Source organism: Mercenaria mercenaria, chromosome 5 (assembly GCF_021730395.1).
Source record: "Mercenaria mercenaria strain notata chromosome 5, MADL_Memer_1, whole genome shotgun sequence".
NCBI classification, from domain to species: Eukaryota; Metazoa; Mollusca; class Bivalvia; order Venerida; family Veneridae; genus Mercenaria; species Mercenaria mercenaria.
The window spans coordinates 86,046,565-86,190,743 of record NC_069365.1 but is presented as its reverse complement, the minus strand read 5'-3'; the positions used below and the strand labels follow the sequence as shown (position 1 = coordinate 86,190,743).

General features: G+C 36.4%; 2 protein-coding genes across 4 annotated transcripts; both read left to right on the top strand.

Moving 5' to 3' along the window:
* Nucleotides 1-33,609: 33,609 nt before the first annotated feature.
* Nucleotides 33,610-36,906, top strand: LOC128557399 (uncharacterized). The gene is made up of 2 exons (XM_053544745.1): nt 33,610-34,242; nt 36,331-36,906. Exons 1-2 carry the CDS (start codon nt 33,610-33,612, stop codon nt 36,904-36,906), a joined length of 1,209 nt encoding a protein of 402 aa, XP_053400720.1.
* Nucleotides 36,907-50,064: 13,158 nt separating this feature from the next.
* Nucleotides 50,065-133,261, top strand: LOC123557833 (hypoxia-inducible factor 1-alpha-like). 3 transcript variants are annotated; one of them, XM_053544187.1, is made up of 14 exons: nt 50,065-50,129; nt 84,045-84,136; nt 88,090-88,247; nt 95,162-95,232; nt 98,202-98,291; nt 101,534-101,684; nt 102,237-102,389; nt 105,418-105,565; nt 115,582-115,688; nt 117,206-117,353; nt 120,549-121,270; nt 126,963-127,021; nt 128,916-129,113; nt 130,592-133,261. In XM_053544187.1, exons 2-14 carry the CDS (start codon nt 84,084-84,086, stop codon nt 130,679-130,681), a joined length of 2,148 nt encoding a protein of 715 aa, XP_053400162.1. In that variant the 5' UTR covers nt 50,065-50,129; nt 84,045-84,083; the 3' UTR covers nt 130,682-133,261. The 3 variants fall into 3 exon arrangements, with proteins under 3 accessions (XP_053400162.1, XP_053400164.1, XP_053400163.1); XM_053544189.1 differs by lacking the exon at nt 50,065-50,129 and adding an exon at nt 51,443-51,766; XM_053544188.1 differs by lacking the exon at nt 50,065-50,129 and adding an exon at nt 73,564-73,729.
* The last annotated feature ends 10,918 nt before the right edge of the window (nt 133,262-144,179 follow it).

Sequence of the window (144,179 nt, the reverse complement as noted above, 5' to 3'; positions counted from 1 at the left end):
CGTGAGCATTGGGCTGAAACTTCACATATATGTTTGCGATCGAAAAGCATTTTTACACATCTAGTTCTACCTTTACTTGACAAAATAAGATGTGTCACACTTCATTTCCGGAGACCTAGAACCTTCAACCTTCAAACTTCATAGGGTGATGGGACCTACCGAATTGTTTTGGGGGTCTCTCGATCAAAGGTCACAGGGGCCTGAACAGTTTCCGATCAATACCTTGAGCACCACTTGACCCAGAATGTTGAAATTTCAGAGGATGATTGGACATGCAAAGTAGATGACCCGAATTGATTTTGGGATCACTTGATCCAAGGTCAATGTCACAGGGGCCAGTTTGGGATCACTTGATCCAAGGTCAATGTCACGGGGGCCAGAACATGGAAAACCGTTTCCGATCAATAACTTGAGAACAATTGACCCAGAATGTTGAAACTTCAGGGGATGATTGGACATGCAAAGCAAATGACCCCTTATGATTTTGGGGTTACTTGAACAAAGGTTAAGATCAAAGGGGCTAGAACGTGGAAAACCGTTTCCGATCAATAACTGGAGAACCGTTTGACATAGAACCTTCAAACTTCATAGAGTGATAGGGCTTACAAAGTAGATGAACCTAGTTGTTTTTGGGGCCACTCAATTAAAGGTAAAGGTCACAGGGACCTGAACATGTCAGTCCCTCCGTCCATCTAACTTCATTTTCAATCAATAACTGGAGAACCGTTTGACCTAGAAACTTCATAGGATGGTAGAGCTTACAAAGTAAATGATCCCTATTCTTTTTAGGATCACGCGATCAAAGGTCAATATCACAGGGGCCTGAACATGGAAAACAGTTTCCGATCAAGAACTTATGAACCACTTGACCCAGAATATTGAAACTTTGTAGAATGATTGGACAAAACAGCTTCCGGTCCATAACTTAAGAACCACTTGACCCAGAATTTCGAAACTTCATGGGATGATTGAACATGCCGAGTAGAATGAAATCTTTGTGAGCATTGGGCTGAAACTTCACATATATTTTTGCGATCGAAATACATTTTTTAGCTCACCTGTCACAAAGTGACAAGGTGAGCTTTTGTGATCGTGCTGTGTCCGTCGTCCGTCCGTGCGTGCGTGCGTCCGTAAACTTTTGCTTGTGACCACTCTAGAGGTCACATTTTTCATGGGATCTTTATGAAAGTTGGTCAGAATGTTCATCTTGATGATATCTAGGTCAGGCTCGAAACTGGGTCACGTGCCGTCAAATACAAGGTCAGTAGGTCTAAAAATAGAAAAACCTTGTGACCTCTCTAGAGGCCATATATTTCACTAGATCTTCATGAAAATTGGTCAGAATGTTCACCTTGATAATATCTAGGTCAAGTTCGAAACTGGATAACGTGCCGTCAAAAACTAGGTCAGTAGGTCAGATAATAGAAAAACCTTGTGACCTCTCTAGAAGCCATATTTTTCATGGGATCTGTATGAAAGTTGGTCTGAATTGTCATCTTTATGATATCTAAGTCAAGTTCGAAACTTGGTCGTGTGCGGTCAAAAACTAGGTCAGTAGGTCTAAAAATAGAAAAACCTTGTGACCTCTCTAGAGGCCATATATTTCATGAGATCTTCATGAAAATTGGTCAGAATGTTCACCTTGATGATATCTAGGTCAAGTTCGAAAGTGGGTCACGTGCGGTCAAAAACTAGGTCAGTAGGTCAAATAATAGAAAAACCTTGTGACCTCTCTAGAGGCCATAATTTCATGGGATCTGTATGAAAGTTGGTCTGAATGTTTATCTTGATGATATATAGGTCAAGTTTGAAACTGGGTCAACTGCGATCAAAAACTAGGTTAGTAGGTCTTGAAATAGAAAAACCTTGTGACCTCTCTAAGAGGTCATACCCTTGAATGGATCTTCATGAAAATTGGTCAGAATGTTCACCTTGATGATATCTAGGTCAAGTTTGAAACTGGGTCACGTGCCTTAAAAAACTGTCAGTAAGTCAAATAATAAAAAAAGACTTGTGACCTCTCTAGAGGCCATACTTTTCATGGGAACTGTATGAAAGTTGGTCTGAATGTTCATTTTGATGATATCTAGGTCAGGTTTGAAACTGGGTCAACTGCGGTTAAAAACTAGGTCAGTATGTCTAAAATTAGAAAAATCTTTTGACCTCTCTAGAGGCCATATTTTTCAATTGATCTTCATGAAAATTGATCTGAATGTTCACCTTCATGATATCTAGGTCAGTTTCGAAACTAGGCCAGTAGGTATTAAAATAGAAAAACCTTGTGACCTCTCTAGAGGCCATATTTTTCATGAGATCTTCATGAAAATTAGTGGGAATTTTCACCTTGATGATATCTAGGTAAAATTCAAAACAGGGTTACGTACCTTCGAAAACTAGGTCAATAGGTCAAATAATAGAAAAACCTTGTGACCTCTCTAGAGACCATATTTTTCAATAGATCTTCATGAAAATTGGTCAGAATTTTTATCTTGATAATATCTAGGTCAAGTTCAAAACTGGAATAAATGCAAAATACTAGTAGTCGTTTCAATATTTTTTCTCAGTTTTAGCACTTGCAGCCCCTAATAGGGGCTTAGTGCCCCCATTTAAACAAATTTCGGACAGGACTTTAATAATACTTGGTACATATGATCGCCTAGAAGTGTAGGTAAGTGTAACATTATTTTCTGGGCAAAAATATGAAGCGAACAAGTTTCAGTTTTAAAGAGATTCCAATGACCCTTCAATTAAAGGTAGATGTACTTGACAGGACAATGGAATAGGGTCTAGATCTACAAAAAGATTGTGGAACCAACTATTTCCACATTTTAAAGGGATTCCAATGGAACTTCACAAACATGTCTAAGGTGCATTCTTGTATTCTGCTATGATTCTGCTATGCACGCCTGAAATGCCTGGCATGTATATATTAAACAGTCTACATCTTTAGTGTAGATGTGCGTGAAATATTTTTGGGATAGAGAAGCGGGGGATGAAGTTGGGTGCCCACCACCCCACAAGTATGCCATGTGAACTAATTTAGCATTTTCAAATAAATTCCAATGAAAGTTCATACACATGGTCACCATGAAGTGTAGATGTGCGTGACGATTTTTCTGGGATGGACAAAGTTGGAGGCCCCTAAGTCCACACTCTCTGCTGAGAGTTCGTGAAGCAAACTACCACCAGTTTTTAAAGGGATTCCAATAGGACTATATGGGTAAAATCTTAGTGAAGTGTAGATGTGCATGACATTTTTTTCTGGGATGAATAAAGGTGGGGATAGCTAGCCCCTTCTGGTCAGAACTACTTCCACCTTTGTAGAGATTCCGGTGAAACTGCATACGCATTGTGAACGTTCGAAACATACATTTTTTCTCTTTTTTTTGGTGGGGGGGGGGGGGGGGGGGGGGTGCGGGGTATGGACAAAGGTGGGAGTCTCGGTGCCACCGTCTTCCTCTGCAAAAACATTGTGGAGCGAACTCCTTTCACAATTTTAAAGGAAATCCAACGAAACTGTAAAGATGTGATGACATATGTTTTTCTTGGTAGTCTGGCTGTAATAATGTTTTTTAAAATATTCTCCTAAATTCTTACTTTTTCACTTTTACTGCCTCAGCAAATTCCCTTAGCTCTAATTTCATGTTTTTGAGAAAAAAGGTGAATAATTATACAAAATTTGACTATCCTCGCGAGTTATCTCCTGTGAACAAAACATAGGATCTGAATACAGACTACAAACTTCTTTCTTTGCTGGACAAAGGATAAAGGACCTTGAAGCCCCATCTTCCTCAAGTTTTTATTTTGTTATTATTATTATTTTATTGGGATTCCAATGAAACTTTATTCATACAATCCCTGATAAATAACTGTAGATGTGCATGACGTACTGTGTTCTCGGACGGATAAATGTGTGTGAGAGTGAGAAGGGGGGGGGGGGGGTCCGGGACCCTCTTCTCCTCTCCCCAAACTCTTCTCACTTCATACGCTGCTTTAAAGGGAAACTTCATACATACGATCACCATAATGTGTAGATATGCCTGACATTTTTTCTAGGCCGGACAAAGGTGTGTGGGGAGCCATCCCCTTCAAACTTTTGGTGGTTTTGGGTACAAAATATAATCTTTATTCTGACAAAGCGGTATTAGGGGGGAGGGGGTTATTAATCTCTCATTTAGTGATAGCTCCAGTTTTTATGCCCCCCTTCGAAGAAGGAGGGATATATTGTTTTGCAGATGTCGGTCGGTCGGAATGTAGACCAGTCCATTTCCGGATGATAACTCAGGACGCATGGGCCTAGGATCATGAAAGTTGATAAGGAGGTTGGTCATCACCAGCAGATGACCCCTATTAATTTTGAGGTCTATATGTCAAAGGTCAAGGTCACAGTGACCCTGAATAGTTAAACGGTTTCCGGATGATAACTCAATAACACTTGGGCTTAGGATCATGAAAGTTAATAGGGAGATTGGTCATGACCAGCAGATGACCCCTATTGATTTTGAGGACAGTATGTTAAAGGTCAAGGTCACAGTGACCCTGAACAATTAACGGTTTCCGGATGATAACTCAAGAACACTTAGGCCTAGGATCATGACAGTTAATAGGGAGGTTAGTCATGACCAGCAGATGACCCCTATTGATTTTGAGTTCAGTATGTCAAAGGTCAAGGACACAGTGACCAGGAAAAATGGTTTCCGGGCAATAACTCAAGAACGCTTGAGCCTAGTGTCAGGAAAATTGATAGTGAGGTTGGTCATGACCAGAAGATGACCCCTATTGATTTTGAGGTCATTAGGTCAAAGGTCAAGGTCACATTGGCCAGGAACAGTTGAACGGTTTCTGATCTTTTTGTCCAAAACCACAGGGCCTAGGGCTTTTATATTTGGTATGTAGCAAAATCTAGTGGTCCTCTACCAAGATTGTTCAAATTATTTTCCTGGGGTCAAATATGGCCCCACCCCTGGGGTCACATGGTTTATTAACCAGGTTTTCAACGAAAACCTGAGTTATTAGATTGGGGTAGATGTCGGACGGGCGGGCGGGCGGCGGCGGCGTCAAACTGGTGTTTCCAGTCAATAACTTTTGTTTCGGTAAAGATATTTGAATAAAACTTGATATGTATGTAGCTTATATCAAGACAAAGGCTGGGATTGATTTTAGGGTTTCTGGGGTCAAGGTCAAGGTCACTGTTACTTAAAATAGAAAAAGGGTTTCCGGTCAATAACTTTTGTTTCAGTAAAGATATTTGAATAAAATTTGGTATGCATGTAGCTTATATCAAGACAAAGGCTTGGATTGATTTTGGGGTTTCTAAGGGTCAAGGTCAAGGTCACTGTTACTTAAAATAGAAAAAAGGGTTCCGGTCAATAACTTAACTTAGGAATGAGCTATCATGATGAAACTTGGTGTATAGAAAACTTATATAAAGTTGTAGCTTGGGATTGATTTTGGGGTTTCTGGGATCAAGGTCAAGGTCATTGTTACTAAAAATAGGGTTAGGTTAGGGTTAGGGTAAGCATATCTTCTACATGCATGGAGGGATTTTGATGAAAGTTGGCACAATTGTTCACCATCATGAGACGGAGTGTCATGCGCAAGAACCAGGTCCCTAGGTCTAAGGTCAAGGTCACACTTAGAGGTCAAAGGATACAAGAATGAAAACTTTGTCCGGAGCATATCTTCCTCATGCATAGAGGGATTTTGATGTAACTTGGCACAATTATACACCATCATGAGACAAAGTGTCTTGCGCAGTTCCCTTTTTTAGAATTACTTCCCTTTGTTGTTACTATAAATAGCTTATATTGTAACTTTTTCATTACTAGACGTAGGGAAAAATCGAGACCACTTTTCTGTAGTACAACATGCATGTTACACCCAATTTTGAGGTGTATTTTGACCAATCTTAACCTGGTAAGGATTTCTGTGTGGACTTTTTTTGTATTTTTTTTTTTAGCTCACCTGAGCACGAAGTGCTCAAAGGTGAGCTTTAGTGATCACCCTGTGTCCGGCATCCGTCGTCGTCCGTCCGTCCGTCCGTCCGTCGTCAACAATTTGACTGTTAACACTCTAGAGGTCACATTTTTGGCCCAATCTTAATGAAACTTGGTCAGAATGTTACCCTCCATAAAATCTTGGACGAGTTCGATATTGGGTCATCTGGGTTCAAAAACTAGGTCACCAGGTCAAATCAAAGGAAAAGCTTGTTAACACTCTAGAGGTCACAATTTTGACCCAATCTTAATGAAACTTGGTCAGAATGTTACCCTCCATAAAGTCTTGGACGAGTTCGATATTGGGTCATCTGGGGTCAAAAACTAGGTCACCAGGTCAAATCAAAGGAAAAGCTTGTTAACACTCTAGAGGTCACATTTTTGGCCCAATCTTAATGAAACTTGGTCAGAATGTTACCCTCCATAAAATCTTGGATGAGTTCGATATTGGGTCATCTGGGGTCAAAAACTAGGTCACTGGGTCAAATCAAAGGAAAAGCTTGTTAACACTCTAGAGGTCACAATTTTGGCCCAATCTTAATGAAACATAGTCAGAATGTTATCCTTAAAAAAGTCTTGGACGAGTTTGATATTGGGTCATCTGGGGTCAAAAACTAGGTCACCAGGTCAAATCAAAGGAAAAGCTTGTTAACACTGTAGAGGCCGCATTTATGACTATATCTTCATGAAACTTGGTCAGAATGTTAATATTGATGATCTTAAGGTCCAGTTTGAATCTGGGTCATGTAGGGTTAAAAACTAGGTCACCTGGTCAAATCAAAGGAAAAGCTAGTTAAACATTGTAGAGGCCACATTTATGACCATATCTAATGAAACTTGGTCAGAATGCTTATCTTGATGCTCTTTAGGTCAAGTTTAAACCTGGGTCAGCTTCGGTCAAAAACTAGGTCACTAGGTTAAATCAAAGGAAAAGCTTGTTAACAGTGTAGAGGCCACATTTATGACTATATCTTCATGAAACTTAGTCAGAATATTAAACTTGATGATCTTTAGGTCAAGTTCGAATCTGGGTCATGTTGGGTCAAGAATTAGGTCATGGGGGCAAATCAAAGGAAAAGCTTGTTAACACTCTAGAGGCCACATTTATGACTGTATCTTCATGAAACTTAGAATGTTAAACTTGATGATCTTTAGGTCAAGTTCGAATCTGGGTCATGTTGGGTCAAAAACTAGGTCACGGGGTCAAATCAAAAGAAAAGCTAGTTAATACTGTAGAGGCCACATTTATGAACATATCTTGATGAAACTTGGTCAGAATGTTAATCTTGATGATCTTTAGGTCAATAGGTCAGGTGAGCGATACAGGGCCTTCATGGCCCTCTTGTGTTTTTTTTTTTTTTTTTTTTTTTTTTTTTTTTTTTTTTTTTTTTTTTAAGATTAACTTCCCTTAGTTGTTACTATAAATAACTTATATTGTAACTTTTTTATAATTGACCGTAGGGAAAAACCAAGACCACTTTTCTGTGGTACAATATATTTGTTACTTTCTAATTTTAGGTGTATTTTAAGGTATCTCTACCTGGTAAGGAGTTTTTTTGTGGACTTAGAAAAACAAAAGAATTACAATGATTACTAAACAACCACAAAATTAAAATTACATCTGCAAATACAGGTGCTAGAGTAAAGAAATTTGCTGTGACGGGCGTATATTGTGACATTCTGGCACTCTTGTTTATTCTTATGAAAAGTGTTGAAAACCTGGTTTCGTGGCATTGCCGCGTTTCTTGTATAGAATTATATAGGAAAAAAACTTTGAAAAACCTCTTGTCCAAAACCACAGGGCCTAGGGCTTTGATATTTTGTATATGACATCATCTAGTGGTCCTCTACTAAGATTGTTCAAATTCTTCCCCTAGGGTCAAATATGGCCCCGCCCTGGGGTCACATGGTTTATATAGACTTATATAGGGAAAACATTGAAAATCGTCTTATACAAAACCACATGGCCTACGGCTTTGATATTTGGTTTGTAGCATCATCTAGTGGTCCTCTACCAAGATTGTTCAAATTATCCCTCTAGGGTCAAATATGGCCCCGCCGCATGGGTCACATGGTTCATAAAGACTTGTATAGGCAAAAAACTTAGAATCTTCATGTCCATAACCTACATCATTCAAATTTGGACCACATGTATAGTTTTGAGTGGCAAGATGAAGCTTGACATGAGTGGACCTTGATCTTGACCTAGTGACCTACTTTCACATTTCCGTAACTACAGCCTTCAAATTTGGACCACATGCATAGGTTTGTGTATCGAAAAATACTTTGACCTTGTTATTGACCTACTTTCACATTTTTGAAGCTACAGACTTCAAATGTGGACCACATGCATAGTTTTGTATTCCGAAATCAAATATGACCTTGATTTTGACCTAGTGACCTTTTTTCACATTTCTCAAGCTACAGCCTTCAAATTTGAACCACAAGCATAGTTTTGTGTACCGAAATGAACTTTGATCTCGAGATTGACCTAGTGACCTACTTTCATATTTCTGAAGGTACAGGCTTCAAATTTGGACCACGCGCACAGTTTTGTGTTTCGAAATAAAATTTGACCTAGTGACCTACTTTCACATTTCTCAAGCTACAGCCTTCAAATTTGGAACCACATGCATAGTTTTGTGTACTGAAATGAACTTTGATCTTGAGATTGACCTAGTGACCTACTTTCACATTTCTCAAGCTACAGCCTTCAGATTTGAAGCACATGCATAGTTCTGTCTACCAATATAAACGTTGACCTTGTAATTGATCTAGTGACCTACTTTCACATTTCTCAAGCCACAGCTTTCAAATTTGGACCACATGCACAGTGTTTTGTACCGATATGAAATTTGACCTTGAGCTATTCTTGAAATTTGGAACATTCAAAAATGGCTCAGTGGTCGGTGCCAAGATCACTCTGTGATCTCTTGTTAGGTTAATAGGTTTAAGGTCAAGGTCAGATTGAACCAGAACGGTAGAACTTTTGTTTACAGAGAGCATATAATTTCTGTTCCTTGTGCAATTACCGAATGCATCAAGGGGGAGCATTTCGTGTTCGACGAGCTCTTGTTCATCTTTCTTTTAAACATAAACTCGAAAACTGTACTGTCTTATCTTTCTATGGCCTTTTATTTTTGATTTTTTGGTTTACGGAACCGCCGCTCAAAAAAACGAGTTTTCAGAAAAAAAATAAAATTGGAAAAACGTATTTTTTTTATTTCCTCCGCTATGATATGACATGAAACCTTGCAGAAGAAAAATGCATCGCGTATTCCAAAAAGAAAAAAGTCTCGTTCTTCGAATACCCGTCACGGCGAACGAGTCAAATTGTTGTTGTTCCGTCATTGGCATTATACGCCTCCTTACTGCCTCCAAAGGAAGGAGGCAGTAAACAGTTTTCTGAGCTTCTCGGCCTAGAGTCGCCTACCCAACTTTCAAAACCTCACACAAAAGTCTGTAACCACACACCTGAAATAAAGATATTGCAACAGTAACATCACTGAATGTCTATCGTTACCAACCATCTGCAATACATCTCTAATATCTAGTTTTCTGTTTACAAGACCTGAATTTTGTGCTCTCCCGGTCGCGGAAACTGATGACGAAAAAAACTAAATTTGCCAATTTTTAAATCGCTGTAGAAAATTCCCTGCAAATGATATACCCAACTGCTACACTGTTCCATACTCCAGTAACACTGTAAAATCTGAAAATAAGCTCAAATATATATGCCATCCGTACCGTTTTTTCACTATTCCAGTTTTCCTGAGGCCCCTGCTAAAATGGGGTACGCCTATAGTGCGCAATGGAGATAAAGTGCGAAATGGAAGTAAAGTGCGCAATGGAGTCATTTTTTTAGGAATGATTATTTCTTTAAAGGAAATGTCATTGGAAGGGTAATTAAATAATAATAATTAAAAATGAAACACAAACACCAAATAATTTTATATTATTACATGTTATTTTTATATATTTATACTAAGTTTAAACGTATTTGAATGATATAGATCTATATGATGTTAAAAATATACAAACATATGAATTTAATACATTTGAAAGTAATCATTTACAACATGCTGCAGATCGTAAATACAGGTTAGTGAGACAACCCGGACCATGTTCCCGGACCACGTTTTAGGACGACCCGGACCATAATATAACATTTTACTTCAAATATAATAATACAGATGTGAACAATATTCATTGTCAGTAAACTTCATTTACCTACAAACGTTTTGTATGATCTTATCGTGGACGACCAAGACCATCATTTAATGAAGTTTTACAATCCTTTAATTGCTATCAAAATTGTAAAGTGTTCCTATTAAAACATGAATATTGAAATGCTTAATTGCAGTTATGTTTGCTTTTCATGCAGGTGCATCATACGTTTATTGAGATACTTACATTTTCATGTTTTAAATGTGTGACATACGTGTCTTTAATCATACGTTAATTGAGATACTTAAAAGTGATAATGCTTATTACCAAATAAAATGTACTTTTTTAATAAATTCCGTTATCTGTTTTTTATTAATTAAGACTTACAAAGAAATAAACATTGCCCTGTTAAACTGCGATGTGTTTTAAAATATCTAATCCATTTAAAGGGGTAATTTCTATAAACGATTTGCTGATATGTACCTGGTCAAAAGTTTTAAAATATTTTAAAATTCTACGTAAAATTGTGTAAACCATTAATGCACAAAGTATTTTTTCTTGTAAAATGTGGATACTTGGTAAAGACGAACAAAACCGAAACGTTATGTAGGATAGGGTTGTTTATTATAAATTTATTGGCCAAAAATAACACACCAGGGGCCGTATTCATAAAGCATCTTAAGTATAAGTTTTGACTTAAGTTGAAGATTTTACTTTAGTTTATGGTGATTTCAGCTTAAGTCTAAGTAAAAAAACTTAAGATACGTAAGAAATGACTTGAGTCAGAAAACAAAATGGCGCCGTGGGTACGATTAAAGTGTTGTTTTTCAGATAAAAGTACTTTAAACATAATTGTGCATGTTATATCTGTCTGAAATTAATGTTGTTTTTTAATGTTTTCGTCCACAATCAAAGCCAAGAATTACTTATTAAATTGTTTTATGAATAACAAATATACTTAAGTAAAATAAATTTCTTACCTAAGTAATACTTAAATACAATACAATACAATACAAAGATTTTATTAGCATTAAACATATTATAGTGTTTATAGCCACATATGTTGGTGAGAGTTAATACAGAGGCATTGATAGATCATTTTAACATTCACAGTGATGCACATCCCTAAACATGTATGAATTGTATTTTCACTAACATTCAAGTTACAGTGTTTTTCTTTTTTCTCCAGCAAAGTATATGTATTTTGCTAAATGTAACTGAACCAACTTTTGTTCTGAAGACATCAAAATATCAAATTTGTTCATAGTTGGCCAGTGACAAAAATATGGCCGAAGAAACCTTCTCCTAAGGTCTCTATAAAAAGGACACACCAGCAAAAAATGATACTCTGTTTCAACTACATTCATCGAGCAACAACGGCATTTGCGCTCAGACTGTGGTATATTATAATATCTTCCAGTTTCTATTGATAATTCATGTGAAGAAACTCTAAACTTTGAAAGTGCTATTCTAAATTTAGGTATAGCTATATTATCCAAGTAACTTTCAAAATTAAAGTCGTGTTTAAATACACTGTATGTTTTCAGTTTACTGGAGTTATTTATACTAGCATACCATTGTTGATGATACATATCAAATATTCTCTGTCTTATCATGAGAAAATTTATACCCTCATGTACATTGCTGTCCCAAACATTGCTGAACCCATGTTCCTGCAATAGTTGTTTTATCTGAAAGGCCCAGTTTCTACCATTATAAGATCTTGACGCATTTGCATCTAACCTTAACATTTCATAGGTTTTATATATTAAACTATCATGTGGTGACTTTAGAATTTTGAGCCAGTACTTGATCATTCTAACCTTACGGATAATAACAAGCGGTACCCTACCTAATTCACCATACAAAGCCGCGGTATTTGTTGAACGCTTCACTAATAAGATTCTTCTTAGAAATTTAGTGTGAACAAGTTCCAAGTCTGTGCATGGGTATGAACCAATCAGTTCACCTCCAAAATGTAGAATAGAAGACACTAATGCATCAAAAAGCTTACATTTTTGTGAATTTGGTAATTCAATTGATTTGAATATTTGGAATAAACCATTTAATGCATATGATGCATGTTTAGCTATGTCTTTCTGACTCCTATACCAGTTACCATTTCTATACAGGCTAACACCCAGATACTTGAAACTGTTTACTACCTCCAAGCTAGAACCATATAAATAAAAGTCATGATGTGTTAATCTCCCCTTCTCAAATATCATGATTTTAGTTTTTGCTGTATTAATTCTAAGGCCCCAGGCATTGCAATAATTTTCAATATCATTCAACAACCTTTGCAGACTGTCTGGAGACCTAGCAAATACTGCCTGATCGTCAGCATAGAGTAGAAGGAATAACTTCATTTCCTCTACAGTAAATATATCATTTAAATCCGAGTTTATATTATTCATTAGATCATTCACAAAGAACATAAAAAGTAATGGAGATGACGGGTCGCCTTGTTTCAAACCGACATGTGACTCAAAGAAATCTGACTGCGAATGATTATATCGCACACATGATTTTACAGTTGAATACATTGTCTTTAAGGCTTTAACCATTTTGCAGTGAACATTTTCTGCAAGCAATTTATACATCAGCAGACTTCTGTCCACTTTATCGAAACAACGTTCATAATCAATGAAACAGCAATATAACTTGCCACCTGAATCCAACACCTTGTTTATAACAGAATGCAAATAAAAAATACAATCCATAATTGATTTCCCCTTTTGGAATCCAAACTGGTTTTTACATAACTTGTCATACTTAATTGACCATTTGGTGAGTCTGTTTAGAAGTATTTGTGAGTAAATTTTCCCCAGAATAGGTATTAAAGATATACCGCGGTAATTACCCGCTAAATTTGGGTCACCCTTTTTAAAAATAGGAGTTATAATACTTTTTCCCCATGAAACTGGGTACTCGCAATTATTATACATTCTGTTGTATAATTTCAACAGAAAGGGCGATATATAATCAAATGATGACTTAAATAATTCAGCGGGTAAACCATCAATTCCTGGCGATTTGTTATTATTCTGAGTAAATACTGCACTGTGTAACTCATCATATGTAATATCAATATTAAACTCTTCATCAAATAAGTCATTATTTATGGGATTTTCCAGGGGATCAAAATCATTTTGATTAGCATTTTCTCCAAATAAATGACTAAAATGTGCCTGTAAATCCTCCAATGTCAATGTATCAGGTTTATTTATTTTTTTATTAATAGACCTTTTCACATTTTTCCAAAACTTCCGGGGCTCAGACTTAGCCAAATTATTAATTCTTTGTCCCTCACTTTTTTTATAAGCCTTCTTTGACTTTTCTTTAATTTTATTATATCTTGTTCTAGCATCAACAAAATTAATGCGGTTTACCTCCGTTTTATTACGAACAAATATGTTTCTTACACGTCTAAACTCAATTCTTGCTTCGAAACACTGTTTGTCAAACCATTTCTGACTCACGCGCTTTGATTGATTGCTTTTACTATGATTTCCTTTTATGGAAGAGTCGCGCGCTTTTCCATTCATAAAATTGGAAAACCCCGTGACTACGTCGTCAATGGAAACATCACTCTCTGACATTTCATTGGTCAACTGATCTAAAACGTCACGACTGCCATTTACACTTGCGCAAAAATGCTGCGCATCAATATCAGACCATACGATTTTATTTATGGGGGGTATCGATTCGCGTGTGGAGTTTTCGTCCGCCTGATTACGCGACATTTTTAAAACGAAATGCAGTGCCGAGTGATCAGAAAATTCCGTCGGTTCTAGAATGATAAAGTCTGAGATATACTCAAAATTTTCTAAATGAGTTATTAAGTAATCTACTGTACTAGCACCTCGATTGGAATGGAATGTAAACGCACCCCCTTTATCAGAATGTAATCTGCCATTAACCAATAACATTCCTAAAGTACAACACAAATCAAGCACTTTACTACCCTGTGTATCCAGTATTTTATCTGAGTTTACTCGTGTTGGAATTTCTATATCATTTATAGAAAAAAGATCTTTACAAATATATTTATCAAACAGAAAGTAATCAAATGCATTTGAAGTCCTACCATTCAGGTCTCCAGTGAGAAAAATATCCCCTAGATCATTGTACTTTATACAACCCAATTCCAGTAGTTCAAAAATATCAACATCCTGCAAATTCAAAACATTGGACATACATGGTGGTACATAAGTGTGACCAATATATGCATCAGTATGTGAACTTAGTAATTCACCAGAGATTTTTAACCAAATTATACCAGATTGCTGTTTTTCAACAATGTTAACATATTTTTTATACTTATTTTTAAAATAAACTGTCAGTCCTCCACTATATCTACCTTTGGTTACATTTCTAGATTTATTACCAGTTAAATGTTCACTTATATAGCCATCAATTTCTAAGTTAGAAGTATCTTTATCAGAAATCCATGTTTCATTTAAAAACACAATATCGTAACTTTTAACATATTCTAAAAAGTCAATGTCTCCTAATTTCCTTCGCAAGCCGTTGATATTCCAGGAAACTATTTTCAACCCCTGATCACTCCCCTAGTGGCCTTCCTCCATCCTTTCCGATCTGGAACCGCTCGAACCTGGACTGTGACCGATTGTAGTGTAATCCTTACCCTCCACATACTCTTCTCCGTAAATAAATAATCAATTTCTTATACTAAAGATGCTTTATGAATACGGCCACAGAGGTGATAATTCAATTATTCATATTGTGAAGCGGTATTAACAAGGTATAGTTTGATTATTGATTTGTATAGTGTTATTAACGAGGTGATATTTCAATCAACATATGTTGCATATTAAAGCGGTGACCATCACAGATATTTGTTTGTAAAAGTCGGTGATTAATGATTATTTGCAGTTTGAATGTAAAACCAGTTAGATAAGATATAGGTTTAAAGAAACTGATCTTGAATATGTTATTACACATTACATTAAAGTAAAGGCATGTCTTGACGTGAATTTTCATTTTTCGTGTTTGAACGGAAATGTGCATGGATTATTCATTTTTGTTCATGTATATTATATAATATGTTGTTTTATGTGCTGATTGTATTATTAATAAATCTTTAAATAAAAACTTTGCATCGTTTTCCTTTTTCGGTCACAAATATTATTTTAAATCTGAAATATATGAATTTAAGTAATTTAATTTGAAATATCGATCGTGTAATTAAAAATCATCAAATATATTTGATGACTGTTTGAGATCAATAGAACTGCCGGCAACCATTTTCTTACTTACGACAATTTTGATTAATCACAAGTTGTTCACTATACCGTACTGTATCCAGGCATTGAAATTATCTAGCTTTTATGAAAAACAAAACAATTTCGATAACAAAATCGGCAAAACAGTTTTCTTTTTGGATTAATTCAACATAAATATACTTGTATTTTACCAAAAAAGATGTAAAAAAAAAAACAACCGAAGAATAAATCTATCTCCTCGGTCATTTATATCCTAACTATCTCATTGTCCCATTTGTCAATGACGTTAATTATGTTATAATAATATAATTATATTTCTAAACCAACCAAAATAAGTTTTTAAACATGGTTCGAGTTGACCAAAAACTTTGGTCCGGGTCCTCCATAGTATATGGTCCGTGTCGTCCATGATATGATCCGGGTCGTCTATCAGATTAGCCTGTAAGTTAACTTTGATAAAAATGAGAATGTTCGTATTAGACATTATTAGTAATTCTGAAACTTCAAAAACATGTATTTGGTACAAAATAGTGGCGTAGAACTTTACAAAACACGGCTCAATTCATTCTGAAACGTGGTCCGGGTTGTCCAAAATACGGTCCCGTATTGTCCCAGTACCAAACTGTTTACTGCCTCCCAAACGAACGAAACATTTCAGTTACTTGTCAGTAGATTTAATGAGGTTAGAGAAGATGTGAGATTAGAACATATTGAAAAAGAATTTGAATACAGTAAAGAACATTTTGGGCTGTCTAGAGCCAAAGAATATATACATGTAGAAACATTTCATAAGGAACTCTAAGGAAATACAGGTGGCCAATATAAAAGAAGTATTAGGGTCTTGTAAAGACAATTGTATCTTAGCCTTCAAAGACGGATCGGCAATAGGGAACCCTGGCCCAACAGGAGCTGGAGCAGCAATTTATCTAAATGGGTATGAATCATCTGCAGTCCTCTTGAAGAAGCCAGTAAGCAAATTTGGAAATAATTTGCGGGAGAGATCGTAGGTATTGAAATTGCACTGGAATTCCGCACTGAGGTAAAAACATCTACATTAAAAAATATTCACGTCTTCACGGACTGCCAGGCTGCAATCACCTCAGTGTTTTGTAAAGATGTCCCTACTCAAATGATTGAAAATATTCTAACTATCAAGAAATATTTGTCAGTCCTACAAGATAAAAAGTACAAAATTGAAGTTCATTGGATTCCAGGCCATAAAAACATAACAGGAAACGAGTTGGCAGATGCACAGGCAAAAGCTGCAGCTATAGAAATGTGCTCCAAAAATGAGACAGAGGTCACAAATAAGAGGGATGCTAGGGAAGTTGTTAAAAATATGAAAGAAAAAATAAAAGATTAATGGAACAACAAGTACAACCTGTCAGAAAACGTTTAAAATATTCAGGAAGTTTACCAGCAAGCAGGAGCTAGGTCTTTGGTACGAGAGGAAAACAGGAAGATTTTTTGTATTATTAAGCGGTCACTCAAGATTAAACGCACACTGGTCACATCGTGTACGAGATGATTTTGTCAAAGAATAGCGTCTCGCTGCATCAAAATGATGCAGCCTTGAGACCAAAGTGCATGTTTACCGTTAAGATTTATGCTTTATGCGTTGATTAAGACCAGATTTTCAAAAATCGACCGAAAATTGTGTACGCAGTGAGATCGTTACTGAGGCCATTCCATTTTTTCCTTAATGTTTGGCCGTAAAGTACCATACCTTTATTTTTTTTATATATAGCATTTTTTTTTTTTATTTTTTTTTTTTGGAAATGTGTTTTTCTGTTATTATGTTTGGGATCTGGGTTGTAGAGAACAGGGTGGGGGTCCATCATTCATAAGGGGTCAAAGTCACACGCCGATTGCCTGTGCCCCAAGAGATGACCTACTTACACTATCAGTAGGAAACATAAATGAATAGCATGCTTTAGAAGACTTTTTTTGCTTAGTTACGCATTTTAATAGGTTTATAGAGGTGAATTGCAGTCAAAGTAACATTTTTAATGCGTATAAATGTGAAGTTTTTGAAGACAAATAGTGTAAACAATAGACCACGTGACGTTTGGCGCGAATTTACTACACATACATGTACATATGCTACTTTTGGCAGGTGGCGCTGTGTAAGGTTTTTCCAATTATTAAACGAAGCTATTTATAAACATATCCCAATGTCCTGCAGTTACTGAAACATTAGGCATTTTAATTTATTAATTTGAGACCGCCTCTGTTTCGGAGAGAATTTGTACATACAGTGATACTCCTAGTAATAAGAGGCGCGAGGCAGTATAATAAATTCATGTAGTTCATGTTGAGTAGAAGCCCGGAACATCATTAGATGTTAAGCGTTGTCGCTTCTTAGGCCTATTTGTATTTGTTTTCCCAATTTGGTACTAAATTATTTTAATTTTGGTTATTATGAATTATCTTTATATTTATTCTATTCAATTTACTTGTCATAAAATTGGTATGTACATTCTGTACATATATTATATTACTACTATTTACAGTTAAAATTCCTTATATGGTGTGTTCTTAAAAAGATAAAAATCACAGTTATTTAGCACAGTCTATACAATATAATTATTATATACTTGTGTAGGTACTATCAATTGCGTGTTTTGGCACAGTATCCATTGCTTGTATTAGACTGGCGTTACATTTATATAGTAAAAACAAGTTAGTTTGGTGTTTGTTTTTGTTGTTCTTTTTTTTTTAAAAAAAGAACATAATTTATCTTCACAGTCATATAGTCTAGATTTTACAAGTTAAGACCATAGCACCTATGCTTGGGTTCAGACTGGCCTGACATTTAAAATATCAATCAATAAAATTTCTAAAAAGGAACATTGTTCCCTAGCACAGTCTTATCACCCTTTATGTCAATATACAGAACTTTTACTGAAAGGGGCTGTAGCACTTAGCTATGAATTTTGACCGCCCAGACCAATGCTTATTTAGCCTTGATTTGAAACTGTTGAGAGTTGGAGCTTCAATTATACTGCATTCCATGTGTCAATTACTCTGTGACTGAAAGTATTTTTTCTTGTGTTAGAATTGGCTCTAGGCTTGAATAATTTCTGTGTGTTCCCCCTTGTATTAGAATAAGTTCTAACAGTTAGCAAGTTTGTGGAAGTTTTATCTAGTTCATTTCTAAGTTTGTACACTTCAATGACATCTGCTCTAATTCTCCTATACTCTAGAGTTGGCATCCCTAGTTGGATTAACCTATCGCTGTACTCTAATCCATGTTATTCATGAAGCATCCTTGTGGCTCTCCTCTGCACATTTTCTATGGCGACTGCATCTTTCTTGTATTTTGGGGTCCATATGACAGATGCATACTCCAAATGTGGACGTACTAGTGACTTGTATAACTGTAAAAACATTTCTTTGTTCATATATGTAAAGTTTTTAATTATTAGTCCAAGATTTCTATTTGCGATGTTAACTTTGGTACTTATATGTTTACTAAAATTGAGTTTATCATCAGATATAACCCCAAGGTCTTTTTCTTCAGTTATCTGATTTATCTTGTTTATTTTGTTTTCATTATCTTTCATGTAATATTCTGTCCTAGGTTTATTTCCTATGTGCATTGTTTTGCATTTTTTGATATTAAATATCATTTGGCACTTGTTTGCCCATTCACAGGCATCGAAAATATTATCTTGTAGCCTAACTTCATCATCATGTCCTCTTATGACCGGGTACAGTTTGGTATCATCAGCAAAGAGTTTTGATGCGCAACTTAGAGCATCTGGTAAGTCATTGATAAAGATTAGGAACAAAACTGGTCCTAATACACTACCCTGTGGGACTCCACTGGTGACATTCTGCCATGTTGAAGTGGCCCCATTGATTTTAACCCTCTGTAACCTATTGTTCAAGAAGTCCTCAGTCCATTTGTAAATGCTAGCCCTTATTCCTATACTCCAGATTTTCTTTAACAGTCTTTTATGTGGAACTTTATCAAAAGCAGCCTTGAAATCTAAGTAAATGATATCTATGTCATGGTTTTCATCAATTGCCGTAGTCCATTCTTCAATGCATTCGAGCAATTGTGTAGTACAAGATCTGCCTTTTCTAAATCCATTTTGATAGTTTGAAATTATTTCATTATTTTCTAGATGTGTTACTATGGCATTTCTTATAATTTTCTCCATTATCCTACAGCATATAGATGTCACACTAATTGGTCTATAATTTTTAACATTATTTTTATTTCCACTCTTATGAATTGCTGTCACGTTTGCTTTTTTCCAGTCATTTGGAAGTTTGCCTTCATCAAGAGATTTTCTATACATTTTAGTCAGGATTTTACAGACTTCATCTTTGCATTCATAAATGATTTTGGGGTGTATTTCATCTGGCCCTTGGGATTTTGTTGGGTTAATTTCTTGAATAGCTTTAAATGTGATTCTATCATTGATTTCTGTGTCATATATAGCAACATTTGATATTCTTTCTGTATCTGGTATAGGTTCTGTTTCAGTGGTGAACACTGTTGTGAAATGCCTATTGAATTCTTCTGCGATTTCTGTATCGTCATTAGTTTTGGTTCCATTAACTAGTATTCCATTTATTCCAGACATTGTTTTAGAGTTTGACCTTACATATTTCCAGAATCTTTTTGGATCTTTCTTAACATTGTCTGCTATGTTCTGTTCATATTTGTATTTTGACCTCCTAAGATGATATCCTACCCTATTCCTTGCTATTTTATAGCTATTGTATGTTAGATGATTTTTTCTGTATTTGTATTTCAGCCACTTACTTCTTTTTTCTTTGATGGCATTTGCAGTTTCATTGTCAATATAAGGAATCCGGTGTCCTGGATTATTTGTCTTCTTTGGAACATGATTTTCGATACAATTGGTAAGTTTGTTTACAAACAATTCCCAAGACCTCTGAATCCCCACACTGTCAATAACTGTCCAATCTGTCGTTTTGATGTCCTCATTTATGGGGGAGATGTTAGCTTTATTATAGTCAAATCCTGGTGCATTATTGGTCTTTATCTCCTTAAAGCAGATAAATTCAAAGATCAATGTCAAATGATCACTTTTCCCTACCCCTGGGTTATATTTGATTTCTGTAACCATGTCTTCCTCATTTGTGAAGATCAATTCTAAAATGGACGGTTCATTTCCTGAACGGTATCTAGTTGGCTCTTTCACGTGCTGATATAAAAACAAATCCTTAACCTTCTCTACAAATTCAGTTTCAGGATGATGTTCACTTGTACTTGTTGCAAGTAAATCCCAGTCAATGTTTTTGAAGTTAAAATCACCCATCACTAAGAGGTGGGAATAATTCAACGCACACATATGGTTTAGCATTTCATACATTTTGTCATGATTTATTCTGTCGCTATTTGGACTTTTATATATACAGCCAATCAAGAGCTTATCATTTCTTTCAAGATCAATTTCTACCCATACAGATTCATTAAAAGTGTTAGATTTCTCAATCCTAATGGCACGAAGTACTTGTTTTACATAGATCACTGTTCCCCTTTTACCATTATCACCAAAAAATGCATCATATCCATTTATTTTGTATAATTCTTCCTGGGTACAGTCAATAATAGAGTTTTTTTGGATATACCTCAGTTATTGCCAAAATATCACATCTCTTTTCATACAAAATTGTTGTTAATTCTAGCTGTTTTTCTTTTGTGAGACAATCTGCATTAGTATAAAGGACACTTAACTTGCTCTTTACATAAAATTCCAGTTCAGTTTTTGAAGTGCGTTTATTCCCTTCATTACAGTCAAATAAAACATTTTCATTCCTATTCACAGTTAAAACATTACTCAGTTTGACTGCAGTTTATGCACGGTACTGCTGTCAGTCACATGTGCTTCAACTGGAGCTCCTAGGTTATACTGACCACTGGCATGGATCCCCCCTTGAATAGTTACATCATTGCTCTCAGGGTTATGACTTGTATTCATTATAGTTTCATCACTGAAAACATCTCGTACTTGTTGGCTGAATATGTTGGAAGATAACTCCATGGGACTATTACCTCCAGTAGTTGGTACTAATAGAAGGTTTGCTTCTACATTGTTTACATTTCCTTCTTTGTTTCTCTCTCTTCGTTTTTTGCGGTCACTTCGTTGCTCCATTGTAAGGTCTTTAAGGATGACTACTTTTACATATTTGCCCTCTGATTTACTTGCGATGTTTGAAGAGTTATCTAAGAGTGCCTTTCTTTGCTTCCTGTCCTTTAAGATGACCTTAAGTACACGGGTTTTTTTTTTTGTTATCTTTTTTTCCAAGTCTGTATGACGTTTCTATCAGTAAATTGGATACACCTATTGCTTCAGCTATTTCTTTGAGGTTTTCTTCGTTATATTCCTTGTTTTCTTTCCCTGTTTTTTAGTACCTTCTATTAGGTTGAACACCACTATATTTAGTTCCCGCCTTCTTCTTTCATCTAGTTCCTTAGTTCTGGTGTCGACAATTTTATTTATTTTTTCCTCAATGTCATCCATTATTTCAGATTTCACTCCTTTCATCTCTTCTCTGATCGTATCTTTAGCACCAAGCTCTATTCTTTTGACCTTTTCTTCTAGCATTGTTAATCCTGACTCCTGTTTTTCTCCTATGTATGTGAGTTTTTTATCTATATTTTCTAGTGTTGGCAAAGTCTGTTTGCAACTTTTACAATGAAAGTGATAGTCATCAAGCCCCCCTCCCGTCTTTTAACAGGACAGGGCTTGGTGTATCAATGGTTTTCGTCACCCCACTACCACGTTTCCTGTTTCTACGTCGCTGCTGAAAATCACAAACAAATCTTTGTGACTTATAGTTCAGGTCCTTGTTATAGACCTGCACTATTTCATTAATTTCTGATGTCTGCTTGTGCAGGGTGCTGTCGTCAGTTATCTCCCAGCCTTCAGCCTCCTTGATTTTGTTCCACTCCTTAGTAAAAATGGGTGGAGCCTCAAGAATACCTATGTCTATATTCCCCTCTGTTCGATGTATATTTTTAAGTACGTCAAAATATGGCGTTACATTGGGGGTAAGGTCATCTGTTAACCTATGACGTAGAAAGATGCAATCGCCAGTTTTTCTAGTCAAGTCACACGTTAAATGCCAGAATACTACTAATGTTTGTTTACCATCTCTTATTTTCTCTATGTTTTTAACTAGAAAGTCAGTCCCTTCTTTCGTATTTCTACCTGGCCTAGTCCACCATACAATATCTGTGTCTCCCAACTTTAACTTATCTATCTCTGTCCTCAGATAATTTCCCTTGCTGTCTGTGAGGAAGACAATTCTTTTATATTTTAGGTCTTTTTCCTTTGACTCTTCCCTGGCTATAAATTCCTCAATCTTTTTTATCTGGATACAATCCATGAAATTTGTATAGATGGACAGGAGAACTAGAGTTTAGTCAGAGGCCTGGGTCTCCCTAAGATAGGGTACTGCTGTCAGTCACACCTACAACAAGAGTCGCTGCTATAGGAAGTGTTGTGTGTTTGATTGTTTAGATGTAAATATATGGTATAATTGTATATCTATATGAAGTGTATCAATACAAATCTTAGGGCACCAATTGCTTTTCAACAGTCTCAGTACTTGGCTACCTAATTTACCTAACTCAACCAAGTTATTGTTTATTTATATCTGAGATATTTATTTTCTTTATATTTCTTTTGGTAGGGTACTGCAGTCAGTCACACCTGGTGCAGCAGGGTACTGCAGTCAGTCACACCTGCTAGCCCAAGAGAACATAAAACTTTTATACCATTTTGTCAATAATAGTTTTTAAAACCAAAAAAAAAATTATTCTATATATTTAATATCTCATGGGGAACCCTTAAACCTTAAAAAAAAAATCCTAACTTAACTTTGGAAAAACATTTATGTCCGGTATGTCCGGTACCCCACCCACTGGTATTGCCTATAGCTTTTTTTTTTTAATTTTTAACTAATTCATTTTTTGATTCTTTTTTATTTCTTTTAGAGAGTTATAATGCCCAATATATCCTAAATATCAATTTGTAGCCGAAAAGTTCCTAGAATTTGCGGAGAAGCCTAAAAGATATTCCGAAAGTTTCACTTTTACATCCCGACATTAGTCATTTTTTTTAATTTAGTTATTATTCCTTTTTTGATGATTTAACACAGCCAAAATTTGTCCATGATGGAGAATAATGTTAGTTTATCCTAAAAAACACTAAATCAGGGATGGATGGCGGGTCTGTAGCTGTATTTTTCCAGATTTTCGTCAATTTTTCCTCCACGACTTTTTTTCCAACTTTTCTCCACCGGAACCGGAACCGGAGAGATAGATAGTCGAACTGATCCGACGTACATCGATACAGTTTGTTTTATATTGTGACGGTCAAACTGAGGCTGCAAAGCCGAATATCAGAAATTTAAAAAGCAGCCACTGAGCGACAGTAAGCTTGTCCATGGATTGTCCATATATGTACTGTATATATTTTAAAACCTAGACCTGTTTCGCAGACATTCTGCCAATATGGATCACTCAGAATTTTCGGAAAATATGAAAAAATTAGTGATTTTCCTATTTGTTTTATCTATGCATGTTATAACTGAAAGATATCCGTTTTAACCTGTGATTTTTGATTTCATAAAACAAGTCATTCCGGTATATAAAGCCAAAGAAGTAACTTAAGGCGAGTCCAATGACAATACATACAGGTTTTAAGTTTTTAGTGCATTTTTAGTGCCAGTTGAATATTCACGTGTGGAACTAAATTGTAGAATAAACCAAAGTCCTAGCAAGTCAACCAAAGTGATGACCTAGTTTAATATTAAATAAATAACATGGATTTTGCATAGGTTTATAGAGGTGAGTTGCAGTACAATAGACTATGTGACTTATGGCGCGAATTTACTACACATGTACATATGTTACACTCGGCAGGTGGCGCTGTTCAAGGTTTTTCCAATTATTAAAGCGAGCTATTTTTAAATATATTCCAATGTCCTGCACAAGGGGGCATTTCATCTTATTATAAGGTCCAATGATAGTCCAGATAATGGGCGATTTGAGACCTCGTGATAAATTGTGACTCTCAGTCTTCTGGTACATACTTCCTGATGATAAATAACAACCACTACTTTTCTGCTAGTTTTGATTACAAGACGAAAATTGTGTTTTGGACACTTGTATGTGTATGAATGACAAATCAATTGTGGTTTTGACATAGAATTTAAATGATGAAGATTTATAGGGTATTAAAGTCAATGTCCTGGATTATGACATTAATACATTTTTCAGGTTTTTCTGCAAAAGAGACCGCAGCTAATTGCATATTTTGTGCTACATTTATTTATTTGAAGATTTCCCTAGTTTTTAACAACTGCCCCGACCGCCCAGTTATGATCAGAAAATGATTGTTGGGAGTATTTCCGTAGATATAGATTTATAGAGAGATTACACACCCATTCAATAAAAAAATGAAAATGTAATTTTAGTCCCATTCAAATATATGATACTTTCACTTTGAAAAACAGTGTATGATTTCCAATCTGCACACTTTCCTGTCTCAAAAATCATATAGTATTTAAGATACCCTATATGACTACAATTTAGCTAGTATACATGTACTGTAAGGCCTAAAAAATTTGTTTCCAGTAACATGCTCAAGGAAAATAGATACGATATGCGTATCGCCAAACTAATGTATCATGATAAAATGAATTTCGATATATTGTTACACCCTGAGCCCCTGCTAATTTATCCCTGAGTAAGTTGATTTCTAACATCACTGACCATGTCTAAAGCATAAAAAGTGCAGTTTATCAACTTTTTGTTAAAACATTTGAACAAACCCTTCTCCAAAGGCAATGAAAAAGAATTAGGGTCCGGCCAGAAGGTAGGTTGGGATACCGGAAACCTTTTTTCTAACCTAATTTGTATTTGTATGTGACAATGCTTGTTTTAAATATTAAAAGAGGATTTTAATTAATTTTTTGAGAGAATTTCAGCAGGTTCAATAGAAAAAGGTGGTAAATCAGCTTATATACAGAGTTGACTCGGTAGAAAACTTGGATGATTACTAAAATCCCCATTTAATACCATTTTTTTTTCTCCACATTTTAGTGCTCCCTTTCAGCTTTAAAAACCAGAAATCGAAAATTTATCTTAAGTGATATTGCTAGGATATTGCAGTACCACTGGCCAGATAGCTCAATTGGCAGAGCAACCCAAAATTGATGAAATTACGTATGGTAATTTGTGTTTTGGGGAGGTTCCAGGTTCGAATCCTGGTCTGGCTGTGCAAACTGTCGCGCTGTGAAGTTAACTTTTTCAAGTTTTTACAGAAGTTCTACAGATAAAATATAAAAATGCATTTTATTTACTTATATTGCTGTAATACTGTATTTACCTTGAAATAAATTTATTCCACACTATTTTGTTTACTCTTGGGGGCATATTTGTACTCTGATTTTTAGCTCTTGTGATCACTCGACGTCCGGCGTCTGTCTGTCAATAGTTAGCTTGTGTATGCGATAGAGGCTGTATTTTTCAACTGATCTTCATGAAATGTCAGAATGATTACCTTGATAAAATCTAGGCCAAGTTCGAAAATGGGTCATCTGGGGTCAAAAAGTGGGTCATAGGTCAAATCAAAGAAAAACCTTGTGTATGCGATAGAGACTGTATTTTTCAATTGATCTTCAACAAATTTGGTCAGAATAATTGCCGTGATAAAATCTAGGACAAGTTTGAATATGGGTCATCTTGGGACAAAAACTAGGTCACTAGCGCATATCTAAGAAAATACTTGTTTAAACTCAAGAGACCACATTTTCGGTCCCATATTAATCAAAATTGGCCAGAATATTTGTTTCCATGAAATCACTAGGTCAAACATGTTTACACTGCTATGGTGTGTTTCTCAGGTGAGCGACCTAGGACCATCTTGGCCCTCTTGTTTTTATTTTTTTCGGGTGGCAAGTTTTTAAATCAGGGATGAGTAGCAGTGTGCCACATTTACAGATCTAGCAACTGCAGTTTCTGCTTGTTCCGTTTTATTCTCTATCATTCCAGTTTCACTATCATCTTGGGTGAAATATACCTTCGCTGATATAGAAGACTATTACAAACCCTTTGTTTTGTTTTTTTTTTTGGGGGGGGGGGGGGGGGGGGGGCGTGCGACCATCTATTTGCTGCAATGTTTTACTTGTAGAACTAAGGATTCCTGCGTACAAGTGATTATTGTGTAAAATAAATATGTGCTTGTATCGATTTTCCTAGCTCCATGTAGACGGCCGGGTCTAAAACTTTACCTGAGGTAACGGAAGTCAGACGAATTGGAAATGGTCATCCATCCATCCAGCTTCAGCTCAAATTTACGGAAAAAGTACACGGTTATGAGATCATTTTCTTCCCACCATTATTTTCGTCTGGCCACATGCTTTAAAAATATGTGTGCGTTTTAGGTCAGTCATTTGCAGATAATACGGTACAGGCCGCGCAAGGTGTGCATTTTGGGCCATTTTTGTCTCAAAATTTGGTGTCCTGAAACCTGCGTTTTTCTCGTTTCTATCACAGAATCAACAGAATCGGCAGGCTGAAAATGTCATATAATGAAGTGCTATGTCTATGCAAGACATTCGCTCAAAAATTGCCTTGAATTTGTCAAAATTGGATTTTTTATGATTTTTTTCGCACTGGTATCAGCGCCGAGTTGTGGAATTTTCAAATTTACTGTCCCTTGCCCCCTTGATGAGCGAAGCGGCAAGGGAGATCATTGCGTTGGAGTTTGGATAGCAAACTAGAACAACAACAACAAAAACAACGAAACAAACGAATAATTGATTTGTATAGTAAATTTGTATAGTAAATTTGCAGTAATAATCATACAGATAAATGCTCTGGTCAAATAAGGTGTGCTAATTGTGAGGGACATCACCCAGCAAGCTCAACCCAATGTGCTGCCTTCATCAGTCTCCGGGCAAAACTACAAAATAGGTAATAGATTAACAAAACAACATTGTGTACATAGGATTTTTAGCTCACCTGTCACATAGTGACAAGGTGAGTTTTTGTGATCACGCAGCGTCCGTCGTCCGTCCGTCCGTCCATCCGTACGTCCGTGTGTGCGTCCGTCCGTCCGTCCGTAAACTTTTTCATGTGACCACTCTAGAGGTCACATTTTTTGTGGGATCTTTATGAAAGTTGGTCAGAATGTTCATCTTGATGATATCTAGGCCAAGTTTGAAACTGGGTCAACTGCGATCAAAAACTAGGTCAGTAGGTCAAGTAATAGAAAAACCTTGTGACCTCTCTAGAGGCCATATTTTTCATGAGATCTTCATGAGAATTAGTGAGAATGTTCTTCTTGATGATATCTAGGTAAAGTTCAAAACAGGGTCATGTACCTTCGAAAACTAGGTCAGTAGGTCTAAAAATAGAAAAACCTTGTGACCTCTCTAGAGGCCATATATTTCACAAGATCTTCATGAAAATTGGTCAGAACGTTCATCTTGATGATATCTAGGTCAAGTTTGAAACTGGGTCACGTGCCGTCAAAAACTAGGTCAGTAGGTCAAAAAATAGAAAAACCTTGTGACCTCTCTAAAGGCCATATTTTCATGGATCTTCATGAAAGATTGGTCAGAACGTTCACTTGATATATCTAGGTCAAGTTGAAACTGGGTCAGGGTTTGCATCAAAAACTAGGTCAGTAGGTCTAAAAATAGAAAAACCTTGTGACCTCTCTAGAGGCCATATATTTCTTGAGATCTTCATGAAGATTGGTCAGAACGTTTACCTTGATGATATCTAGGTCAAGTTCGAAACTGGGTCAGGTGCCATCAAAAACTAGGTCAGAAGGTCTAAAAATAGAAAAACCTTGTGACCTCTCTAGAGGCCATATATTTCAAAAGATCTTCATGAAAATTGGTCAGAACGTTCACCTTGATGATATCCCAGTCAAGTTCGAAACTGCGTCACGTGCCATCAAAAACTATGTCAGTAGGTCAAATAATAGAAAAACCTTGTGACCTCTCTAGAGGCCATATTTTTCATGGGATCTGTATGAAAGTTGGTCTGAATGTTCATCTTGATAATATCTAGGTCAAGTTTGAAACTGGGTCACGTGCGGTCAAAAACTAGGTCAGTAGATTTAAAAATAGAAAAAACCTTGTGACCTCTCTAGGGGCGATATATTTCATGAGCTGTCATGAAAATTGGTCGGAATGTTCATCTTGATGATATCTAGGTCAAGTTTGGAAGTGAGTCACGTGCCCTTAAAAACTAGGTCAGTAGGTCAAGTAATAGAAAAACCTTGTGACCTCTCTAAAGGCCATATTTTTCATGGGATCTGTATGAAAGTTGGTGTGAATGTTTATCTTGATGATATCTAGGTCAAGTTCGAAACAGGGTCATGTGCGGTCAAAAACTAGGTCAGTAGGTCTAAAAATAGAAAAACCTTGTGACCTCTCTAGAGGCCATACTTGTGAATGGATCTCCATAAAAATTGGTCTGAATGTTCATCTTGATGATATCTAGGTCAAGTTCGAAAGTGGGTCACGTGCCATCAAAATTAGGTCAGCAGGTCAAATAATGAGAAAAACGTTGTGACCTCTCTAGAGGCCATATTTTTCATGGGATCTGTATGAAAGTTGGTCTGAATGTTTACCTTGATGATATATAGGTCAAGTTTGAAACTGGGTCAACTGCGAATCAAAAACTAGGTCAGTAGGTCTTGAAATAGGAAAACCTTGTGACCTCTCGAGGCCATACACTTGAATGGATCTTCATGAAAATTGGTCAGAATGTTCACCTTGATGATATTTAGGTCAAGTTTGAAACTGGGTCACATGCCTTAAAAAACTAGGTCAGTAGGTCAAATAATATAAAAACCTTGTGACCTCTCTAGAGGCCATACTTTTCATGGGATCTGTATGAAAGTTGGTCTGAATGTTCATTTTGATGATATCTAGGTCAGGTTTGAAACTGGGTCAACTTCGGTCAAAAACTAGGTCAGTCAGTAGGCCCAAAATTATTAAAATCTTTTGACTTCTAGAGGCCATATTTTTCAATTGATCTTCATGAAAATTGATCTGAATGTTCACCTTGATGATATCTAGGTCAAGTTTGAAACTGGGTCAACTGCGATCAAAAACTAGGTCAGTAGGTCAAGTAATAGAAAAACCTTGTGACCTCTCTAGAGGCCATATTTTTCATGAGATCTTCATGAGAATTAGTGAGAATGTTCACCTTGATGATATCTAGGTAAAGTTCAAAACAGGGTCACGTACCTTCGAAAACTAGGTCAATAGGTCAAATAATAGATAAACCTTGTGACCTCTCTAGAGGCCATATTTTTCATGAGATCTTCATGAGAATTAGTGAGAATGTTCACCTTGATGATATCTAGGTAAAGTGCAAAACAGGGTCAAGTACCTTCGAAAACTAGGTCAATAGGTCAAATAATAGAAAAACCTTGTGACCTCTCTAGAGACCATATTTTTCAATGGATCTTCATGAATTTGGTCAGAATTTTTATCTTGATAATATCTAGGTCAAGTTCAAAACTGGGTCACATGAGCTCAAAAGCTAGGTCACTATGTCAAATAATAGAAAAAAACGACGTCATACTCGAAACTGGGTCATGTGGGAAGAGGTGAGCGATTCAGGACCATCATGGTCCTCTTGTTTTTGTTGTTTTACCTTATGAAAGTTATTTAATTTCAATCGTTGATTCCATGAAATTATTTATGATTATATTTGTTTTGAATGAAGTAATCAGAAAAACAATCAAAATGAAAATTGCACAAGCAAATGTGAGGTCATTAAATACCTCATTTCAGTTACTAGAGAATGTTGTACTGAAAGACAATATAGACGTTATTGCATTATCTGAAATTTGGCATTCTGTAACAAAGATAAAAGAATATTAAAAAATAAGTGGCATTGGATAGCTAATGAAAGAACCAGTAAAAGAGGTGGAGGAGTTGCTTTAATGATGACAAAAAAATTTAAAAGTGCTTCAAAGAAAAGACTTGTATAGACAAGATATTGAAGCTGTATGGAGTAATGTTTACTCAAAAGAGCATAGATATCTAGTGGGGTCAGTGCTGGGGTGTAAATTTTTTTTTCACACCACTCGCCCTGCAGGACTAGTAGCCAGTAATATCTACTCGCCCTTAGTGCACAGCCACTCGCCCTAATAATTGACATTTTTAATACTGTCACTTTTATGAATTATGTACAACAGTATATAAATTTTCCCGAAAAATATTTATTTTGAAAAGTGTCTAAAACATTCGGACACAATAATCATCGTCCATCCACCCGTGTTGAAAGAGAGAAAAAGAAACGTTAAAGATTATCGGTAATTATTCAGTTGATAAACTAAGTAATTGGCCTTGTTTTCATGATCAATTTACACCCCCTCAAAGAGCTAAAAGAAGTGTGTCAGTATCTTGACATCTGAAGTGGAGATCAAAGCGGTATTTTGCTCGAGATTGTCATGGCATTACGTCATGTTTTCGCGCCATGTGACACATCACTGTCTGATCGTACCGCATCGGTTCTTAAAATTGCTGAGAAATAGAAATCAATAAAAGTTTCTTCTTTAATTTGTTATCAAAAGCGAATGTGCTATATCCCGTATAAAAGGTAAATGTCTCAAATGATAGTTACTATAGTGGATATCCTACCTCTTTGTCCTATTTGCCCTCAAGGAATTTACATTATTGTTTGACAAGAAAAACTTTTAAATTGTTGGTCAAAAAATACATGTACAAAGATTCATTTAAAACTTATTAAAAACCGCAGTGACATCACATTGCTTTATTTTAAAATCGCATTTCTATTTACGTTCACGAGGTCACCCGTAACTCTATTCTGCCGCACTAACAGAAATCTGTTTGCCAAAAATCGTTTTACTCCATGTATTGTAATTGCTGCCGCTTTTTCATTATTTAAGACTTTTTTATTCTGTTTTTTGTACTTTCTGGTCAAAAGTCTGAATTTTATGCCTAGAGTATTCATCATTTATTTACTTTTAGAAAGAAATAAGTAACTAAGATCGCGCTGTTTGAATTTTTACAAATGATTATATGAAAATTCGACCGTTTTTATAGAATTTTGCCTACATTTCTGTCGATATCTTATTAAAATCGTTATAGAATTCAAAAAGTATTATTTCTCAAGAGGTGCTGAAAACTTGAAGCGAAAATGTTAAAAAATGAATGCACTACGCACGGTTTTTGTGTACATGTCGATGTAAATTAGACATTACGATAGGTCGCACGTGCTTGTGGAATGGAAAATTACAGGCATGACGTTTTGATATCTTTACGATTCGCGGGTAAATTCCAGTCAATCCAATTAGCGACTGAACCATCTCAAAGTTTGTTGACGTTTTGGAATGTAATTTCTGAATTTTGGTAAAGTAAGGACTTAAAAAACCACTCGCCCGATCGGTCGAGTATACAGCGAGGTCCACTCGTCCTACTCAGACTTTAACTCACCAATGCGAGCGGGCGAGTGGAATTTTACACCCCTGCCAGTGTATATTCCACCAGGGGATGAGGATATGCTCAAGAGACTATTTAATGTGATAGACAGAGCATTATTGGATAAAGACCTTCCAGTGTTACTACTTGGGGACTACAATGCACATCATCAATACTGGAATGATCAAAGTCATAACAAGCTTGGTTTGATACTACATGAATATCTTATAGAGAAAAATCTGTATGTACTAAATGATGCACAACCTACAAGGAAGGATAAAATTATAGATCTTACTATTTCAAGCATAGTCCTTACAAGGAAGATTTACAATTGGAAAGTACAGCAAGAGATTTTCTTAAATACTGATCACAGCATGATAACATTTGAAATAGGAGTTGAGGAAGAATTGATAGTGAGAGAAAAATGGGACTTCGAAAAGACAGATTGGATGAGGTGGAAAGCAGAATGTTCTGCATGTGTTGAAGTTTGGAAGGAAAAAATAAATCATAATAGTCATGTAAATGAGGATTATGAAGAATTTACTAATGTAATCCTCACCACTGCTGAAAGAGTCATACCAAAAAAGAAAATTTGCAAATACAGTAAATGTTACTGGACAGAGAAGCTATCGTTGTTAGCAAAAAATTTTAAGACCTTGAGAAGACAGTTCCAGAAAAGAAGTGATGAGAACAACCTTCAGCAGTTAAACATTGCTAGGCAAGAATTTAAAGAAGAAGAAGAGAGAGCTAAATCCGAGTATCTAGAACAAATTGTGGCCAAAATGGACTATAAAGACAACCAGAAATTCTGGACTGTGGTCAATTCCGTTAGAAATCAGTCATGTAGAGGTGTAATCCAGCCCTTGGTAAGAGGAGATAAGACTATAGCTGTCACAGATGAAGAAATATTTTTTGAATTTAAGGAAAAGTATGGTAAGGAAACTTTGGATGTAATAACCTATGACAGAGACTGGTACCAGGAAGTTGAGCAAGAAGTATCAAACATGGAGACCAATGAAAAGGCCAAAATAGCAGAAAGAAATTGCACATCTTACTGTGAATGTGAAAATCACTTTAGATGAGGTGATCAATGGCACCAATATATCAGCATCCCATAGTGCCCCAAGTCCAGAAGAAAAGATATTTACAAAAATGCTGAAAAAGGAGGAGAAGCAATATATGATGGCCTTTGGTACATATTTCAAAAATCATGGGCAAAGGGAGTTCTACCAGAAGCTTTTAAGTTAGATCCAAAAGTAATGCTTCCAAAACCAGGCAAAACTGACTACAACAATGTCAGATCTTATAGACCAATAACACTAGAAAGCGTAATAGGTAAAATGATGGAAAGAATTCTGTCGAACAGGTTAACTTGGAAATTGGAAGTTGAGGGGGGTTCGTCAGAGTCACAAAATGCTTATAGGAAAAACAGGTCATGTACACAGACTGTGATGCGAATTGTTAATGCAATAGAAATGGCACAGAAAGCCAAAGAGTATGCTGTTCTAACAATCATGGACTATGAGTCGTGTTATGAACGGATCTGGCGAGGAGGACTATTGAAAAAGGCAGCAGGTTATAGTGTGAATGGCAGACTCTGGCTATATTTGAAAACTTTTTTGAAGGATAAACAATACTATATTAAAGTAAATGATTATAAGTCTCCTACATTCATTTCCAAAGTTGGAATTCCACAGGGTTCAGTCATATAACCAATTCTTTGCAACATGTACACCAGTGACGCCCTCAAAAGCACCAGGGGAATACATGCAGAGTTTGCTGATGATGCTAGTCTGCTTAACTCAGACAGTAGTTTACAAGAAGCAGTTATGAAGACAAACAGTGATCTAGACAGCATAACAACTTGGTGTAATAAGTGGAACATGTCAATAGCGCCAGAGAAAACAGAGGTACTTATCTTTGGAGACAATATCACTGATATGGACAGACAACATGCTGCTGTGAAAATGAACAGTATTTCACTCCCTATTGTTAAACACAAAAAACTATTAGGAATCACTCTGGACGATGAACTTAACTTCAATAAACATATATCTGATAAGGTTGCAAGTGGATTTAGTGCTTTGAACAGCTTAGATAATTTTGCCAACACTCATGCTGGCTGCCCACAATCAACATTCATGAGACTGTACAAGGCGTTAGTACTACCAGTAGTTGACTATGGAGCTGCAGCTTTGGTTTCTGCCGGAGACAAGTTCAGCCAAAATATGGAAAAGATCCAAAGAAGTGAAATGTTAAAAGCATCTGGATGTCATCGTAGTACTAGCACAGATACACTGGAGATACTAACAAACTGCACTTCAATTGATCTTCACATCAAACTCAGACAGGCTCAAGAAGTGATCAGATTAGCAGCAAAACATAATACAGACACTTTGAAATCTGACTCTGACGATCAACAAATTAAACTACCAACCATGTACTGGATTCCTAAATTGCATAAACAACCATATAAAGCCCGCTTCATTGCTAATTCAAGCTCTTGTACAACTACAAATATTTCAAAACTATTAACATCATGTCTACCTGCTGTGAAAGCCCATGTGGAAAGATACTGCGATATAGTATACGAAAACTCTGGTTAACATTTATTTTGGTCGATTAAAAATTCTTGCGAAATCTTGGATAAGTTTAAAATTAATAATCACAAGGTATCTACAGTCAGTACATACGATTTTTCTACTTTGTATACCACTTTACCACATAGCTTAATAAATGACAAACTAACTGCCCTAATTCAAAAGACTTTTTCCAGAGAGAATGCTACATTTCTCGCTTGCAGTTTTGATAAAGCTTTTTTTACTAGCAATATTATTAAACATTATACAATGTGGACCTGTGACGAAGTTTGTAAAGCTCTTTCCTTTTTATTGAACAACATTTACATCTGGTATGGGAATGCAGTTTTTAGACAAGTAGTTGGTATTCCCATGGGAACAAATTGTGCACCCCTTGTCGCAGATTTGTTTTTATATTGTTATGAAAGAGACTTTATGTTGAGCCTTTCTCCAGATACGCAGGTCAATTGGCGGGTACTATTTATCCTAGGGAGCTTCAGTTAATTAAAACTAAAAATTCGGATACTGATGCTTCGTTTTTAGATTTACATCTCTCTATTTATGACAATATTATACATACCAAAATTTATGAAAAGAGGGATGATTTTAACTTTAGTATTGTAAATTTTCCCCATTTGGATGGGGATGTACCTCAGGCTACATCTTATGGGGTATATATTTCTCAATTAATTCGGTCAGAGCGTGTAGTCATGTCAAGCATTTCAATGAAGGTAATCTATATATTACAAGTAAACTTCTTCAGCAAGTCTACCGTTATTACAAACTGCGTAAATATTTTGCGAAATTTTACTATCGTAATTCTGATTTAGTTTTAAAATTCAATAGTAATTTACTTCTGAGAGAAGGTATTTCTAAACCCGTTTTTTATGGGGATGTGGTTTACAAACTTCGTAAGATCTCGGGTCATGGTAATTTTCCAAATGTATTTGGTAAAATTATAAAACGTTTTATTAAAAGAGGTTACGACCCAACTGTTTTGAGACATACCGCATGTTTAGTGTTCAACCCGTTTACAATTGGACACTACGCTTCCCTCTTTGATTGTGTCTAACGGAAGAGGGGGATGACTCTATGATAAGCAGTTTTTAAATCCTACCAGGACTGAACTGTTTTGATATCTGTCTTCTGGCCTGTTTCGTCGGGCCCTTAAGGGTGTTTCTCTTGTTGCTCTGTCTTCTGAAAAGGCATTGAGTAAATACGTTTTTTGGTTCTAAAGGTTTGCTTTTTATATTTTTATACACGAGCATTTTTGTGTTTTACATGCCATGCCTTTTTGTTTCCATTACGTGTGTTAGAGAATCACCTGGAGGGGATTACTTTTATTTACACTGTCCCGTGTCTTTGGAACATGGTGGGGGTAAGAGTGAGGTTGAGTGCGCACCATAAACCGGTTTAAGCTCCCCAGTGGTGTTTTTGCCACTGACCGTTTCAAGGCGGTGCCCCACTGTGTTCCTTTGTTTGTTCGTTTTGTCCTCTTGTGTAGGCTTTGTGTGTGTGTTCGCGTGTATGTACACGTGTGTGTTCCTTTGTTCGTTTTGTTCTCGTGTGTTGTCTTTGTGTGTGTGTACGTGTATGTGTATGTGTGTGTGTTTGTGGTGTGCACGTCTGCGTGTTGTAGGTTTCGTTTTGGGGAGGCTGCGATTTTGGTACGTGGCATTCCCTGTTTGATATTTGTCTTTGTTTTGATAAATGGATGACAAATGCCAAACAGTTTAGAGGAAAACCATATTTTCAACTTCTTTTAACAAGATTCAACGAAGTACGAGACAATATTGAGAAAGAGAGTTTGAGTATAACAAGGAGTTATTTGGATTGTTAAGAGTTTAAGGTAAAGTAAACAAAGCGCAGTTTGGAGAAAGCAAAGAGGTACAGGTTGAAAATATTCGAGAAATATTAGAGGCATGCAACAAGCAAGACATCTTAGTATTTACAGATGGGTCATCATTTGGAAACCCTGGTCCAACTGGTGTTGGAGCTGCTGTTTATCTGGAAGGGTACAGCAGTCAGCCAATCCTTTTAAACAAAGGAGTAAGCAAAATTGGTAACAATTTCTCGGGAGAGGTAGTTGGTATTGAAATAGCAATGGATTTTTTAGTAGAGGCAACTCACATAATGGATAAGAAAATACACCTTTTTACCGATTGCCAATCAGCTATCATTCCGGTCTTCTTCAAAGAAACACCTGCATATAAAGTGGAGACAATACTGAAAATAAAAGGCAAAATTGGTTTACTGGAAGATCGCCGGAACACAGCCGCGGTGCACTGGATACCTGGCCACAAAGGTCTGAAAGGCAATGAACTTGCAGATCAACAAGCAAAGTTAGCAGCAAAAAGCATGATTGACAGTACAGATGAAGGGACAGGAATGTTAACCTCAAGGGATGCAGTCAGAATTATGAAAGAAAAGGTTAAGCAAAAATAGAACAACAAGTATATACACTCTGATAAAGTTGACAAAATACAGGAAATATACACATCTGTAGAAACCAGGGATTTATTTGGGGAATTCAGCCATAACACATTCAGTATATTTAACCAAATGATCAGTGGACACTGTAGATTAAACCATCATATGGCCAAGATTAATGTGGAACAGGTTCCGGAGTGTGACCACTGCGGGGTTGCAGAGACAGTGGAACACTTTATATTTGAATGTGAGAGATACAACAGTATGAGGATTGAAATGGTGGAAACTGTGGAGGATTTGCTCCACAGAAATTATATTCATTGTGGGCCAGTTATTCTAAAAGTATAAGCTGGAGAGATTGAAGAGGCTCCTGAGTCAGTTAGAGAGGGTATAGCCGCTGCCTTCCAAAATTTCTTAGTGAAAACGAAGAGATTTAACTATAAACAATGTCCCTCAAGCTATGTAAATTAAGTAACATGAGTAAAATTACCTGGAGAAAACGAATTCAGGTATTTACACCTCTGGGACAATACACTCTGGGACTTTACACCTCCCTTTTGGGAGGAGTAATGTCTCAGGTTTGGGAGGTGTTAAGTCCCAGAGTGTATTGTCCCAGAGGTGTAAATACCTGAATTCGTTTTCTCCAACATTGGACTTTACACCTCCCTTTTGGGAGGAGTAATGTCTCAGGTTTGGGAGGTGTAAGGCCAATGTTTCATATATATTTTTACAACTTTTTCATATATTTAATTCCGAAATTCTTAACCTGGGTGAGATATCTTGACCTGTCTCTTTCCAGATATGACCAAGCGCTGAAGTTATTTTAAGTAGCATTCCGAAATTCTTTTGTGTGTGACTTATAACTGACCGAAAAAACAAGATGAATAATGCTTATCTAATAAGTATAATGAATTCTTAAAGTCATTATACGACAACATTTTGTCCCGTTTACGTATGAGTCTGAGGATTTTTGGGGGATAACCAGGGAAGGTCCGCACATGTCTTACTTAGTTTTGTTGGGATGTGTTTATCACTCAGCTTATTTATTTCTTCTTTAAATGCATTCCATGCAGAGTTGGGATCTGTATGGTTTGAGTTGGAGAATTGAACACCAAACTCAAGTATGTCTGATTTGAAATTAGACCAGTTAGGTTTCTTATTACATTTAATTAACTTTGTTGAACTGGTCTTCCTATGTTAATATTTAGTTCATGAAAAACTATGTCATGGTCTGAGGTACCAAGGCAACTTCGTAAGATCTTGGGTCATGGTAATTTTCCAAATGTATTTGGTAAAATTATAAAACGTTTTATTAAAAGAGGTTACTATTAAATAGTAGTTATTATAGTGAACAGTGTTGTTGTTGTTGTTGTAGCTAGTAGAGTGAACTTAGTAACTGTTACACCACAATGTATTCAAACATGAAAAGAAAGGTAAACAATCAAGCATTGCCCAAGCATTTAAGGCCCTAAAATGTAGGATCCAAAAGGAAATAAGAACCTCCAATTGTGTATTTTGTGATATCTTGGCTAAATATGACTATGAGTAATATGACTAAAATATCTAAGATGTGAAGTGCATGATTGCTAATTAGACATACATATAAGTACATTTTTATATGTTAATTTGTTACAGAGTTACATGAGAATGAAATGATAAATTATGAAATTTAAAAAAAAAGTGATATATCTTTGAAATTGTTCTTTTCCTTCTTTAAGTTTTCCATGTATACTTAAATAAAACAATATAGGCATGTGATATGTGGGAATTAACTAATTGCTAGACATAATAGCATTTCTGGAATGTGCCATTACTATCAAACAGTGACACTTGCTTGGATTGGAATTTCACAGGAATATGAAAGATAATATTAACATGTATTTAAGACAATATATTTTTTTAGAATTGATTCTTCTATTTTGGACAATATAAATCATAAAGCAATGAGATCATATTTTAAACAGACAAATGTTGTCTCAAATATATGTATATTATCTTTTAAATTAAATAATTTCATAATACATTAAAAAAATATTTCAATATTGTTTTATAAAATGTAATGAATGACACAAAATGCATTGACAAACACCTTTTAATTATCATTTTTAATGTATAATCTTTCTACCTTCACAATATTTGACAAATAATTCTAAGGTGGTCAATTAAAATTCACATTATATAATTAAAACCGAGTTATAAATTAGAATACTGAAATAATAAATAAATATGCTTAAAAATTAGTTATTATAATTTTAATACTGTAATGAAAAAAATGTTTAAAAATGAGTTATTAATTAAAATACTATAATAATAAATAAATATGTTTAAAAATGAGTTATTAATCAGAAAGCTGAATAATATATAATTTTGAAAAAAGCAAACTTCAACAAGACAAACTTTTGAACCAGCATTCATTCTTAAAACATCTACAAAAGAATTAAAATCTATTTGGAAAATATCAGTCAGATTAGGCTAAATATTTTGTGTTGAGAGCCTACAAAAATACCCAATTAGCTTTTATTTCCCTAACAATTTCAATCTATTTCATTACCATCAACAGTGGATTAATATCCACAAGCCTAACTTTTAATTATCAATTACTCAGTGTAAGTGTGACAAACACCTTCTATTTAATCAAATCAATTATAACTTAAATAATCAATAATTATTATTGCCTACACAATAAATATCTATAGTATATAAATAAGGGAGGTGTAAAGTCCTAGGTTGTAAAGACCTGGAGGAGTAAATCCAAGGGTGTATTGTCCCAGAGGTGTAATATCTTGATACCGAGAAAACAGTACCGAGAAGACGACAACAGCACATGTGTTCATTGGCGTCAGTGATCGCCATGACCTTCCGGTCAAAAACAGATCAAGGAACATCTCTTTTCCTTAGTGAAGAAAGTACTGCGGCCATATGCAAAGGCATAATACCACCAATATTGTACCTGCTCTACCAACGATAAAAATCCTGATTATGTCTCCGCCCCCCCCCCCCCCCCTATTGGGGGAGATATTGTTTTTGCCCTGTCCGTCCGTCCGTCCGCCCGTCCGTCCGAACGTCACACTTCATTTCCGAGCAATAACTGGAGAACCATTTGACCTAGAACCTTCAAACTTCATAGGGTTGTAGAGCTGCTAGAGTAGACAACCCCTATTGTTTTTGGGGTCACTCCGTCAAAGGTCAAGGTCACAGGGGCCTGAACATTGAAAACCATTTCCGATCAATAACTTGAGTACCACTTGACCTAGAATGTTGAAACTCCATAGGATGATTGTATATGCAGAGTAGATGACCGCTATTGATTTTGGGGTCACTCCGTCAAAGGTAAAGGTCACAGGGGCCTGAACATTGAAAACCATTTCCGATCAATAACTTGAGTACCACTTGACCCAGAATGTTGAAACTTCATAGGATGATTGAACATGCAGAGTAGATGACCCCTATCGATTTTGGGGTCATTCTGTTAAAGGTCAAGGTCTCAGAAGCCTGAACATGGAAAACAATTTCCGATCAATGACTTGAGAACCTTTTGACCCAGAATGTTGAAACTTCATAGGATGATTGGACATGCAGAGAAGATGACCCCTATTGATCTGGGGTCATTCTATTAAAGGTCAAGGTCACAGGGGCCTGGTCATGCAAAATCATTTCTGGAGAATAACTTGAGAACCACTTGACCTAGAATGTTGAAACTTAATAGGATGATTGGACATGCAGAGTAGATGACCCCTATTTATTTTGAGGTCACTTGATCAATGGTCAAGGTCACAGGAGCCTGAACAGTGACTTGAAAACCACTAGGCTAAGAGTGTTGAAATTTAGCGGGATGACTGGACATGCCATGTAGATGATCCCTACTGCAGCCAACCATCAGTGTCTCTTTGACTTTCGCTCCTGACCCCTATTGACTTCTTGCCTATAGGACTTTGCATTGGGGGAGACATGCGTTTTTTTATTGCAAAAGCAATTTCTTGTTTAAAATTATGTATGAGCAGAGTTATAAGCAAAAAGAAGATAAATAAGGTGTAAGAAGCTATAGTCTTTGTACAGCAAATAACTGTATGAATATGTACGTCCATGCGTCCGTCCGGATTTGTGTGTTTAGACTAAAACTTTGATACGCATGGAGAAAAATATATACGTCCATGCGTCCGTCCGGATTTGTGTGTTTAGACTAAAACTTTGATACGCATGGAGAAATCTCGTTGATATTTGCTATTTGTATTAACCTCAGTGTGACGAAGTGTCATGCGCAAGCACCAAGGTCCTATCTCAAAGGTCAAGGTCACAGTTAGAGTAAAACATCATGCTAGACCTTGACAGCTTATCTGGACTACACCGCTGACATGCCTGGTGCATATTTATTCATTTATTTGGGTTTTACGGCGCACCAACACAGTATAGGTTAGATGGCGCAAATTTTTGTTTCACATCTATGTATATCGAAATAAAAACATGAGGCATGGAATCAAAATTTGCACCTGCTGGAATCACAGAGTTACAGCGAAACCAAGCGTTAAGACCCTCTTAGTCGCCGCCTCTTACGATCATGCAAGGGTAAGGCAGTGGTTCCAATACTTTTCATACATAGATCGCCCCAGAACCACATGGGGCATGCCTTGTGCAATCTTGTTTACAATTAGCATGCATGTTAACATCAGCGAGACGAAGTATTCAAAACAGAACTCATCTGATTAGTCCTCTGTGTCTACAGTAAATAAACGTTAATATAACACTAACTACCCGTTTGACTAGTTCTATATGGCCAGTGTAAATAGAAATCAATATATCACCAAGTACCAACCTGACTACTTCTGTATGGCCAAAGAAAATAGACATCAATATAGCACCAAGTACCCATTTGACTAGTTCAATATGGCCACAGTAAATAGAGGTTAATATAGCACCAAGTTCCGATATGACTACTTGAATATGGCCACAGTAAATGAAGGTGAATATAACACCAAGTTCCGATATGACTAGTTGAATATGGCCACAGTAAATGAAGGTCAATATAACACCAAGTTCCGATATGACTAGTTGAATATGGCCGCAGTAAATGAAGGTTAATATAACACAAAGTTCCAATATGACTAGTTCAATATGGCTACAGTAAATGAAGGTCAATATAACACCAAGTTCCGATATGATTAGTACAGTATGGCCACAGTAAATAGACGTGAATATAGCACCCAGTTCCGATATGACTAGTTGAATATGGCCACAGTAAAGATAGGTCAATATAGCACCAAGTTCCGATGTGACTAGTTGAATATGGCCGCAGTAAATGAAGGTCAATATAACACCAAGTTCCGATATGACTAGTTGAATATGGCCACAGTAAATGAAGGTCAATATAGCACCAAGTTCCGATATCACTGGTTCAATATGGTCACAGTAAAGGAAGGTCAATATAACACCAAGTTACGATATGATTAGAACAGTATGGCCACAGTAAATAGAGGTCAATATAGCACCAAATTCCGATATGACTAGTTGAATATGGCTACGGTAAATGAAGGTCAATATAACACCAAGTTCCAATAGGACTAGTTGAATATGGCAACAGTAAATGAAGGTGAATATAACACCAAGTTCCGATATGACTAGTTGCATATGGCCAAAGTAACTGAAGGTGAATATAACACCAAGTTCCGATATGACAAGTTGAATATGGCCACAGTAAATGAAGGTCAATATAGCACCAAGTTCCGATATGACTAGTTGAATATGGCCACAGTAAATGAAGGTCAATATAACACCAAGTTCCAAAATGATTAGTACAGTATGGCTACAGTAAATAGAGGTCAATATAGCACCAAGTTCCGATATGATTAGTTGAATATGGCCACAGGAAATGAAGGTGAATATAACACCAAGTTCCGATATGATTAGTAGCGTATGGCCACAGTAAATGGAGGTCAATATAGCACCAAGTTCCGATGTGACTAGTTGAATATGGCCACAGTAAATGAAGGTGAATATAACATCATGTTTCGATATGACTAGTTGAACATGACCACAGTAAATGAAGGCGAATATAGCACCAAGTTCTGATATGACCAGTTGAATATGGCCACAGTAAATGAAGGTCAATATAACACCAAGTTCCGATAGGACTAGTTGAATATGGCCACAGTAAATGAAGGTGAATATAACACCAAGTTCAGATATGACTAGTTCAATATGGCCAAAGTAAAAGAAGATCAATATAACACCAAGTTCCGATATGATTAGTACAGTATGGCTACAGTAAATATATGTCAATATAGCACCAAGTTCCAATATGACTAGTTGAATATGGCCATAATAAATGAAGGTGAATATAACACCAAGTTCCGATATAGCTAGTTGAATATGGCCACAGTAAATGAAGGTCAATTTAGCATCAAGTTCCGATATGACCAGTTGAATATGGCCACAGTAAATGAAGGTGAATATAGCACCAAGTTCCGATTTGACTAGTTGAATATGGCCACAGTAAATGAAGGTCTATATAACACCAAGTTCCGATACGACTAGTTGAATATGGCCACAGTAAATGAAGGTCAATATAACACCAAGTTCCGATATGATTAGTACAGTATGGCAACAGTAAATAGAGGTCAATATAGCACCAAATTACGATATGACTAGTTGAATATGGCCACGGTAAATGAAGGTGAAGATAACACCACGTTCCGACATGACTAGTTGAATATGGCCACAGTAAATGAAGGTGAATATAGCACCAATTTCAGATATGACTAGTTGAGTATGGCTACAGTAAATGAAGATCAATATAACACCAAGTTTCGATATGATTAGTTCAGTATGGCTACTGTAAATAGAGGTCAATATAGCACCACGTTCCGATATGACTAGCTGAATATGGCCACAGTAAATGAAGGTGAATATAACACTAAGTTCTGATATGACTAGTTGAACATGACCATAGTAAATGAAGGTGAATATAGCACCAAGTTCCGATATGACTAGTTGAATATGGCCACAGGAAATGAAGGTCAATATAACACCATAGTAATTTCCGATATGATTAGTACAGTATGGCCACAGTAAATAGAGGTCAATTTAGCACCACGTTCCGATATGACTAGTTGAATATGGCCACATTAAATGAAGGTGAATATAACACCAAGTTCCGATATGACTAGATGAACATGACCATAGTAAATGAAGGTGAATATAGCACCAAGTTCTGATATGACTAGCTGAATATGGCCACAGTAAATGAAGGTCAATATAACACCAAAGTCCGTTATGACTAATTGAACGTGACCACAATAAATGAAGGTCACTATAGCAGCAAGTTCCGATATGACTAGTTCAATTTGGCCATAGTAAATGAAGGTCAATATAACACTAAGTTCCGATATGATTAGTACAGTATGGCCACAGTAAATAGAGGTCAATATAACACCAAGTACCTATCTGACAAGTTTAATATGTCCACATTTAATAGAGGTCAATTTAGCACCAAGTATCCATCTGACTAGTTCTATATGGCCACAGGAAATAGAGGTCAATGCAGCACCAAGTACCCGTCTGACTAGTTCTATATCTAGCCAGAAGAGGATTTGTTGAAATATATATATATGACTAGTCAGTATTTAGTTCTATATAGACGTCTATTCACTGTTGTCATAGGTGACAAGTCATATCGGAAATTGGTGTTATATTGACCTTCATTTACTGTGGCCATACAGGACTAGTCAGATAGGAACTTGGTACTATATTGACCTCTATTTACTGCGGCAATATTTAACTAGTCATTTCGGAACTTGGTATATTGACCTCTATTTACTGTGGCCATATTGAACTAATCATATCGGAACTTAGTGTTATATTGACCTTCATTTACTGAGGCAATATAGAACTAGTGAGATAGGTACTTGGTGCTGCATTGACCTCTATTTCCTGTGGCCATATAGAACTAGTCAGATGGATACTCCTCTTAAGAATTAAACTTTCATTAAAGATTCACCAAATTCCAACAGGTGTTTGCTGAGAAATAATCCTACTATAGTATATTACTGTTAAATAATGAAAGGGCAATAACTCTAAAATTCATCCAACCTGAACCTAAACATAACATCCTCTTGATACTGAAACTTTCTATAACGATCTGTTAAATTCCAACTTACGGTTGCAGAGATATACTCCTAAAAAGAACTTTACTATAGTAAACTATTGTGGAATAATTGAAGGGCGATAATTCGAAAAATCATCCAACCGCAACATGAAGATAATAATAGTTGGCATCTCCTCTTTATAGTGAAGCTTCCTGTCAATTTTCACTGAATTCCACCCAGTGCTTGAAATACTCAAAACAAGAATTGTACTATAGTATACTATTGTTGATTAATTAAAGGGCAATAATTCGAAACATTATCAGACCGGGACACAAATAAAATAAGTTTATGCACATGTCCTCTTGATAGTAAAGCTTCCTATGAAGAGCGGCTAAATTCCAAATTGTGCTTGCTGAGAAAACTCTCAACGATAACAGTATATTACTGTATGTACTGTTAAATAGTCATAGGGCAATAACTCCGTGAAAAATCATCTGACCGGAACAACAAGTCTGTGAAGTTTCGCTAGAGATTACAATCATCAGTGGGTACGTAGAAATACTCCGGACAAGGAAGAATACGGGACGGACGGACGTAGTACCGGTCTTTTAGTGGTGTATAACCTTCAGTATGGAATCTTCCGTATGGAAAAGAGTGTTTCCCAACAAGGGGAAAGTACATCAATTTTCAGGGATCGAAGAATCAAAAGGAGGCAGTAAACAGTTTTCTGAGCTTCTCGGCCTAGAGTCGCCTATCTAACTTTCAAAACCTCACACAAAAGTCTGTAACCACACACCTGAAATAAAGATATTGCAACAGTATCATCACTGTATGTCTATCGTTACAAACCATCTGCAATACATCTCTAATATCTAGTTTTCTGTTTACAAGACCTGAAATTTGTGCTCTCCCGGTCGCGGAAACTGATGATGAAAAAAGCTAAATTTGCCAATTTTTCAATCGCTGCAGAAAATTCCCTGCCAACGATAGCCCCAATTGCTACACTGTTCCATACTCCAGTAACACTGTAAAATCTGAAAATAAGCTGAAATATATGTGCCATCCGTACCGTTTTTTCACTATTCCACTTTTCCTGAGGTCCCTGCTAAAATGACAACCCCACTTTAAGCTAGCTCAGAGGAAGCATGTATACGCTCCTGCAAGTCATTACGTCATACTATCAAGATCAAGGCTACTCAACTGATTTTCTTTAAATAAGTGAAACTCAATTCTAGCCGCTGAAACTTCAATTCTAGCAATTATTATTATATTGAAGTTCAAATATGCATTTCATTCTGTAAATTGCCTCTTATTTGTAAATTTGACCTCCCCCCACCCCCCCCGGCCAATTCAACACTTCGACACTAACAGCTGAAAACTGTTTACTGCCTCAAAATATTGCTCCAGCTGCAGAGTGGGTATTGCCTTAACGAATACCAAAATAAAATAGGAAATAAAGACACGCTCTTACGCAGATGTGGAGAAGCAGAGACTGTGATACACTTTATAGACGAGTGTCCCATATGTGAAGTCCATAGAGAAAGGTGTTATTCCTTAACATGGGTATCAGGGACTTCAGCGCTGAACTTTTTCTTGTTAATACAGCAGAGGATGGGTATGACTGAATAGCGAAATCTAGTAGATTTCGCGATATCAAGATCAAATTAGCGAAATCTAGACATAAAATGTAAACTAATGAATAATTTCAAAAATCCTTTTAAGCTTTTATTAAAAATATAAGTCTACATGTGCATGTCAATTTTCAAGAAAATATACTTATATTTAGGGTGGTTTTGAAGCGAAAAACTTATACGGGTCTTGATTTCGTCCGATTCTACATGCGCGAAATCTCAAGTGACAGGTAAAATCAAGACATAAAATTTAAAGTGATGAAATTTCTTTTTAAATCTTTTTAGGCATTTATTAAGAATATATTTCTTAGTTTGCATGTCCATTTTCAAGAAAAAAATATTTATATATAAGGAGGTTTTGAAACGGAAAACGTATACGGGTGTTGATTTCGCCAGATTTTATATGCGCAGAAATCTCAAGTGACAGGCAAAATCAAGACATAAAATCTAAAGTGATGAATACTTTTTAAGATCCTTTTAAGCTTTCATTAAGAATATATTTCTACGTCTGCATGTCAATTTTCAAGAAAAAATATTTATACTTTAGTATTAATTAGAAACGAAAAATATATACGGATTTTGATTTTGCCAAATGGTCAGTGACATGCAAAATCAAGTCATAAAATTTAAAGTAATAAATAATTTTTAAAATCCTTTTAAACTTTTATCGGGAATATAAATATACGTTTGCATGTCAATTTTCAAAAGAAAATATTTATATTTAGGGTGGTTTTGAAGCGAAAAACGTATACGGGTCTTTATTTCGCCCGATTCTACATGCGCGGAAATCTCAAGTGACAGGTAAAATTAAGACATAAAATTTAAAGTGATGAATATTTTTTTGAAAACCCTTTTAAGCTTTTATCAAGTATATATTTCTACGCGTGCATGTCAATTTTCAAGAAAAAATATTAATATTTAGTATGATTAATAAACGAAAAACTTATACGGATGTTGATTTCGCCAGATTTTATATCAAATCTTAAAATTTTAAGGAATGAATATTTTTAAAAAATCCTTTTGAGCTTTTATTAGGAATATATTTCTACGTGTCCATTTTAAGTTTCAAGAGAAAATAATAATATTAAGTATGGGTTTGAAAAGAAAGCATATGCGGGTCTTGAATTCGACTGATTCTGTATGCGCAGAAATCTCAAGTGTCAGGCAAAATCAAGACATATAATCTAAAGTAATGAATATTTAAAAAAATCCTTTTGAGCTTTTATTAGGAAAATATTTCTACGTGTCCATGTCAAAATTCAAGAAAAAAAATATTTATATTTACCAAGGTTTTGAAAAGAAAATCCTATGCGAATGTTGATTTCGTCCTATTCTGCGCGGAAGCAAAATCAAATCGTAAAATTAGAAGTTTGTCGTATTCATTAAAATCGTGTTGAGCCGTTATTGAGAATATAATTCCACATTTATATGTCGAAAAATAATATTGTTTTGAAAAAAAACCGTATACGGGTGTATCTTGATGCATTTTTCCGATATTAAATCTAAGTTGGGTTTTAAAGTTATTACTTATTTTCATAATAAACCGGCAATACAATGAGTTAAGGAAGGTGTGAAAATAATTGGACCGTGTTGCTGTGGGACTGTGTTACATGCACGTGTCATAGTTATCAATCATCATCTAAATTGTTTAATACATGAAAGAAATTGTATCCAACAATAATTGGAGAAAGAATGCATATATGAATGAAATTAAGAAAATGGGCCATATCCTAAACATATAACTTCAATTTAATTCTTAGAAAGACCTGAAACAACTGATACTGGTATTAGACCTTCCTGGAAAGACGTTTTCATATGGAAAATGTGTTAATGAAAAATAAATTGCAAATCTAAATAATTACTGTTTGTTACATGTAATAATCTAATAATTGTCGGATGATATGGCACAATTTTGACCGAATGATTACCTGCTGCATTTCGCACCTCCTCAAACGTGTGAGAAAACCACCTTTGAATAAAATTATCGTTTATCCCCGCTTAACTAATTGGATTAAATTTAATTTGATTAACTAATCAGCTGTATGTGCCGACCAGTGTGACGACCGTTGTATCTTCTGTGAGGTAAGATTAGTTGTTGTGTATATTGTGTTGAAAATATTTAACTTACAGAAATCATAAAAGTATAAATATTTTTTCTTGAAAATTGACATGCACACGTAAAAATATATTCTTAATAAAAGCTTAAAAGAATTTTAAAAACTACTCATCACTTTAGATTTTTTGCCTTGATTTTGCCTGTCACTTGAGATTTCTTCGCATATAAAAACTGGCGAAATCAACACCCGTATACGTTTCTCGTTTTAAAACCAAATTATATATAAATATTTTTTCTTGAAAATTAACATGCACACTAAGAAATATATTCTGAATAAAAGCTTAAAAGGATATTTTTTTTAAAGAATCATCACTTTAAATTTTATGTCTTGATTTCGCCTGTCACTTAAAATTTCTGCGCATATAGAATCTGGCGAAATCAACACCCGTATACGTTTTTCGTTTCAAAACCACCTTATATATGTATATTTTTTTTCTTGAAAATTGACAAGCAAACTTAGAAATATATTCTTAATAAGCCTAGAAAGATTTAAAAAGAAGATTCATCACTTTAAATTTTATGTCTTGATTTTACCTGTCACTTGAGATTTCCACGCATGTAGAATCGGGCGAAATCTAGACCCGTATAAGTTTTTCGCTTCAAAACCACCCTAAATTTTTCTTGAAAATTGACATGCAAACTAAGAAATATATTCTTAATAAGCTTAGAAAGATTTAAAAAGAAGATTCATCACTTTAAATTTTATGTCTTGATTTTACCTGTCACTTGAGATTTCCACGCATGTAGAATCGGGTGAAATCTAGACCCGTATAAGTTTTTCGCTTCAAAACCACCCTAAATATAAATATTTTTTCTTGAAAATTGACATGCAAATTTAGAAATATATTCTTAATAAAAGCCTAGAAAGATTTAAAAAGAAAATTCATCACTTTAAATTTTATGTCTTGATTTTACCTGTCCCTTGAGATTTCCGCGCATGTAGAATCGGGCGAAATCTAGACCCGTATAATAAGTTTTTCTCTTCAAAACCACCCTAAATATAAATATTTTTTCTTGAAAATTGACATGCACACGTAGATTTATACTTTTAATAAAAGCTTAAAAGGAGTTTTAAAAATATTCATTAGTTTACATTTTATGTCTAGATTTCGCTAATTTGATTAGATTTCGCGAAATCTACTAGATCCCTACAAAGAACACAGGGAAAACTTGTCAGCTATAATTGATGACTTCATTGAAGCATCCAAAAGATTTGTTTAAGCCTTTTTTATAAAATGAAAACAACCGAATTTCGCAAAATATTATACCATGAGTTTATACGAGTACATTCTAGAGAAGGGATTTCTAGAGAAGAAAACGTGCAACGTGAACGGTATATACCGGAGAGACAGCACGGCCATTAGATGTCTTGACGAAACGAGACGAAATAACAACAACAACCATTAAAACTAAGTAAGAAAGCAATTTATTTTGTTTGTGTCCTACTTTAACTTATAATATCTTGAAAACCAAATTCTTGCAAAAATGCTTACGTGTCATAAAATTAATTAAATACCGAAATACAGAGTATGCACAAAGAAGATTCATAATTTTCCGACTGTCATAGTAGTCGGACATTTACTCCAGTATCTTAGGCCTAGGATATTTTGTAACTGTGGGAAACTTACCAGGTGGAATCAGTCTGTACTTTATGCTAATTGGGACAATAGCCAAATAATATTGTCTAGCAACACCAGCAACGTCTTTACGTGCTGCCCGCGCCAAGGGAAATCACTCTTGCTGTGTTCCAGGTTCAGGCTATCGCCCCGTAGGCCGCACCAGACCGTACGCGAGCACTTCACTCCTCCCCGTCCTACTGAAAGGAGGTAGTCCCTACACCATGAAAGTAAACGATGGTGTCTTAGACCATGGAGGTATACCATGGTCCCTTAGACCATGGAAGTATACCATGGTCTGTTGCTCATAAATATGAGGAATCTTGGACGTTTCGACCCCAAGACATTTCGACCCCAAGACATTTCAACCCCAAAATTTAATTTTCTTGGACAATTCGACCCCAAAGACATTTCGACCCCAAGACATTTCGACCCCTCAGAAATAGTTGTATGTTTTCATTTTATATTTCTTCAATTTTGCATATTTTAGAAAATATGAATATATTGATCTATATAAATATTCTATTTTTAAATAAATCATACACAAAATACATGACAGTGAATAAACTGCGATGACCGGAAAGGGTCGACGTATGTTTATTATTGGAACTAATTGAATTATTTGTTCATGTGTAAGATAATTTGAAAAGAAAATATATTATGAAAAGTCAGTTTTTAAAGAATTATATCATGTTTAATATATGAATATAAAAACGTTTACTGCATTTATTGCCAAAGCACAATTAATATCCTTTGTATATATACGGCGTTACAAACACGTGCCTCTGATTAGTCCCGATAGTTTGATTGGATTATCACACCTATTACGCAGCAAAATTTCACCCAATTTCTTCTAACTGATAATATGTAATTAACCAGGTATTTTCTATTGTTAGACTTACACAAGACGTTGTTTTGCGTGAACGTATTTTATTTTCCTTTCGTATCTTATTCATTTATGATATATATGATTGCAGGGCCTCCGCTGTCGATCGCCAATGTCGCCATTTGCGATAATTTTAAGAATTTGGCGCTAAATTTTGCGAACTGGCGAAAATAAGTGGCGCATAGATTTTTTTCCTCGGCATTTGTTTTTTCCATAGTGATATAAGCGGCCCAATAATTGGTTCCCGATACACGTGTTTACCTAGACGCTAGTAGTGAATAAAATCGATAACCAGTCTAGGCGGTGTTGACAATTCGACTATTGAAGTTGGTTGACACTTTGAGAAGATAATTGCGTAATAATGTGTGAATTGATGATTAACCAGTAATCAAAACATCTGCCAGCTTGTATATTTGACCTCTGCCGAGAGTTCACCAAAATTAACGCCGATTACGGTGTACTTTATGTGTTGCGATTTTTTACAAAAAAAAAAAAAAACATCGACATGTTTGTGGCATGCAGTTGTATGACTGACGAATTTTAAATAAGTACGAAAGATACATTTAATTTGTTAGTTTTTGCAAGATAATTTTGTAATTCCTCAGTTTTCATAAAAGATTTTAACGATGGATCCGAAAACAAAAACACATCGACCTCAATTTGTATCCTGGACCTGGTTAATTTCTTTGAAATGTTCAGAAGCTGGAAGATATCACTTGCTACCATGGCTTCTTAAAAATCATTAGACAAGTGTTCAACTCGACCTTTTAGAATAGAAAAAAATCCGAATTTTCCTTTCCGAAAATAAATGAGTCCTGAAAAATTGGTAATTCTGACCAAAGAGCTATAAAAATAAAAATTATATCTACAATAAACTAATGCACCTTCAAAACTTGTTATTATTCCTAATGAAATTATTTACAATATTTTATTTCTCTATGGACACTATGACAGCCAACTAAGAGAAATAAAAGTGGCTCAGAACTTTGGCTCAAAAATGGCTCTAAAGTGGCTCCAACTTTTTCAAATTGGCAAAAAGGTTGGCGACAAGTATGAAAAACCCAGAGGAGGCCCTGGATTGAATTATTTAAGAAAAACCTTCAAAAATACCTTTAACTTACAAAATACAGGTGTATTCTTGTTATTGAATTCCGGTTATGGAAAATGTATTCTGGTTTTTAGGTGGATTCTAGTTTAAAGTGTGACCAAAATCGCTTGAAGTTGTTAAAATCATACTTTAAATCATGTGTATTTGCTAAAATATTTAATATAGAAAAAAGTAAAATACACTCTATATAAATCGCTTGTTAAAATCATACTTTAAATCACGTGTATTTGCTAAAATATTTAATATAGAAAAAAGTAATACGGCTGCCACATTTTCCTTAAAGATATAAAATATGATAATAACTTTTTCCCCCGTACTTAACAGAACAGTACTCGCCTATTCTTATATGTCGCAGTAACGGGGATTTCGTGTTTGATATTTTACAACTGGGATGAATGTCATTCAAAGACAAGAATCTTGCACTTTGTAAATAACAGAAATGTTATTCTGTATTCTGTAAAGCAAATACTTTAGATGTGTGCGTCAAAATCGCTTACGAATATAACATTAAATGCGAAAACAAGCAATATGTTGTTTAATTTCCTATTGTTTTCTTTACATTTTCGCCCAAATTAAAGATAATGTTGACACATGTTTATAAATATACGATGTCACCACAATCGCTTAATTGATTGTTAATTGCATGCGCACTGCCGATAAACATACACGTGCTGTATTCAACAAACAATTAATCAAGGCGTGATAATCCAATCAAAAGTGATATGTTGTTTGTAGTAGCAATTACCCTAAAAGAAGTAATTCTTATTCCCATAATTGAAATGCGTAACCTGCATCTCTCTGCATATATATATCACGTTTTTCTGATTATGATTTGAAATATCAATATAATGAATATGGTGACATCTTAACCTTCTATGAATTACGTTATAATTATTTATATTTGGTTGAATCCCATTGAAATGAGATGATAAATAAATAAAATAAAAATAAATAAGTAAATAAAGAGGTATTAAGGATGTGACTTTATTAAAGTTATTTTCGTAATTAAAATCAGCGAAATCGGCACATGATTTAAAAATCATTTTTTTTGTTTTTGGAATATAGCCTTTGATGATTTGAAAATTAGTATAAACATATATTATATGAAGGTTATTTTAAGACTGATAATCAGAACGATTTGTTCATAAATTATTTACGTAATAAACGCGGCTTATACATAAATCCTATTATTTTCGTCAATAAAAGAATAATTTATAAATGATGATTATTTCGTTATTGTGAGATAAAAATCACTCATTTTTAAATAACCTTATTTTAACATTTTAATTGGTAATTAAGCGTTATTAAATTTTGAAATTGCTCAGTTATCTATAGATTAAAGCTTAATTATAATAATGACGACATTCTTAGATGTTTTCAGACATATCATTGAATGGGGTCGAAATGTCCAAGGAGTTGGGGTTGAAATGTCTTGGGGTCGAATTGTCTCTTGGGGTTGAAATGTCTTGGGGTCGAAATGTCTTGCTAGCAATATGAGAAGTTCCTGGGTTTAACCAGTACTAGTATTGTGTCACTTTAGCCACAATACCACCGCTACCGGCGACCATGGATCTCCGCATCCATAGTGCACCGGGATCAGCCCCTATGGCCTAAACAGACTCAGTTCTTCTATAGATAGTCAATACTATCATAAGAACTGTTCCTACTCCAAGAATGGTCAGCAGCCGAACACTTACTAATAAACAACCTTTAGTCAAACAGACTAACAGAGGGGGCCTAGGTAACCTTACTGCTAGTCCAAGCAGAGCTCAAGTCTCCTCTGTGACAGGGCCTTGCGGTGCCTGCCCTATCCTAGTAAAACTGTGTGAGGCCATACGTTCCTCGTCAAGGGTCTCTAGGACAAGGCTTCACCGGACTAATCTGTTTCTTAATCCGATGTCCCAAAGAAGTTAAGCCATGACTGAGTTCAATAGCTTCCTCCTTCAGACTTTTCAGCATACCAAGATGAATACCATCTTGACCTGACCTTAGTCACACTAACATAAAACACAATCTAACAGAAGAAATTGTTCCCTGTTTTACCGATTTGACTCAGCTACTGGACTGGCATGAAACAGATCGGACCATGCCGGATCTGTCCTTTCTCATTACCAATCCAAAGCAAACAGCAATTTCTCATCCTGTTTCAACACTTCACTCAGCTCCACCACTAAGAACCACCAACTACACAGTCCAATTTTATCCCTCAGAGCTCCTTGATCCGGTACCGAGATGGAATTCTGAAGGCTAGACCCCAGACCCTTTGTAGAGTCAGAGGTACCTGTCGCACCCTTAAGCACGGCAAGTCTTTTGTTTGTTCTTTCCGGGGATAGGACCTCAGACTGTGAACTTGGTTGTCCTACAGTAGGCACTGAACTGACTGTCCAGACGTGACTGTATTACCGATTACCGAGGCCCTAAACAGCCTCAGTCACAACCCTCCTTGTGGTCACCATGTTCATGTTTACAACAGTATGTTTAAACATATCTACCACAAAGAAGCTTACTACCTCGTAGTAGTCTAAATCCATACCAGCATCTGGTAGGCTACTTTTCTCAGAAGGGTCATCCCGCATCTGAGACTACTATTGCAAGGACTGGCTTGCCACTCTTACCCTCAGTGTCATCTGTGGTTCCCTCATGATACCCGTAGACAGTCGTACCGTTGCCAATGTTGGTCTCAGGTTCCCCGGATGCTCTGTGATGTACCCTCCAGGTAACCCCTTTACCAACTGCACTGCGTCGTCTACATCAAGAAACCCGTAGACAGTCGTACCCATGCCCTTGTTGGTCCTAGGTCCCTCAAACGCTCTATGATGGAAGCTTCGGTGTCCCCCTATGACCAACGGCACTGCGTCGTCTAGAAGGTTAAAGGACCCCAACTTTCGTTGTCTTCTTAACAGTAATTACACCTGCCACAAGGTAACTGCTCCAGTCGTGTCCCAGCATGATACTCATTGCAATGCCTCCAACCGGCATTCAAGACATTGCCTTAGCTTTATCATGCTCACGACCTACCCCGTGCTGCAGCACAATATTCAACTGAGACAGCTCCTCCAGCCACCGTCTCACCAGTTAACCTTGAGGCTCTTGGAACCCCATGAATCACCTTAAACTTGAGTGGTCATTCCGTACAATACAGTTTACCAAATAAGAACATAACTACCATAACTACCATATGCAATGACCTTTTCCTTGCCGACCTGGACCTATGATACCCATGCACTGGTCTATTTATTCCATGCATTGGTGTAAAGCATAAACTCATCCATCCCCAGCAGCAAGGCTAACCCAGGCGGTTGCATCAGAGCCTCTTATCAAAACTTCAAAAGCTCTGACCCACTCTCCCCGCCACACAAACCGAAGTTTGCCTGTCAAAGCATAAAACAGATTTTGCTTTTATAAAGCCTCTATGGTAGTTCACCAGATTCACTTCTACTGGATCTGACTGTCATGACTTCTTCAAATTTAAGCTCTAATTGCTTAAGTGCCTCAATGACAGTCCTATTATCTGGTGCCCCTTGTGTGCTACCGGCCATTTCTCCCACTGCAAAAACATGTTCCTCCTCTTCGCACCATTCCTCCTCTTTGAACGGCTTAGGTTGGTGCTTTGACATACCAAATATAGCCATGTGTGCCTGTTGGTATTTACAGACTACCTGCTTGGCCTGTTGGATACTCATAGGATCAAGCATAAACACATGGTGACCTGCATCCTTATCTAACAGGCCCTGACAGAAACGACTTATGACTTGATTAGTCACAAATGAATCTGGCAGGCCTCTGAACGCTCTTTCTGCAAGTGTCAAAAGCCGGTCTGCAAAATCATCTAACGACTCGCCCTCTTCCTGGCAAGCCTGTTGAAATTGCAACTGAGCCGCAGCTGGCAACTCGTGCTCACCAAACCGCGCCTCAAGCTTACTATGTAAACCCTGGTAAGAGTTCACCTCACCACTATCATGTATCAGTACATAATAGTCCATAGCTTTGCCAGTAAGACACCAGCACAAGCCCTCAAATTTCTCAGCATCTGACCATCCGCATGCCTCAGCATATCTGGAAAACTTTAAATCAAAAGCTTCCCAGCTGCCCTTACCATCAAATGCCAAATGCTTTTGCAAAGAACTTAATTTCTTTGCCAGCTGACTATAGTCGGCTCCCACTCCCCCATCTGATGATGGTCTACTTGCATCGGCATTACCATCATCATCAAAAGGAGTGCTACCTTCACCAAGGTTGAAATTCAGTTTCGTTTCTGGTAACGATACCTTATTCCTGCCCGATGCTGGTGTCTTAAGGAATTCAGCTGGAGTTTTCAATAATGGCCTGTGCATATCAGAAGATACAGCATGCATTCTGCATGGGTGAAAGTTTTCCGGAAGTTCCGGATTTTCCATCTCGGCCGGGATCGTTTTTCCAAATCGTGTAAATCCGGGTCGAAATTCGAGGGGGGGGAGGGGGTGTTGGTATTGTGCCATCAATCAACAAAGCTTGAAAAATCAGTCGATCGGCGACAAACACAATCGACTCTGTTTATCACATTTGCCGTTTGCAGCGCATCTCGCATATTGTCAATATGTAACGACAATTTTGATTGGCCCGCATAGGCGCTGTACTTCAATGAAAACAACTGTTACGTTTTTCATAAATTTTACATGCGCCGAAAAGTTCCCGCGCGTCAGAATTTGCACGGACTTTTGTCTGCAGCATGCATTTCTCGATTTCTTGCATGCAATTTTATCTTCAAACACCACGGACATGTAGCCGCCTCGTATATTGCGAGTTATGTCTTACTATTTGGTGGGTTAAGTCTGGTAAGGGACAGTGGATTTCATATGCTCATACGATCGGACGCGTGGATTTTAACTCTAACTTTACCAAATGCAGAAATTACATCCCTAAAACTAACCTGGATTGACTGGAATTTACCCGCGAATCGTAAAGATATCAAAACGTCATACCAGTAATTTTCCATTCCACGAACACGTGCGACCTATCGTAATAATAATATCTAATTTAGGCTAGATCGCCGTTACTTTTGTTTATCGACACGTACACAAAAAACGCGCGTAGTGCATTCATTTTTTAATATAATCGCTTCAATTTTCAACACCGCTTGAGAAGTAATACAGTTTGAATTCTATAACGATTTTGATAAGATATCGACAGAAATGTAGGCAAAAGTCTATAAAAACGATCGAATTTTCATACATTTATTTGTAAAATTTCAAACAGCGCGATCTTAAATATTTATTTATTTCTAAAAGTAAATAAATACTACATTCTATGGTCATAAAATTCAGACTTTTGACAAGAAAGTACAAAAAACAGAATTAAAAAATCTTAAATAATAAAAAAGCGGCAGCTATTTCAATACAGGAGTAAAACAATTTTTGGCAAACAGATTTCTGTGTAATGCGGCAGAATAGGTTACGTGACCTCGTGAACGTAAATAGAAATATGGTTTTAAAATAAAGCAGTATGATGTCGCTGTGGTTTTAAATAAGTTTGATAAGTAAATGAATATTTGTAGATGTATTTTTGACACGACACTATGTGAGATATTCTTCTCAAACAATAATGTAAAAAAAATTAGGGCAAATAGGTCACTTATCGTTTGACACATTTACCTGTCAGTTTATACGGGATATTGCAATTCGCTTTTAAAAAATTTAAAGAAGATACTTTTTTTTACTGTTTTAAAGAACCGAGGCGGTACGATCAGACAGTGATGTGTCACATGGCGCGAAAACATGACGTAATGCCATGACAATCCCGGGCAACTTTGATCTCCACTTCAGATGCCATGATACCGACACACTTCTTTTAGTTCTTTAAGGGGGTTTTAACTGATGACGAAAACAAGGCCAGTACTTATTTTATCAACAGAATATTTACCGATAATTGTTAATGTTTTTTTCCGCTTTGAACAGGGGTGGGTTGATGATAATTATTTTTCGGGATTTTCGAATCCAAAGCAATCTAGATCAGATAGGATACAAGAAAAATAATTAACAGCTGCATACTGATAAAAGGAAGCAAGATTCCTGTTTGTTTTATATTTAATGTTCGTCCCGGCAGTGCAGGACCGAATGTCCGGCCATTTTTGGCAACTTCCGTGATGTCTGGATTTATTATACACACCTTGTAAAGAGTTCCAATTATAAAACAAGCGTCAACCACGGAAAAGTCACTTTAATAAAAAAATATTGCAGTGATGATTACTCGATCCCGTTACGTACCGAAATTTACTTCAACTGTTTGTTTTAAAACATATTTTAGACGACCGTTTATATAACTATTCGCTCACGTTTTTCATGACTTTCACGTGCGCCTAAAAGTTGCCAGCGTCAAAGTTTGCACGGACTTGCACACGCATGTCTTGATTTCTACGGTTTGCACGCTTTTTATCTCCAAAGTATCAATCTTTCCACGAGGAACAGGAGGAAGATCAAGATTTTCTTTCGGGGATTAACACGCCGTAATTATGGCTGCACGGGATAGTGCCTGAAAAATAATGTTTTTACCGCCAGCGTACAATACTTAGGACTTAGAAAGCAAACATGGTAACAAATGGAGATGGGCTTGGCTATCTGAATGTGACACTGATGGTGATCGATGGGGTCTTTGGCTACGAAAACCGGATATTGCAGGGTCTGCATTTTGTGAATGTTGTGCCAGAACATTAAAATATGGTGTCATGAAAAAACAAAAATGTTGCTAGAATTTTCAGGTAGTTTCAGTCTGAATCTTACAAAAATATGTTGAGGGTATATTGTTGAAACAAGTCCTTGACCTAGAAAAGTTACTGTTAACTGAAAATCATGCATTTTGTGCAATATAATAAGTAAGTTTTTGGCACACATATAAGGGTAGAATAGGGCTGTTCTAAGCGTTCAAAATCACTAATTCTCAGAAGCTTCCTGGGGGCTTCGCCCCCCTGGCCCTCCTACCAGGGCTTTGCCCTGGACCCACCGGGGGCCCTAGCGGCCCCCAAACCCCCAGCAAATTTTTCAGGATTTTCAATATTCCATACTTTCACCCTTGATTCTGGGTCTAGGGGTGATCAAGTCCCCAGGCCTAGCTAGAGTATTTCCGGTCTTAACATGTGACCAAGCACAAGGCTCTTTTCTAGCCTCAGGCTCCTTATCACTGTCCTGAAGTGGCCATAGTTTATTCTGGGTAAAATCAATTAGACCCAGCTCAGACTCTGTAAATTTCTTACGACACAGCACGGACAAGACTTCCGGGGTTATGTTCCCCGTTGCCTCACGCACCAACAAAATTGCACTGGCAATTTTTGTATTAATTCCAGGTATCATTCTCAATTGCTCAAGGGTAGCAAAATTAATTGAAACCACTTGTTCACTAATACCAGATGTAATTGACTTACCTTCTGCACTCTTTTGTTGTGACATCTTTGATAAAAATCAAAATAACAACAACAAAATCAGAAATAAATTTAATTATTTCAATTCCAGAATGATCCAAAAAAAATTCTTTTAAGGATCCTAAAGCATCAACAAAGGTAAACTACAATGCCAACTATAGGGATTTCCGATGGTATAAGTCCCAACAAACTGTCTGGAAATGTCGAATAATTTTTCAATTATTCAACCTATTACACTTAAATAAGTGTTTTAGACCAAGAACGTAATCGACTAAATTCAATTACACCTCACCGGGTCCCTTTTCCAACACAAGTCACAATCGTTTTTAGACTGGCAAGTTGGCCAAGCCTAAAAATAGAAGTTCGGTAGCGATTTATTGGTCGGCGAAATATGGGCTCAAAATGAACCGCTGCCACCAATTTTGTAACTGTGGGAAACTTACCAGGTGGAATCAGTCTGTACTTTATGCTAATTGGGACAATAGCCAAATAATATTGTCTAGCAACACCAGCAACGTCTTTTCGTGCTGCCCGCGCCAAGGGAAATCACTCTTGCTGTGTTCCAGGTTCAGGCTATTGCCCCGTAGGCCGTACCAGACCGTACGCGAGCACTACAGATACATCTTTTTCCAGGGTCGCAGGTTGAAACTCTTATAATGGCACCTTTTGGGTGGGATTCTCCTGTTTTATCATGTTGTAATGTTTATTTTTATGTTTTTAATGTTTATCCTAGAATCGGGAGGCTTTGATTACGGTATCGTAACCCAATCTACGTAACACTAGACACTGCCATGCTTCAAATCTGACTGGATTTTCAAGATGTTACTAGTGATAAGCTGCATTATAGTTTACCCTTAAGAAAAATTATATGCAGAATATGAAAAATTTTAAGCATACTTTTTTACAAATACTGTATTTACAAAAAGTTCCAGAACTGCACATTTTATGCTTTAAATATGGTTAGTGATTTTAGAAAGACAGTGGCTACGATTACGGTACCGTAATCCTAGCCTCCGATTCTAGGATTACGGAAGTTCCGTATTCCTAGACATTCCTACGAGGATAGGCTAGGATTACGGAATTTAGGTAGTAAGAGGCATCAAGTATATGTTAGAACATGCATAAATGATATTGTAAACTTACTTATTTCACTTAAAGTAGTGATTTTTCATGCCTGTCGTACATACGGGTGTTGATTTTGCCCGATTGTATATGCGCGGAAATCTAAAGTGACAGGCAAAATCAAATCATAAAATTTAAAATATAAAATATTTTTTTAAATCCTTTTGAGTTATCATTAAGAATATAATTCTACGTTTGTCTGTCAATTTAAAAATAAAGTTAATAATTTATATTTAGTATGGTTTTGGAAAGAAAAACGTATGTATACGGGTGTTGATTTCGCCTGTTTCTTCGTGGAAAACTCGAGTAACAAGCAAACTCAACTCATAAAATTTAAAGTATAGAATATTTCTTTTTAATCTAACTTTAACCCTCATATTTCTATAATATTTCCGCGCACCGCCATTAATATATCGTTTAAGATTATACTAACCCAAAATGGCGGATCGATAACACGAAATACATGTAATATGGTAGGCATGAAAATTCGCTATTTTCAGTGAAATAAGTAAGTTTACAACATAATTTATGCATGTCCTAACTTATTTCCATAATCCTAGCCTATCCTCATAGCGTTGTCTAGGAATACGGAACTTCTGTAATCCTAGAACCAGAGGCTAGGATTACGGTACCGTAATCGTAGCCACTGCCTTTTAGAAATCAACTTACTGATGCTCTTAAGGATGTAGAAGCGAATTTTTTCTAATGTTAAGAATTTTTTCATACTCTGTGAGCTTGAAGAACATTAGTTTCCAAGACAAACAAAAGAAGAAAAAACATAGGTCACCGAACTCGTTTTAATTTTATAGGGCATTTCCTTCACCCACTGTTTAAGCATTTCTGAAATTTTGTAAAACTGAAAAAATGGTGGTACTTTATAAAACATATAATATCCCACTTAATCTTATAGGGATTTTGGGTCTAACAGGTTAATATGAAAACAAGGTGATGTCAGTATTATATATAAGCATAAATGTCACTAATAAATCTCTTTCATTTTAACATGTTGACATAATTACCCCACTTTATTTTCAATGGATAAAACATATTTAGATCTACAAAAAAAATCTGATGTTAAGATTTTCAAAATATTTTGCAGCTTTAATGACACACAAAAATGCTTCATATTGGAAAGAAAAAAAGCTGGGGTCACCGTGCATCTAAGAGATTTAATAAGAAAACACTGTTAAAAACTGAATCCAGGAACACTGGTTAGGTTAACTGCCCGCCGTTACATGACTGAAATACTGTTGAAAAACGGCGTTAAACCCAAAACAAACAAACAAACAAACTGTTAAAAACTGGTGAATTTCGAATTTTTTTGTTCTTTTTGTTTTATTTATATTTTCTAGATAATATAGCCATCTTGAAAAGTTTTATCCAAATTGTAGCTAATTATTATATGTATCAGTCAGGATAATATCAAAACCAAACCTGATCTACTTTAATAGATATTTGAAATCACCTACCCCTAATTATGTCTCACCAAACTCTGGGAGACATATTGTTTTTGCCCTGTCCATCCATCCTTTCGTACGTCACACTTCATTTCTAATCAATAACTGGAGAGTAAACGCCTGGGAAGCCTAGTGGTGGAGCGTCCGCTTCAAGAGCAGAAGGTCGTGGGTTCAGTCCCCAGCAGTGTCATACCAAAGACGTAAAAAATGGTACAAGCAGCTTCCTCGCTTGGCACTCAGCATTAAGAGGGTAGTGCTAGGACAGGCCAGCCGGGTGTCAGAATAATGTGACTGGGTGGGGTATCATGTCACGTGTCTATGGTGAGATATTCCAGTGAGGCAGCACTGTAAAGTTGGCATTGTGCTCACACCGTCGTTTGTATGACTGAAAAATTGTTGAAAAAGACGTTAAACCTGAACACACACACACAATAACTGGAGAACTATTTGACCTAGAACCTTCAAACTTCATAGGGTGGCAGGGTTATGGAGTAGATGACCCCAATTGTTTTTGGGGTAACTTTGTCAAAGGTCAAGGTCACAGTGGCCTGAGCATGGAAAACCATTCCCAATCAATAAATGGAGAACCATTTGACCAAGAACCTTCAAACTTAATAGGATGGCAGGGCTTATGGAGTTATGGAGTAGACGACCACTATTGTTTTTTGGGTCACTCCTTCAAAGGTCAAGGTCACGGGGGCCTGAACATGGAAAACCATTTCCGATCAATAACTTAAAAACCACTTGATCTAGAATGTTGAAACTTCATAGGATGACTGATCATGCAGAGTAGATGAAACCTAATGATGTTGGGGTCACTCTATTAAAGGTCAAGGTCACAGGGGCCTGAACATGGAAAACCATTTCCAGTCAGTAACTTGAGAACCACTTGACCCAGAATGTTGCAACTTCATAGGATTATTGGACATGCAGAGTAGATGACCCCTATTGATTTTGGGGTCACTCTATTAAAGGTCAAGGTCACAGGGACCTGAACATGGAAAACCATTCGTTTCGTCAGCATAATAACCCACTTGAACTGAGGAAAACCCTATGATTTATGCAATGACTCACAAGTCAGCACAGTATACCTCCCATACCAAGTACATTATTTACTTTCAGTTTTTATTGCCCACATCTATTTTGCGAGGCTTAGTGATTGTCTTCGTCCGTTGTCATTCGTTCGTTTGTCGAGGTTAACTAAATGGGACCATTTCGTCTAGCATCAATACCCCTTACTAGAATGACTTGATACTAATGCAGATGTAACCTGTGACCATTCCTCATCTTCACACATCACCTGACCTCAGTTTGACCTTGACCTCATTTTGGACTTAGGTTGCTTTATATGGGTCATCTCTTGGTTAACCAAATGGGACCGTTTCGTCTAGCATCAATACCCCTTACTAGAATGACTTGATACTAATGCAGATGTAACCTGTGACCATTCCTCACCTTCAGACATCACCTGACCTCAGTTTGACCTTGACCTCATTTTGCACTTAGGTTGCTTTATATGGGCCATCCTTTGGTTAACCAAATGGGACCGTTTCGTCTAGCATCAATACCCCTTACTAGAATGACTTGATACTAATGCAGATGTAACCTGTGACCATTCCTCATCTTCACACATCACCTGACCTCAGTTTGACCTTGACCTCATTTTGGACTTAGGTTGCTTTGTATCGACAAGGATGCCACCAAGGGCATCAAACGTTTATTGAATGCAGCTTCTTGTTTTTAGCTCACCTGTCACATAGTGACAAGGTGAGCTTTTGTGATCACCCTTCGTCTGTCGTCCGTGCGCGAGTGCGTGCGTCCGTCAACAATTTCTTGTCTGCACGATAGTGGTTTCATTTATGATTTTATTTTAACCGAACTTGCACACAACTTGTATCACCATAAGGTCTTGGTTCCTTTCTTGAACTGGCCAGATCTCATTATGGGTTCCAGAGTTATGGCCCCTGAAAGGGCCAAAATTAGCTATTTTGACCTTGTCTGCACAATAGCAGCTTTATTTATGATTTGATTTTTACCAAACTTGCACACAACTTGTATCACCATAATAGGTTTCAGAGTTATGGCTCCTGATCGTAATCAAAATGGATTTATATCAGTAAGTACTTATAGGACTTATTTGAAATAAGTTGGACTGAGCAAATCAGGGTAGATAACTATGGACTGACTTTATGTCAGATTACCTCCCTTTATTTCAAATTGAAATGGGCATATCTCCATCACTAATGAAGATACTGATCTGAAATTTCATTTATGTCAACAGATTTATTTGGCAGATCCTTTTTTTTTGTTCACTTACAATAATTTTCTTTTTAATTTCTTCCCTTTTACGTTACTATAAATAGCTTATTTTGAGTAACTTTTTTATTATTGGCCATAGGGAAAAACCGAGACCACTTTTCTGTGGTACAACATGGATGGTACCTCCAATTTTTAGGTGTATTTTGACATATCTGTACCTTTTAAGAATTTTTTTTTCTTTTTGGTTAAATTTCTTCCTTTGTTGTTCCTGTCCTTTGGACTTAGATATTTTTCTGAGGACCTTCTTGTCCTCAAGTGCAATGATAACAGGTGAGCGATATAGGGCCATCATGGCCCTCTTGTTTACTGTTTTGTAAGTTTCTCGATACTTTATTATTAACTTATCCTCCATCTGCAGTGCACATCACCCCCCCCCCCCCTCCACACACACACACACACAAATCCAAAGTGATTGTTGTTTTAAATGCCCCTTTTTAACTACCTTGCTCTATTCTGCTTGCCAACAGATGGATTACTAGTATGCCCCATTAGGCAGAGCTGTTGTTGGAATATTTAGTTTGTAGGATATTGTGGCAGAAGGCTAGGGGCTTTTTGTTTTGCAAAACTTAATAGGGACTAGGGAGAGGGGTTAGTATGATTATAGGCTTTTAAATTTCATGAGTAAATATAATCTATATATCCAACTTTTATTGAACTTATTTTCACAATCACAACACTCCCGTAATTCTGGTATTCCCTATATTAGGGAAGGTGTAGGTATACAGTAATTGCAAGTTTTCTTAACAATCAGGCGCTGTATATTACTTTGCCAACAGCTGTCATTAATGTAGAACAAAACTTTGTCATTTTCCAACAGTAATCAAATGAAACCTTTAAATGGAACAAAACAAGAAAATCAAACCAACAGGGCTTTCTAAGACTTGCTGTATGTTGTTTATAAATTTGGTGTTTCTATTAACCATGTCAAGAAAATAAAGACAAAAAACACCAAAATGTACTTATCAGGAACTCTTGGGTACAAAACATAATTATGGTCTAGAGGAGACTTTTAGATTAGTGATGATTAGAATCTAATAATTTAATTCTTTCGACTTTTTTTCTCATTTTTTATGCTTTTGACTTTCTTTGAAACTGATTTCCACTGTAATAAATGAAAAGAAAATATATAAGGGTTTCATATAGTAGGGATTTGGATTAGTTTGCCTAACTGTATGGATGATCAGACAAGATACAACAAATATATTCTCGTCTAGCAGGTAAAGTCTACAAATGTCCAATCATATGCCAGGGATAGGTATTACTATTTTTCCTTACTAAGGAACAAATTCTTGTCAGTGTACACTTGAGTGACATCACTGCAGTACTAGCTACATTATGACATAATAAACTATAATACATAATGCCAAGAACTGCCAGGAATCTGGCATAATTATAGTGACAAGGTGAGCTTTTGTGGTCACCCTTTGTCCGTCGTCAGTCCGTGCGTCTGTCAACAATTTCTTGTCTGCACGATAGTGGTTTCATTTATGATTTTATTTTAACCAAATTTGCACTAAACTTGTATCACCATAAGATCTTGGTTCCTTTGTTGAACTGGCCAGATCCCATTATGGGTTCCAGATTTTTATAATAATGGCCCCTAAAAGGGCCAAAATTAGCTATTTTGACCTTGTCTGCACAATAGCAGCTTTATTTAAGATTTGATTTTTACCAAACTTGCACACAACTTGTATCACCATAAGATCTTGGTTCCTTTTTTGAACTGGCCAGATTCCTATATGGATTCCAGAGTTATAGCCCCTGAAAGGGTCAGAATTAGCTATTTTGACCTTGTCTGCACAATAGCAGCTTCATTTATGATTTGATTTTAACCAAACTTGCACACAACTTGTATCACCATAAGATCTTGGTTCCTTTCTTGAACTGGCCAGATTCCATTATGGGTTCCAGAGTGATGGCCCCTGAAATGGCCAAAATTAGCTATTTTGACCTAGTCTGCACAATAGCAGTTTCTTTTTTGATTGGAATTTAATCAGACTTGCACAAAACTTGTTTCACCATAAGATCTCGGTTCCTTCCTTGAACCGGCCAGATCCCATAATGGGTTCCAGAGTTATGGCCCCTGAAAGGGCCAAAATTAGCTATTTTGACCTTGTCTGCACAATAGCAGCTTCATTATGTCTCCCCTAGGAGACATATTGTTTTTGCCCTGTCTGTCCGTCCGTCCGTCCTTCTGTCCGTCCGTACGTCACACTTCATTTCCGAGCAATAACTGGAGAACCATTTGACCTAGAACCTTCAAACTTCATAGGGTTGTAGGGCTGCTGGAGTAGACGACCCCTATTGTTTTTTGGGTCACTTCGTCAAAGGTCAAGGTCACAGGGGCCTGAACATTGAAAACCATTTCCGATCAATAACTAGAGAACCACTTGACCCAGAATGTTGAAACTTCATAGGATGATTGGTCATGAAGAGTAGATGACCCCTATTGATTTTGGGGTCACTCCATCAAAGGTCAAGGTCACAGGGGCCTGAACATGGAAAACCATTTCCGATCAATAACTTGAGAACCACTTGACCCAGAATGTTGAAACTTCATAGGATGATTGTACATGCAAAGTAGATGACCCCTATCGATTTTGGGGTCACTCCATTAAAGGTCAAGGTCACAGGGGCCTGAACATTGAAAACCATTTCCGGTCAGTAACTTGAGAACCACTTGACCCAGAATGTTGAAACTTAATAGGATGATTGGTCATGCAGAGTAGATGACCTCTAACGATTTTGGGGTCACTCTGTGAAAGGTCAAGGTCACAGGGGCCTGAACATTGAAAACCATTTTCGGTCAGTAACTTGAGAACCACTTGACCCAGAATGATGAAACTTCATAGGATGATTGGTCATGCAGGGTAGATGATCCCTAACGATTTTAGGGTCACTCTGTTAAAGGTCAAGGCCACAGGGGCCTGAACATGGAAAACCATTTCCAATCAATAACTTGAGAACCTCTCGACCCAGAATGTTGAAACTTCATAGTATGATTGTTCATGCAGAGTAAATGACCCCTATTGATTTTGGGGTCACTCCGTTAAAGGTCAAGGTCACAGGGGCCTGAACATTGATAACCAGTTCCAATCAATAACTTGAGAACCACTTGACCCAGAATGTTGAAACTTCATAAGATGATTGAACATGCAGAGTAGATGACCCCTATTGATTTTGGGGTCAGTCTATTAAAAGTCAATGTCACAGTGGCCTGTTCATGTAAAGTCATTTTTTGGAAATAACTTGAGAACAACTTGACCTACAATGTTGAAACTTAATAGGATGATTGGACATGCAGAGTAGATGACCCCTATTTATTTTGAGGTCACTTGTTCAAAGGTCAAGGTCACAGAAGCCTGAACAGTGACTTATGAACCACTAGGCCAAGAGTGTTGAAATTTAGCGGGATGACTGGACATGCCAAGTAGATGATCCCTATTGCAGCCAACCATCAGTGTCTCTTTGACTTTCGCTCCTGACCCCTATTGACTTCTTGCCTATAGGACTTTGCATTGGGGGAGACATGCACTTTTTTACAAAAGCATTTTCTAGTTTATGATTTGATTTTAACCAAACTTGCACACAACTTGCAGCACTATAAGATCTTGGTTCCTTTCTTGAACTGGCTAGATTCCTTAATTAACCCTTTACTCCATAGATACGCTTTTTACCACCTCTATCCATTCCCTGATAGATACCCTTTTTACCACCTCTATCCATTCCCTGATAGATACTCTTTTTGAGGCCTTCAAGTTTAAAAGCAAATTATGAATAAAGTACAACATCAAGGAATCCCACAAAAGCATTTTTGTAAAGTTTAAACCATGTACAAATGATATCTGTCAAAAAAATATATGGTTTATATTTGATTTTTAATGGTAATTTAAACCTGAAATGAGGACTCAGGTAGTGTATTTATGGAAAATTATTGTGAGGAAAGTTTCATCTTGAGCTAAAATTAGCCTGATCAAGGCTAATTATACCCCCAAGTTTATCTTTACAAATTATGAATTTGTATAGTACTTATTTGTACAAATTGTGAATTTGTGCAAGCTAAAAATAGTACTGTAATTTTTTTTTAGGTTTCTGCATTTCCCAGGTGATTTAGAAAGCGGAACTTTTTTTTTTCAATGGATTTATATAAAAAATATACACTTTATGATGGATTAAAAAAGTAACTGTTGCAAATACATATTGGTCTGATTTACCCTGAAGACAAATTAACAGCTAATTACCTGCTGCACTAAGGAATTTTATGACATATGTCTGTATATTACCTATCAGTGTGGGGTATAGTTGATTGGGGTGATCTTTGGATAATTGGCGTGTGCTATGGATAATTGTAGGCAACTTTGATGTTAATCCAATTATTAGACCACGATAATCCGTAAATAGCCAATCGCAAAGCAGACTTGTACCCGTCTATATTTCATATACAACAGTAGCGTTGTATATATATCGGGGGAAACTTGGGCAAAAAACGCGTGAATTTCGTGTCAATTTACCATCTAACAATACAGCCTAACGTCGGAGTTAAATGACCTTGCAATATTCTCACCAGTTATCAATGGGATAAAAAATAAGACTGACATGGAGGTAAATTCAGTTGACAACGTCTAAATATTAATATCGTAAAAATGACCCCATGTTATTAGATATCAATAAAATTGAATTACAATAAACTACATATTTGTAGTGTTGAACCAACTGGGTAAAAATGTAATTTACACATTCACTGAAACGTTTCCAACAGTTGTAACTTTTTATGTTCACTTGTTATAAAAAAGACATGTCAGCACGATCCTCACATTTGCAATCAACTGGATTCAGTTGTTCGAAACTTTAACAGGCGATTGAGTTAACGGTCGATTAACTTTATCAGTAGATTTCGACAGTTAAGAAAACTTAGAAAATCAAATGTACTTGTTAAGGATTATAAACACTAAACCATCTTTACAGTAAAATTAAAACATCATACTAGTGTTTCCCACCCACCAAGACTAGTATCTTGAATAGAAATTTAACAGGCGGTTAGTTTAACAGCTTAATGCAGTGGTCGTGGGTTCGAGCATCATTGGGGTCACGACAATGACTTCTCATATGACCCCGGTACTAGTTTTCATAGGAAACGGACTCGAGAGTGGTTACAATAAGCTTAAACAGTTAAAGCTTTCATCACAATCGAGCTAAAACAAATTAGTATAAAATAAACTAAACTAAATTACAGCCCGTTAAAGTTTCGAACAACTTGGCCCAGTTAGGAAGTAAAACAACTACATCATTCTTACAAGAAGAGCACGATATAGTAAAAGGTATTCGTAGTCCTACGAGCATCTACGCACTAACTATATCCTGATAAAGTAAACAAATAAAAAAATAACTAATTAACTAAATAAATAAATAAATAACCTGGTTATCTTCTTGAATCAACGAATCAACGTATCTGTCATCGTGTTTCACCTACATGCAAACTCCTCACAAAAACTAATTGTTCAGCATACAGTCCAATTTTGAGTATTTTTGAGAAATCCATATTTAACTGTTTAGCATTAATTTTGTGATTGCAAATAAATGACTCAAAGTGTTAATGAACGTTAAATCTTAGTAAATCCGGTATTTGAGTAAAACTGAATTTATACACCTGCATTCTTTCATGTGTCCCGCTGACAATTAAGCGCTAATGGTACAAAGATGATATTACTCTTATAAAAACACGTTAATCCTTATTTCTATAGAACGCGTGGGAGAGTTTTCAATAATTGCAGTTTTTATGTCACGTGGTCTAAGTCGGATAGACAACTCGTGCCGTTGTCTACGGGATATATACAACTCGCTTTGCTCGTTGTATATATCCCGTAGACAACGGCACTCGTTGTCTATCCTATACAGAAATTTTACTGATAAGTGTTTTTATAAGCTGATAAAATTGCTTTTGATCAATTATTCTTATAAAAACATTATGTAACTAATATACCAGGGGAAAAATGCAGAAATAAATAAGTACCATCAATAGAAAAGTAGCTAAAATTATTATAGAAAAGTAAACTAATGGGTTTAAAGCTTTGTATGTCAAGAAATATTTATCACACTTTTATGTAAAATGTACCATTAGAAAGAAAATTTAATTGTGAAAAAACTTTATGTTGGTTACTAAGTGTTTAAAACAATATTAAATATAGTAATATGGAATTGAATAACACAGGTATAAATTCTGCATTTTTCCCCAATAGCCTGTATGGAGATAGTGTACTGATTATCAGTAAAGCTGTATGGATATGATAAGCCTAATTAGGCTAAATGTATATGGAGTAAAGGGTTAATGGATTCCAGAGTTATGGCCCCTGAAAGGGCCAGAATTAGCTATTTCGACCTTGTCTGCACAATAGCAGCTTCATTTATGATTTGAATTTAATCAAACTTGCACAAAACTTGTGCTGCCGTTAAGATCTCAGTTCCTTTGTTGAACCGGCCAGATCCCTTAATGGGTTCCAGAGTTATGGCCCCTGAAATGGCCAAAATTAGCTATTTTGACCTTGTCTGCACAATAGCAACTTCATTTATGATTTGATTTTTTTTTTCTTTCTGGTTAAATTTCTTTCCTTTGTTGTTCCTTTGGACTTAGATATTTTTTCTGAGGACCTTCTTGTCCTCAAATGCAATGATAACAGGTGAGCGATTTAGGGCCATCATGGCCCTCTTGTTTTCCCTTTTTCCTTCAATAGTGCTTATTTAAATTTGGGGGTTGTTTATTGTATGCCTTTATTAGAACTTTAACTCATTATCACCTAATTCGGAAAACCCGGCCAAAATGCCGTCAGGCGTTAGCTGCTTGTGAAATAATTTCACACAATTGTCCTTATGTGACCTTCTACAAATATTGTTCAAATTTTTCTAATTCATCAAAAAATATGGCCACCAGAGGACGTGGTCACTTTTACTCAATGATTTTTTTAAACAACATCTCCTACAAAACCACTGAATGGATTATTACGCTGTATCTGACATGTACAGTACTTACTTAGGCTTTTATATAAGAAAATCTTCTTCTCTTAATCAATAAAAGCTAGAGCCTTGCTTATTTGGCGTGTGATATCAGATTTGTAATGTCTACCCTAAATATGTACATAAACAAATATATGTTTAGCCAGAATTCTTTAAAACTGCAAGTTTGTAAAATTCTTATTACCTCCCTTTAATGGCATTGGTTCCGCATACTAGGATAGATAGGAAATAAATAAACTCGAAGCTACACACTGTTTTAAAACTTGCCTGTTGGTTCAGATTGTTGAAATATTCCAATACCTATCAAATGCAAATATAGATTTAGAAATTATATTGAAATCAAAAGCAATAGTCCACTATTTGAATACTTCCATATTAAAGGGAAATAATTACGAAATTTCATAAAAAATAATAAAACATAGTGAAAAGTTCTATGACTCAGAATTATTGCCACTTCTGTACCAGTTAAAGTCAATGTGTTTATTGTACCCCCCGACAACAAAGTTGTAAGGGGGGGTATACTGGTTACAGGTTGTCTGTCTATCTGTCCGTCTGTCTGTCTGTCTGTCCGTAGACACAATCTTGTGCACACCATCTCTCTTCATCCCCTTGACACAATTTAATGAAACTTCACACAAGTGATCAGTAACAACAGTAGTTGTGCATGATGCATTTTAGGTTCTTTCAGAAAAAAAAATTGCAGAGTTACGGGACTTTGTTTTTTGTTACTATACTATATACATAGACACAATCTTGTGCGCACCATCTCTCCTCATCCCCTTGACACAATTTACTGAAACTTCACACAAGTGATCAGTAACAACAGTAGTTGTGCATGGGGCATGTTAGGTTCTTTCAACAACAAAAATTGCAGAGTTATGGGACTTTGTTTCTTGTTAACATACTTTGTACATACAGTCTGCATATGCAATCTTGTGCGTGCCTAATCTTCCGAACCCTTGCACACAATTTAATGAAACTTCACACAAGTGATCAGTACCAACCCTAGTTGTGCACGGTGCATGTTACGTTCTTTTAGATAAATATTCTGCATAGTTATGTGACTTTGTTTTTTGTTACTATACTGTATACATACAGTCTATATACATACAGTCCACACAATTATGCAATCTTGTGTGCGTCAAATTGCAATGTACTGTGTCAGTGCATGCCGGGTGGGGGGGGGGGAGGGTACATTCATCACCTTTAGTGATAGCTCTAGTTATTATACCTGTTTTCATGACAAGAATGGCTGACCTCCAACAGTTCTTGTTTACCTAGTCCCAATCTGTGACTGAAATATAATTAGGTTATGAGTTGGACAGTAACTGTTGTTTACGGATATATAAAAAAAAAAAAGAATATTGAATTGAAGTCTAAGATTCAGTCCCATCCTTACTAATTACACATAATTGAGCCGTGCCATGAGAAAACCAACATAGTGGGTTTGCGACCAGCAAGTCGCGCAGTCTGGTCAGGATCCATGCTGTTCGTTAACAGTTTCTCCAATTCCAATAGGCTTTAAAAGTGAACAGCATGGATCCTGACCAGACTGCGCAGATGCGCAGGCTGGTCTGGATCCATGCTGGTCGCAAACCCACTATGTTGGTTTTCTCATGGTGCGGCTCATTTCGACTAATGTTCCACGTTCATGTTGTACTGAACAAAAAGAGAATGTAATTTAAGGCTTCTATGTAATTATTTTCTTTTGTGAACTATAATTTAGTTTTTTAGCAATGTTGAAACAAGTTTTCACAACTTTTTCGTCATATTTGTGATCCGTTTATTAATAGTTAAAGAAATACAATAACAGTAATTTACTAGTGGCCTTGTATTACATGATTGTTACTGAAAGCCCGTAAATTAATAAGGGTCAGTAGCTATGTAATACTGAATAATTACATAAAGTAAGTCAAGGTTTGTTATACTGATAAAGCTATGATATGCTAGGTTTAACAACTTGAATTTGAACCCCTTTGTTTATAGAAATGGGTCAGTTATTGTAAAAGCGGTTAATACAGTGTAAAAATGGCAAATAGTTCAATATCACCGCATATAATATTTTAGGTATTTTACAGAAGTATTATTGGATAACGACCAATTTCAGGTAATAGATTTTGTTTCGTACAATTTATCTTGTAAATTGATATTTTTGAGTTTTGTTAATAACTTGTTACATGTAGGATTTATTTTGCCATTTTTGAAAAAAAAGGGTTGAGTTACTTTTAGGTTAAGATCCTTTTAAGCCAAATGTAAAATTTTAGGCATTATTTTGGGTAAGTGCTTATAACTGGCTGTCATGAGTATTCTGTCTATTTCTATAAATTAATTATGAGTTAAATACTTTTTTGTGTGTGTTTAGTGCTAGCGATTCTTGGATGATTTGCAAGAAGTTGTTCTTTATACAAAAAGCACAAAAAATAGCATACAGTCCTTATATTTACAGTATTGTCTGTAATAATTGACCTGGCACTCAAAAATATTCCTTATGTTTCCTTAAATTAATTTTCGCTGTCTGACAGACCTAAATAACGATATAAGTATAAAAAAAAACATAATACACTTCTTAACATTATCATGTCACATGTGCAGACATAGCTGTGCAGACAAAGCATTCAGCTACCAATCTCAGGGTTGTAGGTTCGAATTCTCTGTCTGGCCATATATTTTTTTGCCCACTTCGAAGAAGGAGGTGTATATTACTTTGCAGATGTTTGTCGGTCGGTCTGTAGACCAATTGGTTTCCAGAGGATAACTCAAGAACGTTGTGGCCTAAGATCATGAAAGTTGATAGGGAAGTTGGTCATGACCAGCAAATGACCCCTATTGATTTTGAGGTCAGTAGGTCCAAGGTCAAGGTCCAGAAACAGTTAAACGATTTCCGGATGATAACTTGAGAACGCTTGGGCCTAGGATCTTGAAAGTTGATAGGAAGGTTGGTCATGACCAGCAGATGATGCCTATTGATTATGAGGTCAGTTGGTCAAAGGTCAAGGTCACATTGACCCAGAACAGTTAAACAGTTTCCGGATGATTACTCAAGAACGCTTGGGCCTAGGATCATGAAAGTTGATAGGGAGGTTGCTCATGACCAGCAGATGACCCCTATTGATTTTTAGGTCAGTAGGTCTAAGGTCAAGGTCACAGTTAAAAATAGAACAGTGAAAATTAATTTCTGATGTCATGTAATAAAAGACTTGTTGAATGGTTTGCTTGTCAAGAGTCAAAACTGTTTGCTGTGTGTCCTTGGAACAGTGGGCAATAGTTTTGAATACTGACCAGCAAGTCTTTTGTTAATAATATCAATGCTTACATCTTGATAATGAAAATTATTAATTTTGATAACGCAAATAAAAAATGTTTATCTGACCAAGGTTCCTAGCAATACATCTATGTGATTGGACAACTGAATAATTTATATTATGATTTACACTCACAGTTGGATAAACCTGTGAAGTGTTGATTTGCCCAACATTAAAAGATCTTTCTAAGGTTAGGATTTGCTGGTAGGGGTCCGGTAATAAACATTCAGGAATAAATATGTCATACAGCCTAACCCACCCCTCTTCAGCAGCCAGCCAAGGGAAACAGCCAACTTTGCTGCTCGAGAGGGGTGACCTCTGATCAGGGGGGTCAACAGCAGTGGCTGGATTTCAAGATCAATCATCATCATCATCATCATCATCAAATTTAGATAAGATTTCAGAAATAATAAAAAAACATTTTCATAAGTTTATTGCATATATACAAACATGAAAAAGCATAATTAAGTTGCAAAATAATACAAGATTATCAAATATTATTTTAATAGGCCTATGTCATGTGCACTTGATTAATTTGCATATTATCAGTAAACTTTTTTCTTTAAATGAGTTCATTGATTTTTAGTTTGACTGTTCAAAGAAAAGAATTATAGTCTAGCTATTCTGCTCACCCTGGCGTCGCCATCGCCGTCGCCATCACACCTTGGTTAAGTTTTGGCATGCAACAGCTATCATTTAAAGGCATATAGCTTTGAAACTTACTTTTTCTTTTTCTAGGTCAATTACCAACCTCACTGGGTCAAGGTCCATAACTCTGACATGTATTTTGAGCAAGTTATGCCCCCTTTTGGATTTGGAAAATTCTGGTTAAAGTTTTACATGCAATTTACTATCTCCAAAACTAATGCAGATATTTAATTGAAACTTAATATCTGTCTTCGGGGTTATAAAACTAGTTGATAGCATCAGGTCCCATAACTCCGACCTGCATTTTAGCCAAATTATGCCCCCTTTTGGACTTAAAAAATCCTGGTTAAAGTTTTGCATGCAAGTACATACAGCTATTACCAAAAGGCATATAGATTTAAAACTTAATTTTTCTTTTTCTAGATCAATTACCAACCTCACTGGGTCAAGTTCCATAACTCTGACATGTATTTTGGGCATATTATGCCCCCTTTTGGACTAAGAAAATCCTGGTTAAAGTTTTACATGCAAGTTACTATCTTCAAAGCTAATGCAGATATTGAATTGAAACTTCACATGTGCCTTCGGGGTTATAAAACTAGTTGATAGCATCAAGTCCCATAACTCTGATATGCATTTTGGTCAAATTATGTCCCCTTTTGAACTTAAAACTCTTTTGATATTTAACATTTTGGGTAATATTTTCCTGCTTCTGGGACAATATTTCGAATAGTCCAGCTTGGCTGTCTTACGGACAGCTCTTGTTTGTTTTTCTGTTCTGTTTTCCTATTTTGTTGTCTTTGTACATTTGTATTTCAGTTTACCATTTACATTTCAAACTTTAAAAAAGTCACTGATTTTAGTTTGCTTCTCGGACACCTCAACCTTATGTCCAGTAAAAAAGTCCTCAAAGGCCATGACTCTATCTAGTAATGATGGCTGGTTCCTATTTAATGCATATTCCCTCATTTTCTCAAGAAACTGCGAAAATTCACTTAGTAGAAATAGTCGTACTAGGTTGGTGTTGTTCAACATTTTCCTCTTTGTCACTGTCACATTCTTCACATTCATTTTCATTCAGGTTCTTAAGAATTTCACTGGCTGGTCTGTCCCAGTTGTCTAAGTTAGTGTCGCATGTTGTGAATTTGCCATCTATCTCAAGCAAATACCTGAAATCACATCCAAACAGTTCTGTTGACATTTTCAATACAGCCAATGGATAGTCGTCATCAATCTTATCAATGTCAAACTCATCACTATCACCACTGACACTATCACAATTAACTCCATTGATGTTTGACTCAAAGAAACCACACTTGGCAAAACACTTCTATATTGTCTCAGCCTGAACTTCTTCCGGCAAGATGAATTAATCCAATAGATCGCCTGAAGAATCGTTATGTCCCTTAAAATCTGGGGTCCAAGCAAACGTCCTGGCTTTCTCCTGAATGAATGGAACCGGACACATTCACTAACCGAGCTGTAGCATCTAAAAACCAGCGATACACTAGATCATTCACATCACCAAACTCCATATCTCTCCTAGGACGTTTCACATCTAAGTTTCCATTACTTTTGTATTCATCTAGAATTTCACGTTTCCGTTTCAAAACGTTCTGAACCTGAGTGCGTCCTACACCTAATTCACTAGCTACTACACATGAACTTTTTCCTGATTCAAGTAACTTGAGACACTCCACACGCTCATCCAAAGTCATACACTTCCGTTAAGAAGACATATGGCCAGTTTTTCAACTCTAGCACTACGTAAGAAAGGCTCAAACCAGTACAGTAGAATTCCGCTATTAAGACCACCCATGGTTCTTTGTAAAACTGGTCTTATTAGCGGTCTGCTCTTATTAGCGGTCTGGTCTGATTAGTGGACAAGGCTATACGGGGAAGGTCTGGCAGATAATAACACATTGGAATACAATCAAGATGCAATAATGGCAAACACAGTGTTCAATTTAGATGTAGTTCAACTTTTTCTTTCAAACTTAATTCTTTCGGTTTTCGTTTTTCCATGGCTATGTTAGTATCAGATACTAAAGAAGACTGATAAAGATAAGCATTTCATTAGCTTTAAATACCTGATCACTGTGTTAATTAAAGAATTACGGATCAAACTGTGTATTAATTAAGGACACACTTAACTGATAATGATTTGAATTTTGTTAAATTAAAGACAATTACAACAATATCAAACCTTTTCAAACTTCATTCTCTGCTGAAATCCCAAACGTATTTACATTAATAATAACCAACAAACACCGTTTAGATCTAATTAAATCCGTTTTAATCCAGTCAATTCGATCAGCGGGCATTCGTCTAATTACAAACAAATTAATTATTTCAACAATTTCTTATGTTAAAATAGCGATGTAAAACACCAAACATCTTTAAATAACAATTTCAGACAATCAAACAGTTTGATACGTTGTTTTGATCAGGTTTAAAAGACTTGTTAGCAATTAACGGATAAATACACAATGTACACGCTTAACGTGTTAACACGATGTCGCACGTGTTAATTCCCGTGGCGATTCGCGGTAACATACAGAAAAATTTGAGTGGTCGTAATTGCGGTGATTAATTAAGTGTGAAAAAATCAAACAGTTCTGAAATTGGTGGTCGCATTAGTGGATTAGCGGTCTGGTTGCATTTTCGGACAAATGACCATTGGTTTTAAGAAGGAAATATTCCGTTCTTTGCAAAATCGGTCGTATTAGCGGTGCGGTCGTAATTTCGGCGTGGTCGTAAGTAGGAATTTTACTGTATTAGTTAAGCCATCGCACAACTTTGTTTTCTAACGGATTTTTACTAATACTCAGCGGGTATATTTTCGATGTGTTAGATAAGCCTTGGTCACACACTTTGAACATGTAGATACAGTCATCGGACCGTTTCGCTGTATTTTTACATATATAAAACGTGTTACTTGGTGATTTACTACTTTCGAAAAAGAAATTCTCATAGAAATCATAGAAAAATACAAAGACCCATTAAAACATAAAAGCACTAGCGCCAGTCTAATGAATGAAAAAAAATATTTGCTGGGAAAAGGTGAATTTAATTCAAGGTAAGACTACAAGCATTCCTATGTTTGCTCACTGTCTAATTGTTTTCATTATTCCTAAATGTTCCACCTTCCATGTACAAAACACGTGCAATATGCACTTGTAATTAGGAATGCATTTGTAAATTTAAATTAATAGTATAGGTATTCAAACTGCACTGAATTTCAAAATCCACATGTCATTGAAAAGAGACATATATATGTAGACGTGCATATCCATATATCTGTCAACTACATATTTTTGTGTTACATGTAATTATAATTAATTACATGCACTTATATATTTATGCTTGCACGTATATTTTGAAACGTGTACAAACGTAGCGAATTTAGAAAAGTTAAAATTGAAGAGTTGAATCTGTTACATTTTAAGCTCGACTTTTCGAACAAAAATAGAGCTTTTGCACTCGCCCCAACGTCGGCGTCGGTGTCGCCGTTGGTTTAAGTTTTTTTTATAAAGTAAAACATCTCTAATACTAGCTTTACTGAAACGAAATCTACCCAAAAGTCCAAATCGTCTTACATAACGAAAGGGTTTGCTCAGTCCCGCATCACTCCCTCCCTCCTCAACATTTCTGCTTTAACTTCATGCTGGAACTAAATATTCCGCCTCCATCTTTTCTTAAACCGCCTATGCCCCAGGTTTAAAATAACAATAGAAAGATAAGCCATTGCTGACACCGCTCAAAGTAGAAAAATCCAATCGAAAGTTTAACTTTTGTCGAGCCCAGTTATTCACGTGCTGACTTAAGCGTTGTAAATATATCCGACACGGCTTAAGTCGGAGCTTAAGTCTTTACTTAATAGTTGAAAAACTGGCCAATAGTCCTAATGTTAACATAGAATTCCCACTAAGAGATAATAATCAGTAAATTATAACACTATGAAATGTAGTATAGTTCTGAAAGTATTTACAAATGGACAGCGAGAAATGGTATTTTATACATTCACATGTTTATTCACTTATTTCAAAAACCAACCACACTTTTGAGAAAATACAATAAAAAGTACGGATTGTTTTTCACACCAAGACCTTCTGATCTTTGTAAAACAAGCACCGTAATTATGTACGACCTTCGTTAATCTCTTAATTAATTAATTAAAGTGACTCACATTTCGACAAACAATTAAATTGATATAAAAATATTCACATTTAATTGGTCAATTAATAAAAATTGTGTTTTTGTAGCAAAACACTCTTATTGAACATTAATTTTAAGTACAGATAATTATAGTTATTATCAAACTGTCGCGAAATAAACAATCCGTCGCTAAATAAACAAGTGTGCATATTTTAGGATGTGTCCTTTGTGCTCAAACGGTCCAGAGATTTTGGAAAATAAAAATGATTGGCCGCTGATAGGGGAAAATACGGTGGCCGGGAGGCAAAATCGTTGACCGCTGACCCAGATGAGGGGTGACCGCCGAAGCGGGTAATAAAATAGAGTACAAATCGACGCGTGCGTCACAGACTGACCGTTGGGAAGGGGTGACCATTAGGAGGGGTTAGACTGTATATACATTTATTATCTACATCCTTTATTTTGGAATTATTGTACATGTATCCCTCCATTTATATATTAGCCCACTTTATATGTCACCACAGCTGGCCCATTTCCTCATGTAAACAAAGCATGGCTTTCTACATTAGTTTAATTTTACTTGCCATTAGTTAAATTATATTTTATTTGCCAGAATTCTTTATTGGTCATATTGTTTTTCTTACCAGTTCAAATTTTTGATATCTTTTTTTCTAGAAAATGAATAATCGAAAAAAGAATACATGTAACGCAATAATTATTGGAGAACCAAAAATAATGGAAAGTTTTGTTCTGTCCTTAAATGTTCTAATAAATCAATAAGGAAATTGCGTCAGATTCACAACTGCTAATTCTTACCTAAAATATCTGTTAATATGCCAATCCTATGAAATATTTGTCATGTTCCTTTAGTCTTAGTGTCGAGATCATATATCTTACCTTATGGGTATTCTGCAGATTTTTGTTTCTGTTTAATAATGTTGGATTTTACTTCAGGTTTTGCTTCACTTGCCATTTCTTTATCAATTCCAGAGCTTTAAGGCAGATTTAAAAAAAAATTATTAGCTCACCTGAGCACAAAGTGCTCAAGGTGAGCTATTGTGATCATCCTGTGTCCATTGTCACCAATTTATCTGTTAACATTCTAGAGGTCATATTTTTAGCCCAATCTTAATGAAAATTGGTCAGTGGATTTTAGAGAGTTCAGCAGTTCTTCTGTTCAAGTCTGTCTAAATTTTCAATCTTTTCTATACATTTGATGGGAAGAATTTGTTTGGCTTTTCAACCATTATGTTGGATGATAAATCTTTACTTGATGAAAAACTATTAGTCCGCTACAGGGGCACATTTAATTTACCAGTCTTGAACTGTATTTCAGATCCTGTGTCTGTTTCAGTGGTTTATTTTAACCCTTATCATACTTGACACGATTGATTCAGCCTTTGTGACCAGTGCAGATCATGATCAGCCTGCACATCCTTGCAGTCTGATCAAGATATGCACTGTTTGCCATTCAGTCAGTATCTTTTTGGTAAACACCCCTTTTAGCAGTTATTGGTACTGTCCAAATTGAAAGATGGACAAGTTCATTATAGAAATTTAGCAGGGAAAGGGTTAATGGAATGGAAACATGATAGCAGATCAGTTGAATGATAATTTGAAATGAATCCAGCTCAAAAGCTCCATGAAAAGTCTGGAAAGTTTACAATAATTTCAACAAAGTTACTGCATCTAATTGTATTGAATTATCAAAGTCTTGAACTAAAGGAAATTAAAAGTTGCTGCAGTAGCCGCTGCATATTTCATGTTTGTGACCATTTTTTGAAATCAAAACATGAGAATCACAATGTTTTTAAATGAAGAGAAAGACTCACTGAATGATGATTCTGAATCACGGTTCTGTTTTGGATAAACCAAATACACCCAGGTTGAAACGCATGGAATGATATTAAAATATTAACATGGCTCAAGAATTTACCATAAAGAGGCCTTGTATCATTTGCAGGACTCTTGACTCCTTGGTCAAAGGTTAAGGTCACACATGACTGTGAGAATTTTAAGGTTATTTAACTTAACTCATCAGTAACTTTTTTATGCATGTAGAATAGATTCTTGATCTGAGGTATTAACCCTCGAATCTTGCTGCCCAAGCATCAGTCATGCTGAATGGTTCCTATTGTTTTCTTCTCCCATCCCCTCCCCCACCTCTCATGCCCATCTGTCAGTAGGTCAGTCTGTCAGTCAAATAAGTAGGATCTTGCAGTAACTTTAAAAGTTCAAGATATCTTTTGTCATCAAACTTGTCCCAGTAATGGATTGCAATATAGAGAATATACAGTCATGTCCTTTTGTTTTGTCGCATTGTTAAATCAGTTTTTTATACGCCCGAAGGGACGTATTATGTTATGACGCTGGTGTCCGTCTGTCTGTCCGTTAGCAATTTCGTGTCGGCTCTGTAACTCTTGAACCCCTTGAAGGATTTCAAGGAAACTTTACACAAATGTTCACCACACCGAATCGATGTGCAGAGCGCATGTTTTGGATGTCTCGCTTCAAGGTCAAGGTCACACTTAGGAGTCAAAGGTCATATCACTTTGTTTCGTGTCCGCTCTGTAACTCTTGAACCCCTTGAAGGATTTCAAAGAAACTTGACACAAATGTTCACCACACCAAGACGACGTGCAGAGCGCATGCTCCAGATGACTTGCTTCAAGGTCAAGGTCACACTTAGGGGTCAAAAGTCATGTCAGTTTGTTTCGTGTCCGCTCTGTAACTCTTGAACTGCTGGAAGGATTTCAAAGAAACTTGGCAGAAATGTTCACCACATTTTAACGATGTGCAGAGCACATGTTCCGGATGACTCGCTTCAAGGTCAAGGTCACACTTAAGGGTCAAAGGTCATATATGACTTTGCTTTGTGTATATTGCTCTGCATTGCAGTGCTCTTGTTTTTATTTGGCAGATCTCTTTTTTGTACTTACAATAATTTTTTTTTTAATTACTTCCGTTTTGTGTTACTGTAAATTGTTAATTTTGAAACTTTTTTATTATTGGCCGTAGGGAAAAACCGAGACCACTTTTCTGTGGTACAACATGGACGGTACCTCCAATTTTAAGGTGTATTTTTACATACCTGTACCTGATAAGGATTTTTTTTGTAGACTTTGAATATCTTTTTTGTTTTTTAATATTAAATGATGATCAGGGCTGCAGATAATTTTTTTGGGCCTATGAGTACTTACTCATCATAATTTTTGTGAATGAGTAAAATGGTAAAATCTAAAATTGACTAGGAGTATTTTTACTCCTGAAAATTTGTAAATGTGAAAGAAAAAAAATAGAAATCAGTTTTAATAATAACATATTTATTGGGTGTAACACCCATGAATTTGTTTGCAGTTCAATTTCACCTTTAACTATGTTTTGGGGATCATTTTTGTTTGTGTAAAGAATGGGTAGAGTGTTTGTTCAGTTTTTACATTCTTAGAAAGAGACATTTTTGTTGTTTACTCCGCACTGGAAGTTGATATTTTAAATCGACACCGCTTTAAAATACACTACCGTTCCATCAATATTAATTCCCAGCTATTTGATTTACGTATGCACTGAGTGCGTTCAATGTGGGAGAATTAATGCCGACCTTGCTCTGTAACGTAAAACATCCAGACGAGTCATTGCGTGCGTTTCTGTAATTATACGTTTGTTTACGCTTAAAATTATCAGACATGCGTATATCCATTATTTCGAAGCATAATTTTTGCTGATACACATCTTATCTGGAGCTCTAAATGATACCTGGATTTTGACTCTATGATGGTCATACTATTTTCTATAATCATAATTACTTTAATAGAACCTTGCAGAGAAGTTCAATTAATTTTGTCAGTCAAGGTTGTTTCTTTGTTGTAAACAGCACAGGTATTTTTCTCAAGACAGTTTTATCGGGAAAAGATTATGGTTACAAATACAGAGAATTAATTTCAGGTGGTTTCAAATTCTGGAACTTCTTCCATAATAGGAGATTCAAGGTTGCCGTGTTTCTAAAGTTCTTTGAAACATTTCTTTTTCCACATTTAGTAATCAATTTTTTTTTCTTGGCATGCATTAAGACTATTTTTTCAAATATTCTTCTTTATAAATTTACCAGCATCTTAGCAAGATAATTTAGGCAATGACGGCAAGATTCATGATTGGACAGTTTGTCACATATTTTTGTAACAGCACATATTGTTTGGACAATTTGTTGTTTATTTTTATTTATCTATTTATTTATTTATATGTTTATTTTTGTAGCATCATATGTTGGCGAACAATTTGTCACAATTTGTCACAATTTTAATTATTTGGTACTTTCAGACAAATTTTACAAAATTGATCAGTGATGTAGTTGAAATAATGGATGATGATGATGATGATGCTGTTGTTGAAGAAAAACCATGCGCTTCCAAGTAAGTTGCTTATGTTTGTTCATTTTTAGCTCACCTGAGCCAAAGGCTCATGGTGAGCTTTTGTGACCGCTCGATATCCGTTGTCAGTCGTATGTCGTGCGTCGTGTGTCCGTCAACAATTTCTTCAAAACCAATGGGCAGATTTAAACCAAACTTCACAGGAATGATCCTTGGGTGGCCGCCTTTCAAAATTGTTCAAAGAAATGAATTCCACACAGAACTCTGGTTGCCATGGCAACCGAAAGGAAAAACTTAAAAAATCTTCTTGTCCAAAACCGCAACTTCAGCGTAGAGCCTCAGTATTTGGCATGTGACATCATCTAATGGTTCTCTATGAAGATTGTTCAAATTATGCCCCTGGGGTGAAAATAGGCCCCTCCCCGGGGGTCTCAAGTTTTACATAGACTTATATAGGAAAAAACTTTAAAAATCTTGTCCAAAACTGCAAGGCATAGAGCCTTGATATTTGGCATGTGACATCATCTAGTGGTCCTCTATGAAAATTGTTCAAATTATGCCCCTTGGGTGAAAAGAGGCCCAACCCTGGGGGTCCCAAGTTTTACATAGACTTATATAGGAAAAAACTTTAAAAATCTTCTTGTCTGAGAACACAAGACCTAGGCCTTTGATATCTGGTATGTAGCATTGCCTAGTGGTCCTCTACCAAGATTGTTCAGATTGTTACCCTGGGGTTAAACTTAAAAGAGGCCCCACCCCGGGGGTCCCAAGTTTTACATAGACTTATATAGGAAAAAACTTTTAAAATCTTCTTGCCTGAAACTGCAAGGCCTAGGCTTTTGATATTTGTTACGTTGCATTGCCTAGTGGTTCTCTACCATAAGTGTTCAAAAATCAAATTATTTCCCTGGGGTGAAAAGAGGCCCTTCCCTGGGGGTCCCAAGTTTTACATAGACTTATGTAGGAAAACATTTTAAAAGTCTTCTTGTCTGAAAGTTCATGGCCTAGGCCTTTGATATTTGGTATGTAGCATTGCCTAGTGGATCTCTAACAAGACTGTTCAAATTATGCCCCTGGGGTGAAAAGAGGCCCCGCCCTGGGGGTCACTTGTTACATGAGTTATATAGGAAAAAATACTTCAAAAATTATCAAATCGTATTTCCTAGACTGTTTAATTATAATTACCTGATGACCCCAAGTGATAAGGGTCACCTAACTATGACCTTGACCTACTGTATTACTTTCTTGTATTTTTTAGCTCACCTGTCACGAAGTGACAAGGTGAGCTATTGTGACCGCTTGATGTCTGTCGTACGTCGTCCGTCGTCCGTCAACAATTTGTAAAAAAATCTTCTTCTTGAAAACCACTGGGCAGAATTACACCAAACTTCACAGGAATGATCCTTGGGTGGCCCCCTTTCAAAATTGTTCAAAGAATTAAATTCCATGCAGAACTCTGGTTGCCATGGCAACCAAAAGGAAAAACTTAAAAAATCTTCTTCTCAAAAACCAGAAGCCCTAGAGCTTAGATATTTGGTGTGAAGCATTGCCTAGTGGACCTCTACTAAATTTGTTCAAATCATGACCCCGGGGGTCAAAATTGACCCCACCCCAGGGGTCACTTGATTTTACATAGGAATATATTAAAAAATCTTCTTCTCAAAAACCAGAAGCCCTAGAGCTTAGATATTTGACATGTAGCATTGCCTATTAGACCTCTACTAAAGTTGTTCAAATTATGACCCGGGGGTCAAAATTGACCCCGCCCTAGGGGTCACTTGATTTTACATAGGAAAATCTTCAAAAATTTTCTAAAAATAAACTAGAAGGCCTAGAGCTTAGATATTTCACATGTAGCATTACCTATTGGACTTCTACAAGATTTGTTCATATCATGACCCCCTGGGTCAAAATTGACCCCGCCCCAGGGGTCATTTGATTTTACATAGAAAAATCTTCAAAAATTTTCTAAAAATAAACCAGAAGGCCTAGAGCCTAGATATTTGACTTGTAGCATTGCCTAATGGACCTCTTCAATTTTTGTTCAAATCATGTCCCCCGGGGTCAAAATTGACTCCACCCTAGGGGCCACTTGATTTTACATAGGAAAATCTTTAAAAAAAATCCTAAAAATAAACCAGAAGGCCTAGATCTTAGATATGTGACATGTAGCATTGCCTAGTAGACTTTTACAAAATTTATTCAAATCATGACCCCTGGGGTCAAATTGACCCCGCCCCATGGGGTTACTTGATTGTACATAGAAAAATCTTCAAAATTTTCTAAAAATAAACCAGAAGGCCTAGAGCTTAGATATTTGACATGTAGCATTGCCTAGTGGACCTCTACAAAAAGTTTTCAAATCTTGTTTTTAAAGTTACTTTAAGAAAATTTAATCTATATTTTCTCATAATTCTTTTGATTGATTTTTATTATGATCTTTTGACCTTGAAGACTTGTCCTTAAGTGCAATGATTACAGGTGAGCGATATAGGGCCATCATGGCCCTCTTGTTAAGATACAGCCTTGAAATATGGATGACATGTACAGTTTTGCACACCGATCTTAAAACTGACTTTCAGTGACCATAATTTGACCTACTGACCTACTTTCTTAATATTTTAGCATCAGTTTGGCTTTTGAAACATGTAGCTCATATTACTCAGGTGAGCAATCCAGGGTCATCATGACCCTCTTGTTGGGAAAAACTATGCAGTGCCAGATATGTCTGGACTTTTTCCCAAAGTGGGAAAAATGCATGCCCTGTGATGTATGTCTGGACTGTTCCCTGTATTTGGGGAAAACAAAGCTTTGTCAAGTATGTCTGGACTGTTCCCTGAAATTCAGGAAAACAAAGCTTTGTCAGATAAGTCTGTATTGATTCTCAATTTCTGGGGAAAATCATGGTTTGTCAAGAAAGTCTTGGCTGTTTCCTGAATTTGCAAAAATTCATGCGCTGCCATGTAAGTCTGGACTGATTCTCAAGTTTTGGAGAAAATCGTGTGCTGCCATGTAAGTCTGGACTGATTCTCAAGGTTTGGAGAAAATCATGCGCTGCCATGTAAGTCTGGACTGATTCTCAAGTTTTGGAGAAAATCGTGCGCTGCCATGTAAGTCTGGACTGATTCTCAAGTTTTGGAGAAAATCATGCGCTGCCATGTAAGTCTGGACTGATTCTCAAGTTTTGGAGAAATTCATGTGCTGCCATTATAAGTCTGGGCTGATTCTCAATTTTTGGGAAAATCATGCGTTGTCAAGTAAGTCTGGACTGATTCTCAAGTTTTGGAGAAAATCATGCGCTGCCATTAAGTCTGGACTGGTTCTCAAATTTTGGAGAGAATCATGCGCTACCATTAAGTCTGGATTGGTTCTCAAATTTTGCAGAAAATCATGCACTGCCATTTAAGTCTGGACTGATTCTCAAGTTTTGGAGAAAATCATGCACTGCCATTTAAGTCTGGACTGATTCTCAAGTTTTGGGGAAAATCATGCACTGCCTTGTAAGTCTGGACTGATTCTCAAATTTTGGGGAAAGTCATGCAATGTCAAGTAAGTCTTGACTATTGCCTGAATTTGGGGGAAAGCAGCCATTGTCTAAAATGTTAGTAGGTATGATTTCTTCTTAAGAATTTAAGAACTGTCAAAGGTGAATACTGTATTTGTTAATATTGATAATGCCACTAGCTTTGTAAGAAAAGGACTAAAATTCTTAGATATCTGTTTACCACAGTAACTGAATACTACAGTATTAACAGTGTCAATAAAATCCTGCAAAAGGTTTCCATTTATTTCTTCATTAGTATCCCCTTACTGATTCTTTTCATTGTTCTTTTGTGAAATACTTCATAAAACAAATTACGCATGAAAATGCACACTATTTCAGAAAAAGAGTAGCTTGAATTTTACCCAGACTTTCTCTAAAGGAATAAGCCTCAGTACAAGCTGATGCATACATTGCCTCATGATTGGCTGGCTAAATTCTATATTTATTTCAGGTTATCGAGGAAGGTGGGAGAGAAGTTACGCCGTGACCGTTTGAACGGTTTGATCACTCAGTTGGCCGAGGAGATTCCCATCATTAAATATGCCCACCGAAGACTGGACAAGTCAGCGATACTTCGACTTACAGTCAGTTACATGAAACTGCATCTAGGTAAGAGGATATTACAACTGCATCTAGGTAAGGCGTAAAAAAAAAATTGTTTGTTTCCGGTATCCTGACCTACCCTAAATTTTTGGCCCGGCCCTAAATGTTTTCATGGCCTTGGAGAATATTTTTTTCAACTTTTTAACAAAAAGTTGCAAAACTTCACTTTTTATGCTTTAAACTTGGTCAGTGATGTTAGAAATCAACTTACTGATACTCTAAAGGCATAACTCCCTTATTTATATTCATTTTTTGACATAAAAATAATTTCTGAAAAGTCTCAATAAAAAAAAATTCCAAAAAAAAAAAAAATTCCGACCTACCTACCCTAATTTTTTTGAGCATGTTACCGGAAACAAAGAATTTTTTTGGGGGGCTTAAGTGGATATTACAACTGCATCTAGGTAGGTGGATATTACAACTGCATCTAGGTAAGCAGATATTACAACTGCATCTAGGTAGGTGGATATTACAACTGCATCTAGGTAAGCGGATATTACAACTGCATCTAGGTAAGCAGATATTACAACTGCATCTAGGTAAGCAGATATTACAACTGCATCTAGGTAAGCGGATATTACAACTGCATCTAGGTAAGCGGATATTACAACTGCATCTAGGTAAGCGGATATTACAACTGCATCTAGGTAAGCAGATATTACAATCATTTACCTGGAACTGGATATTACATTAGTTACCTGAAACCATGAACTGTGTCTAGGTTAAGTAAATATTGCTGTCAGTTACCTGGATGCGGATATTGCATTAGTTACCTGAAACCATGAACTGAGTCTAGGTAAGTGGATATTGCTGTCAATTAACTGGATGCGGATATTACGTTAGTTACCTGAGACCATGAACTGAGTCTAGGTTAAGTAAATATTGCTGTCAGTTACGAGGATGCAGATATTGTATTAGTTGCCTGAAACCATGAACTGAGTCTAGGTAAGTGGATATTGCTGTCAGTTAACTGGATGCGGATATTACATTAGTTACCTGAGACCATGAACTGAGTCTAGGTAAGTGGATATTGTTGTCAGTTACCTGGATGCGGATATTACGTTAGTTACCTGAGACCATGAACTGAGTCTAGATAAGTGGATATTGTTGTCAGTTAACTGGATGCCGATATTACATTAGTTACCTGAGACCATGAACTGAGTCTAGATAAGTGGATATTGTTGTCAGTTACCTGGATGCGGATATTACATTAGTTACCTGAGACCATGAACTGAGTCTAGATAAGTGGATATTGTTGTCAGTTACCTGGATGCGGATATTACGTTAGTTACCTGAGACCATGAACTGAGTCTAGATAAGTGGATATTGTTGTCAGTTACCTGGATGCGGATATTACGTTAGTTACCTGAGACCATGAACTGAGTCTAGATAAGTGGATATTGTTGTCAGTTACCTGGATGCGGATATTACGTTAGTTACCTGAGACCATGAACTGAGTCTAGATAAGTGGATATTGTTGTCAGTTAACTGGATGCGGATATTACATTAGTTACCTGAGACCATGAACTGAGTCTAGATAAGTGGATATTGTTGTCAGTTAACTGGATGCGGATATTACATTAGTTACCTGAGACCATGAACTGAGTCTAGATAAGTGGATATTGTTGTCAGTTACCTGGATGCGGATATTACATTAGTTACCTGAGACCATGAACTGAGTCTAGATAAGTGGATATTGTTGTCAGTTACCTGGATGCGGATATTACATTAGTTACCTGAGACCATGAACTGAGTCTAGATAAGTGGATATTGTTGTCAGTTACCTGGATGCGGATATTACATTAGTTACCTGAGACCATGAACTGAGTCTAGATAAGTGGATATTGTTGTCAGTTACCTGGATGCGGATATTACATTAGTTACCTGAGACCATGAACTGAGTCTAGATAAGTGGATATTGTTGTCAGTTACCTGGATGCGGATATTACGTTAGTTACCTGAGACCATGAACTGAGTCTAGATAAGTGGATATTGCTGTCAATTAACTAGATGCGGATATTACATTAGTTACCTGAGACCATGAACTGAGTCTAGGTAAGTGGATATTGCTGTCAGTTACCTGGATGCGGATATTACGTTAGTTACCTGAGACCATGAACTGAGTCTAGATAAGTGGATATTGTTGTCAGTTACCTGGATGCGGATATTACATTAGTTACCTGAGACCATGAACTGAGTCTAGATAAGTGGATATTGCTGTCAATTAACTGGATGCGGATATTACATTAGTTACCTGAGACCATGAACTGAGTCTAGATAAGTGGATATTGTTGTCAGTTACCTGGATGCGGATATTACGTTAGTTACCTGAGACCATGAACTGAGTCTAGATAAGTGGATATTGCTGTCAATTAACTGGATGCGGATATTACATTAGTTACCTGAGACCATGAACTGAGTATAGGTAAGTGGATATTGCTGTCAATTAACTGGATGCAGATATTACATTTGTTACCTGAGACCATGAACTGAGTCTAGGTAAGTGGATATTGCTGTCAGTTACCTGGATGCGGAAGGTCGGTAGTTCTACCCAGGTGCCCGCTGGTGATGAAATAATACATGGAGGGGCACCTGGGGTCTTCCTCCACCATGATAAGCTAGAAAGTCACCATATGACCTATAATTGTGTCAGTGTGAGGTTAAACCCAATAAAACAAGAAAAAGTTACCTGGAACTACATCATAATCTACATCAGGCCAAGAACTCTGAGGTTTCATATAATTAGATGGTATTTCACCCGCAAAATCCTTGACCATTTAGGGGGTATTTGTACCTCTAATACAATTTCTTATGGTTGAATTTTAATGTTACTAGACTTAGTATAATGCATGGATCCGATCTGTCAATCAAACCAATAATATTGGCCAATAAGATAAAGCGTTTTCCGTCGATCTGTAGACTTTGTTGCAAAGGCGCCATTGTGTCTCACAAGCTTACCATAACTAAGTACCTACAGACTGTAAAGTTCTAAATAAAAACAGCATTCTGTTACGTTCTCGAGATGCTTTACATATAAAATGTAAATATGACATCTAGAAATAAGAAAAGAAGTGACCACATGTAATAAATAATTGCGAAAACCGATGTAGCATGTTCATTTATCAAGTGTATCATTTCAAGAAATTACAGCTATTTTTAGCTCACCTGTCACAAAGTGACAAGGTGAGCTTTTGTGATCGCGCGGTGTCCGTCGTCCGTCCGTGCGTGCGTCCATAAACTTTGGCTTGTGACCACTCTAGAGGTCACATTTTTCATGGAATCTTTATGAAAGTTGGTCAGAATGTTCACCTTGATGATATCTAGGTCAAGTTCGAAACTGGGTCACATGCCATCAAAAACTAGGTCAGTAGGTCTAAAAATAGAAAAACCTTGTGACCTCTCTAGAGGCCATATATTTCACAAGATCTTCATGAAAATTGGTCAGAACGTTCACCTTGATGATATCTAGGTCAGGTTCGAAACTGGGTCACATGCCTTCAAAAACTAGGTCAGTAGGTCAAATAATAGAAAAACATTGTGACCTCTCTAAAGGCCATATTTTTCATGGGATCTGTATGAAAGTTGGTCTGAATGTTCATCTTGATGATATCTAGGTCAGGTTCGAAACTGGGTCACGTGCCGTCAAAAACTAGGTCAGTAGGTCTAAAAATAGAAAAACCTTGTGACCTTTCTAGAGGCCATATATTTCACAAGATCTTCATGAAAATTGGTCAGAACGTTCACCTTGATGATATCTAGGTCAAGTTCGAAACTGGGTCACATGCCTTCAAAAACTAGGTCAGTAGGTCAAATAATAGAAAAACCTTGTGACCTCTCTAAAGGCCATATTTTTCATGGGATCTGTGTGAAAGTTGGTCTGAATGTTCATCTTGATGATATCTAGGTCAGGTTCGAAACTGGGTCACATGCGGTCAAAAACAAGGTCAGTAGATCTAAAAATAGAAAAACCTTGTGACCTCTCTAGAGGCCATATATTTCATGAAATCTTCATGAAAATTTGTCAGAATGTTCACCTTGATGATATTTAAGTCAAGTTTGAAAGTGGGTCACAAATATCAAAAACTAGGTCAGTAGGTCAAATAATAGAAAAACCTTGTGACCTAACTAGAGGCCATATTTTCCATGGGATCTGTATGAAAGTTGGTCTGAATGTTCATCTTGATGATATCTAGGTCAAGTTTGAAAGTGGGTCACGTGCCATCAAAAACTAGGTCAGTAGGCCAAATAATAGAAAAACCTTGTGACCTCTCTAAAGGCCATATTTTTCAATGGATCTTCATGAAAGTTGGTCTGAATGTTCATCTTGATGATATCTAGGTCAAATTCGAAACAGGATCATGTGCGGTCAAAAACTAGGTCAGTAGGTCTAAAAATAGAAAAACCTTGTGACCTCTCTAGAGGCCATACTTGTGAATGAATCTCCATAAAAATTGGTCAGAATGTTCACCTTGATGATATCTAAGTCAAGTTCGAAACTGGGTCACGTGCCATCAAAAAGTAGGTCAGTAGGTCAAATAATGAAAAAACGTTGTGACCTCTCTAGAGGCCATATTTTTCATTGGATCTGTATGAAAGTTGTTCTGAATGTTTATCTTGATGATATCTAGGTCAAGTTTGAAACTGGGTCAACTGCGATCAAAAACTAGGTCAGTAGGTCTTGAAATAGAAAAACCTTGTGACCTCTCTAGAGGCCATACCCTTGAATGGATCTTCATGAAAATTGGTCAGAATGTTCACCTTGATGATATCTAGGTCAAGTTTGAAACTTGGTCACATGCCTTAAAAAACTAGGTCAATAGGTCAAATAATAGAAAAACCTTGTGACCTCTCTAGAGACCATATTTTTCAATGGATCTTCATGAAAATTGGTCAGAATTTTTATCATTATAATATCTAGGTCAAGTTCAAAACTGGGTCACATGAGCTCAAAAACAAGGTCACTATGTCAAATAATAGATATAACGACATCATACTCTAAACTGGATCATGTGGGAAGAGGTGAGCGATTCAGGACCATCATGGTCCTCTTGTTTAATTTGTTCTTGGACAGGTGTTACAGGATTTTCTTTTGATGTTTCACTCGAGAAAACGAAATTCTTTAAGGCAAATAAAGCATACATGTGAACAGCGATCTCCAAATTTCGGCCACTCTCTACACATTTTGTATAAGAATTTTAATGCTAAATATTTGTGAACTGATTTTTGCTTCTCTCCTAATGTCAGAAGTAATGTCGAATGCGTTATCATTATTAGTTTCAGCAACACTCAACAGATTGTGTAAGAATTTAAAAGCTAGATATTCTGTGAATGGATTTTTTGTTTTTCTCCTTAAGAATATCAGAAGTAATTTTGAATGCGTTATTCAAGTTTCTTGCCTTATTTAATGTTGCAGATGGTGCGTGAACCAACTGAAACGAAGAAAGATTGTTATGAAAATGATGTTGGTTGTGTTACCACAATTAGAAAAAAAAAACTTGTAGCCAGTTACAAGAGGAGCCATACAACAATAACGCCTAACTAACATAAGTTGATGTTCTGATAATCTATTTTTATAGATATAAATATGTATTTTTTCATGGGAATCAGCATACATTCGGACGAAGGTGTTTCTGCATCTTTTCTCCAACTTGCTATGTATATATTTCGGAATAATGTCTGTGAGTGTGTTTGTGCGAGTGCACGAGTGTTTTAATATTGCAATGAGCATAAAATTCCGTAACGATGTAAAGACATGTATTTCTTAACTTTCTTGTTCTCAAAATACAAATCTCAATGAATATAGAATTAACATGTGTTAAATGATCGTATGGCTTCTTTATTTAATAACCACTTAGATGTCCATAAATATCATTGTGTACAGCTTGTAAGAATTATGTCAGTATGTAGCAGTGACTGATCAGATAATAAGACAATTTAATTAATGACATGAATAAATGTGTCGCATATTGAAAAATGTTAACACCTGCTGATTTGTAACTCCTTCTTTTCAGTATAAACATTTATTATCAATTACAACTGATAACAGGCACACACTACTTGTGATTAACACCAATGTGACAATCGATCTGCTTCCTTTTGTCGTTCGCAGCAGGCGGAAACCGTGATACATACTGCCAAACTTTAACTTTTTCAAACCGCGTGACATTCCTTCAGAAGGTATACACAAATATTGCAGAATTTCCACACATAACGATGTTGTGGCTAACAGTATCAGTCGAGTCTCCAGGAAATTACAATGTATTAAAATAAAATACAATGATTTTAATTCACTTTTAAATAATATACTGGTACTTATTCACAAATATAGAAATGAAAGAAATTTTGAATCATCATATATCGGTTGCGTAAAAGCAGACATATCATGCACGAACATATAGAATTTACAACGCGCAGGTATTATGCAGTGAAATCAACAGATTCAACTTTAATTTATTTATAGATATATTCCTCTTTGCAAGGATGCAACTGTATCATGATTTCTTTTTATTATATATATTATACTTTATACCAATAGTCTGTGAACATTTTGTGCAGTCCCAAAATAAACAAATTTATCAAATTCTACGACTTTCATATTTATGAAGACCTTATTAGCACCGACATTTAACAGCTACATTTCATCACTTTTCTTTACGGAATTAATGTAACCTAAATTATATTTATTAAATGATTCATTTAACACTTGATCCAACAGGTTTTTGATCTTTTTACAGTAATGAGTAGAAGATTTAGATACTTTATAAAAGAGAATCCGTCATAGCAGTATCATGTGTATCCGCCATTTTGGAGAAAGCTTGTGAGACATAGCAACAATATCCAAGGGGGGCATTCCTTATCAGAAAAATCGGATCTATCTATTATTAGCTGTCATAATAATGAAAAGTTTGTGTTGATTTAAGGCTTAAAGAGGAAGAAACTGGGATGTAACGCAAGTCTTCAAGATGTTGGTATGTTGAACTGGCTCAAAAAGGTAAGTACTGTCAAGTCATTTTCTCTTTTATGGCTCAAGTAACAAGATTTGGATACTTCACCTCAAGTGAATTTTTGTTTCGGAATTTTATGTGGCATAGACAGTTGTTCTTGCATACAGTGTATACCAGATTGTTCAGAAAAAATGACTAAAAAAGCAAAGCAAAGTTTATTTGCTCATGGAATGTTGTTGGGTCTTTTGAGCTTCACCTAAAAATGCAGTTTGAGGTATGACCATTTGTATAAAGTGGGAAAAGTAAGCTTATGGCCTGAATTGTGGATATGAATAAACCGATTTAAAACACCAAGGTTGTGGTATTATCGATCACTGCTTACTATCAAATCTCAGATATAATTAACTTTTTAGCTCACCTGTCACATAGTGACAAGGTGAGCTTTTGTGATCACGCAGCGTCCGTCGTCCGTCCATCCGTGCGTCCGTCCGTCCGTCCGTAAACTTTAGCTTGTGACCACTCTAGAGGTCACATTTTTTGTGGGATCTTTATGAAAGTTGGTCAGAATGTTCATCTTGATGATATCTAGGTCAAGTTGGAAACTGGGTCACTTGCCGTCAAAAACAAGGTCAGTAGGTCTAAAAATAGAAAAACCTTGTGACCTCTCTAGAGGCCATATATTTCACAAGATCTTCATGAAAATTGGTCAGAATGTTCACCTTGATGATATCTAGGTCAAGTTCGAAACTGGGTCACGTGCCTTCAAAAACTAGGTCAGTAGGTCTAAAAATAGAAAAACCTTGTGACCTCTCTAGAGGCCATATATTTCACAAGATCTTCATGAAAATTGGTCAGAATTTTCACCTTGATGATATCTAGGTCAAGTTCAAAACTGGGTCACATGAGCTCAAAAACTAGGTCAGTAGGTCAAATAATAGAAAAACCTTGTGACCTCTCTAGAGGCCATATTTTTCATTGGATCTGTATGAAAGTTGGTCTAAATGTTCATCTTGATGATATCTAGGTCAAGTTTGAAACTGGGTCACGTGCGGTCAAAAACTAGGTCAGTAGGTCTTGAAATAGAAAAACCTTGTGACCTCTCTAGAGACCATATTTTTCAATGGATCTTCATGAAAATTGGTCAGAATTTTTATCTTGATAATATCTAGGTCAAGTTCAAAACTGGGTCACATGAGCTCAAAAACTAGGTCAGTAGGTCAAATAATAGAAAAACCTTGTGACCTCTCTAGAGGCCATATTTTTCATTGGATCTGTATGAAAGTTGGTCTAAATGTTCATCTTGATGATATCTAGGTCAAGCTCAAAAGTGGGTTACGTGCCATCAAAAACTAGGTCAGTAGGTCAAATAATAGAAAAACCTTGTGACCTCTCTAAAGGTCATATTTTTCATGGGATCTGTATGAAAGTTGGTCTGAATGTTTATCTTGATGATATATAGGTCAAGTTTGAAACTGGGTCAACTGCGATCAAAAACTAGGTCAGTAGGTCTTGAAATAGAAAAACCTTGTGACCTCTCTAGAGACCATATTTTTCAATGGATCTTCATGAAAATTGGTCAGAATTTTTATCTTGATAATATCTAGGTCAAGTTCAAAACTGGGTCACATGAGCTCAAAAACTAGGTCACTATGTCAAATAATAGAAAAAACCACTTCATACTCAAAACTGGGTCATGTGGGAAGAGGTGAGCGATTCAGGACCATCATGGTCCTCTTGTTTTTTTGTATAAATGGGCAGCTTTGTGATTTTTTTTTCTAAAACTGAATATCTAGGTAAATGACATTGACCTTGGTTTTGACATCAGAAACTGTTTCACGCCCTTGTTGCTGAGCAAGTTTTTATCAACTCTAATATCTATATCTGATATTGTTTTATGTTTCTAATATGCAGTCTGGTCAGGATCCATGCTGTTCGCTAACAGTTTCTCTAATTGCAGTAGGCTTTGAAAGCGAACAGCATGGATCCTGACCAGACTGCGCGGATGCGCAGGCTGGTGGATCCATGCTGGTCGCAAAGCCACTATGTTGGTTTTCTCATGGCGCGGCTCATTTCAACATTGCTGGGTCTGAAATCAACAGCAAAAAGTGGAAAATTATTTTATATACTACATATTAGAAACATTCCTCAAATTGATATTTTCATCTGACATAATAGAACATTTACTTTATTTGTCTGGGATTGTTTGAACTAAAACATACATTTGTCACTTTTCTGTTTACTTTGTAACATGTTCTGATACATGGTTTTCTAACTTATCATAGTTATCAGTTCACTATGCAGTAATTTCACTTTAACCCACTGTTACGCTTACATGAAAGAACAGAGTTTGTAACGATAAATTATGTCTGCTTTCAATGAAAAGGTGTTATAATGTTTTGCACATGTTATGAGGACATTTAATCAGTAGATCTTTGGTTTCCAATCTGACAGCTAATGGAGAACATTTTGATCTTATATGATAATCTGTGGTCAGTAAATGACCTGTTGTTTTTTTGGGTCAGTAGGTCAAAGTTCATATGACTTTGATAATGAAAACGATTTATGATCATTTACTAGTTAAGAGGTCAAGGTCATTGTGACCTTCAGGCTGAAAATTATTTCCAGTTAGTAACAGGAGAATGTTTAAACCTGTGATTGTCAAATTTGAGGCATACTTGCCTGTGTGCTGTAGATGACCCCTGTTTTTTTTTCGGATATCAGTAGGTCAAAGGTCAAAGTGACAATTTTAATGAAAACTATCATTAATCATTAACTAGAGAAATGCTTTGAGCCTACAGTCATCAGTCCTTCTAGGATGTTTGTCTGTGGTCAATGGATGATCCCTTATTCTTTTAGGGTCATTAGGTCAAAGGTCAGGGAATCACAACATTCTTGAATTTTTAAGACTGAAAATTACTCACATTTGTAGTTACTTCCAACAGTCTATCATGAGTGTTTGTTTGGTTATGTTTTTAAGGCACAGCTCTTGTTAGTACATTTATTTATTTACACTTAGGTAACTGATGACGCCCTCCTGATCATTACACAGTCTGGTACCATTATCTATGTGTCAACTAAGATCTTTGACATGCTGGGATTCTATCAGGTAAGAGACTGGGGGGGGGGGGGGTGAACTGGAAAGATGGCAGAAAGGTGCAAAGTATCTTTATTTAATACTAAATAATACTTAATAATTTTTAAATAAACACAGATAATTAGCCCCAAATTGATATGCAGGCATAAGTAAGGATGCAAGGACATGCTTGAAGACTCTTGAAATTGTCAGACAAGGTAGTTTGATATATATTTGGACATATAATCTTACCTGTTTTAAAGTTGATATAGAAAACCATACTTCAAAGTCATATGCAGACAAGGCCTTCTGACTGGATAGGGAGCTACACTACTGATAAAGGCCACTGGCAAATATAGGCTTATAAGACCACTAAATTGATTGTTCAAGGTTTAGTCTTTGATATACTCTGATTAAAATAAAGACCTCTCAAGGTACCTTAAAGACTCTTCAATGTTTAGTCTTTGATATACTCTGATTGAAATGAAGACCTTTCAAGGTTCAGTCTTGAATATGGTCTAATATGAAGAAAGACCTTTCTGGGTTCAGTCTTGGATACACTCTGATCAAAATAAAGACCTCTTGATGTTCAGTCTTGATTAGGATGGGATCTAAAAGACCTCTCAAGATTTAGTCTTGAATATTCTCAGATATAAAACAAAAAAAAAGAAACTTTTCTGATCTAAATACACATGTAAAGATCTTTCAAGGTTCAGTCTTGAATATGCTGACATCTCAAGGTCAAGTCTTGAATATGGTCTGATCTAAATAAAGACCTCTCAAGGTTCAGTCTTGAATATTCTCTGATCTAAATAAAGATCTTTCAGGGTTAAGTCTTGAATATGCTGACCTCTCCAGGTTAAGTGTTGACTAGTATGTGATCTAAATAAAGACCTCTCAAGGTTCAGTCTTGAATATTCTAACCTCTCAAGGTTAAGTCTTGAATATGGTCTGGTCTTAATAAAGATCTCTCAAGGTTCAGTCTTGATATTCTCTGATATAAGTAAAGACCTTTCGAAGTTCAGTCTTGAATATTCTCTGATCTAAGTAAAGACCCCTCAAGGTTCAGTCTTGAATATTCTAACCTCTCGAGGCTAAGTCTTGAATATTGTCTGGTCTAAATGAAGACCTAAGTGCTTGCATGTGCTCTTATCTAAATGACTTCACGGTTCAGTTTTGAATATAAGACATCACAAAATTCAGTCTTTGAATATGCACTGATCTAAACAAACAGGCCTTTAGGTTTCTTAAATCGCTGGTTATGTCATTCATTTCACATGCCCTATTTCATGCAGTACCATTACATACTAAGGTGTAAAATTCAGTATTTTTAGTTTCATTTCTAAAAATGAATGCAAACTATTGGCAAGCACTGGAAAATTCCAAACAAACATCCATCTCCAGGGCACTGTTCAGCCTATGCAAAACAAGAGTTGTGTCCTTACAATGGATACCTGCACACTGTGGTGTACCTGGATATGAGAATGCAGACAGATTAGCCAAGTTTGGAGCTACAGATAACCAGCCACAAAATGCCATTACTCATCAGGAGGTGACAATGATCAAAGCACTAACAAAGCCAAGGCCAACCAAGGATGCCTACCAACTACTAGACAGATGGGAACAAGTCATCATCTTTAGGCTTCGCACAGGACATAACAGGTTAAATGCCCGCATGTGCACAAAGCTTAAGTTGTCTTCTTCTCCGATGTGCCCCTGTGGCCTGGAAAAGCAAACTGCTGAGCACATTCTGCAGAGATGTCCACATCTGGAGAACCAAAGGAAAAGTGTGTGGCCAAACAGCACCCCAATGAAAATCAAAGTGCATGGCAAGATAAGGACCTGAAGAAGACTGCCTCCTTCATTGCTGAATCAGGGGTGACGGTGTAGGCAGTGAATGCGAAGAAGAAGAAGACTTGACTTAGAATGTTGAAACTTCATAGGATGATTGGTCATGCGGAGTAGATGACCCCAAAAGATTTTGGGGTCACTCTGTTCAAGGTCAAGGTCACATGGACCCGAACATGCAAAACCTTTTCCGATCAATAAATGGAGAACCACTTGATCCAGAATGTTGAAACTTCATAAGATGATTGGATATGCAGAGTAGATGACCCCTATTGATTTTAGAGTTACTCTGTTATAGGTCAGTAACTTGAGGACCACTACCAAGAATGTTGAAACTTCATAGGATGATTGGACGTACAGAGTAGATGACCCCTATTGTTTTGGGGTCACTCTGTTATAGGTCAAGGTCACAGTGGACAGAACATGGAAATTCATTTCCAGTCAATGACTTGAGAACCATTTAACTTAGAACCTTCAGGCATCATAGGGTGGCAGGGCTTATGGAGTAGATGGCCTCTATTGGTTTGTGGGTCACTCTATCAAAGGTCAAAGTCACAGGGGGCTGAACATAGAAAACTCTTGCCAATCAGTAACTTAGAACCACTTGACCAGAATGTTGAAACTTAATAGGATAATTGGTCATGCAGAGTAGATGACCCTCAATGATTTTGGGGTCACTCTGTTGAAGGTCAAGGTCACAGTGGCTTGAACATGAAAAACAATTTCCGATCAATAATTTGGGAACCACTTGACCCAGAATGTTGAAACTTCATATGGTGATTAGGCATGCAGAGTAGATGACCCTTACTGATTTTGGGGACTCTCTATTAAAGGTCAAGGTCACAGCGGACAGAACATTAAAATCCATTTTCGGTTAATAAATTGAGAACCATTTGACCTAGTACCTTCAGACTTCATAGTGTGAAAGGACTTACAGAGCAGATGACCACTAATGTTTTTGGGGTCACTCCATCAAAGGTCAAGGTCACAGGGGGCTGAACATAGAAAACTCTTTCCAATCAATAACTTGAGGACCACTTGACCCAAAATGTTGAAACTTATTAAGATGATTTGACATTCAGGGTAGATGACCCCTACTGATTTTGGGGTCACTTGATCAAAGGCCAAGGCCACAGGGGCCTGAACATGGAAAACTGTTTCCAGTTGGTAACTTGAGAACTGCTAGGCCCCAAATGTTGAAACTTAGTTGAATGATTGGACATGCCAAGTAGATGATCCCTATTGCAGCCAACCATCAGTGTCTCTTTGACTTTTGCTCCTGTCCCCTATTGACCTCTTGCCTATACGACTATGCAGTGGGGGAGACATGCATTTTTCTACTAAAGCATCTTCTAGTTTTCCTTGTCCTCCTGCAACCGTAAGCAGTCCAGTGTTTTACTATATTCATACATCCATTTTTTTTATAGACGGACATGGTTGGGCATAACATCAAGCGATTTGTCCACCCTGATGATCTGAGTGTGTTGATGTCACAGTTCTCAGGTCCTACAGATGTATCTTTACAATCAGCATACTCTAGATTTGCACAGGAAACTGGCTACATGGTACCTGATAATTGTAAGGATGAATTATATCTATTACTATGTTAATTGTGCAATTAGAATGACACAATTTTTGTAAAAAATAAAAAATATTAAATATTGTAGTCTGTGAAATCATATGTTTTAGGCTAGAAATATCATGGTTTGGGCCAAAAAGTCTTTCTAGAGGATATGAATGCATGGATTTTATATTTTGTCAATGAATTGAAGTGGAATTTTATTGATTTGTTAGGATTTAATTTTTTGGACTGGTGCAACTACTAAAATATGTCCCCTACAGATGTTATTGATTTTACAGTGTAATAATAATTGTTTTCCAATGTACAGCGCTCTAGGAGTAGATCATTGTTAGGTAGTTCATTTGGGTATGAAATACATTGATGTGTTAGTTAAAGAACTGTCAGTGGTTTGCAGTTGTTAGTGTCTTGACAGAGTTTATTAGTGGTGAAAGTCTTCATCTAATAGTCGAAAATGTCATTTTATTGCCTTATAAAAAAGTTATGTCCCTTGCATACCAGGTTAATTTGCTGCTGTTAAGTTAAATACATCAGAATATTTTATGTTATAGGTCAGCCGACAAATACAGCATGTAATTCTTTCTGTGTGCAAATGTTGAGGGCTGCAAGACGAAAACAGATGGTAGGTGAAGCCAAAGAATACGAGACGATAAGTGTAAGAGCTAACTGTGAGAAAAGTCTGGGGATAAAGAATAAAAATTCAGGTATTTATTAGTTTTTAGAAACAGGAAGGTGGGAATTTTATGGTGTGTAGCCATTAATGAGAAACAGAGTGGGAATTTTATGGTGTGTAGCCATTAATGAGAAACAGGAAGGTGGAAATTTTATGGTGTGTAGCCATTAATGAGAAACAGGAAGGTGGGAATTTTATGGTGTGTAGCCATTAATGAGAAACAGGAAGATGGGATTTTATGGTGTGAAGCCATTAATGAGAAACAGGAAGGTGGGAATTTGATGGTATGTAGCTGTTTATGAGAAAAGTTGTAAGGATACTGCATAACCACTGATAGACTATTTCATATTTGAAAATAAAGGTAAGAAAGAATTGTACCTTTTTTGAAAACCTCAGACTAAATTGATTGTATAGACATAGACTTTTTAATATTTAACAATTTAACAGAAAGACAATTATGTTATTACTGTCTCCCCCCCATCTATCCCCCCAACCTCCACCACCACTGGCGGAGATATATTGTTTTTCCCCGTCCATTAGCCAGTCGGTCAGTCCGTCACACACTTCATTTCCGATCAATAACTGGAGAACCATTTGCCCTAGAACCTTCAATTTCATAGGATAACAGGGCTTGTGGTGTAGACGACCCCTATTGTTTTAGGAGTCACTCCATCAAAGGTCAAGGTCATAGGGGCCTGAACATGGAAAACCATTTCCGATCAATAACTTGAGAACCAGATGACCCAGAATGTTGAAACTTCATAGGATGATTGGACATGCAGAGTAGGTGACCCCTATTGATTTTGGGGTCACTCTATTTAAGGTCAAGGTCATCCGTCTGTCACACTTCATTTTCAATCAATAACTGGAGAACCATTTGACCTAGAACCTTCAAACTTCATAGGATGGTAGGGCTTACAGAATAGATGACCCCTATTATTTTTGAGATTACTAAATCAAAGGTCAAGGTCACAGGGGCCTGAACATGGAAAACCGTTTCTAATCAATAACTTGAGAACCACTTGACCCAGAATGTTGAAACTTCATAGGATGATTGGACTTGTAGAGCAGATGATGGCAATTGATTTTTGGGTCACTTGATCAAAGGTTAAGGTCACAGGGACCAGAACATGGAAAACGGTTTCTGATCAATGAATTGAGAACCATTTGACCCAGAACCTTTAAACTTCATAGAATAACTTACAGAGTAGATGGCCCTTATTGGTTTTGGGGTCACTTGAGCAAAGGTCAAGGTCACAGGGGCCTGAACACGAAAAACTCTTTCCCATCAATAACTTGAGAACCACTTGACCCAGAATGTTGAAACTTCATAGGATGATTGGATACGCAGAGTAGATGACCCCTATTGATTTTGGGGTCACTTGATCAGAGGTCAAGGTCACAGGGGCCAGAACATTGAAAACTGTTTCCAGTCCATAACTTGAGAACCACTATACTAGGCCCAGAATGTTGAAACTTGGGATAATTGGACATGCCGCTTAGGTGATCCTTATTTCAGCCAACCATCAGTGTCTCTTTGACTTTCGCTCCTGTCCCCTATTGACTCTTGCCTATTACTACATGCACTTTTTGTTGAGCCCGCTTGTGGAAACGAAGACATAGTTGTCCAAATGGCTGTTCGGTGTATGTGCATGCGTGCGTCCGTCCAGATTTGTTTGTCCGGACCATATCTTTGACATGCATGGAACAATTTTGTTTATATTTGGCTTGAATGTTAACATCAGTGAGACGGAGTGTCATGCGCAAACCCCAGGTTCCTATCTCAAAGGTAAATGTCACAGTTGGAGGTCAAATGTCATGTCAGATCTTGTCTAGCCCATAACTGACATGCATTGAGGAATCTTGTTTATATTTGGCATGAATGTTAACCTCAGTGAGACAGAGTGTCATGTGCAATCCCGAGGTTCCTATCTCAAAGGTCAAGGTCACAGTTGGAGGTCAAAGTCATGTCATACCTTGTCTGGCCAATAACTTTGACATGCATTGAGGAATCTTGTTTATATTTGGCATGAATGTTTAACTCAATGAGACGAACTTGAATTGTAGACCAGTTCATTTTACCAATTTAGCCGAGTAAGATTAGATTAGGGCTGTTCCAGGAAAAAAGGCCTTTGGGGGGGGGGGGGTAGGAACGAGCTCCAATTTTTAGGGGACCACTATAGAATTTTAATTGTTTTTGGGGGACCACCAACAGAATTTTTATTGCTTTGATACCCCCTACTCACAGAATTTTAATTATTGGATCTGTGTGAATTTTGCAGTCAAGATGTTTTCATTTGTATTTTTTACATGTCAATAACTATGTAAATAAATTCATTTTTAGCCCAACTATTCAAAGGATAGGGGAGCTATCCTACTCGCCCCGGCGTCGGCGTGAGCGTTACACAAATGTCAGGGGCCATAACTCTGGAACCCATTATGGGATCTGGCCAGTTCAAGAAAGGAACCATAAGCGTATGGTGACACAAGTTTTGTGCAAGTTTTGTTAAAATCAAATCATAAATGAAACCACTATCATGCAGACAAGGTCAAAATAGCTAATTTTGAACCCTTCAGGGGCCGTAACTCTGGAACCCATAATGGAATCTTGCCAGTTCCAGAAAGGAACCAAGATCTTAAGGTGATACAAGTTGTGTGCAAGTTTGGTGAAAATCAAATCAAAAAATAAAGCTGCTATTGTGCAGACAAGGTCAAAATAGTAAATTTTGGCCTTTCAGGGGCCATAACTCTGGAACCCAAAATGGAATCTGGCCAGTTCAAGAAAGGAACTGAGATCTTATGGTGATACAAGTTGTGTGCAAGTTTGGTTAAAATAAAATCATAAATGAAACCACTATCATGCAGACAAGGAATTGTTGACGGACGCATGCACACACACACGGACTGACGACGGACGAAGGGTGATCACAAAAGCTCACCTTGTCACTATGTGACAGGTGAGCTAAAAATAGGTACTCGTTCCTACCCCTCCAGGCCTTTTTTCCTGGAACAGCCCTTAGTGCACAGTCCTTTCATGTAAGAATTTCTATTCCTTTCAGCGAATGAATTATGGATGATAGCTTTGTTGAAGCCATTCAGCTATGAGCCTATTAAGGACATAGAAATCAAAATAGCAGAGTTCATGAAAAACAACGAGTGGGCGACCATGCATGATTTAGATAGCCGTATTGTTGCCAGTGATCACAGGTATGTAGACACCAACAGAAAATAATGAGGACCCTTAGAACAACTGCTATGAAATCGTTTACATAAATGGGCTGTACTTTCTTTAGGTTTAATGGATGCATAAAGCCAGGAAATTAATTCCCTATTAATAAATAAAATTCCCATTCATTTTTAGCTCACCTGTCACATAGTGACAAGGTGAGCCTTTGTGATCACCCTTCGTCCGTCGTCCGTCCGTCAACAATTTCTTGTCTGCACAATAGTGGTTTCATTTGTGATTTTATTTTAACCAGACTTGCACACAACTTGTATCACCATAAGATCTCGGGTCCTTTCTTGAACTGGCCAGATCCCATTATGGGTTCCAGAGTTATGGCCCCTGAAAGGGCCAAAATCAGCTATTTTGACCTTGTCTGCACAATAGCAGCTTTATTTATGATTTGATTTTTACCAAACTGGCACACAACTTGTATAACCATAAGATCTTGGTTCCTTTCTTGAACTGACCAGATTCCATTATGGGTTTCAGAGTTATGGCCCCTGAAAGGGCCAGAATAAGCTATTTTGACCTTGTCTGCACAATAGCAGCTTCATTTATGATTTTATTTTAACCAAACTTGCACACAACTTGTATCACTATAAGATCTTGTTTCCTTTCTTGAACTGGCTAGATTCCATTATGGGTTCCAGAGTTCTGGCCCCTGAAAGGACCTGAATTAGCTATTTTGACCTTGTCTGCACAATAGCAGCTTCATTTATGATTTGAATTTAATCAAACTTGCACAAAAGTTGTGTTGCCATAAGATCTCAGTTCCTTTGTTGAACTGGCCAGATTCCTTTATGGGTTTCCGAGTTATGGCCCCTGAAAGCTATTTTGACCTTGTCTGCACAATAGCAACTTCATTTTTGATTTGATTTTAACCAAACTTGCACACAACTTGTATCACCACAAGATCTTGGTTCCTTTCTTAAACTGGCCAGATTCCTTCATGGGTTCCAGAGTTATGGCCCTTTAAAGGTCCAAAATTGGCTATTTTGGCTTTTGCAGCCATATAGAGACTTCATTTATGGTTTTATTTGATAATAACTTCCAAAATATCTTCAACAACAATAAATCTTGGATTCCATGACAAATCAGATCCAATCGTAGGTTCCAGAGTTATTTTATATCTGATTACCTCCCCTGATTGTAGTCAAAATAGATTTATATCAGTAAGTATAGGACATATTTGAAATTTCATTATTGTCATTAGTTGGACTGAGCCAATCAGGGTAGATAACTATGGACTGATTTATGTCAAATTACCTCCCTTTATTTCAAATTGAAATTGGTATATCTCCATAACTAATGAAGATACTGATCTGAAATTTCATTTATGTCAACAGATTTATTTGGTAGATCCTTCTTTTGTTCACTTACAATAATTTTCTTTTTAATTACTTCCCTTTTACGTTACTATAAATAGCTTATTTTTAGTAACTTTTTAGCTCACCAGAGCACAAAGTGCTCAGGGTGAGCTATTGTGATCGCTCACCGTCCGGCGTCCGTCCGTCCGTCCGTCGTCCGTCCGTCCACACTTTCCTTTAAACAACATCTCCTCCTAAACCAACAGGCCAATTTTGATGAAACTTCACAGGGATGTTCCTTGGATGGTCTTCTCTAAAAATTGTTCAAAGAATTGAATTCCATGCAGAACTCTGGTTGCCATGGCAACCGAAAGGAAAAACTTTAAAAATCTTCTTCTCAAAAACCAGAAGCCCTAGAGCTTAGATATTTGGTGTGAAGCATTGCCTAGTGGACCTCTACCAAGTTTGTTCAAATCATGACCCCGGGGTCAAAATTGACCCCGCCCCAGGGGTCACTTGATTTTACATAGAAAAATCTTAAAAAATCTTCTTCTCGAAAACCAGAAGCCCTAGACCTTAGATATTTGACATGTAGCATTGCCTAATGGACCTCTACTAAAGTTGTTCAAATCATGACCCCGGGGTCAAAATTGACCCCGCCCCAGGGGTCACTTGATTTTACATAGGAAAATCTTCAAAAAATTTCTAAAAATAAAGCAGAAGGCCTAGGTCTTAGATATTTCACATGTAGCATTGCCTAGTGGACCTCTACAAAATTTGTTCAGATCAGACCCCCGGGGTCAAAATTGACCCCGCCCCAGGGGTCACTTGATTTTACATAGGAAAACCTTAAAAAATCTTCTTCTCAAAAAGCAGAAGCCCAAGAGCTTAGATATTTGACATGTAGCATTGCCTAGTGGACCTCTACTAAAGTTGTTCAAATCATGACCCCCGGGGTCAAAATTGACCCCGCCCTAGGGGTCGCTTGATTTTACATATGAAAATCTTCAAATATTTTCTAAAAATAAACCAGAAGGCCTAGAGCTTAGATATTCGACATGTAGCATTGCCTAGTGGACCTCTACAAAATTTGTTCAAATCTTGACCCCCCAGGGTCAAATTGACCCAGCCCCAGGGTTTACTTTATTGTACATTGGGAAATCTTCATAAATTTGCTTAAAATAAACCAGAAGGCCTAGATCTTAGATATTCGATGTGTAATATTGCCTAGTCGACTTCTACAAACTTTATTCAAATCATGACCCCCGGGGTAAAATTGGCCCCGCCCCAGGGGTTACTTGATTGTACATTGGAAAATTTTCCAAAAAATTTCTGAAAATCATCAGTTTGACATTTGAAACATATTACTCTGGTGAGCGATCCAGGGTCATCATGACCCTCTTGTTTATTATTGGCCGTAGGGAAAACCAAGACCACTTTTCTGTGGTACAACATGGATGGTACCTCCAATTTTTAGGTGTATTTTGACATATCTGTACCTTGTAAGAATTTTTTTTTCTTTTTGGTTAAATTTCTTTCTTTTGTTGTTCCTGTCCTTTGGACTTAGATATTTTTTCTGACGACCTTCTTGTCCTCAAGTGCAATGATAACAGGTGAGCGATATAGGGCCATCATGGCCCTCTTGTTTTTAGCTCACCTGTCACATAGTGACAAGGTGAGCCTTTGTGATCACCCTTCGTCCGTCCGTCCGCCCGTGCGTCAACAATTTCTTGTCTGCACGATAGTGGTTTCATTTATGATTTTATTTTGACCAAACTTGCACACAACTTGTATCACCATAAGATCACGGTTCCTTTCTTGAACTGGCCAGATCCCATTATGAGTTCCAGAGTTATGGCCCCTGAAAGGGCCAAAATTAGCTATTTTGACCTTGTCTGCACAATAGCAGCTTTATTTATAATTTGATTTCTACCAAACTGGCACGCAACTTGTATCACCATAAGATCTTGGTTCCTTTCTTGAACTGGCCAGATTCCTTTATGGGTTTCAGAGTTATGGCCCCTGAAAAGGCCAGAATTAGCTTTTTTTACCTTGTCTGCACAATAGCAGCTTCATTTATGATTTGAATTTAATCAAACTTGCACAAAACTTGTGTCTCTATAAGATCTCGGTTCCTTTCTTGAACCGGCCAGATTCCATAATGAGTTCCAGAGTTATGGCCCCTGAAAGGGCCAAAATTAGCTATTTTGACCTTGTCTGCACAATAGCAGCTTCATTTATGATTTGATTTTAACCAAACTTGCACACAACTTGTATCACCACAAGATCTTGGTTCCTTTCTTGAACTGGCCAGATTCCTTCATGGGTTCCAGAGTTATTGCCCCTTAAAGGTCCAAAATTGGCTATTTTGGCTTTTGCAGCCATATAGAGACTTCATTTATGGTTTTATTTGATACAAACTTCCAAAATATCTTCAACAACAATAAATCTTTGATTCCATGACAAATCAGATCCAATCGTAGGTTCCAGAGTTATTTTATATCTGATTACCTCCCTTGATTGTAATCAAAATGAATTTATATCAGTAAGTACTTATAGGACTTATTTGAAATTTCATTATTGTTATTAGTTGGACTGAGACAATCAGGGTAGATAACTTTGGACTGATTTTATGTCAAATTACCTCCCTTTATTTCAAATTAAAATTGGTATATCTCCATAACTAATGAAGATACTGATCTGAAATTTCATTTATGTCAACAGATTTATTTGGCAGATCCTTCTTTTGTTCACTTACAATATTTTTTTTTATTACTTCCCTTTTACGTTACTAAAATAGCTTATTTTTAGTAACTTTTTTATTATTGGCTGTAGGGAAAAACAAAGACCACTTTTCTGTGGTACAACATGGATGGTACCTCCAATTTTTAGGTGTATTTTGACATATCTATAGCTTGTAAGATTTTTTTTTCTTTTTGGTAAAATTTCTTCCATGTTGTTCCTGTCCTTTGGACTTAGATATTTTTTCTGAGGGCTTTCTTGTCCTCAAGTGCAATGATAACAGGTGAGCGATATAGGGCCATCATGGCCCTCTTGTTAGCTATTGTGATCGCTCACCGTCTGGCGTCTGTCCACATTTTTCTTTAAACAACATCTTCACAGAGATGTTCCTTGGATGGTCTTCTTTAAAAAACAATTCAAAGAATTAAATTCTGTACAGAACTCTGGTTGCCATGGCAACTGATAGGAAAAACTTTAAAAATCTTGTTGTCCAAAACCACGCGGGCCTAGGGCTTTGATATTTGGTATGTATCATCGTCTAGTGGTCCTCTACCAAGATTTTTCAAATTATCCCTCTAGGGTCAAATATGGCCCTGCCCTGGGTGTCACATGGTTTATATAGACTTATATAGGGAAAATTTTTGAAAATCTTCTTGTCCAAAACCACAGGGCCTAGGACTTTGATATTTGGTATGTAGCATCATCTAGTAGTCCTCTACCAATATTGTTCAAATTATCCCCCTAGGGTCAAATATGGCCCGGCCCTGGGGGTTACATGGTTTACATAGACTTATATAGGAAAAACTTTGAAGATCTTCTTGTCCAAAACCACAGGGCCTATGGCTTTGATATTTGGTATGTAGCATCATCTAATGGTCTTCTACTAAGATTATTCAAATTATCCCCCTAGAGTCAAATATGGCCCCACCCTCGGGGTCTTATGGTTTATTTAGACTTATATAGGGAAAACTTTGAAAATCTTCTTGTACAAAACCACATGGCCTAGGGCTTTGATATTTAATATGTAGCATTCTATAGTAGTCCTTTACCAAGATTGATTAAATTATCTCCCTGGGGTCAGATATGGCCCCGCCATGGGGGTCACATGGTTTATATAGACTTCTATAGGGAAAACTTTGAAAATCTTCATGCACAAAACCACATAGCATAGGGCTTTAATTAGCTTACCTGAGCCAAAGGCTCAGGGTGAGCTATTGTGATCACTCATCGTCCGTCCGTCTGTCCATCCATCCACACTTTCCTTTAAACAACATCTCCTCCTAAACCCCCAGGCCAATTTTGATGAAACTTCACAGGGATGTTCCTTGGATGGTCTTCTTTAAAAGTTTTTCAAAGAATTGAATTCTGTACAGAACTCTGGTTGCCATGGCAACCGAAAGGAAAATTTTTAAAAATCTTCTTGTCCAAAACCACACGGCCTAGGGCTTTGATATTTGGTATGTAGCATCATAAAGTGGTCCTCTACCAAGATTGTTCAAATTTTCCCCCTAGGGTCAAATATGGCCCTGCCCAGGGTGTCACATGGTTTACATAGACTTATATAGGAAAAATTTTGAAAATCTTCTTGTCCAAAACCACAGGGCCTAGGGCTTTGATATTTGGTGTGTAGCATCATCTAGTGGTCCTCTACCAAGATTATTCAAATTATCCATCTAGGGTCAAATATGGCCCCGCCCTAGGGATCACATGGTTTATATAGACTTATATAGGGAAACACTTTGAAAATCTTTTGTCCAAAACCACAGGACCTAGGGCTTTGATATTTTGTATGTAGTATCATCTAATGGTCCCATACCAATTTTGTTCAAATTATTCCCCTAGGGTCAAATATGGCCCCGCCCTGGGGGTCATATGTTTTATAAAGACTTATATAGGAAAAACTTGGAAAATCTTCATGTCCAAAACCACAGTGCCTAGGGCTTTAATATTTAATATGTAGCATCATCTAATGGTCCTCTACCAAAATTGATCAAATTATCCCCCTAGGGTCAAATATGGCCCCACCCTGGGGGTCACATTGTTTATGTAGACTTATATAGGGAAAACGTTGAAAATCTTGTACAAAGCCACATGGCCTAGGGCTTTGATATTTAATATGTAGCATTCTATAGTAGTCCTTTACCAAGATTGTTCAAATTATTCCCCTGGGGTCAAATATAGCCCCGCCCTGGGGGTCACATGTTTTATATAGATTTCTATAGGGAAAACTTTGAAAATCTTCATGCACAAAACCACATAACCTAGGGCTTTAATATTTGGTATGTTGCATCGTATAGTAGTCCTTTACCAAGACTGTTCAAATTATTCCCCTGGGGTTGAAAATGGCCCGCCCCGGGGAGGTGGGGGTGGGCACATGGTTTAAATAGACTTGTACAGGGGAAAACCTTTTAAAAAAATCTTGTCTTTAACCATAAGGCCCAGAGCTTAGATATGTAGTATGTGGTATGCTCTAGTGGTTCTCTAACAAGATTGTTCAAATCATGACCCTGGGGGCAATATAAGCCACGCCTGGGTGGTTTCTTGTTTAACATAGACTTATTTGTTGTTTTGAAGCAGTGGCAAAGAAATTGGCACCACAAGTATAATGTTTGATACAGATTTCAATATTAATCTTGAATTGTCTTAATTATGACCTACTGACCCACTTTCTCGTATTTTAAGTTGCAGCAAAGAAATTTAGACCACTTGTAAAATTTTTGATACAGATTTCAATACTCATCTGGAGTAGTCTTAATCATGACCTACTGACCTACATTCTTGTTTTTGAAGGTACAGCTTAGAAATTTGGACCACATGTATAACTTTCAATACAGATTTCAATACTCATCTTAAATATTCTTAACCCTGACCTACTGACCTACTTTCTTGTTTTTGAAGCTAAAGTGAAGAGATTTGGACCACCTGTATAAATTTTCATACAGATTTCAGTAGTTATCTTGAATTATCTTTACTCTGACCTACTCGCCTACTTTTTTGTTTTTGAAGCTTTAGCAAAGAAATTTGATCAAGCAATCAACTAAACTCAAGTGAGCGATATAGGGCCATCATGGCCCTCTTGTTTTCTTGAAAAGTTAAAAATCCACAAATTCATATCCCTATGAAATAACCATTCAGGTCAAAACAATGAAATTTCATGTCCACGAAATTAACTAGTTTCACAGCACTTTACTTGAATTTGTCGGCAGACTTAATTTTTTGTTTTTTGTTAAAAGAATCCTAGTTCAGACCTTTCTTAATTTTTTTTCGAGTGGTTCTTGCTGAATAACATTGTCTTAGCAAGCATTCATTGACAGTTTTACCTTTATATGTACATTGAGCAAATGTATGCTGAAAATTGACCTGGAATATTGGTAAAAAATAAGAAGATAAAAAAGGTGCTAGGAAAAGGTTTTCATACAAGACTTTACAGTTGGGCTCTGAGGAGCAAAACTACTTGCATGGTTGAAATTTGATTATAATGAAGAAAGAAGAGCTGGAAATGTTATTTTTTTAGCTCATCTGATTTTTTGAAAAAAAATGATGAGTTATTGTCATCACTTGAGCGGTTGTCGGCGTCGGCGTCGGCGTCTGCGTCGGCGTTGCCTGGTTAAGTTTTATGTTTAGGTCAGCTTTTCTCCTAAACTATCAAAGCTATTGCTTTGAAACTTGGAAGACTTGTTCACCATCATAAGCTGACCCTGTATAGCAAGAAACATAACTCCATCTTGCTTTTTGCAAGATTTATGGCCCCTTTTGTACTTAGAAAATATCAGATTTCTTGGTTAAGTTTTATGTTTAGGTCAACTTTTCTCCTAAACTATCAAAGCTATTGCTTTGAAACTTGGAATACTTGTTCACCATCATAAGCAGACCCTGTACATGAAGAAACATAACTCCATCTTGCTTTTTGCAAGAATTATTGCCCCTTTTGGACTTAGAAAATCAGTTTTCTTGGTTAAGTTTTATGTTTAGGTCAGCTTTTATCCTAAACTATCAAAGCTATTGTTTTAAAACTTGCAACACTTGTTCACCATCATAAGCTGACCCTGTACAGCAAGAAACATAACTCCATCCTGCTTTTTGCAAGATTTATGGCCCCTTTTGGACTTAGAAAATATCAGATTTCTTGGTTAAGTTTTATGTTTAGGTCAACTTTTTCTCTTAAACTATCAAAGCTATTGCTTTGAAACTTGCAACACTTGTTCACCATCATAAGCTGACCCTGTACAGCAAGCAACATAACTCCATCCTGCTTTTTGCAATAATTATTGCCCCTTTTGGACTTAGAAAATCATTTTCTTGGTTGAGTATTATGTTTAAGGCAACTTTTCTCATAAACTATCAAAGCTATTGCTTTAAAACTTGCAACTGTTTTTCACAATCATAAGTGGACACTGTACATCAAGAAACATAACTCTATCCTGCTTTTTGCAAGAATGATGGCCCCTTTTAGACATAGAAAATCATGGGTAGGACAATATTTCTATTATACAAAAAAAATCAGATGAGCGTCAGCACCCGCAAGGCGGTGCTCTTGTTAAATTGTTCATATTGTTGGAAAACATCATTATCTAGAGGCCATTTTTGAAACAATCTTGTATGCACAGAATGTTTGTTTCTTTTGAGAATAGGCGAGATTGCTCCACTATCACCCTCGTTATGGCCCTTGAAATAGTCAAATTTGTCATAAATTGTTTACACAATAGGCTACATTGTCTGTAGCATTTTTGCATGGAACTGTCAGACTGGTTTAAATGCATTCAAGGTTAAGGGCAGATGAGCACTTAACCTTTAGCCTGCTGGCGGCAAGTGATTCTGCCTTTGCGACCAGTGCAGACCAAGATCAGCCTGCACGGACGTGCGGGCTGATCATGGTCTGCACTGTTTGCTATTCAATCAGTAAATTTTCAGTGAACACCCCTTCGAATAATAAATCGTTTGGCTTTACCAGTCCATTTTAGAAATTTAGCAGGGTAAAGGTGAAAGGCCCTCATGTTGTAATGAAGTATTATTAGAGGTGAATATACCGGCACTGATCAAAGTTTTGTCATTTTTAGCTCACCTGTCACAAAGTGACAAGGTGAGCTTTTGTGATCGCGCAGTGTCCATCGTCCGTCGTCCATCCGTGCGTCCGTAAACTTTTGCTTGTGACCACTCTAGAGGTCACATTTTTCATGGGATCTTTATGAAAATTGGTCAGAATGTTCACCTTGATGATATCTAGGTCAGGTTTGAAACTGGGTCACGTGCCATAAAAAACTAGGTCAGTAGGTCAAATAATAAAAAACCTTGTGACCTCTCTAGAGGCCATACTTTTCATGGGATCTGTATGAAAGTTGGTCTGAATGTTCATCTTGATGATAGCTAGGTAAAGTTTGAAACTGAGTCAACTGTGGTCAAAAACTAGGTCAGTAGGTCTAAAATTATTAAAATCTTTTGACCTCTCTAGAGACCATATTTTTCAATGGATCTTCATGAAAATTGATCTGAATGTTCACCTTGATGATATCTAGGTCAGGTTCGAAACTGGGTCATGTGCGGTCAAAAACTAGGCCAGTAGGTATAAAAATAGAAAAACCTTGTGACCTCTCCAGAGGCCATATTTTTCTTGAGATCTTCATGAAAATTAGTGAGAATGTTCACCTTGATGATATCTAGGTCAAGTTCAAAACAGGGTCACGTACCTTCGAAAACGAGGTCAATAGGTCAAATAATAGAAAAACCTTGTGACCTCTCTAGAGACCATTTTTTTCAATGGATTTTCATGATTTTTGGTCAGAATTTTTATTTTGATAATATCTAGGTCAAATTCAAAACTGGGTCACATGAGCTCAAAAACTAGGTCACTATATCAAATAATAGAAAAAACGACGTCATACTCAAAACTGGGTCATGTGGGAAGAGGTGAGCGATTCAGGACCATCATGGTCCTCTTATTTTCATTTCAGAGCCTCATTGTTTCATGGGTATATGCCCTCGGAGATCATTGGAAAGACTCCATATATGTTAATACGTGAAGATGATCTCGAGCCGGTAGCCGTCAGTCACCAAATGAGTAAGTCAAAAGATAAAGTACATTTTCCAACATGTTAGGCAGTTTTAGAAAATACTAAGATATCTTTTCATTTCTTGAGTATGAAATTTTGTGGCTTTGGCTAAAATGGCTTTTTTATTGCGGATTTCTGCTTTAGAAGATGAAAAGAGTAAGAATTTCATTTGTTCATTGGGGTTAAATTTTATGGATTTGGCATAACTGCAAAAATTAGTCGCAAATGAGTACTAATGATTTCACAGTAATTAAGCTTGAAGTAATAAAAGAAAATCTTTATGTTTATACAGTCAAACTTTGCTCAAACTCAAAGTGACAGGCAAAATTTGTCGCATTATTGGTAGTTCAAGCCATCAGAAAATAAACATTATATGGATATTTTGTTAGGACCTGAAGATGAGTTTGAGCAAAGGGTGGTTTACAAATGATCAGAGTTGGAGCGAACGAAGTTTGACTATATTCAAATATGGTAGTTAATGCGAACATTGAACAGCGGTCATAACAATTCGATAAGTTGAACTTCTGCATAGCCTCTTATAATTTAATGATAACAATAACAATATTAAACATTTTATTTTATGAAGGTAATGTATTGAGACATTAGCTTATTCACAATATGGTTTTCAGTATAAGATGTAGGTTCATTAACATATATGGGCAAGCCATTCAAACTTGCACAGCAGAATTCATGAATGTTCTTTAGTCATTCTTTGTATTTGGCTTTACATGTGTGATGTTTTTTATTAGTGCTGTACTGGTGGAACACTGGAGGGGACTATAGGAATGCCCTCTGTCAGCCTGTCTGTCTCTCCGTTTGTCCATCCGCAAATCTGGATCCTGCAATTACTCAAAAAGTATTCAAGCTAGGTTCATAAAACTTGTGTGTGAATAGAGGGCAATTTGTAGATTGTGCATGTACATAACTTATGCTTGTAGGTCAAGGTCACTATTGAAGGTCAAGTGAAAATTGTTTCTGCTAAATTACTTATATGTGCATTGATCGATTATTTTAGTGCTACACACAAACGTTCCCCACGATGAGACAATGTGTTGCCACATGATCTATGCTTGTTAGTTAAAGGTCAAGGCCACCAGCAGGGGACTTTTGTATTGCCACTTGTTGAGAAAAAAAAACGAGATATGAATTGCAGGAAGAAGTCACACAATCAATTATTACACAATCTTAGGAAATCAACAAAGTTTACTTCCTGCTGGTGCTGCCGAATTGGCAGACCAGTAAAATAATGCACAATGAATTATTTTATGTGGTTACCAAATTTTGTTCAGGTCTGTTTTGCCTTGGCAATACATTGTCTTCTGTTATGTGTTGGCTAAATGTAATCCATAAGTCACTTATCATATGATATAGTAACATTGGAATAAATCCTTTACTGGCCTTGAATCTATTACAGGGCCATCATTAAAAAATGTTTATTAATATTGTGAAATTATTGACAGAACCAGCTAATTTAGGAATTATCATTGTATGTTTTGCTTATGAGCACTTGTTTGTTATTTTTCAGTAATGAAAAATCACCAGATTCTGTCAACTGTGTTCCGGATGAACAATAAGTTTGACCTGATTATATATGTGCAGTCACAGTCCATTATCGTCAATGATCAGTGGACAAAGAAGCCAAAGTGTATTGTTAGTGTTAATACAGTATTAAGGTATGTAATGAAGGGAGCAGTGGTCTACTGGTTATTAACACTTAGCCTGCTGGCGGGAGATGATTCTGCCTTTGCGACCAGTGCGACCAAGATCAGCCTGCACATCCGTGCAGTCTGATCATGGTCTGCACTGTTTGCTATTCAGTCAGTAAATTTTCGGTGAAAACCCCTTTGAATAATAAGTGGTACTATCCAAATTGAAAGATGGACCAGTCCATTATAGAAATATAGCAGGGTAAGGGTTAATGTTTAGGCCACTGAAGGCCAAAGTAATAGGTTTAAGGTGTTCTTAGGTTTTTGTTTGGGGGATGGCACTTAAGATTTGCCCTTGCCCGCACATGTGTTTGTTTATCCGTCTGAAGTTGTATTGTGCATATCTCAAAATGTATTTGTTCTAGAGTCATCAAACCTCATAGGATTTTGAGCACCTGGGTTTTGTTAGGAATTTCACTAAGTCAGACCATAGTTATGGCCCTTGACAGAAACAGATATGCATAGAAGGGCCTAAATGTTTGTGTCGCAAGTATCTCAAAAAGAGTTGGACCTAATAGGATCATGAAACATTATAAGAATGTTTTTCAGCATGTGAAGTTGTGCACCTAGAGTTTTGTTCAGGGTTTTAACTCAAGCTTTATATGCCTTAGTGTTATTGTTGCATACACATTCTGTTATATATGTGTTAGAAATTTGTCTTTAACTCCAAACCTGAAGTGGCCTCTGTGACTGAGTGGCTAGGGTCTCTGACTAAGAATCACTTGCCCCTCACAAATGTGGTTTTGAAACCTTGCTTAGGTAATAGAATTCTTTCATTTGAGGAAGTCATTTACCTGGCTTGCTGAAGGTCAGTGGTACAACTCGGGGTGCGCACAAAAAGGTCAACTTCAAACTGAGCTATACGAAAGGTATTAGACTGATTCATATTCTTCCCTGTAAAAGAGTTTTAGTTATTTGAGCCGTGCCATGAGAAAACCAACATAGTGGGTTTGCGACCAGCATGGATCCAGACCAGCCTGCGCATCCGCGCAGTCTGGTCAGGATACATGCTGTTCGCTAACAGTTTCTACAATTCCAATAGGCTTTAAAAGCGAACAGCATGGATCCTGACCAGACTGCGCGGATGCGCAGGCTGGTCTGGATCCATGCTGGTCGCAAACCCACTATGTTGGTTTTCCCATGGCACGGCTCATTTATGATTGCCGATGCTTGAAATAATGCCTATAGAGGCATATTACCTATTCCTCCACTGTTAAATCTAGAAAGTCACCATATGATCTGAACTGTGTCAGTGTGACTTGAAAGCTGACAAAAACAAATAAATTCTGCGTACAATTTATGACTGATATTTCTAGACCGTCTCAAATTTTGATAAAAAGGCAGTGTGTACAATACTTTTACATTCAATAAGATCTAAAAGAAGGTCATTTTGAAAGCAGACAACACAACCAAGAAAAATAAAGATTGCAGTTTCATTCGAGTCTGTACATGAGAGATAGCAAAGTAATCCACACCCCTTTTTAGCTCGTCTGATTTTTGAAAAAAATCTATGAGGTATTGTCCTCACTTGTCGTCGGCGTTGGTTAAAATTTTTGTTTAGGTCCACCTTTTCTCAAAAACCATTAGAGCTACTGCTAACCATTAGAGCTACAGCTTTGAAACTTTGCACACGTGTTTGTCCTCATTAGGTGACTTAGTAGGCCAAGAACCATAACTCTGATTTGCATTTTATCAAAATTAAGGTCCTTTTTATACTTAAAAAATTTGAGTTTTTTTGTTAGATTTTTGTTTAGGTCCACCTTTTCTTTGTTAAAATTTTTGTTTTAGTAAGGTCCACCTTTTCTCAGAAACTATTAGAGCTACAGCCTTGAAACTTTGCACACTTGTTTATCATCATTAGTTGACTATGTAGGCCAAGAACTATAACTCTATATGCAGTTTGTCAGAATTATGGCCATTTTTGTACTTAGAAAATTTGAGTTTCTTGTTTAAAATTTTTGTTTAGGTCCACCTTTTCTCAAAAACTTTAAGAGCTACAGCTTTGAAACTTTGAACACTTGTTTATCATCATTAGGTGACTATATAGGCTAAGAATCATAACTCTAACCTGCATTTTGTCAGAATTATGGCCCTTTTTGTACTTAGACATTCTGAACTATAACAGTTTTCTTACATACTGATCAGCATTTGCAGACGAGCAATGGCACCCGTAGGCAGTGCTCTTGTTACCCTCGTGGCGGCTTAAGTGGAACTCTTTGATTCAGAAACATTGAATGGACTCCATGGTTATGACTGTTTATGACCACCTGACCACACTTAAGGTATTAGGCCCATAATAGAGAACCTCCTTTATGAAGAGTATTCAATTTCTACCATAAACCTACTTTGACTGCAATTTTCAGGGGGGCGTAGGTTCAAGCCCCACTGAGACCTAAAAAATTTTTCCTTATTTTCCTTTCTTTCTTGTAAGTTTTTACTTCTTTCAAGACTTGTTATTGATTTATTGTACAAAAGTGGGAAAAAAAATCATTTGATAAGCGATTTCTTGCTGTTCAAAGTGAATTTACCTCTGAAACAGAAGGGGTAGAGTTAGACATCTTTAAAAATACTGAGTTACATGCGGTAAAAGTTCTCTATTTTGCCTTCATTCTTTAGATTACATATTGTGGAAGAAATGTAGGTTTTACTTCTGCCCCAAGGTTATTTTTGAATGAAGTAAGCAAAATTCAAAACAGACCCACAGGATTCGACCTTAATTTTTCAATGTTGGAGTTAGAATTCTGTCTCATTAAATCCATTTAATCGAGGCACCCTAGAAATAATGATACAGTTTTTATTTTAAGTTTTATAATTGTTTACCAATAGTTTGATGTTTTTTTTCATAAAAAATAATGGTATAATGAATTCTCTGCAAACGTTTTGGATAAAGGCCACCCCTTTGAAATTTGTCTCTACTTGAGCTTGAGGAAATACCATAAATTACACAAAATTGATAAAAAACGGCACGGTAAAAGTTTTTAAAAATTTGCAGTTAAGTGCGAAGCACGGTCAGCTGTAAGAATATACCCAGCAAATGCCATTTTTTAAACATTACTATTAGGGGCCTAATACCTTAAAGACTGCTATTGTGACAGTTTGTAAAATCTACAAGGATATCAAGCTCCTTGCTTGTAAAGTAAATGCGTGTTATTTTAATTTCAGCTCTGAAGAAGGAAAACATCTTCTTGACGCCCAGAGAAAAAGGACTCAGGAGTTCATGAAGTTGCAGCAGAAACAGGAAGTTGAAAAGTTGGTTCCACTCAAACAGGAAGTGGAATCAGATGATAGTAATGATAGTGTGAAAGGACACAGTCTGGGTCAGAGCACCTTGTCAAAAGATAAGTTACTTAAAATGAAAATGACAAGTGGAAAAAGCTTGAATGAAATATATGAGAATTATTCTCAAAGTTTCCCTAACATGTATAGGGGGATTGATAGTTGCTCAGGTTGCAAGAAGTCGGAGTTTTCTGAGAAAAGGTCGCATGATTACATGGATAGTGACTCCAGTGGCCTGGAGTCAACATGTTCTGGAAACACAGGTTCGGAAACTTCAAGCCTTAACGTTACAGAGGATGAAGCTGATTCACCTAAACATAGATCTCCATCACTAAAAGATCTTCTTAGTGATGAAAAATGTTTAGAGAAAGCTAGTTCCGGTATTAAAACTTCAGATCAGTTAACAAAAGAGCATCCATTTTCATTCCAAAAAGGAATATTAAAAGGAAAAAGAAAAATGGAGAAAGGTGTTCGTGGACCTGGTGATGATAAAAGCCAGATCTTTTCAGAAACAGCAGCGGGAAAAGGAACATCAATTGTAGCCTCAGTTTCAGTGGCAAGAGGTGGTACTGAATGTCAAGGTCATGCGGCAGCAGGTCATACTGCAGGTATTTGCATATTTTTTAGTTCACCTAAGCATGAAGTGCTTGGAGTGAGCTATTGTGATCAATCACCATCTGTCCAGCCAATCGTTGCCTATGGGTCAACACTTCTTTTCAAATGACATCACCTCTGAAACTACTGGTCAGAATTGCACCAAACTTGGTCCTGGCATGATCCTCTATATTTTTTTTTTCAAATGTTTCAGCCTGGCTCTTTTGAGGGGTGGCCAGAGCTAAAAATAGAGAGAAAAAAGGTGACTTCTTCTCTTGAACTTCTTGATTGATCTTCATCAAACTTGGTCTGTAGTGTAATCATAAGGTTCTTTCCCAATTCTTTTCGAATTAGGGCAGTTGGACCCTTTAGGGGTGGCTCGAGCTGAAAATTGAAAAAAAATAATAAACAATTCTTCTCATGAACAGCTTGGACAGTAGCATTATTGTAAGGTCCACTCCCAGTTTTGTTTTCAGCCTTGGGCACTTGGATGGTTTAGGGGCCACTAGAGCTAAATATAGAAAGAAATACCTGAAACAAAATCTCCTGGTGTACCATTTATTGATATTCATCAAACTTGGTCTGTAGCATCAATTTAAAGTCCTCCAAGTTTTGTTCAAATGGGAGTGTTCGGGCCCTTATAGGGGTCACTAGAGCTAGACATAGAAATCCCTTCAAACAACTTGCTTTCATTGGTCACTTGATAAATCTTCATCAAACTTTGTAGCATCATTGTAAGGTCCTTTCCCAATTTTTAGCTCACCTGTCACATAGTGACAAGGTGAGCTTTTGTGATCACCCGTCGTCAGTCCGTCCGTCCGTCTGTCAACAATTTCTTGTCTGCATGATAGTGGTTTCATTTATGATTTTATTTTAACCAAACTTGCACACAACTTGTATCACCATAAGATCTTGGTTCCTTTCTTGAACTGGCCAGATTCCATTATGGGTTCCAGAGTTATGGCCCCTGAAAGGGCCAAAATTAGCTATTTTGACCTAGTCTGCACAATAGCAGCTTTATTTATGATTTGATTTTGACTAAACTGGCACACAACTTGTATCACCATAAGATCTTGGTTCCTTTCTTGAACTGGCCAGATTCCATTATGGGTTCCAGAGTTATGGCCCCTGAAAGGGCCAGAATTAGCTATTTTGACCTTGTCTGCACAATAGCAGCTTCATTTATGATTTGATTTTAACCAAACTTGTACACAACTTGTGTCACCATAAGATCTTGATTCCTTAGTTGAACTGGCCAGATCCCATAATGGGTTCCAGAGTTATGGCCCCTGAAAGGGCGGAAATTAGCTATTTTGACCTTGTCTGCACAATAGCGGCTTTATTTATGATTTGATTTTGACTAAACTGGCACACAACTTGTATCACCATAAGATCTTGGTTCCTTTCTTGAACTGGCCAGATTCCATAATGGGTTCCAGAGTTATGGCCCCTGAAAGGGCCAGAATTAGCTATTTTGACCTTGTCTGCACAATAGCAGCTTCATTTATGATTTGAATTTAACCAAACTTGCACACAACTTGTATCACCACAAGATCTTGGTTCCTTTCTTGAACTGGCCAGATTCTGTCATGGGTTCCAGAGTTATGGCCCCTTTAAGGTCCAAAATTGGCTCTTTTGGCTTTTGCAGCCATATAGAGACTTCATTTATGGTTTTATTTGATACAAACTTCCAAAATAACTTCAACAACAATAATCCTTGGATTTCATGACAAATCAGATCCAAGCGTAGGTTCAGAGATATTTTATATCTGATTACCTCCCCTGATTGTAATCAAAATGGATTTATATCAGTAAGTATTTATAGGACTTATTTGAAATTTCATTATTGTCATTAGTTGGACTGAGCCAATCAGGGTAGATAACTATGGACTGATTTTATGTCAAATTACCTCCCTTTATTAATCCCCCGCCGTGGCGGAGGGATTATAGGAATGGTCTGCGTCTGTCCTTCTGTCCGTAACAAAATCGTGTCCGGTCCATATCTCCTAAACCCCTTGAAGGATTTTCATGAAACTTGGGTCAAATGATCAGCTCATCAAGACGATGTGCAGAACCCATGAGTCAGCCTTGTTGGTTCAAGGTCAAGGTCACAACTCAAGGTAAAAAGTTTGAGCCTGCCATTTTGCGTCCGCTCTATATCTCCTAAACCCCTTGAAGGCATTTTATAAAACTTTGGTCAAATGATCACCTCATCAAGACGATGTGCAGAACCCATGAGTCAGTCATGCCGGCTCAAGGTCAAGGTCACAACTTAGGGTCAAAGGTTTGAGCCTTCCATTTTGTGTCCGCTCTATATCTCCTAAACCCCTTGAAGGATTTTCATCAAACTTGGGTCAAACGATCACCTCATCAAGGCGATGTGCAGAACTTATGAGTCAGCCATGTCGGCTCAAGGTCAAGGTCACAACTGAATGCCAAAGGTTTGAGCCTTCCATTTCGTGTCTGCTCTATATCTCCTAAACCCCTTGAAGGAATTTTATAAAACTTGGGTCAAATGATTACCTCATCAGAACGATGTGCAGATATTATGAGTCAACCATGCCAGCTCAAGGTCAAGGTCACAACTAAGGGTCGAAGGTTTGAGCCTTCCATTTGGTGTCCACCCTGTATCTCCTTAACCTCTTGATGGATTTTCATCAAACTTGGGTCAAATGATCACCTCATCAAGAACTCATGAGTCAGCCATGTCAACTCAAGGTCAAGGTCACAACTGAAGGTCAAAGGTTTCAGCTCTGTATCTCCTAAACCCCATGAAGGATTTTCATGAAACTTTGGTCAAATGATCACCTCATCAAGACGTTGTGCAGAATTCATGAGTCAGCCATGTCAGTTCAAGGTCAAGGTCACAGCTAAAATCAAAGGTTAGCCCTTTCACTAGCCATAGCAGGTGCGGGGGATTTAGCTGTCTTTCAGACTGCCTTGTTTCAAATTAAAATGGGTATATCTCCGTAACTAATGAAGATACTGATCTGAAATTTCATTTATGTCAACAGATTTATTTGACAGATCCTTCTTTTGTTCACTTACAATATTTTTTTTTTTTTAATTACTTTCATTTTACGTTACTATAGATAGCTTATATTTAGTAACTTTTTTAGCTCACCTGTCACAAAGTGACAAGGTGAGCTTTTGTGATCTCGAAGCGTCCGTCGTCCGTCCGTCTGTCCGTGCGTGCGTAAACTTTTGCTTGTGACCTCTCTAGAGGTCACATTTTTCATGGGATCCTTATGAAAATTGGTCAGAATGTTCACCTTGATGATATCTAGGCCAAATTCGAAACTGGGTCACGTGCGATCAAAAACTAGGTCAGTAGGTCTAAAAATAGAAAAACTTTGTGACCTCTCTTGAGGCCATATATTTCACAAGATCTTCATGAAAATTAGTCAGAATGTTCACCTTCATGATATCTAGGTCAGGTTCGAAACTAGGTCACGTGCCATCAAAAACTAGGTCAGTAGGTCAAATAATAGAAAACCGTGTGACCTCTCTAAAGGCCATATTTTTCATGGGATCTGTATGAAAGTTGGTTTGAATGTTCATCTTGATGATATCTAGTTAAAATTTTAAACTGGGTCATGTGCGGTCCAAAACTAGGTCAGTAGGTCTAAAAATAGAAAAACCTTGTGACCTCTCTAGAGGCCATATTTTTCATGGGATCTTCATGAAAATTGGTCTCAATGTTCATCTTGATGATGTCTAGGTCAAGTTCGAAACTGGGTCATCTGCCATCAAAAACTAGGTCAGTAGGTCTAAAAATAGAAAAACCTTGTGACCACTCTAGAGGCCATACTTGTGAATGGATCTTCATAAAAATTGGTCAGAATGTTCACCTTGATGATATCTAGGTCAAGTTTGAAAGTAGGTCACGTGTCCTCAAAAAGTAGGTCAGTAGGTCAAATAATAGAAAAACCTTGTGACCTCTGTAGAGACCATATTTTTCATGGGATCGGCATGAAAATTGGTCAGAATGTTCATCTTGATGATATCTTGTTAAAATTCGAAACTGGGTCATGTGCAATCCAAAACTAGGTCAGTAGGTCTAAAAATAGAAAAACATTGTGACCTCTCTAGAGGCCATATTTTTCATGGGATCTTCATGAAAATTGGTCTCAATGTTCATCTTGATGATATCTAGGTCAAGTTCAAAACTGGGTCACGTGCGGTCAAAAACTAGGTCAGTAGGTCAAATAATAGAAAAACCTTGTGACCTCTCTAGAGGCCATATTTTTCATGGGATCTTCATGAAAATTGGTCTCAATGTTCCTCTTGATGATATCTAGGTCAAGTTCAAAACTGGGTCACATGCGGTCAAAAAGTAGGTCAGTAGGTCAAATAATAGAAAAACCTTGTGACCTCTGTAGAGACCATATTTTTCATGGGATCGGCATGAAAATTGGTCAGAATGTTCATCTTGATGATATCTTGTTAAAATTCGAAACTGGGTCATGTGCAATCCAAAACTAGGTCACTAGGTCAAATAATAGAAAAACCTTGTGACCACTCTAGAGGCCATATTTTTCATGGGATCTGTATGAAAGTTGGTCTGAATGCTCCTCTTGATGATATCTAGGTTAAGTTTGAAACCGGGTCAACTGTGGTCAAAAACTAGGTCACTAGATCTAAACATAGAAAACCCTTTTGACCTCTCTAGAGTCCATATTTTTCAATGGATCTTCATGAAAATTGGTGAGAATATTCACCTTGATGATATCTAGGTCAAATTCAAAACTTGGTCACATGCGGTCAAAAACTAGGTCTAAAAATAGAAAAACCTTGTGACCTCTCTGGAGGCCATATTTTTCATGAGATCTTCATGAAAATTGGTGAGAATGTTCACCTTGATGATATCTAGGTCAAGTACAAAACTGGGTCACATACCTTCAAAAACTAGGTCATTATGTCAAATAATAGAAATACATTGTGACCTCTCTAGAGGCCATATTTTTCAGTGGATCTTCATGAAAATTGTCAGAATAAACGACGTCATGCTCAGTTCATGTGGGGACAGGTGAGCGATTCAGGACCATCATGGTCCTCTTGTTTATTATTGGCCGTAGGGAAAAACCAAGACCACTTTCCTGTGGTGCAGCTTGGATGGTACCTCCAATTTTTAGGTGTATTTTGACATATCTGTACCTTGTAAGAATTTTTTTTTCTTTTTGGTTAAATTTCTTCCCTTTGTTGTTACTGTCCTTTGGACTTAGATATTTTTTTCTAAGGACCTTCTTGTCCTCAAGTGCAATGATAACCGGTGAGCGATATAGGGCCATCATGGCCCTCTTGTTTGTTTAACAAATTGGTGTGACCAGCCCCTTTTAGAGGCTAATAGAGCTAAAAATAAACACTATCTGTCACATTATTGATGTAAACAGTATCAGTCACATAACTGATGTAAGCAGTTTCTATCATATTGATGTAAGCAGTATCAATCACATAATTGATATACTAAGCAGTTTCTGTTACATTATTGATGTAAACAGTTTCACATGCATAATTGGATGTAATCAGTTTCTTCACATTACTGGTTGTAACAGTTCTGTCACAATATTTATGTAAGCAGTTTTGGTGTAAACAGTGCTGTTGCCATTATTTGTGCAAGCAGTTTTATTCACTTTATATATATGTAAGCAGTTTCCCTGACATTGTATTAGCAGTTCCACAATTTTTGTGTAATTTTCCTTTCAGGTGTTCAGTCGCCTACAGTAGATTCTTCAGGATCAGCCGAGGGCACAGCTGACGTCAGTGTAAGTACCAGTCAAACTAAATCATAAGTTCCTTGTATTTTGCTTCGTGATAGAAAAAACTTTCCTATTTCCCTAAATTGATGTTGGACATTGCAAGAAAGTGTCTGTTCTTGAATTCAGTGTGAGAAAGAAGAACGTGGTACATAATATATACTACAAAATCATTTAATTTCTTGGGCATGAAATTGTCCTGGTTTTAAACTACTGTGAAATCATTGATATTCGTGGGGGACTAGTTTTCATGGATTTCATGGTTGAGTCAGTCCACGAAATTTAATCCCAACGAACAAGTAAAATTCCCATTCATTTTGTGTTCAAAAGTTGAAATCCACGAAGTCATATCCCCCACGAAATTGCCGTTTTGACCAAAACCACGAAATTTCATGCCCACGAAATTTAATGATTTCACAGTATAACAGTTATTTTATGTAAATGAGAATTTAATCTGTTCATTGAGATTTAATTTTGTGGATTGAGGTAAATATGAAATCTATGAAAATTATTCACCGGTAAATAGTAACCTCTGTTAACAACTTAGTACTGAAAAGCAAAATGTTTTATGTAGAAGATGATGTCTTCCATCTGGTAAAGCTAGTTTCACAATAAGTTAACCCTTTAACAGTTCTTCGTAGCATAAAAATTGACCATTCAAACTGAATTAAAAAAGATTTACACTGATATCCAAAATGAGTTGATATCATTTCCACTGTTTAGAGTATTAAGTTGATTTGAGTTTAATTTGAGATTGGTCCAGTGCTGCAGCCGGTAGGTTGATCACTACACCTTGAAAGTAAGAGGTTGCAGGTTTGGTCCTTGGTGAGAGGACTGTGTTCAGTTATGTTCTGACAGAAGATAATATGCCTTAAAGCACTTGTCCTCCATGGTTGAACAATTATCAGTCATTTGCAGAAAATACATCATTACTAGCGCATGAACCAGGAATACAGGTGAGTTAAACTGAAAAAGTGTGCCTGCTTGCTTAGCACAATAGGAAAAGCACTGATCTAAGGATTGCAGGTCGAGTGTTTGATCAACGGGCATGGTGTATGCTCTCGGTGATGATTTGATTATGATAATGTGTCTAAAATCATTGCATTCTCCACCTCAGATTCATGTGGAGGAGTTGACATTTACTTGTGGAAAACAGGTTAGTACTGGTGTAGAATCCGAGAATACTGGTTAGTACTGGTATAGAATCCAAGAATACTGGTTAGTACTGGTATAGAATCCAAGAAAACTGGTTAGTACTGGTATAGAATCCAAGAAAACAGATTAGTACTGGTATAGAGTCCAAGAAAACTGGTTAGTACTGGTATAGAGTCCAAGAAAACAGGTTAGTACTGGTATAGAATCCAAGAAAACAGATTAGTACTGGTATATAGTCCAAGAAAACTGGTTAGTATGGTATAGAGTCCAAGAAAACTGGTTAGTACTGGTATAGAGTCCAAGAAAACTGGTTATTACTGGTATAGAGTCCAAGAAAACAGGTTAGTACTGGTATAGAATCCAAGAAAACTGGTTAGTACTGGTATAGAATCCAAGAAAAGAGATTAGTACTGGTATAGAGTCCAAGAAAACTGGTTAGTACTGGTACAGAATCCAAGAAAACTGGTATAGAATCCAAGAAAACTGGTTAGTACTGGTATAGAATCCAAGAAAACTGGTTAGGGTAACTACCCTCCATTACATGACTCAAATACTAGTTTAAAAAATGGTGCTAAACCAAAACAAATTATCTGAACTGTTCTTATAAATGGTGTTCTGGTGAAGCATGCAGTGCTGAAAAAGAAAGTTATATTCTTGTAACTGTTAGATATGTACATGATACGCCTGCTGTCTCTTTGCATGTGAGCTTGTGAATAAAAATGCTTTTCTAAAATTGACTATTGTACAGGTTAAACCAAGTGTGTACTGTCGATTTAGCAGCCAACTTGTAAATAAGCATGGAATGTTGAAACAGACAATAGATAGTCAGAAATTGACGCTGGAGATTTTACGAGATCAGTTACAGAAGAGTCACAACAACGTGATCCTCAGTTCACAACAAAAACAAATACATGATTCACTTATAGAAAAGATAACCGAAGCGGAGGTATATATGATCGATATCAATTTTTTGTGTCATAAACAATAAATTAACAGTTTTTCATCATTTGGATATTATAGATGGTGCAGATTTCATGTCGCACTTACATTTTAATTTGATAGACTAAGACCATATTTATTATCTTAAGAATTCCGGCTGGGTAGATGTTTATTTCTTGAGAGATAATGCTGCTTTATATCCACGAATGTCTCGTGTTTCGTGAGTCATTCGGTTAGTGAAAATCAGTGAAAACAAACCTATTGTGAATATTGCTCATTCTACAATATACCCTTATTGGATGGTTGGCTGATCAATAGCCAGAATTATTGCCTGCAGTCTGAAGGTCTGAGAATCAATAGTTTTGAATGTTGACCGACAAGAGTTCACTAAGTGTTTTTTACATGAGGTCAGAAATTGATTTTCACAGTTTTACTTCTAAATTTTTGACATGTTAGCCCAGTTAATATGTGATGAATATAGACAAGCTGTATAACACAAACTATGGACTGGCGATGTATGTAAAAGAGTCATATGATAATACTGGATGAAATATAAGACATCTGACTCATTTTTGTAAGGGTTGCTGGCTAGAACAACTGTTACCTTGCAATCCTCTTAGACTTCCTTCATTTTGTTTTGTCGGGTTTTAAGGCACTCTGACACAGACTTGGCAATAAGTTGACTTGCCAGCTTTTTCTTTCCAAGGAAGACCCCAGGTGCCTTGCCAGACATTACTTTTGATAGGAATGAGCATTTGGGTTCTACCTCTGACTTTCCACAAGCCTGCATAAGGGCATCCTCACAAAGCTCCAGGTGCATCTGAGAACCTCAGTTTTAAGGAGTAAATTCTTTGAAACCAGAAACTCAGCCACAGAGTTGCCGCCTTTCAAGGTCCTAAGATAAGCGTATTTATTTCTGCCAAGGTGACTGTGCTTTCACGTTTCTTTACCAATAAGGAAGAAAAATTGCCATCATTATAACTGTACCTGTCCAAATGACTTTAATGGAACAAAAATATATATATTTGCTTGAAAATTAGGGAGTCGATGTTTCGAAATATAAAAATGCTATATTATACCTTAAAATTGCTGGCTTTAAATTACTTGCCTGTCGCAGATGTGGGTTCAAGCCTCCCTTGGGGGGTACAATTCTTCTTTTGAGAAGGCAACCTAGCTGGCTTACAGAAGGTCAGTAGTTGTACTCATGTGCCTGCCTGTCGTGAAATTATGTCTGGAGGGACACCTGGGATCTTCCTTCATCATAAAAAGATGGAAAGTCACCATGTGACCTTACAACTGTGACGATGTGACGTTAAATCCAACAAAATAAATCAATAGATAAATAGATAGATACACCTTATTTCTTATGGTTAAACAGTTAAAAGCTTTGAGAAACACTGATTTCACAATATTTACCAGGAAACAATTTTGGTTTGTTACTATAGATTAATATTCTACCATGATCTTTTGGTTTTTCTTTTGCAGAATCAAGTTGTAGTTCAAGGTCAGTTGCTGGGAGAACTGGAACAAGAAATCTTGAATCAACAACAACATATAGAATTAAATCATAAATAAGCCCCATCCCCGCCCCTCCGCCTTACGGAGTAGGGCTCATTGATTTGTAAAACTCTTAATATACTGTTTACATTGTTGCCAGTAATTTAAAGTCTTTATGCTTACTGTGGCTTAAGATGTTGACTTTTTGATCATTATTTATTTATTTGATCAGTAATTTATTTATGTATGTACATACATTACCAGTACAGTATGCCAGTTCACTGTTGTTGAATATTAGTTGAATTTGTGAAACTTTGTAGAGGAAGTTTAGAATTATTGTTTAAAAACAGTTTTCACTGAAAAGATATATTTATGTATACTGGGTATGATATAGATAATATGAAACTGTACAGCAAAAAGTTGGTGGTCCTTTGTGCCGCTAGGAAAAAAGAGTTAGTGTCGACCCCTGTACAGTTATGGAGTTAAAAGTTTTTTCTGTTTATTATGCAATAGATAAAGGGTCATTTTAATGCCATAGGGTTATGGTCAAAGTTACCTCAAATAGAAAAAGTCAAATTTTGCTGGGATCATAAAAAGGTGATTTTCAGTCAATAACTTTTGTTTACTTTCAGTTGTATTTGGGGGTCACTGTTACTGAAAATAGAAAAATGATTTCTAATCAGTATCACTAATTAAGAATGAGATATTGCAATTGAACTTGGAACGAGATATTCTGATGAAACTTGGAATGAGATATTGTAATGGAACTTGGAATGAGATATTGCAGTGGAACTTGAAATGAGATATTCCGATGGAACTTGGAATGAGATATTCCGATGGAACTTGGAATGAGATATTCTGATGGAACTTGGAATGAGATATTGCAGTGGAACTTGGAATGAGATATTCCAATGGAACTTGCAATGAGATATTCTGCAGGAACTTGCAATGAGATATTCTGATGGAACTTGCAGTGAGATATTGCAATGAAACTTGCAATGAGATATTGCAGTGGAACTTGGAATGAGATATTGTGATGGAACTTGGAATGAGATATTGCGATGGAACTTGGAATGAGATATTGCAGTGGAACCTGGAATGAGATATTGCAGTGGAACTTGTAATGGAACATGGAATGAGATATTGCAGTTGAACTTGTAATGAGGATTTGCAATGGAACTTGGAATCAGATATTGCGATGGAACTTGGAATCAGATATTGCGATGGAACTTGGAATCAGATATTGCGATGGAAATTGGAAATAGATATTGCGATGAAGCTTGGAATGTAGGTAGCTTAATTCGACAGAAAGGTTGTGGCCACTAGGGTGAAGGTCACTGAATAGTTAACATCACTTTTACTGAAAATAGAAAATGTTTGAAAAACCTTGTTTTTATGGAATTTCCACATCTGTTGTTTAAAGACATGCAGGTTCCAGTTACCTATTAAATATTTGTGCAATGAGCTTCCAGAATTGAAGAATATATATACATCAAAATATTTGTTTGTTCCAATGTAAGATCAGAATATCTTTCACCGTGTGAATACCAGATGCAATAGTTTGGTACAGGTATGGGTGAAAAATTAATGTAGAACTGGGGTTCATGAGTGAAAGATATTTTGTTCTTATATGTGAAACAGAATTTTTCTTTTAATATGTCTTTTTAAGTGGGAAAGGGAAAATAGTAGCATGTTTAGTAAATGGCCTGAATAGGGAGGTGGTCATTCATGGAGACTTGATTCTATCTGCCTTTGTAGGAAGGTATTGCTCTGTAGAAATGTCATTGATTTAGTTTAAAACTGTAATTATTGTTTTTGTGATATCAAAACTTGTGTAAATTTTGTGATCATCAGAAATGTTCTGTATTGTTAGCTCATCTGATTTTTTGAAAAAAAATGATGAGTTATTGTCATCACTTGAGCGGTTGTCGGCGTCGGCGTTGCCTGGTTAAGTTTTATGTTTAGGTCAGCTTTTCTCCTAAACTATCAAAGCTATTGCTTTGAAACTTGGAATACTTGTTCACCATCATAAGCTGACCCAGTATAGCAAGAAACATAACTCCATCTTGCTTTTTGCAAGATTTATGGCCCCTTTTGTACTTAGAAAATATCAGATTTCTTGGTTAAGTTTTATGTTTAGGTCAACTTTTCTCCTAAACTATCAAAGCTATTGCTTTGAAACTTGGAATACTTGTTTACCATCATAAGCAAACCATGTACATCAAGAAACATAACTCCATCTTGCTTTTTGCAAGAATTATTGCCCCTTTTGGACTTAGAAAATCAGTTTTCTTGGTTAAGTTTTATGTTTAGGTCAGCTTTTATCCTAACCTATCAAAGCTTTTGCTTTAAAACTTGCAACACTTGTTCACCATCATAAGCTGACCCTGTACATCAAGAAACATAACTCCATCCTGCTTTTTGCAAGATTTATGGCCCCTTTTGGACTTAGAAAATATCAGATTTCTTGGTTAAGTTTTATGTTTAGGTGAACTTTTTCTCTTAAACTATCAAAGCTATTGCTTTGAAACTTGCAACACTTGTTCACCATCATAAGCTGACCCTGTACAGCAAGCAACATAACTCCATCCTGCTTTTTGCAATAATTATTGCCCCTTTTGGACTTAGAAAATCATTTTCTTGGTTGAGTATTATGTTTAAGTATACTTTTCTCATAAACTATCACAGCTATTGCTTTAAAACTATGCACAGTTTTCACCATCATAATGGACACTGACACAAGAAACATAACTCTATCTGCTATTTGAAAGAAAGAATGCCCTTTTTAGATTTAGAAAATCATGGATAGGACAATATTTCTATTATACAAAAAAATCAGATGAGCGTCAGCACCCGCAAGGCGGTGCTCTTGTTTTATGTGATACCAGAGTTTGTGTAACTTTTGTGATCATTGGTAATGTTCTATATATAGCTTTTATTTATTGATACAGTGTAAATAATGTACGTATATTGTTTAGCATGTATGAATATAAGTTAAGAAACAAAATATATCAGAACCATGTTTTTATATATTTAAACATGACTATGAAGTTATACACCTGTTGAATAGTTTCATGACAGTGTAGCCCTAGCAGACACGCGGTGATTACTTGACACTTGTAATCGATGAAATTAAAATCCAGCATCGATTTAGTCGAGCATACTGGCTCTTGTGACAGCTCTTGTTTGGTATCCCTTTCCTTCCCCAATGAATGAAAAGTGATATCATTTAGGAAAAAGATTTTTTTTTAATATTACAAAACTGTGATACACTTTTATAGACCCCTTCACACATTGCCAATTTTTATGCAGTTTCCTTCATAGATAAAGCAATTGAATCATTTCAAACACTTCATTAAGATGTGAATTTCTGTTCCAAAAGATGGAAGAAAATGTATTATATGAACTAAACCGTTAGACCCCTTCTGAACATTATTTTTCTGCCAGCAGATGAGAATACTTCATTGTATAAGTCCTTGTATTAATTGGTTGACAGTTCATATATTATTCACTATTTATTTATTAATGATTATTCAGTTTGATCAAGAAAGCCAGTCAAAATCTGTTATATTCACATAGCAAAATCACCCATATAATTTGGGACACATTAAAGCATTAAAACTCCCATTTTTCTACTTTTTCCCGAATAAGGTGTTGAACATAATCAGCTTTCAAAGTAGGTCAAATTTTTTTCTATATGTAGTGCTGCACATTATTGTTCTCGCAAAAATCAAATACCGTGAGACCGGATATAACGTGAAAATAGCAGAAAGTAGTATAAAAAAAAAAGAATTAAAATTACTTTAGAAAATACTTGATTACAACCTATTTAAGTGCGAAAATTACTGAATTGAATAAGTTAACTATTTTTTTGTATTACCACCACGTCTCATAGACCAAGTGAATTATTCATGAGATTGTAGGGATTCAGAGTGTTTCTAGAAAAGTGAAACAAGTACTTTAGCATAGTTAAAGTTAATATATTGCAAAGACTTTTCATATCTTAATGATTCAATATGGCTTCATATTATATAAATCGATATTATCCCCTACAGACCTGGAGCGGTCGTTTTGGCTAATGTACATAGTACAAAATCATACCATCGAAACGTCATTTGGCAAAGTAACGCAAATATGCATGGGCTGCCGCATTTTAGTGTAAATATGTATAAATACTGACTACATTTTGTTTAGTTTGTTTACAATGTTTTAAAGCTTATTTGAACCACTCATAGAGTAGCTCCTGGAAAACCATTACTAGGTTTAAGATTAGGATTAGTTCCATGTTACAAATATATACATGATAGTATGAAAGTTCATTTTCCTTTCACTAATAATGGTTTTTTTACTTTACTGACTGGTTTCGTCTACATGTACTCTTCCATCATCACTGCACTGACAGCCGGTACCATCTACGACTGAATTCCGCCATCACAAACACTCGGTGATTCGGTGATAAACGAATCGTAGACGCTTGCAAACTTGTACGCCGCCTCGTCCCGGTTCATAGCCGAAGATTGGCGCTTGATATTTATTGCCTCTTTCACTTGTCGAGTTCGGGTGTCACTCTCCCTGTCTACTGTCCTCGCCCCCTCCCAGTTTATTACGTGATTTTTCTGAGTCACATGATCTGTAATTGCACTTTTATTGTACTGAGTCAATGAATTTTTTCTTTCCGATCTTGTGAAATTGGTTCTTTCATGTTGTTGTGTATCTCTTATATGTTCCTTAAATCTGGTCTCAAACTTTCTCCCAGTCTCACCGATGTATACCTCATCACAATTTTTACATTCTATTTTGTACACCACTTCACATTTTTCACTGTCTTTAGTTTTATCCTTCAGGTGCACAAGCAAGGATCTTATAGTCTTGTGTGGCTTCATTGCCGTTGCATCCGCGCAGTCTGGTCAGGATCCATGCTGTTCGCTAACAGGTTCTCTAATTGAAATAGGCTTTGAAAGTGAACAGCACGGATCCTGACCAGACTGCGCGGATGCGCAGGCTGGTCTGGATCCATGCTGGTCGCCAACCAACTATGTTGGTTTTCTCATGGCACGGCTCATATGATAATTATTTTGAAATAAAGTGATTCAACGTGATCTAGGCAGTGTTTATTTATTTAAACATTCACCATCATAGTCGGTAAATATGCAGAAAAACTCATGTAAGTCAAGCATTTGAAGTTTGATATAAACAATACAAGGAAATTAGCTATATCTTGTATTATATTCATTAGATTTTAACTTTAAAATATGCTTTTTTCATCAGTGCCAACATTTAGTTCCAGTTGCAGTGTGCTTTGAAATTCTGATGTCCATCTTGAAGCATTTAAGAAAGCTCTTGAAAGGGTATTTCTTAAGTTTAATACTATGGGTAATCTTCCTCACTAGTGGAATGATTGTCATGTTTAATAAACTAGTGAAAAAGAAGTGTCATACGTATCAGGTGCCATATTCAAGGGAATATTTTATGCTCAGGTGAGTTTTTCTGATGACTCGATGTCCGTCGTCCGTCGTCTGTCAACATTTAGTTTGTGTATGCGATAGAGGCTGTATTTTTCAATTAATCTTCTTGAATATTGGTCAGAATGATAACCTTGATGAAATCTAGGCCGAGTTCGAAAATGGGTCATCTCGGGTCAAAAACTAGGTCACTAGGTCAAATCAAAGAAAAACCTTGTGTATGCGATAGAGGCTGTATTTTTCATTTAATCTTCATGAATATTGATCAGAATGATAACTTTGATGAAATCTAGGCCGAGTTCGAAAATGGGTCATCTCGGGTCAAAAACTAGGTCACTAGGTCAAATCAAAGAAAAACCTTGTGTATGCGATAGAAGTGGTATTTTTCAATTAATCTTCATGAATATTGGTCAGAATGATAACCTTGATGAAATCTAAGCCGAGTTCGAAAATGGGTCATCTCGGGTCAAAAACTAGGTCACTAGGTCAAATCAAAGAGAAACCTTGTGTATGCGATAGAGGCTGTATTTTTCATTTAATCTTCATGAATATTGGTCAGAATGATAACTTTGATGAAATCTAGGCCGAGTTCGAAAATGGGTCATCTTGGGTCAAAAACTAGGTCACTAGGTCAAATCAAAGAAAAACCTTGTGTATGCGATAGAAGTGATATTTTTCAATTAATCTTCATGAATATTGGTCAGAATGATAACCTTGATGAAATCTAAGCCGAGTTCGAAAATGGGTCATCTCGGGTCAAAAACTAGGTCACTAGGTCAAATCAAAGAAAAACCTTGTGTATGCGATAGAGGCTGTATTTTTCAATTCTTCTTCATGAATGTTGGTCAGAATGATAACCTTGATGAAATCTAGGCCGAGTTTGAAAATGGGTCATCTCGGGTCAAAAACTAGGTCACTAGGTCAAATCAAAGAAAAACCTTGTGTATGCGATAGAGGCTGTATTTTTCAATTGATCTTCATGAATTTTGGTCAGAATAATTGCCTTGATGAAATCTAGGCCGAGTTCGAAAATGGGTCATCTCGGGTCAAAAACTAGGTCACTAGGTCAAATCAAAGAAAAACCTTGTGTATGCGATAGAGGCGGTATTTTTCAATTGATCTTCATGAATTTTGGTCAGAATGATAACCTTGATGAAATCTAGGCCGAGTTCGAAAATGGGTCATCTCGGGTCAAAAACTAGGTCACTAGGTCATATCACATAAAAACCTTGTGTATGCGATAGAGGCTGTATTTTTCAATTGATCTTCATGAATTTTGGTCAGAATGATTGCCTTGATGAAATTTAGACCAAGTTCGAAAATGGGTCATCTGGGGTCAAAAACTAGGTCTCTAGGTCAAATCAAGAAAAACCTTGTGTATGCAATAGAGGCTGTATTTTTCAACTGATCTTCATGAAATTTAGCCAGAATGATTACCTTGATAAAATCTAGGCTGATTTCGAAAATGGGTCATCTGGGTTCAAAAACTAGGTCACTAGGTCAAATCGAAGAAAAACATTGTGTATGCAATAGAGGATGTATTTTTCAATTGATCTTCATGAAATTTGGTCAGAGTGATTGCCTTGACGAAAACTAGGTCGGTTTTGAATATGGGTTATCTGAGGTCAAAAACTAGGTCACTAGGTCAAATTAAAGAAAAATCTTGTGTATGCGATAGAGACTGTTTTTTTCAGTTGATATTTATGAAATTTGGTCAGGTTGATTGCCTTAATGAAATCTAGGTCGAATTTGAATATGGGTCATCTGAGGTCAAAAACTAGGTCACTTGGTCAAATCAAAGAAAAAACTTCTGTATGTGATAGAGGCTGTATTTTTCAGTTGATCTTCATGAATTTTGGTCAGAATGATTGCCTTGATAAAATCTAGGTCGAATCTAGTTTGAACATGGGTCATCTAGGGTCAAAAACTAGGTCATATCTAAGAAAATGCTTGTTTTATCGCAAGAGACCAATTTTTTGGTCCAATCTTAATGAATATTGGTCAGAATATTTGTTTCCATGAAATCACTAGGTCAAACATGTTTTACACTGTTATGGAGTGTTTCTTAGGTGAGCGACCTAGGGCCATCTTGGCCCTCTTGTTATTTTAATATGTTCAAATTATGAGGAAATCTTGAATTTTACTGAAATTTGTTTTGAGTTAACTTTTTTTAGGCAGCTTAACAATAGATCTATATGTAGCAGAATTTATTGTCAGGAATGTAGGACAAAATTCCCCTCTTTGATTTCGTTGATTAAAATCTTTAAAATTAAATTAAAAATATCCGTTTCTAAGATAAGTTATGGATTTTGAACGGAATGAAGTGAAAATTTGGATATAATTTGAAAAAATGAAAGGGGGGATTTTGTCTGCCATGGTCAATTTGAAGTGGGGGGGGGGGGGGGGGGGGGGGGGGGGATTTTTTCCAGAGGAGATTTTGTCCATATTCTGTCGTCAGGCATTCCTGTTACTGTTCATTTGAAATTTTAATAAAGGAAAAAATGTGTCTGATATTAACCCACCAAAATATTTTTTGGAAGACGATTTGTCTGTTTTTGATATTTAATGAATTCTATTTTAAGTTTCATTTTCATCACATGCATAGAATGTTCATTATTGCATACTTCTGATTGAACTTCAGGTCTTAAAAGTTCATATTTCGAATATATAAACTAACAGTTTCTAAGGTATTAATATGCTGGTTGTTGATTTTGTCCCAGTGAGTATTTCTATACTTATTTTACTTGAAGTTACATCATTCCCTTGTTACATAATTGGAAAAAAAAAACGCAATATTATGTTATAACATGAAATTTACATGTTTTTATGTATAGACAGTATTATGTTAGGTTTTAAAATGTACACTCTTAATCATTAAGAAAAAAAGGATAACTTAAAATCTATTACCACTAAATTACTGGCAATGTTAAAACAGTATGAATATGCATTACCACTAATAAAACTGAAAACTTTTTGCGCGTTTATATAATTGCCTTACATATTTTGTTCAAAATGTGTGCAGTATACGTTTATATAAATTGCCTTACATATTTTGTTCAAGATGTGTGCAGTATACGTTTATATAAATTGCTGTACATATTTTGTTCAAAATGTGTGCAGTATACGTTTATATAAATTGCCTTACATATGTTCAAAATGTGTGCAGTATACGTTTATATAAATTGCCTTACATATTTTGTTCAAAATGTGTGCTGTATACATTTATATAAATTGCAAAATGTGTACAGTATACGTTTATATGAATTGCCTTACATATTTTGTTCAAAATGTGTGCAGTATACGTTTATATAAATTGCCTTACATATTTTGTTCAAAATGTGTGCAGTACACGTTTATATAAATTGCCTTACATATTTTGTTCAAAATGTGTGCAGTACACGTTTATATAAATTGCCGTACATATTTTGTTCAAAATGTGCAGTACACGTTTATATAAATTGCCTTACATATTTTGTTCAAAATGTGTGCAGTATACGTTTATATAAATTGCAAAATGTGTGCAGTATACGTTTATATAAATTGCCTTACATATTTTGTTCAAAATGTGTGCAGTATACGTTTATATAGATTGATGTACATATTTTGTTCAAAATGTGTGCAGTATACGTTTATATAGATTGCCGTACATATTTTGTTCAAAATGTGTGCAGTATACGTTTATATAAATTGCCTTACATATTTTGTTCAAAATGTGTGCAGTATACGTTTATATAATTGCAATGACATATTTGTTAAAATTTGCTTACATTTTTATTGCAAAATGTGTGCAGTATACGTTTATATAAATTGCCGTACATATTTTGTTCAAAATGTGTGCAGTATACGTTTATATAAATTGCCGTACATATTTTGTTCAAAATGTGTGCAGTATACGTTTATATAAATTGCCGTACATATTTTGTTCAAAATGTGTGCAGTATACGTTTATATAAATTGCCGTTGCATATTGTTTAAAATTGTGCATTACATTTATTAAATTCAAAATGTGTGCAGTATAGTTTATATAAATTGCCGTACATATTTTGTTCAAAATGTGTGCAGTATACGTTTATATAAATTGCCGTACATATTTTGTTCAAAATGTGTGCAGTATACGTTTATATAAATTGCCGTACATATTTTGTTCAAAATGTGTGCTGTATACGTTTATATAAATTGCCTTACATATTTTGTTCAAAATGTGTGCAGTATACGTTTATGTAGAAAGTACATAATTAATTACAGAGTTCTGATGTAAAATATACTTATAAATAAATTAAATATTGTAGTGTAGTATCTTGTGAACTGTACATGAAGGGACTTTTTTTCCGAGACCTTCACTTATGTTAAAGTATAAGCATTGTAAAATAAAGCATCATTTGTTGTTAAAGAAATCTTATGAGTGGTAATTTTTCTTAATGGTTGGTAAGTACAGTTAGTAATTTTTTGTGATGATTGGTAACTTTTTGTGATATTCTCCATGTATTTGTTGAAAACATTGATACAGTAGGTACATACCTAAGATGCAATAAATGTATGAATTTAAGAGAAAGCTTTATTGGTCAGTATCATTTTGTTCTTGAACTAAGTTGGATATAGACAAAGATATTTAATCTGAAAACACTGGCTAATTTTGTCTTAGGCAAGAACCTTATTTTAGGTTTTTTTGTGGTTGAAATATTACAGTGTCCTTTTAATGAAGAAAGGTGGATTAAGATTTATTGTTTCATTTACAGCCTTTCTTTGTTAAGATTTTAGACAATCAACCAAAATTTTAATGTGGCACAGTTGTTAGGGGGAGTTAGTCACACAGTGGTTCACAAGTTGGACTCTGTGTTGGCAATATCCTCCACCAGCAGTCTGTGCTGGGTTCAGTTCTGGGCGATTACTTAACTGGTATTTTTTGCAGTATTGGCCAGGACTCTTATGTTTGGGAGGTAAATACACTACCAGCCGTTGAAATAAGTTGTTCATTCCTTCAGTCAATATCCCATGTCAAATAAATAGCCTTTACTTTTGTTGATAAAAATAGTTAAAAATAGAAAAGTGCATGAATTTTTCATAAAATTGAGAAGAGCTGTTAAGGTATGGAGTTTGTTAACGACTATTTACCTTCAGCGAAACTGGATATTTAATTTATAGTGACAATGGGTCCAGAGTTTTAAAAATGAGGTATGAGACCAGAGTCTCAAGATTTCATCATTTGGTTCAATTTTTAGCTCCACTATTCGGAGAATAGGGGGGCTATTCTACTTGCTCCGGCGTCGGCATGACCTTTCTTGGTTAAAGTTTTTCGGCAACCTTTGTTTTTCTGTCATATCTTTGTTACTATTGCATATATCTTACTGTAACTTCACATAAACATTGTCCAGCATACAAACAAAGTATATGCAGGGGCTTGGCCCATTATACTTAAGGTCAAGGTCACCAAGGTGATATACTTAGGTTATTTGTAAGGTTACAGTTTTTAGGCAATCTTTTTTTTTCTGTCATATATTTGTTACTATCGCTTATATCTTACTGGAACTTCACATAAATATTGTCCAGCATACAAACAAAGTATGTGCAGTGGCTGGGCCCATTATACCCAAGGTCACCAAGGTGTTATACTTGGGGTTATTTTTAAGGTTAAAAGTTTTTCGGCAGCCTTTGCTCTACTGTCATATCTTTGTTACTATTGCTTATATCTTACTGTAACTTCACATAAACGTTGTCCAGCATACAAACAAAGTATGCAGGGGCTGGGCCCATTATACCCAAGGTCAAGGTCACAAAGTTGTTATACTTGGAATTATTTTCATGTTAAATTTTTTCGAAAACTTTGTTTATGGACATATCTTTGGTACTGTAAAAGTTAATGACTTGAAATAAAAAAGTATTTCTTTATAAACATCATCTGCATGTGTGGTTACAATCCCCATAACTCTTATTGTATTTTTGACAGAATGATGCCCCTTTCATACTTAATGTTTTTAGGCAGTCTTCGCTTTCTGGATATAACTTTAGAACAATATAAGATAGACTTGAAACTTAAAATGTATCTTTATCATCATCATCTGCATGTGGTAACAATCCCCATAACTCTGATTTGTATTTTTGACCAAATTATGCCTCTTTCATACTTAAATATTTTGACAAACTTCGTTTCCTGGACATAACTTTGGTACTATATAAGATGACTTGAAACTCAAAATACATCTTTACCATCATCATCTGCATGTGTGGTAACAATCTCAATAACTCTAATTTGTGTTCTTGACAGAATTATGCCCCTTGGTGTATCTTCCATTTAAAAGTATCTCTTATTGAGACATATATTCATTTTACTGTCAAATCGCTGAATAGTGGAGCACGCTGTCTTACGGACAGCTCTTGTGCAGAGCTGAAATTTGAAATTGACCGATGTCAAGACAGGTCTTCAAACACATTTATATAACCTCAAACAATGCTCAACTGTGACTATTGCACGAGTTCAACCTCTTACTTGTCATTATTGACTGCATTGCTGGCCCCAACTTTTATCTTCAAGAATAAAATATATTTTTTCTGCAGCATATAAACAGGGTATCCAAGTGTGTATTTGAAACTAGAGGTGTACTCAAGTTAAGAAACAAATAGCTTTCAGGCGGACATTTTTATTGTCAAAATGTTATTTTATAGGGCTCAAAAGTTCATATCATGACATAATAAATTCATATATTGTTAAATTTTGAAAATTTTAAAAATTGTTAAGTATGAATATTGTATATGAAATGAAATAAATGATATATAATTTGTGAAAAGTGGTTTTCTCGCTTTTATTAAGCCCACTTGCGCCAAGCACAACATAGTCTTCAAAATGACTGATGTGAGTGCATTTATGTGTGTCCATCCAAAATTGTCATGACAATAACATTGTAATGCATGGAGTAGTCCTTTGTATTTGGCATAAATGTTTACCTCAGTGAAACAGAGTGTCATGCTCAAACTTCAGGTCACTATCTCAGTGGTCAAGGTCACACTTTGGGTCAAATGTTGTGTTAGATCTTGTCCCGACAATAATATGCATAGAGCAATCTTTGTTTGGCACAAATGTTTACCTCAATGAGGTGGAATGTTGCACATAAACCCCAGGTCCCTGTCTCAAAGGACAAAGTCATGTTTAGGGGTCAAAACTCATTTTAGAGCTTTTCCAGGCTTAGCCGAGTATGGAGAAATCTATTTTTAGCTCACCTGAGCACAAAGTGCTCGGGGTGAGCTATTATCGCTCACCGTCCGGCTGTCCACACTTTCTTTTAAAAATCTCCTCCTAAACCACCAGGCCAATTTTGATGAAACTTCACAGGGATGTTCCTTGGATGGTTTTCTATAAAAAAAAATTCAAAGAATTGAATTCCATACAGAACTGGTTGCCATGGCAATGGCAAGGAAAAACTTCAAAAATATTCTTGTCCAAAACCACAGGTCCTAGGGCTTTGATATTTGGTATGTAGCATCATCTAGTGGTCCTCTTCCAAGATTGTTCAAATTATCCCCCTAGGGTCAAATTTGGCCCCGCCCTGGGGGTCACATGGTTTACATAGACTTATATAGGGAAAACTTTGAAAATCTTGGTCAAAACCACAGGGCCTAGGGCTTTGATATTTGGTATGTAGCATCATCTAGTGGTCCTCTACCAAGATTGTTCAAATTATCCCCTTAGGGTCAAATATGGCCTTGCCCTGGGGGTCACATGGTTTCTATAGACTTATATAGGGAAAAACTTTGAAAATCTTGTCCAAAATCACAGAGCCTAGGGCTTTGATATTTGGTATTTAGCATCATCTAGTGGGCTTCTATCAAGATTGTTCAAATTATCCCCCTAGGGTCAAATTTTGCCCCGCCCTGGTTGTCACATGGTTTATATAGACTTATATAGCGAAAACTTTGAAAATCTTTTTTTCCAAAACCATAGGGCCTAGGGCTTTGATATTTGGTATGTAGCATCATCTAGTGGTCCTCTACCAAGATATTTCAAATTATTCCCCTAGGATCAAATATGGCCCCGCCCTGGGGGTTATATGGTTTATATAGACTTATATAGGGAAAAATTTTGAAAATCTTCTTGTCCAAAACCACAGGGCCTAGTGCTTTGA

Excerpts from the sequence above, each read along its gene's own strand:
- LOC123557833 (XM_053544187.1), top strand. The coding sequence starts at position 84,084 with ATGGATGATGATGATGATGATGCTGTTGTTGAAGAAAAACCATGCGCT. Across the intron at positions 102,390-105,417 it reads GATAAAGAATAAAAATTCAG|CGAATGAATTATGGATGATA; the intron begins GTATTTATTAGT and ends TATTCCTTTCAG. Across the intron at positions 105,566-115,581 it reads ATTGTTGCCAGTGATCACAG|AGCCTCATTGTTTCATGGGT; the intron begins GTATGTAGACAC and ends TTTTCATTTCAG.
- LOC128557399 (XM_053544745.1), top strand. The coding sequence starts at position 33,610 with ATGTACACCAGTGACGCCCTCAAAAGCACCAGGGGAATACATGCAGAG. Across the intron at positions 34,243-36,330 it reads AACTCAGACAGGCTCAAGAA|TTTGGAGAAAGCAAAGAGGT; the intron begins GTGATCAGATTA and ends AACAAAGCGCAG.